Source organism: Pelecanus crispus, chromosome 1 (assembly GCF_030463565.1).
Source record: "Pelecanus crispus isolate bPelCri1 chromosome 1, bPelCri1.pri, whole genome shotgun sequence".
Classification (NCBI taxonomy): Eukaryota; Metazoa; Chordata; class Aves; order Pelecaniformes; family Pelecanidae; genus Pelecanus; species Pelecanus crispus.
Genome location: NC_134643.1, coordinates 128873972 through 129018150, shown reverse-complemented (window position 1 = coordinate 129018150; position 144179 = coordinate 128873972). Strand labels below are relative to the sequence as shown.

Here is a 144179-nt window from a genome sequence, read left to right as displayed (position 1 = left end):
TTGCTCTTTTCTCTTTTTTTTTTCTCCCCTCAGTAATGAATCTCAGCCTTAATGCAAGGATTTCAAAGAAAGCCAAAGTAATTTTTTCATGTTAAGAATTTGCCCAGACACTAAACATGTTTAAATGTCATCTTCCATTTTCTGTTATGTCCTTATAAATTAAGTTATCCAAACACTGTACTGCAAATTTGCTCTCAAGAAAAAAATTCCAAGCTGGTGTATTTCCTTTGCCCCTTGCTTTCTATTAAAGTTTGAAATTTGTTGTTAGAACTTCCTGGAACAGGAACAAAAATGATTCAACTTATTGCTGGGTCAGAGAGTAAAGTGTTTGGTGGGAAAAGGGCAGGGAGATAGTAAGAGCAAACAAGGCAAAAAAGGCTTGCATTTACTGATTCACTAACTTTCAAGTATCCAACCTACAACTGGTAATGCCAGCTGAGCCTGACATTTCTACATTTTCTTTTGACATTTGAAGATTAAGTAAACCATGTTTACGTGCGATAGTACCAGCAGACACTCGACTCCGCTCTCTCCCCACCTCTTCAGGACTTGTCGCCAAAGTGATACCATGGAAACAGCATGAAGGAGATGGCAAGGAATATTCTCCTGTAGAGGAGACCACCACTATTAACTAATCTTCTGATTTATGGGAGCATTGACATAATCTCCTGCCCTGCTTCCCTTCTATACTGAACAGTTGCTTGTAAGTCTGCATGCATGAGCAAACCTACCTGACAGATATGTGATTGTTATCTCCAGATTTGTATTTTATTTGCCCCTTAATATTTTAGTAAGGATACAATTAAGGATACCAGTTAATGGCTGCCGTTTGTTTTATAAAGCAAACATGAAGCAATTGACTGTAAGTATCAAGTCTGTAGTGCTTTATTGAGGTGTGATTAGAAAAAGACTAAAAGTCTGCTTACAGGTACTCCACTTTCTAAAGGTTTCTGAAATGTATCTGAGATTGGCTTGCAAAAGCAGAGTATTGACAATGCCTTTATTTATTATTTACCTTTTGATCCTGCTTCTTGTGGCTACAAGTTCATTTCAGCAACTTTGCTTGATGGTAGGTGAGAACAACCTCAAGGCTTTTTTTTTTTCCTGAGGATTCCCACCCTGGATGGCAAATGAAAACAGATAGATGCCAGACATGGAGGGAGGGAAAAATGGAGGAGGCAGGGATGGAGGGAGGAAGGGAGAGAAGGAAGAAAGAGAGGAAGAAAGAAAGGAAGAAAGAGAGGAAGAAAGAGAGGAAGAAAGAAAGGAAGAAAGGAAGAGAGAAAGAAAGAAAGAAAGAAAGAAGGAAAGAAAGAAAGAAAGAAAGAAAGAAAGAAAGAAAGAAAGAAAGAAAGAAAGAAAGAAAGAAAGAAAGAAAGAAAGAAAGAAAGAAAGAAAGAAAGAAAGAAAGAAAGAAAGAAAGAAAGAAAGAAAGAAAGAAAGAAAGAAAGAAAGAAAGAAAGAAAGAAAGAGAAAGAAGGAAAAGGAAGGAAGGGGAGGAATAGAAGGAAAGAAAATGAAGAAAAGAAAGTGCAAGCTTTTTTATAACCTTGATTTAACATCCAGTCTGAGCCAAACCTGTTTTACAGAATATGTTTCCTTGGGGGCTTCTAATGCAACTACTACAGAGAAACCAGCATGATCTGACACAGCATGAACTATTCAGCAGCCTGCTAAAAATACGAATAGCTCGCAATGACAGGAGAATCAAACAGTAACTGCCTGGAATGTGAGATTATAAAATGTGAGATTATAAAATATCATGATCCAGGTTGAAATTCAATATATTCATTGAAGTTGTCGGTAAAGGCACACAGACTTTTGGAAAATAGTCAGTGCATTCCCGTGCTAACAGCGGCCTTTGGACAAGGCAAGAAGTTGCAAGTTTAAAATAAAAACAAACAAACAAAAAAGGGCCTCTGATATCAGTCCAAAGTATTAAAAAATGGAAAATGTAATGGGAAGCAAGTAGTGAAAAGCCAGCCCTGGAAGGGTGGACAAAAGCATCTGTAGCCTGTAACACTGATGTCTCAAAGGCAAAAGGCCCATAACCCTTACCCAGAGGAGTCTTCAGAAGGTACTTTGCTGTAAGGCAATGCCCTTGCAAAGTCTGTGCTGCCTAGGGATTGCAGTATTTAAAGGGATTTGCTATCAGAAACTTTCGGATTAGGTAATTTTACATGCGCCAAGTTAAATATCAAAGAGAGAGCTAGCCAGCCTGCCAGGCTAGCCACTAGTGTTAGCGAAGGTAAGTAATAGCACTTAAGTATCCCTACTCAGGTAAGCAGTTAAACAAACATTTAGACTGAACACGTGACTTAAGCATTTACTTAAGCGATTTAATACACTGAGGCCAGATTAACGACATTCAACTGCTATTCATCTTGCCACACAAAAGTGTCCTCCATAGCATAGATATGAAAGCAAATAAGATAAAAGGAAAGATGAAATAAGAAAAGAGGTGCTACTTAACCTGTGCTATGCATTTTGTCTTTTTTATAGAGCCATTTGTAACCATTCCTAAGCATGGTTTGTATTAAGGCTGGATCACAAATGACACCTACCATGCAGCTGTTTACATCTGGTTCACAGGTGTTTGGCTGGTGTTTGCCAGGAGCAGATGGATACCTTAGAGGGACCTTCCAGGACTGAGATGCAGAGCCAGAGAGGAGGAAAGGGAGACAGTCTTTGCTGTTTCCTGCCACTGTTACCTTCCTATTAAGCCTCCTTTATGAAATACAAGTCAACTTGAACAGAAATACTGGTTGGAAAACTCTCCCAATTTTCCTCTAAGGTAGTAAACAGTGCAGTAGTGAATACACGCAGGGGTCCAGGGCAAGCTGGCTAGAAAAAAAGAGAGCATTAACAATATTGCGTGGCAATACAGGTACAGCCTCCAGCAGCAGGAACTCAAGGTACAGCCTTCGGCTGCACTGGGATTGTAGTGTCTCCCCTGCCCCGGGGGCCAGAAATGGGTGCATTAGACTAAAAAGCTGTCAAATGTTCCAGGTGCCTGGCAGTGTGATTTTTGTACACACGCCAAGGAGCATGGCAACTCCAGATAACCCCAGTGCTTCCTTCTGTGGGCCTGTAACTGCTCTCCTTTTGCTTCATATCCTGGATGGTCAATTTTTTAAGCGGATGATGCTGTTCTCCGAGTTGCTCCTATGGCTGCAGAGAGGAGGCAGGAGGAGCCTCCCAGTGAATCCAGCACACATTGAAAAACCCTCCTGTATGATGAAGAGCTTAGCGCTTTGATTCCCCACAGGCTGAGCAGCCAGTCCCGTTTTTGAAAGCCTGTTCACCATCACCTGTTCAGAGGCCAGACATCAGGTCTGACACTAGGCAAACCTAGCCAAACCTGTCTGGAGAGCTGGACTTTTGCCCACCCGATAATGCGAAGCCAGCGAAAAACACAGGTTGCCAAGGGTATCCACCACCGTATCTTGCTTTCATTCTCCCACCCATCGTAGGCAGGAGAGAGCAAAGCTGTGGGGCAGGAGGATGCAGGAGGCAGGACAGGAGGAATGAGCAGGAATTTTCCCCCTGTGCTACCAGCCTGGCACTTTCAGAGCCAAGCATGCCGGGGCTTTGGCAGGGGAGTTTCTTTTGAGAGGAACAATGCAACCGACACGGGTGTAACAAAGAGACCTTTGTGAACACGACTGGCCTGTAGCACAGGATAAGGACTTCCTTTCAGGCTGGCTGCCTGGAATACTGAAGGAGGACAAACAGCTTCCCAAGTCAGGGTAATATGAGCGAAAATCCCAGTATATTCCCCTAGCTCCCTGTCTGTGCAACTCCTCAGCAGTGCAGCAACTTCTTCTTCAGCGGGAGGATTTGAGCAAAAAAAGAGGGGGAGATGCAGGAGGTCAGGCAGCAGGCAGAGCAGGCAGCTCTTTGCATGTGTGCACACGTAGCACTGGCAGCCGGAGCCTGGCTGCTGGTGGAGGCCAGTCAGCTGCCTGGCTGCAGAGTTTGGGAAGCCCTGCGGCACACAAAGGTTGCGCGGAGACAACAATTCTGAATTCAGTGCTTTTGCTTTCCTGAGCCAACAACACACAAAACCCACCAACTTTGGCAGATCTTCTGCTTCCAACTTTCCTGAAGAATTATCACAAGGCAGAGAAACAATCCTCAGCCCTTCCTTGCACAGAAAGCTGAGGATTTTTTCCATGGGCTGGGTAACATGAAGCACCCCAAATTAGCACCATTCATGCTACCACAGCCAAACACTGCTTGCACAACAACATCCCCAGTGAGAGCATTGCAGCCTCTCTTAAGAACCTGCAAAAGAAAATGTAGTCACAGATTCCCAACCCAAACACATCAGCAAACTCACCCACTTCATCCTTGACGTCACTAATTTTTTTCAATAAATTCAGGCCATAGGCACCCAGTTTACCCCATAATACACACAATTCTTTATAACCAACTTCACAGAAGATTTTTCTTTGTAAATAACCATGCCACCAAGCCTATGCTTTAACCAACATCAGAAATCACATGTTCACTGTCTGGATTGGAAGCCTGTACTTTGTTTTCAATTCCCACCACTAATTCAGTAATCAGCAATGCCATCAAGCTGTCTTTGAAATATTCTTACACCTCTATCAGCTTCATGTGCGCTATTATTAAAGAAGTGACACACTAAATCTTCCATGCACTAGCACGCCTGCAGATCAACGCATGTATCTCCACCGAGCTTGCAACCATTCATTACATATTGCATTGCTGTGCCTTAGAACAGACTCTCAGGGACCACTAGTCACTTGGAGGAGAGCGATGATGGCACTTACTTCATTGGTGTAAGACTGGGGTTTGCTTATCAAAGAAACTACTCTTTGGTTTACAGTGAATGAGGAACAAGAAGCTTACTTCTATGCAAAAAACCAAACCAACCGACTGACTCTACTGCATGGTTTTCACATACTAAACCCTAATGTGATCCGCATGGAAAATCAGCAAGCAACCACAACCAGCTTTAGCAGACCATATGTTTTGAAAGAAATTTCCCTCAGCATCGAGCTTCCTAACTTTTAAATAACCCACACTTTTAACAAACTCATAATCAGAAGCAAAACAAACTGAACCCACCCTTGACAAATGGAACAGCACCAAGCAGAAAAAAAATTTGTAAGCCCATCTCCGCAGCCACTGCCACAACTGCCCTCTGAGCAGCCCCACTGCAATCCGGAAGCCTTCACATGCTCACCATGAAATGTGACACACACTACACCCATACACTACAGGACTTATGGAAACTCTGCAGTTGGACAACACTTATGTGCTTGAGTGAACTCTGCTGCACAATCAATAAAGGACCACAGCATCCAGTTACCATGTAGAGAATATTTTTGACTAAATGTTCCCTCTGACCTTTCACAGGGTCATCCTGAAGGGTGGCTTCTGGTACAACTCCAAAAGACAACCCTGAAAAGTAAGATGTGTAACTCCACTGCAGTAAAAAAAGTTATGGACTCAACAACGTCCATGTATTTAAGGCATACTTTGATCTTCCTTCTGTCTAGCTGAATGATGCTCGTTCCACATGGGCTGTCTGCCCTGGTTTTTCCCCTGCTTTGCTCTGAAGGAATAAATGTGTTATCACCTTCCTCTTGCTAAATCCTTATCTTGACCCCACAGGCTGTAACTGCCCTTTTTCTCTCAAGTTGACTGGTCAGCTAGCACAAATGAGTTGAACAAAGTTATTGTTTCTAACCTGTGTTTTGTCTGGAAGATGATGATGATGCTTTCTGACTCCTGAGGAAAGAGCTGTGTGCCAACCAACTTGCCTGTTTGGGTTTTTTTTCAAATATCAGCTGGTCTAATGAAAGATATCACGTCTGTCCATAAGCCTGGTGAAACAGATGTTATTGCACTAACCTTGTACGCTCTTGGGTGCAAGGTCACCCCACAACAGGATATCCAGCGCTACTGTGGGAAGAACATGTCACGTGTGTGCCACAGACCTGTTTTGCTGGGGCACGAGAAGCAGAGCTCAGGTGCCTCTCATGACCACAGGCCTGCACTCAGTGAGAAATGGAAGATACGCTCAAATCAGGTAGACGTGGCTAGACAACCTACCAAAAAAAATCTGGAATGGAAAGCAAGCTGTGACTCAGAGAGTTGGGGCAAAGTCCCTGCTCCCACACCTTGGTTCACAGGGAAGATTTGTCCCCCTCCAGGAGCTTGGCTGCACTGGCTGTGCCTCATGGCGCCCACGGTTGTGGTTGCTCTCCCCACCGTGCCTGTCCCAGTGTCGACACTTCCCATGCAACACCTGGCTCTGCCCACTCAATGGGCCAGCCACAGCCCTAAGCCTGTGCCAGGAGCATGGCAACCCTGTGTGGCTGAGGCTGTGTGCCCCTTTGGCACAGTTTCGGCTGCAGACACAGCTTTCCTGAAATGCACATGAGACGGGGTGCTCTAGTTACTTTAAGGAATGTGCCTCTACTAAGGATTAAGTAAAATAAATGTTATCTGGTTTTGTATCTGTTTTCGTGTTTGCATATGCATACCTGTCTCTAGTCCTGTCCGTTGTTTAGACCTGCCAACTGCTCCTAGTCATGAGAGAGTGTCTCAGTTTTACAGGGTCACTCTTCATTTTTCAAGAGCCTTTTCTTTAGAGGATGGCTACATCTGCCCTCCCTAAACTCAAAAATGCCATATATAGAGTTACAGTTCCCTACAGAGGCACTTCAGAGACCATCCTTGCATTGCAAAGAAGTAATGCTAAAAAAAAAAGGTCATATCTGAAGAATAAGTCCTGCAAGACTTCCTTGGGTGTGTTAGTGAGCTAAAGGTGCCCAATAATTTTTCTGTGGGACTTAGGTGAATTGTCCTCTTAGCCATTGCATTCACATTTTCTTTAAGCGTATTTTCTTAATAGCACAGCTTCATCAAACATTGCTTTTCTAAGTAATTTTTGCTTCATTTCCAAGCTACTGCTTCACAAACTGGTCCAAATTTTCCACTAATTCTCACTGATGCTGCCAGTGGCATCTGCGGAAAGGTGCTGCCCCAGAGTTCAGCCTGTGATATTTAGTGAGCCCAACAGTGCTGATTTTTAGTAGACCACATTATTCCTCTTCCCCCACCCAAAACTTGCAGCCATGACATTTCCTGGGCTTCTGCATATGAGAAAACTCCTGCTGGCCCTAAGGGAAGAGACCAGCTCTTGCGCCTAGAGAGATGGGAACCTGCAACATGGCTTCCTTGCCAGCCTGTTTTGGCATGCTGCAAGGGAAGCACAGGTGGCTTGTGGCTCCAAAATGAGGGGTTTCCCTCTTCAGTCTTGTCAGCAGAAAACACTGAGGAGGTGGTGCTACCCCCAGTAGATTTCTCCTTACAGCCAAGAACAAAGACAAGCTTTAAGCTTGAAGGGGATGGCAGCATCCAGTAGAACAAAGTAGAATTAAACTCTGTCCAACCTTTCTGGATGAGAGCAAGCTCATAACTGTCCTCAATGGTGTAAGTCCTTACACTCGCACAACTGGTTTTGGTTAACTGGGTCCTTGACACTCTCTTGGTTTATGCCAACAGAGAGTTTGACCCTGAAAGTGCCGGTTATTGTAACAATCACAGGCAGCTCTTGAAAATAGCTGTGGATAGGTTACTTATCTTGGTCATTTCTGAGAAGGGTTCAGAGGCAGCTCCTCTGCTGCCACTGAAAGCTTCAGGGTGGCTGCATCATGCAGGCAAGTACACATCACAGCGTGTAGCTCGGAGAAAGCTCCCCAGATCCTTTTTGCACAGGAGGTGTTTGACAGTGCTTGGGGCAGGACGTTGCAGGTGATGCTGAATGAAATTGTCTGCCATTGTTTCCCATGGAAAAATGAGGCGAGGAGACACAAACTACCTCAGTTTCCAGGTTGGAGTAGCAGCTACAGTTCACTACTGCCCAGACAACTTACTCATGCAAAAATAACTAGATTGTCACCTTTTGAATATTTATAAACTCTGTGTGTCTGGATCCAGATAAGAACTATGTGGGGAGCCCTGCAAATATGAGACCTAATGAGTGTGCAAAAGCATTTGTTGGCCCCATCACTGAGCTAGCAATTTTGCCAGCAGCCCAAGCAACGGTGCTTCAGGGTAGATTATTAAAAAAAAAAAAAAAGGTCCTGAAACTGTAACCAGTTGCACCTGCAGCGTGGCACTTTCCAAATGAGTTGCAGCTGCAAATAAGACCATCTGAATTTCTCTTTACCTGCTTTACATGAAATTGAGGAATGGGGGCAGCCCTCAGCGGTGTTCATGGCAGTTGCAGAGGGCAAGCAGTCCTCAGGGTGAAAGCACAGTGTTTGCTCCCCTTTCCTTCCACTTCCTCCACCAGTATATCTTCACTTCTGGGTGATGCATGCCAAGATCAGTGCAGAGGGAACAAAACACTTCCTTGTGAAAAAGCTTGCTTAATGAGCCATGAGTAGAAGATTTGTACTTGCCAGGGCTGCAAGGTGGAAAAAAAGAAAAAAAGCTATGTCATACAGTGGATCTTCAGAGCTGTCACCACACCAGCAGCAAGTCATCAGAGCTGCGAGAAACATTTTCAGTTGCAGGACATTGCCAGGCCAGGCCAGGCACACTCGCTGCTCTTCGGCCAAGCACTCAGAAAAGAAAGGAACCCAGTTTCTGACAAACAAGCCGTGGGCAGGGTGCCAGCTGCATGGTTTCTGAGCATTGAGAAGGGTGAAAGGCTTCTCCTCAGAGGAAGGCTGGACCCAACGGTGTGCATCAGTCACTGGCGATGGAAAGATTCAACCCTTCCAGGGTTGCTCTTGCAGAGAGTTGTGGGGACAGTGAGTGTGCCCAGGCAGGTACCAAAACTCACCAGAGTGATAAATCTTGGCTTGTACAAATTAATGAAGCTCACTTTTATACGTCTTCGCCATTAAAGGCCTTTACACAGTAACTTCAGAGTAGACAGCCGTCTATTTAATAATTTACAGCATGGTGCCAAGTCAAAGACATTAACAGCAATTGTACTATCCCCAGACATTTAGACAAAGGCGTTTACCAAATTTCACATGGTGGTGTTGCAGTCTCCATAACTCTTATGCAACAGTGTGGGCAATACTGCCCAACAGTGTTTTTTGACATTCCTTATTCCAAACGCTGTGCATCATCTTGAAAAAAAATTCAAGGGCCAGCTTGTGTAGTGCTGCCAATTTGCTTTTCCTCCGCAGGCAAATGCAATTGATGATAAACTTCAGATGTTAATTTTTTAAGTCTGTTTTACCCCTCTAGTTTGTTTGTTTCTCAGATGTGTATGGGTGTGCTTTGATCTTCTGACTTCTTTTATTCATCCACAAATCACCCATCAGACCAGCACAATGTGTGTACCACAGACAGAAGAACACTTTCCTTTTCCTTCCAGAGTCTTAGTGTTACAAAATGCTATGAGTTAAATTACAGCTTTATATTAAGAAAGAGGAACTGTAAATTACTAAGAAACCACCTAGCAGGACACCTCTAACTGGTTATAAAAGTAACAGTAAAAAACAGAGGAGCAAAAGAATGTTGCCTACTTCAGAGAAAATGTGAAAGAAACTTTTTCTCAAATTATACACCCTTTGTAGCAACTTTGTACATGCAACAGGGGACTGATGCAGTCTCAAAAGATTCCACTGTGGTTTTCTAAGGGTATGGAAGGAAATGCATAAGAAACAAGGAAAAACTGTTGGTCAGTTTGTCAGGTCATGCTAAGGGATACGAGCCTCACACAGTTGAGGCTACATCTATGAAGAAGTAACTTGGATAAGAGTCAATGTGTGATCCTTTGTCACATCCTACAATTAATTTAGTCCCCTCAGGCTTGCCCAGGTTCCTGACCTTTGTCTCTGTTCTTCCCCAATGCACTTGCACCATCTTTTTGCAGTGCAGAAAGTCTGCTCAGGGGTAGTCCATATGTTATGGGTGATACATGCCTTCCTGCACTGTGCTCAAGAGCCTCAGTGTTCACTACTCAGGAAAGCTCCCTACATGACCCCATGCCCTTCTGTGGCTACCCATAAAAACACTTATCCTTCACATGAAATTATAAACTTATGTGGCTCCAAAAATAGGCAGTGTCATCTGGTTTGGAGCTGTGGATCTTAAAGCATCAGCTGAGTGAGCAGTCAAAAGACTGTTCTTCTCCATTAATATGAAAAAGTAATTCCCAGTGTGGAAGCCTAGGCAGAGTATCTTGGCCTAGAGATGCCCATGCTCCACTTTTCTTTTAAAAGCAGATGATTCTGGTTTGAGTGTTGCCAACACAGCAAATTTGGGAAGAATTAAATACCAACGTGTTGTTTCATCCCCTTTTTTAAGTAGTTGATAGAACAAAATTTCAAATTACTATAGCAACAGGCTTAAACAATACTCTGGAATTTGTCGATATTTGTCCCATGATCTAATAGTGGTTTGTTGACTGTGCTTCTCTGCAAGGCTATGACATTAAGTCAGAGCTTTATTCTTTTAACATATGGTCCCCGGGAAAGAAATTTTCTCTTGCGCTTTGTACTCTGCACTACAGTTAAGTGCACCAACAGTAAGATTCATAAAGGCAGGCATTAGTTACCTGTGATTAAATCCCACGGCCTAGGTACGGATTTAAAATTTATGGAAATAAAATTATAGACATAAAAATGAGGTTGCATATATCCAGATGAGTGTTAACAAGTGTGAAGGCCTGCGAGAGCAATGTGTTATTTTACCATTATTATAACATATGTTTATCTTTAAAGAAGGCGTCTGTAAAAGGTATCACATGGGGATTTAAGTCAGGTGGGTAGGTGCAAGTAGCGCAGGATTAGGTGGCTGGGGGACCAGACTAAGATCAAGGAAATTACATCATTCCCAAATTCAGAAAACTCAGCAGTGAATCTCAAGGGAATGGGGGAGAACTCCACCAGAAGATGTTTTAGGAGAGGTGAATGTGAGGATGTTGCACTATATTTTTTTTTATTTTGGAGGAGATAACTCCCTGTGACACTTTCCAAAAATACAGCAAAAGACAGCGGTCCTGTTGGTCAGCTCAGGCATTGCTCCCAGACCTATGTATGGAGACCCACCTCTCGTGGGACAAATTCAGCTCCCAGAATTACACAGCAGTTTTTTACTTGACTTACTTGCAGCAGCCTTTCTTCCTATGACACCATTTTTGCTGTGTGTTGGAAGGCAGCAAACTGCTTTTTGGGAACACATGGCTCATTGAAAGCTGGCCAGTACATGCGTGTAGATCTACCTATGGGACTGGCCATGTACTCATTGTGTACTGCCGGTGGTCCTGGCAATCCCAGGGAGAATGCTTCCCATAAGCCAGGTGCAAATGAATTTTGAGATGCGCAATTCGCTAACTGAGGGCAAAGCATGCTACCTGGCTTTAGAAAGGAAGAGAAAGACCACCTGGGGAATGATAGAGCAGTCAACCAATGTTCGACACCCTGAAAAATACTCAGCCAAACTATTAGACAGTCTGTGACTCACAGAGGATAACAAGGGGAAGGGAAACAACCAACTTCAATTTGTGAAGAGCAAATTATGCCAAACCAACCAAATTTCCTTCTCTGACAGTGTCACAGGGCTGGTGGGTAGGGGTATGCTGTAGGTGTATCTTGGCTTCAATAAGATTTTCAAAAACGTGAGGCTGGAGATGCCTGAGCAGCACTTTCACAGACAAAAACGGAATTCAAAGCAGTCCTGATAAAATAAAATAAAATAAAATAAAAAGGATCTGAAATCAGCAGGGTGAAACTCAATGAGACAGATGTGGAGGACGGCATTCAGGAAGGAAAACTCAGGTGCCCAGCAGAAGGACAAGCTGGAGAGATGGACTGGGCTGCTGCACAAACCAATCCAGGGGCCAGAGCGAAGCAGGGAGTGAGCATGAATCAACAATGTGATACTGTTGGAAAAAAGGCAAATGTCATTCTGGGACATGCCAGCAAGCGCTGTAAACAATTACTCTGCTCTGCTCCACATTGGGGAGCCCTGAGCAGCAGCCCTGCACCCAGACCTTGGCACCAGGCTCTGCAGAGGATGCAGGCAGATAGTAGAACATGGGAAAGATGAGTGACAGGAGCTGCAAGGGGCTGAAAGACATGATTTATGGGGAAAAGATGAAGGAATAATTCATTTAGGCTAGAAAAAGGGTTCTGCCATAAATAATACTCAGAACAATATTAAATGCTGAAATTCACAGACTTGCTGGCATGGGGTGGCTATGCTGGGGATCTCTGAGAGACTTCAGGCACAGAAGTGGGGAGCTGGTCCAAAATGCTTGGGAATGAGCAGGATGCCAGGAGCCATACAGATACACTTGGGCTTGCTTCAGAGCAGGGAAAGGTCCCACTGACCTCTCAGACCACCTGCCTGCCCTCCCTGTCTACAGCTTTGCAGTCCCGCCTGCTTCTTGCCTGAGCTCCAAATCCACCAGAGCTACCAGCTTCTGTGAAACCCCTGCCCTGAGCTGACGTTGCTGACAAAAGGAGCAAAGGGGACCAAGTCCCATGCCCTACATTTCAATGTATGACTTGCTCAAGCAATGCTGAGCCCCCGAAGGTGCTGTGATGGGCATTGGGTGTGCAAGGTGGGAAGGACAGGACCCAGCTGTCAGTCTGTCTGCCACATGGCACCCCAGGGGGGCTGGGCAGGCATGGGCCAAGCAAACTCTACTGCAAAAAAAAAAAGAAGACAATAGAAAATCATTTCTGGCTGTGGAGCAAAGGACATCTGTGGATGGGTTAGCTCTGTAAAAAGAGTGAATCAGTCAGCTGAGAAAGGTTGAGCAGCGGGTTATTGCTGTTGTTCAGGACTCTCTTCCTATGAACAGATGCCAGTCTGGAGGGTGAAGACGGGGTACCTTTCCCCCAGCATCACTGGTTGGGGTTGTCTCTGCCAAGTATTGCTCATTTTGGGGTGGGAGGGTCAGGGGGACATCACGAGTGTCTCTGGCAGTTGCCAAAATCATGCTTGCTTGCCTTTGAAAAACCAAAATCCCACTTACTTTCCCCGTGCTTCACATGACATGCCCCTCTGCCTGGGTCTTTTTTTGAAAAGTTGCAAAATGACCATAAAGTTTGTTTACTTCGTTGCTCGTGATAAAAAGTGCACGGTATCGCAGTTTGGCTGGGTGTTGCACTGTACAGACCGACATGCCCAGTGATTTTCTTACTCACACACTGCACCTTGCCTGCTTTTATACTGTCCTTCAGTCTTCCCTCACCCATACATTTCTTTCTCTTATTATTCTTGTGGAAGAAGGTTTTTGATAAAGGATGCAAGACTCCAGCCACCCTGAGTTCTGAGGGGCCCTAGCCCCCAGAGATCTCCAGCACAGACACTGCAGCACTTTAGGAGGCCCAGCAGAGCTGTGTGGACCATCAAGATCCTGGTGAGAGGCTCAGGTCCTCACTTTGCACAATGGTACCCACAGGAAAAAAAAAAAAATCTTCACACATGACATTGTCAGGCATAATCTTCCCCAGCCAGGGTGAAGACTGGAACATGACATGCCAAAATTGTACCTTGAGCAATTTTATACTGTGAAACAGCAAGAGCTTACCCTAATAGTAACTGCCCCTCTGTCAGTGGTACCTTCTGCATCTATTTTCTGTACTCTCTGCGCAACTGCTGGCCAGAAGGTCACTGCAACTGGTTCTACCGCTAACGTGCCGGCCACATCGGTCTGCTGGCAATTCAGCAGGACCTGCAGGCAGCAACACAATGCAAATAAATAACAGGAACTGAGCTCCCGCAGGAGCTTAGACTTCTCTGGAACTGAAAAAGTTTGTTTTTTTTTTTTAATTGGTTTCTGAGTTTTTCATCAACTTGCTGTTCCCAGACTCATTCTCCGAGTAGCTCTCCTCTGTAGTCCAGAATTTGATCATGTCAGAGAGTTACACTGCCCTCTGACAGTGGTCCAGCCCAAGGCAGGTGTAAACCTTCGCCACCTCCACAGCACAGTTCATACCAGAATACTCAGGGCTTTTCTTGAGCCCCCCACGGCCAAGCAGTAAATCTGCAGAACCAAAGACGTGATCTTACCCAGGATAGAAATGTCTTTCCCATCAATGGACATGATTTAATGCACGTCTGCTACATTTCTTAAGCTGTGCAAAGCGTCATATTTTATCGATAGCACATCCTTCTGGGACTGTGCATCCCTTTGGATTCCCTTGGAGGGTTCCCATTCCTTCGTGCAGAAGGGCAGACAGAAGTTATTTCCTCAGTGAACTGAAAGACACCCCCCTGCCCTCACCCCCATGACTTCTTCCTCATAGAGAACAAGCAGATTATACAACCAGGGTTTCTGAGAATGGAAAAGAAGCATGTGATAGTGCTTTTAATGTCTGCTGCTTTTCCATGCCCTCCTCTGTGTTTGTTTCCTGAGGCTGTACACAATCTCCAGCAAAGAAAAGATTTTGAGTAACCCTCTGAAAATCCTCCTCCGCTGTGTCCAGGGTGGGACAATACCAAAAAACAAAAAGCACTGTGGGCTTCCCAGTCAAAGGAATACTCTCCAGCTTGAGCACACATATCCATGGATGACAGAGATCAAAAGAAAATACAGACAAACATCTCAGTTATTCTAATTAACACAAATGCTGACTCTCACAAAGTCCTTATCTCCATTGATTGAGGCACAACATCGAACTCCCTGGGGGTCGGGAGTCTGAACAGCTGCTTTGGCAGTCCTAGCAACACCACTGTGTTCATGTTCTGCATTATGAAACACTGCAGTTGCTCCAGGATTTGTGGGTTTGCTTTGTTGTTGCATTACAACCATTGGACTTCACAGTACACTATACAGAGGAAATACACAGGGGCCCAATATTTAGCAACTGAGGATCTCCCCCCATGATGTGCATTAATATGCCAGAAAGAAATATGAGGTTGACAGATATATTCATTCCCCATTATATGAGTCTTCTGTTCCCATATTGGCTCTCAAATGCAAGGCTGTCACAGTTAGGAAAGTGCTGGCTCTTCAACAACCATATACATTGCAAGTGAAAAAGAAAAAAAAAAATGTTACTAAGGTCAACATAAGTTTTACCACAGGTCTTTGCAGAGCAAATAACTTAGAATATGTGCTGCACATAAAACATTATTATGTAAAATAACGTGTATTATGCATTTTCAATAGCTTTCTGCGTAACCTCAGGATTGGATGGTAAAAGTCTGTTGTACAACATATTTTAGATAGGAGCCCATTGTGAGATGCAAGATTTCCCACCATTAAAAATGCTAGTTGGTTACAACATTAAAGAACTTGTTCATTTGGGGTCTACAAACTTATTCATGCTGGGCAGCCCTAGCAGATTCCACACTTCACGTAGCTGCCTGGGAGATGGAGTTGGTACTTCAGAGAAAAACCTTCCCCCAATGAGGTAGCAGAGACCAGTGTCTTCTTTCTTTCTTTCAGTACAATATTACCCAAAAGGGATGAAAAACCAGAGGTCTGCTGTAAGACTGAGAGTTTGTGATAATTTCCTAACAGTTGCATGCCATTAGTGAATCACACTTATTATACAAATCAGAAGCAGGTAACACCATGGTTTCTGGCTGGAGAGATGGATGGCATTTATGGCTATGGAATTCTCCCTGGAAAATGCTGACACAGATTGACAAAAATAAGTTCTAATTTATGTCCAACATTGCTTAGTTGGACTGGTCAGAAAAATAAGACCTTAAAAAACCCTGACGAAGTGAAAAAACAATTGAACGTTCATATTTTTAAGATTAAATGCTATGCTTTTGTGACTGAAAACAGGGCTCCAGCTTCACTTAAATACTTGTAATGTTTGATTTCAGGCACAATAAGCTACTTTGTTCAGCCACAGATTATTTTTTTCACTCTTCTGTTCATCCAAAACACTTTGAATATTCTCATTTCGGGGCAACGTGAAACAAACTGTGTTTTATTTCTTTCAGTACTGCCAATGAACTGAAAAAAACCCCTTATTAGCCAAGATCTATTCACAGGTCTCCTGCTCTGTTTTAATCCTTCAAAGCCTCTCTGTGTTTTCTAGAAATTGTGGATGTTTCAGGCAAAGCATATGTGTACATTTATCTGTAAAATAAATTCTGGCACAAAGCTTTAGTATGATGGGAAAAGCTTTTTGATTTATGAGAATGAAAAACTGCTTTGCTTTGTTTTGCTTCTTCGGTACCTGGCTGAAATGTGGGTAAGACTAACTTGAAGAGAACTTAAGAAGGATATTTTATTTTAACCTAGGATTATAGTCGCTTTAGCTAATGATGTATAAGAAGATCAAAGTTTAAAGCCACATTTTCTGTTTCTGTCTGAAATACAAAATCAAATCTCGTCCTTGTTCTAGAAGTTTTACTGATGTTATGGATTTTTTATTTTTCATTTCTTACACCTGCCTGTGAAGTCTCAGATGGTTTGAATCCTTAAAGGTTACTTCTATAAAGAAGTAGTCATTCAGTTATGTGGGTGCTGACAGAAGCCAAAACCAAAACTGTCTGTCACTGTAACAGGAGACACATTGAATTAATACTGGGATACCTTTTCAGCAGGGGAGAAATTCTGGCCCAGAGAAGAGCAAGCCATCTGACTAAGCATCTCTCCCTTTCCAGCCGCCCCGTGGTCACTCTCTGGTTTTTGTAATGTCACTGCTTTCCCAGCTGTCCCATGACTGTAGCATCTTCCAGGAAAGCAAAACGTAGTAATTTTTTAATTCATCAGCCCCAGAAGCTACATGAAAACCAAGGTGGCACCAAGGCTTTGGGCCCCAAGAAGCTATTGAGCACAGGCCAGCGCTTTGCTCACCCAGGGGTTACACACAGATCGGATAAAACTTGTCTTTACATCTACAGCTGAGTGAAACAGCAGCCCAAGTGTGCCCTTGCCCTCCTCCCATGCACTGGCAGTGTCATACCGCAGCTCTGTAACACGGCCCCTCTCAGTCACCCACATGCAAGCTGATGCTCCAGGGAGCAGAGAAGAAACAGACCAACATTGGTGCAGGGTGCTGTAAAACTTGGCCATGCAGAAAAACACCCCTTATACACCAGAGCAAGTCTGATGTTAAAAGAAGAGGCTTGGAGGATGGTTTCTGCAAGAGGGGGAGGGTAAAAGAGAAATTAGGTATGGTTATGTCTCACCTAACACTTGACCCCTTCAGAGCATGTGCTTTTTGAAAGGTATTTTGCAAGCAAAAATGGAAGGTGAAAGATAAGCAGTTTTAAAGTGCTGGTATCTGGCAGCATCTGTGAGGACACTGCCTGTACGGGATGTCCATCCCACCCAGGCAGCTCTGCTGGGAACGTAGATGCATTCACCCATCTCTTTCACTAACAGATAAAAACAAGTGCTGAAAAACATAATGATATCTTCTAAATGGTGAACCTGACATGGAAAATAGCTGATGTGTCTGTCAGGCATTCTCAAACAACTCACATTCCCTGAAATAGCCAACAGAAGTAAAGAAGGAGATTAAAATGTGACGGCGGAACAAAAAACCCACATACACCTTTTTTCCTTATCTTTTTACAAAGCTGCTTTCATAGAAGTTATTTCCTCTAATACCCTGCAAACTCATGTTTGTATGGATACATGTTATGGAAGAGCATTTTCCTTTGTCTGCGTCATGGCTTCAATGACTGTAAGGGAAGCAAGATTGTATTTTCTTTTAATCCAGTTCTTCCTCCAGTTTGACTCCAAGGTTTACAGAGCTAAAATGTCTGCATTTCTCTTCTACATACTTCCACCCTGGCAACATCAGCTGCGATACGAGAGCATAAGCTCCCCAGTGAAATACGGTTGTGGCTCTGAGTTTACTATCTTTCAGACCCGAGATCCTATTTCAGCTACTAGCAAATTCAACAGGAAATGTGTCAGAAACATTGGGTGCAAAATTTGCTTTACTTGTGTTAAAAGTAGGTGAGTTCAATCCTGGTTTTATGAAAGTCTGTAGCAAAGCTCTTGCTGTCTTCTGAAGGGCCAAGCTTTCACTCACTGTGTTTTTTCTAATGAGCAGATGGACAGTGTCACTCAAACAGGAATCTTTTTGTCCTTACTAACTCCCCTCCTAGGAAAAGTTCTACAAGCATCCTCAAAGTGCCACACAGCTGGCCACAGATAGGGAATTTATCTACCATTTCTTTTGATGAGGCACAAAATAAAATATAATTTGGTTTACCGCCTCAGAATTGTGCTGGCTGCTCAGGGGAGGCAGAAGAAAAAGCCGTATTGCCACCCAAACCAGCAAGCCCGGCTTTGAACTGACGCAGCAAGCACATAGTGACTTCTTGGAGCAGAACTGCACATTATCATTTAGCTGGATGAATGCATGAGACAGGAAAGTTGTTCTTGATTAAAAGCAAATATCAAGCATGGCAAGAAAATGAGTAAGGATAAACAGATTAAGTGTGATATGTCTGAAGGCTTCCCACAGTATAAAAGCCATATGTGGGAGGCATGAGCCTAAAATTAAACTCCTAACAGTGTGAGTTGAAGTTTTTGAAAGAGGCACCTGACACAATCAGAGGGGGAAAGTCTGAGTAATTGGCTCATCGAGGGAGGTTCTCACCACTTTCCCATGATCTGCACTTTCTTTCTTCTGCTGTGCTCATCCAAGCAGGAAAACGCCACTCAGGGGTCAAACCAGACAAGCTGACTTACTCGTCCCTCCAGCTCCGCTCTTCCGAGGGAGTCCCTGTGCAGAGCCAAAGCAGGGAAGCGGCTGCGGGCAGCCCCAGCTAAGCCATGGCCCGTTCAGTGTTAACCCAAGCCCACACAGGCTGGAGCTGCTACCAATGCTCAAGTCAACCTACGAGTGGCCTCCCCTTCCTGTGCTCAGCCAGCTAAAGCCCCGCACCACAAGCTCAGGTATGGGAGAGTCTATTTTAAAAACAGGCAACTGTTTTTTTAACAGGCACAGAATAATTGCAACAAGCAATTGCTTGGGACAACAAGCAATTTACACAGGATCTTCCTCACAAACAATGAGCTACTGGTTGCTGTCTCTGTGGTGTCACTGTGGGCTATAACCTCAATGCCCTCACAAGCAGAAAGGCAGAGTGGCATGTTTCTAAGCAAAATAAATGTTTTACCAATTTCATTCAATCCAACAAATTGCTTTCATTTAAGGCTGCCACTTCTTGGTTGCTTGGTGATGCTGCAGCCTTGGCTTCTACAAGGAGCCTGCACTTCTGACAGGAACGCTGGCTGGCTTTCCTGCCACTGGGCAGCTGGTGGGGCAGCCAGCATCCTTGGGGTACGTGTCATATGCCACCCTTTGCCATGCAGCCGTTATTCCCACATGTCCCCCCTGAGGCTCCCCGTTCATCAACAGATGTGAGGGAGCTTATTGTTAGTGGGAACCCAGCGTCTCCCAAGGCTTTGCGACAAACTGTTTGCACTGCCACTCAAACCACTTTTTCCAGTAATTACACAATCAAGCAATCATTCACCCAGACCAGACTCAATAGCTGCGTGTTGCTTTATCTTGCAAGCTGCTCGGCTCTGCTTGTTTCTTCGCAATTAGTCTTCTTTATAGACCCAAACAACAACATCTTTTCTTCACTGAGGAAGAAATAAACCAGATCCAGTCAAGGTAATTCGTTAGTGACTAGGAAATGCTGAAGTTTTGGGCTCTCCCCATAATGCTGAAAGCCCGACCTCTGCTGCCCACCACCTCGTCTCACCACCAAGGCCTTTGCAGAGGGAGCCCTGCACAGCAGCCCAGAGGCTTTTCCACTCCCTTTGGGCACATGGAAGGAGTGAGACTGCAGACACTCCCATGGCCACCCTTGCTCCCGCAAAGGCCTGCTGTGACCACGGAAGAAATTCCTGCTCAAGTGAAGCATACGGGGCCTGCACATAATGTTTTTTTGCAAAACAAAGGTCTACATTAACTCCATTGAGAGAAAAATGGTGGGGAGACCAACCCTGAGGGACCACTATAGCTCCCAGAATATGAGCAAAAGTTGCCAGCCTTCTGTCACCAAACCCTTTACCGGTTATATAGTTTTTCTCTTTTTCTGCGGAGAGGCTCTCTACTTAGGCAGGGTCCAGCGCACTTAGCCCATGCCTGGCTGCTGTTTTGTTAGCCCCAGGGTCCAAGCTGTGGTGCTTGGTAGGATGCTGCATAGCCATGGGGAATGCACGCAGCGCCCTGGTCTTGCAGCACAAGATCAGCTGCTGCAGTCAGCTCCCATAAGCAAATGCAATGAATGGATTTCTTATTTAAGGCTATCAGCCATCCCATGTCAGGCATGAAATTAATAAATCATTGGGAAGGGGAGATTTTCCTCTTCTCCCTCTGCGGAGGACCTGTCTTCATCCAACTCCACACCGCTCCAAGATTAAGTAATTTTGGCTCCCTGCATTTTAGCTATTTGAGATAACAAATTCAGATTCCTTAGTTATCCAAAGGCAAAACTGTCTTTAGCTCTTTGCTGGTGTTATGGCTTCATTTTTGCTGTAACCCGTGCTCTGGGTGCAAGCATGTGGGTCAGCATGACACACAAGCTGCCTCTAGATGAGGCAAATTTCCTAAATGAGATGTTGTGGAAGGGCAAGAGGTGAGATTCAACCATTATCAGTATAATTTCCAGTGGCAATACAATTGTTCACAGGAGAATGGAATTATTGTAAAGTATAACCAAAAAAACCTGACAGAAAAGCGTGCTGGGTTTTGCATAGTTGCTTACAGGCTGTGCTACAAACAGGGCGTGAAACATCATGTGCACCCATGTTTCCTCCCAGGATTTACAAGACAGTCCAACCTGAGGGTGCACCTGAAGGTTAGCAGCACAGCCAGGAGACATTCTTCTCACAAGCGCACCAAGAATGACTCTGCAAGGTACTGTAGATGCAGTTTTAAATACTAAGTGGTGAACCCTTGATGACATTTTGTTCTTTTTTTTTTTTTTTTTTTTAACAAGGCAGGGCAAATCCTGCCTTGAGAAGCACTAGGTAATCATAAGGTAGTCGGTGGGTATTTCTGAGTGGACTAAACATTGGGAAAAAAACACTAGCTGCATGCTACATCTGCATAAAATGGCGGTGCTGAGCACCACCTAGAGCTGGATGCCTGTGGCTCTTTAAAAGGGCATACTTTTAGGTTTTTAATTTGCGAGCAGAATCAAATGTTAAGGATATGAAGACAGGTCATCATGGAGGCAAGAGTTATTTCGCACACCTCTTTTAGTCACATCTGTATATTGAGGCTGACCACAGCAAAGAACTTCCCAAGGTTTAACTGCTACTAGAAACCAGGAGCTCCAACATGCTCCAAAAGCAAAAGGAGGCATGTCTTTTTTACCATCCACATAAAATCTTCTTATACAGGTAAGTACACCATCCTTTACGCTACATGATAGATATAGATGGGTAATAGATATAGTTACTAGAAACCTGATTCTTTAAGCTGCGCTTCCTTAGGCAGATAGCAGAAGCATGCTAAATGGCAAAGCATGCAACCAAAGCATTGTAAATATCCACTACTCACTGTGACCTGCTCTAGGCCAAGAGAGTAAGAAATATTTTTCAAAAGTTATCCAGAAAGTATTGTTGATTAATGAATGCATTCAAAATAATGAGCTCTTTTGGAAACATATTAAATTAATCAGATCGATTTTTGCTGACAAATTATTAGCCCAGCTTTGTCAAGTATCAGTCTGGCCAAAAAAGGACTGTATGATCTGCTTTCCTTTAATTGTCCTATTATTGCCTCTTGGTTTCCCAATTGTACAGAGCACTTTTTCTCTTTTTTCAAGCTTCAAAGAATCCTTCTCCAACAAAAAGATTGGTTTTGATTTGGCTAGTGTGAAGATGACTAATTTCCATCTACTCACTCATCTTAATCACAGTGGTCAGCCAAACTTTGGAATCCAGAAGATTGTGTCAAATTAAGAAGACAATAAAGCCAGTTGATTTACTGATGACATCTGTTTGTTTATTGAATTAGGCAAAAAGAAAATAAAAGACTGCAAAGACCTGTTCTCCTGAAGACAGGGATAATCAACATCAGGAAAGGAGTTCCTTCCTTGCAGGTAGCCCTCACAACCTTTCTGGCAGGCAGCTGTTCTCAAAGCTCTTTGTCAGAGCTGCGCTACCTTCCCATCCTCATCATCTCCTTCTATGGTGGTCTTATGATGGTCTCTCTCATAAATGTCAGTTCTCCCCCAAAATCATAGAATCATAGAATACCAGGTTGGAAGGGACCTCAAGGATCATCTGGTCCAACCTTTCTTGGCAAAAGCACAGTCTAGACAAGACGGTCCATCACCCTGTCCAGCTGAATCTTAAAAGTGTCCAGTGTTGGGGTATCCATCACTTCCCTGGGGACATTATTCCAATGGCTGATTGTTCTCATTGTGAAAAAGTGTCCTCTTGTGTCCAGTCGGAATCTCCCCAGGAGTACCTTGTACCCATTACCCCTCGTCTTTTCCACATGACTCCTCATAAACAGGGAGTCTTCATCTTCTTTGTAGCCACCCTTTAAATAGTGGAACATAGTGACAAGGTCTCCCCTTTGATTTTGAGAAAATCAAAGCTGAACAAACCCAGTTCTCTCAGCCTTTCCTCATACGGCAAGCATTGAGTAGACTGGGATAATGACTTCTTTCTCTCTGCTGGTGCTGCCCTTCTTGATGCAACCCAGCATCCTGTTGGCCGCCTTTGCCGCAGCAGCACGCTGCTCACTCATATTGAGCTTGTTGTCCACCAGGACCCCCAGGGCCCTTTCCACAGAGCTGCTCCCCAGCCAGGAAGATCCCAGCCTGTGCTGCACTCATGGATTACATTTTGCCAGGTGCAAGACCTTACATGTGTCTTTCCTGAACTTCATAAGGTTCTTGTTAGCCCACTCTTCCGGCCTACCCAGGTCTTCCTGCAGGGTGGCTCTCCCTTCTGAAGTGTCCACTTCCCCACTCAGTTTGATATCATCGGCAAACTTCATCAGGGTACACTTGATCCTGTCATCCAGAATCACTTATGAAGATACTAAACAGCATTGCGACCAATATCGATCCCTGGGGCACCCCACTTGTGACAGGTTGCCCATTTGAAAAGGAGCTATTTCCCACCACTCTCTGGGTACAGCTGTCAGCCAGATCCCCACCCACCGCATGGATCACTTGTCTAGACCGTAATGCATCAGTTTCTCTAGGAGGAGGCTCTGGGAAACTGTATCAAAAGCCTTGGAGAAATCCAGGTAGACAATGTCCGTCCACATCTCACCCCACGTGAAACAAGCAGGCTACTTTGTCATAGAAAGCAATCACGTTTGTCAAGAACAATTTGCCCTTGGTGAATCTGTGCTGGCTTTTCCCAGTCACGTGCTTCATTTGACTTGTGATAGCCCCCAGGAGGATTCATTCCATAACTTTCCCAGGGAATGAAGTAAGACTGATGGGCCTGTAATTCCCTGGATCCTCCCTTAAGCACATCTTGTAGATGGGGGTGACATGAGCCTCCTTCTAGTCTTCTGGGATGTCCCCCAATCTCCACAACTTCTCAAAGATTATGGAGAGCAGCCTCGCAACGACATCAGCCAGCTCTCTTAACACCCTCGGGTGGATTTTGTCAGGGCCCATCGATTTGTAGAGGTCAAGCTCCTGTAATAGTTCACACACCAACTCCTCCTTCACGGATGGTGGGTCTGTGTTTGCATCAACCTGGATTTTTGTTCCCAAGGCCTGAGGTCCAGCAGTGCTGGTAAAGACAGAGGTGAAGAAAGTGTTAAGAACTTAAAAAAAAAATCCCATCTATCCATAAAGTTCAAATTCTTGAGCTAGTTTTGGCTCCACTGAGTGTCATAATTGATATATCTGTTGTCTCCTAAAGAAATTATATCACCCAAAATGTGCCTTCTGTTCCACCAAAAAGTTGCCAGGATTAGCTTTATGGAGATCTACAAAGTTATGTGTTTAAGATATCAGCAAAGGCAGTGGTATAGTTAGGTGTCAGCTCAGGAAAATTGAATTTGCTCAGATTTATTTTAGCCATATAAATAAGCACCAAACTGTGCATGTGTGTGTGTATGCTATATGTATACACACATGTGCACACACACACACATGAACACACTGAACAAATATATATGTGTATTTATATGAACACACAGAACATATTTTCCTACAGTTACACCCATATACACCAAACAGTTGATTCCATCACTTTTTTATTTACTATTTTACCACCTGGTAGAAGCTTGTAGATGTTAAAAATCTGCTAAATCCAGAAGAGAAGAAATTGATGGGTGCTGGGCAGATTAAGTTGCCTATAGCTGGTGAGGAAGCTGAAGGTTTGTGGGGTTGCTGCTGCCAGCTCAGTGTGTTTGGTAGGACAGGGAGGAGAGGAGATCATACACAGATGTACCCCATCACAGGAACATTAACAAAAACTAAAAGAGAAAATTCTTCTTCCAACATGACAAGACCACCTCTTACCAATACGCTGTTAAACAAAATGGTCCTCTGGGGAAGGTCCTTCTTCTATTTCGCAGTCTGAGGTCTCCTATTATGAGATAGTTATAAGATTTTATGACCAGATAATGTAGTCCAGGATGGTAAATGCCCATATTCTTCACTTTCCCACCATTTCTTTTCTCTGTCCTAAGGAATCGGAGCATGGACAAATCCCATTGACGTAAATGCTGTGGGGTAGCAAGAATGTTTGCCACCAGGCCATGCTCTGGAATGGCAAGTATGCAAGAATTAGCATCTATAACTCTCCATAAACATTGGGGTTAATCTCCAGGGTTTACAAGACTCTTTAAATGTGTTTTAATAGGACAATATGCTTTACACAGGACCCATCCAACACTTCACAGATCAGCAAAGTTTACAAGAAGGTAAACTGAGCTGGGGTAATAGTTCAGATGTACAGCCAGGGCTCTAATGAGAATGCCAAAGTCAAAGTAATAGATGGATTTGCAAATACAATACCTTCCCAAATGGCTGAAGAGCATTCCAAGTCTTGCAGGACAGTTGGAAGGGAAGAGCTGCAAGAATTGCACTGTTCTCTCTCAAAATCTGAAATCTAAAGAAATGGATCAAATCACCACACATTCAGTGTGAAATGATGGACTGGCTCAGACCTGCATTCTGCCAGCCTCACCCAGCTTGGGCTGGTCTCTGCTCCTTGGGCAGTCCTGCTGAGAGGACCAGCGCTGCCCACAGAATTTGGGGCTGCTGAGAATGAGTAATGGTGGTTAATTAAAAATGAAGACTGTGGACACCTACTATAGGAAAGGAAGACTGAGGTCCCGGACAAACCTGATCTTTTCCACTGATGACAAAAGTTTCCTTCTAGCTTCCTATAGCCAGGTGAGATGAATCCTGCCCTGGGTTTATTTGAGCCTTGGGTGTGTACTTACTTCAGGAAGACTCCACCTTATGGTCAGAGCAAGCCATCAGGCCCAAGTACAACTTAGAGTCATTTTCGAGAATGATTTCTAAGATGACTGGCCACAACCTCATCATTATCATCCAACAAACACATACAAAATGCAGAATAAGCCTTTGCTAATAGACAACCAGTTTGTTTGAGTTAACTTATTCTCTCTGTGCTTTTCACCCCAAACTGAATATCAACAAGAAAATAAAGCTGGGAATTTTAAGAAGTGATGCATTTCTGTTAAACCAATGTGAAAACCAGTCAGACTATCCTAATAAATGTAATGAATAAATTAGGCATTCAATCACCTCATGTTTCACTTTATCCTCATCCTAATTATCACAAAACATTTGCCCAACCTAGACTTTCTTTTCATGCTTCTGTATAAAGCTGAGGGGACTTTTTGGAGGGATCCAGCCAATATCTTAGCTTCATTTGCTGTTGTCTCTGTTTATCACCTGGCACAACCCCATCAGAATAAGGGTGGAATGGCAGTAAAAGGATGATTGCTTCATTATAATAATTCAATCTGCACTGAGACAGGCTGTCTCCTGTGCTATGTGAGAAACAGCTAGAAACTTTATTTCATAAGCAAAATTACTGCTGGCCATTTTAAAATGCCAAGAGTAGCTATCATTAGATTGTGGTTCAGCTGGGTCTGGTCTCCGGTGCAGGGACGGCGGCAGGCTGAGAAGCATCCATCTCAGGAAGGAACCAACCTTCCTGAGAAGGAAGGAAGGTCCCGTGCTGGAGCAAAGGGGTGACAAGCAAGAGAAGATCCAACTGTTCCTTTAGCACAAAATCAGAAAGTTCAGGAAAAGCATATTTCTATACCAGGAGAAGAAATTCTGTAATTGCTTGTATAGCGAATTGGGAACAATTTTTGCTCCTTTAGAAACACAAGCTTGACCTGGTTGCTACCGCTGAAATCTGGTGGGAAGATTCCCATGGCTGGAATGTTTAAATCAATCTTTATTGCGTATTTCAGGAGGATCAGTTGAGCAAAAGCTAAGGAGGACTTGTACTGTTTGTGAGCAGGGTTTTGACCTGCTTCCAAGTTTTTAGCAACTTGGGAACAAATGTTTTCATATCGTTATGGATTAGTGTCCTCAGATGGCTACAACCAGCATCAACTCCAAAGCCAACAGGGAAGAGCGAATTTGGCTCACTGGATTATGATGTATAGGGACAAAAATCTGCATTGTCATGGGTGCTGCACCCCATGTAGTTCAAGTGAGAGACCTCCTGTTCCATCTACCAATACATTTATGGCACATTCAGCCATACAGAAGACACATCATAACTTAAATACTTGCAGTGTATAACATGTAGTGTGTAAAATCTGCTGTGTCACATGCTATGGGCTAGATTTGTTTCTTTACAGGTTACCAGCTGATCAGACAGTGCAAAGTAGTGGTTGCATAGATACAAGCCATCATGGCTGCATCATGTTTGTTGGGATCATCATCATATAGCCCCAGCCAGGATTGGGTATTTTGAAAAGCCTAACTTCAGAAAACTGAAAATATCACAAGGAAGAATTTAAACAGAGAAATATGGATGATTGACAACTGCTTAATGACAGCAGATCAGTGATGACTAAGATTAATGAATCCTGGTTTGTGAGGAATGTCTTTCACCATTAAGTGACTATTGCTGTCTGATAAGTCTTGAGCTTGGTCAAAGCTTTGCTTATTGTTGGCTGTTCATAAGGGCTCTCTCTGGGGTGGGTCCTCTGATGTCTAAGTTGAGAAGCTGTACTAAAGACTTTCATCCAGAGAAGTCACTAATAAAAAAAAAGTACATTGATATTAATTAATATAAATTGTAGGCTGTAAATTACAGCAGTCTGGTAAGTAAAGGACACAAGTACAAATCTATGGTCAGCAGGAGTTTTAAAGGCATGTTAGCTACAAATGGGTTTATCACAAAGGTACCCCATTGCTTCTAAATGGACATGCTAAGACTGCCAGTAATAAACCCAAAGAAGTAAAAATATTGAGTAAATGTTTCCCACTTACACTGGGGAAAAGCCAGATAATTCATTGTGTCTTATGTAAGAAAAACAACCCTTTCTTTTATAACAATAATTTCTAAACTTAGAAATTTTTAATTGGCAGTTCCTGAATAATTTGCATCCAAGAGGCAAAGATGTTCACTGTTGCTGATTTTGAATAAATCTTGGAACACTAGAGAAGTTAGAGATGTGAAGGAAAGATAATGTTGTGCCAGCACTTAAAGAGAGTAACTAGGATGACATGAATAAATATAGGCCTGTCAGCCTGACATCAATCTGAACAAAATAATAGAACAGTTATTTGGGGACTCTATTAAGAATTAAAGGGGAAAAGAATTGAATTAAATTTAAATTATAATGAACTTATTAAAAACAGACGCTACCCAAATAATTTTATAACGTTGGAGCATGTACAAGTTTAATTGGTAAAGGTGATAGTGCTGATGTAAATGATACTGTTGGACTACTTTACCAACTGATAGGTCCTCAAATAAAACTGCCTTTGGGGAATCTGCCAATCTCATGAGCTGGGTTCTTGGCCCTTCACTCTTTAACAATCATTCCCTGCTGATGGAGTTGGCAGATAACACAAAGACTGGGAGGGACTGGTGAGTGGTAAAGATGTAACAGCTAAGCTGGGAGATGAATACTGTTTGCTCCATAACCGTGACACAGCACAAGGAAGAGACAGCAAAGAAAGCCAGACTTATCAAATGAGGAGATTGGTGATTTTGAAGACATTTCCAGATCCTGGTAGAAAGTCAGCCAAACACGAGCTCAGTGTCTAAAAAGACCAGGACAGCCTTTGGCTGTGAAAAGCAGGGTCCATTAAGGAGCAGCAAGGTATCCTCTGTGTTTCACAATGGTGTGATGGCTCCTACAATCATTTTGGTGTTCAGAAAATGGGTCCTGAAAAAAAAAATGGAGAGGATTCAGAAAAAAACACACTAACTTGATGAAAAGATAGGAAAGCATACCTTATTCTGAGAAACTCAAGAGCTCAAAGGAAGGCTTGAGGATGACTTGATACTAATGAGTTACGGCCACACAGAGAGCAGTGCTTTCACAAAGATGGGCTCCTTCACTTATTGGACAAACATTTAACAAATCTCATGGTCTGAAGCTGAAGTTAGATTAATTCTCACAGAAATAAGACACTTATTTTCAGATGGGAGAATAATTAACTGCCAGAATTACTCACCAATAGGGTCACTGTTATTGATCAGTTTTGAATAAAGCTTGGAGGAAATCAGGAAATTTCAAGCACGAAGAAACCCAGGTAGGTCCCATGGGTTGTGTTACAATGAAGATCTGTTTAGAAGACCCTCAGGTCTATTCTAAACTTAAAAAAATCTGAGAAAATACATTGGCAGGGATGACACACACTGTCAGTCAGTCTTTCATCCAGCAGACTGTCTCACCACTGAGACAACTAGGAATACCTTTCTTTATACAATAGAGTGCTCAAAAGTTCCCAAAGTTACTGTTTGCTTGTACCAGCTAGATGCTCTTACAGATAGACCAAAAAAGGTGTCTTGGCTAGTGCAGCCACCATGTTTAGTCACAGTCAAACTTTTCAACAGTTGTTCTTTTAACTATATCTTGAGAGTATGGCAATTTCCCCATGCTAGTAGGACTTACGCATCTTCCAAATTAGTGAACATTTAGTAGCAAGGAAGCTAGACGTTCAAAATCATTTATCCTATTTCTTCATACTCCTCAGCTCCTTTTGTGGCCTCGTAGAACTTCTTGACCGCTGATTTCATGAAGAAGCTGGATACATCTCTTGCTGCTTATCAGCTAAAGAACTGATCTGATGGGAAGCACCCCTGTGAGCAGCTCTGCTGCACTAGGTGGGAAAGTTTCCACTTGCAGGACTTGTTTAGTTCACATGGCCTTGCAGCCCACCAGTTTGACCAACTCTAAAGTCTTAAATCACAACTTAAGCAAAATCACCACGGTTTTCCCCCTTTTCCCATTAAAAATTTGTGAAACTACCAAGTTTCCATGGCCTTTCCTCAAAACCACAACCTGTTGCAAATTCATTGAAAAGTAATTCCAAACTTAACCCAGATTAATAATGCTTCCAATTAGTATGGCCAGGTTTTGCAGTTTAACAGATTAAAATTTGACAGATTTTGTGTCTCTTTGTGAGCATTTTGTTCCACTGAAACCACAATCCCACAACAAATTATTCCCGCCAAAGTAAAGCTAGGAAAAAAGTCCACCTTTGCATTTTGAAAACTCTACACTTTGGTGGAGTTCAGATCTGCAGTTTAATTTTGTCCTGTTGCATAAAGATGGGAGGAACCTGCTTCTAGATCCAGAAGAGTTTCCAAGTCATAGCCCTACCCAGATCGGGATATTTGGACCCATATGCTTTTGTTTGGATCCTTTGCTATTTTTTCCTTAAAATGGAGGGCGTGCTCAGATCATCTGCAAGTGTTTCAAGCTAACATGTTTTCAGCTGTTAACCTCGCTTTAGCTGAAAATCATTGCTCCTTGACTGAAGTGTAATATCTAGCCACAGGTTCCCACCAGTGCAATGTGAAACAGGTTTGCTGGCCCACCCTCATGGAGAGGAAGGAGATGAGAAGGGTGAACACCTGCAAAGATGCTAATTCAATGTTTGTGATCATGCTGGCTACCTCCTACATTTTTCCGAGGTTGGTTTCTTCCCCCGGCTTCTACATTCTTCTCCCTAGGTATGATATTTGGAGACAGAAACATGGGCTGATGATGACTGAAACCACACTCCCCTGTACAGGATGGCCCTTGCACTTTCTAGACCAAAGTACTCTCTGGGACTGTGCTGAAAAAAAGATTTATAGTTTTTAATCTCCTCATAAGGTATGACTGTTAAGTACACTATAATATATAGGACAGGAATTAATCCTGAATTTATTTAGTATTTTTTTCTTATTTCATCTGTCAGAAGGTTGCCATTTCAATTATTTATTAAGGAAATTATGTTTTTCAAGTAAATGCATTACTTTCGTTATCTGCTTTCAATTAGCTGGGAATTCACTATGTTCAGCCAAATGTCCATTCATCAACAAATTCCAGATTCCTGGCAGTCTGAACAAATTCCCAATTTTCTTCTTTTATGGGTAAAATAAGTGAAGATATTCATGCCTCATGCTAAATTATGGCTGGGGTTAGACTAGCCTGAAGAGAGGAGAAAACAACTATGGAAGGTCTTGAAATATATCAATAGAAGTTTTGATAGAGGTAGAGCTAAAATATTTCACAATCTTTCTTCTTCACGTGCTTTGTTATGTTAACTAGATGCCCTCCTGCCCTCCTTCATGGGCAACTTAATGAACTGAGCTGGTGCCCCTCCAAAATGCATGCAACAGGTTGATGAGACTGTCTCTAGCTGCAGGGCTTTGCCTTCCACAGGGACATGCAGGAATAAAAGTGAAGTAAAATACATCTGGCGCCACTGCAAATCTTCATGCCATGTCCAACCCTTCCAATTAGTGAATTCACATTTTCAGTGCAGGGCTGTGCAAAGTAGCTCCAGCAGTGTCACGGGCTGCCCCAGGGCCACTTGTACACCCAGCAGCGTGGGAGCTGGGCTTCTGGCAGAGAGGCTCTTTATCCCCAAAAGGGAGCATAAGCCCTTTTTAAAATGCAAATATGCCTCATGCCCAAAGGCACTTTTGCTACCTGCTTGCAATTGACACTTCACCCTGTGCTGGGCCAAAGCCCTTTATAAAGAATCTCCTGGGCAAAGCTGGGAGAAAGGCTCTGCCCCTGCCAGCCATGGGGATGGAGGGCAACCAGAAATGCTGCCCCAGCCTCTGTGCATGCTCACCACAGCTCTGAGTTCAGTTACTCTCCAGGCACTCCTTGGAGTGGTACTTCTGTGTATGGTGTGACCAGCCCCAAGCCATGGGGAGAGCAGAGGAGCTGGGTGGAGTGATGCCACTGTCCCGAATGGCTATATCAGCCTCCTTCCATCTCTGTGGGGCATCAGGCCACACGCCTGAGGAAGTCCCGGACACACCACAGCTCCCAGTTGGCCCCCATGGCTATGTTGCCTTCCCAGAGGGCAAGGAGACAGGGAAGAGGATAAGCTCCTAACAGGGAGTTAGGATATAGCTGGGATGCTTGCTTGGACTCAGGAGCTTTGGTATGAGATAGCCTTAAAATATAAGCAGCATTTAAAGCTCAACATTTTCCTTCCAAAAAAGGAAGATTTTCAGTCATTTTAGTCATTCATTTCATCTCCTCCTTCTTTTGTTAGTGAAACTGCTGTCTCCTCTGGCTTCCTTAGTTGTTGTCAAAAATCTTCTGTCCTGGTCATCTCTTGTGGGTCATACAAAGTCATCTTGGTTTTGTGCTGCCCTTCTGCTTCCCCGCTTAGCCATCGCTGACTCTGATTATATGTGCTTGGTCATCTATTCTTTCCTCCTTTCCATTCACAGTGGGTATATTCTGCTCCTTTTGTTTTCTCTTTCCAATGATTTGTGGTCAGTAATATTTTCCTTATACCATGGAGCAGGACTCTTCAACCTTTCTCGTCACGTTCAGGTGTTCATAGGTCTCTCCCTCTCCATGTACGCTCTGAGATCGTGTTCTCTTGTGCACTGGTTTTTTCATCATGTGAGTGAAGAAACAGAGTCACCGCTCTGCCTCTCATTCCCCAGGTTATGCAGAATGCTAACCGTCCTTATGCAGGCTGACGCCTTTCCCACCAGAGGTAGGAGAGGCAGGAAGATGAGATTTTTTTTTTTTCCTTATGTGATTTGTGTGCATCTCAGCCAGATAATACTCTCCACATAGATGATTAGGCTGATGTTTTGGGGTAAAAGCTATTTCACTTTCACTTCTTGGTGATGCAGAGCCCTGAGAGCCACCTCGCTGTCCAGCAGCTCTGCCAATGGTGACTGCGCCTGCTGAGGGCTCTCCCAACAGGCGAAACCATCGCCATCTCTTCAACATCTGTCTAATGTCCTATTGCCTAGGCAATCATGAACTCGTGTTTATTTTACTGGTAGAATACACCTGCAACTTAAATATTGTATGATAAGCAGATGTTCACTTCTATAAATTGAACAGTGCACAAAGATTTATAGACCCCAGAGGTTCAGATTTAGGGAGTGGGAGCCAAGGTCACAACTGGACCTTCAGATTCAATAAATCTTGACGTTACTGGAGCATTGGGGGAGGGGAGGAAGGCGTTCTTATAGACATATAACAATTTTAAAAGTATGCCAGTGATGATCTGCAAAGCAGATGTAAGTCAGACTGATTTTGATACGTTAAACTGACCCTTCCAGGCAAGAGATGAAATAACTCAGGATTTGATTTGGAGTCACATATGGAATATAGGAGTGGAAATGGTGATAATAAGCCCCTGTTCATATGAGAAGCAGAGGGAAAAAAGCTCCATTAAAAAGAATAAATGTTTTGTTTTCATGCTATAAGGACACTGTTGATATCATCAGTGGTGGATTTATTCTAATTAAGGTACTTTAAATGACATATCTGTGCTGTATTTTTCTTTCATGCAGTGCACTAATGAAAAACACTGGTTTAGCTACAGCAAAACCAAAGACCTGCATGAGCAGAGTAGGTACCCACTGCACCCCAGTGGTGTCTCCCAGGTCAGGAGGTAGAGCTGGCGCTGCTGGGTGTATTTGGAGACCTGGCAAAGAGAACAGGTTGTCAGAAGTAATTCAGTCTCTAATGTCCCTTCAAACCCTGATCTCTTTGCTGGAGCTTTAAACACAGGCTGACAGCAAGGATGGAGGGGAAGGGAGGCGAGGCAGTATGGACAACCTGTGCCAATGTCACTGCAGAAGAAAGAGAGGCTGGAAATAGAGCTAGGGAGAGTAAGAGGCAAGGAGGAAGGTTTTAAATGGGCACCCACCAAAATATCCTGAAATGGCTATGTTATAAGGGCCTTCATAGGGGCAACTCAGTAGCCATTGCTTTGTGATAGCTGCAGTTAAGATAGTGCCAAGGGTGTAAATAGAAGTGGATGAAGTCTGAAACACCACCTGAACTGACCCTTGCCAGCCTGGGCTGTGAAGCCCTCCAGCAAAGTAGTACAAGTTCATCTACTCCAGACTCCATGCCATACCCAGTGACTTCCAAGTTAGCACAGTCAAAGTTAGCTTTCATCAGCTGACACGCTCTCACAGCCTGGGCTGGGCAGGGAAAGCCAGAGCTGCCGCTGATGTACACGGGGTGTACGTGACTGGCTCCTCCTGCACCCCCTCCGCCCTGCGGGCACCCGTCCTGCTCCACACCTGCAGTTTTGCAATCGCCCGTGACGTTTTAAAACAAACAGCTGAACCAACCCATTGAGCAATTCACAGTTACAACAAAAACCCGCACAGAGGTTTCCAACAAGCAATTATAAATTACACGGGTGTTTTGGTGTTTCTGCCTTTCTGTTTAGAGTAACTTATAGTGGTTTAATGAGAATCATCTAACTAGCAATTTTTAGGGACTTCCAAAACATGTATTTCAGCAAAAAGCAAAGCAGAAAAAACCCTACCAGTAAGGAATTCCCCAGTTACTAAATAATAACTAATAGATTCAAATACCCATTACGGTAAAAGATGGAGGCAGAGAAGAGTACACAAGAGGCAGACAAGAGAAAACAGACGTGAAAATGTTGTACTGACTTTTTTCTCATTTTAGCTCATTTTAGCTCTCACAGCTATGTATGCAAGATATAGGCGTATTTTGCTTCAGAGGAGGTAGTGAAGCTCACAGTCTGCCCAGGCTTGGAAAAGGCCGCTGTAACAACCTGATGTACAACAAATCTTTGCCAACTGGTCTTTCATGACCGATGGTGCATTTTTTGCACGCAGCTCCCAAGTTACGGGAGGGAGGCACAGAGAGTAATTACCTGCCCCAGTGCCACGCAGCAGCCCCAGCCAGCAGCCCCCTGCAGTGATCCCAGTCACCACATCCCCTTGCCTGGACATTTTTTCCCCATGACCACAAGCTCCAGGATCATTAAGGAAGGGTCTTCTCAGTGGTTTCTCCACTGCTCCTTGTGCAAATCCTACACAGCCAGGGCAATCAGGAAGTGTTTACACTATCTGGCCTTTGTTCCGGTATCTTTAAACACTGATTCCAAAATAATTCTGATTTCCATACCAGACAAGAACATTGTGGCTTCTTTACTGGTGAGGCACAGACTGTGAATTTACCTGCCTTGGAAGTTGCAAAAGACAGCTCTGGTATCTGTAACATCTTTTAAGGGAGCCCCTGGTGTCCTTAATGAAAAATTCATTTAGGGTAAATCAATATTCAACTTCATTGTCATCCTATATCAGAAGGGGCTGCAGGTGAAAGTGAGTTTAGCGGTTAGTGTTTATTCCCAGCCGACTACTAATCCCATTTCCCATTGCTGAAATAAGGCGTTAAAAATCAAAGTAATCTCTCATTGAAAGGAAGACATTCCTAACAGCTGTATCCTTCAAAGGGCTCAGCCTTTTCTTTCCCCTTACCGTCTCCCTAGGTAGCCCTCCGGGACACATGGTTATGTGGGATGCCAACTGCTCACTATTCATCATGGCCCTGTTCTCCAAGGGCCCATTGACTTTCAATAATTTATCACTCGATGTTTTGTGTGTTGCTTCAGAAATAAATCAGAACTGGGAGCACCAGATGCTCCCGCATCCCATCGTACTGTGTTAATTTATTAAAAAGGGGTTTTCTCAGTCCAGCCATGGGGTGCAGAAATCTCTTCCACAAGGAGTAGTGAGGATGGGGGTTAAGGTCCACTGAGCCAAGTGCGAAGAGCATTGAGAGAGAGAGTGGGACTTCAACGTGGAAGCACATGAGCTTGGAAACTCTTGCAGGGTGAGCAGGCGGTCGGCTTTCCAAGCAGAGCTAGTGGTGACAGCACTCCAAGAAAAATACATTTAGTCCTTAAGCATGTAGCTTTTGTTCTGGGCTCACAGTCTCTTTTTGTTTCTTGGACTAGGTCTCGCACCCGGATACGGCAAGTAAATATCAAGCCATAAATCACAAATTCGATGTTTGCTTTTCTTTCCTCAAGGTTGTATAATATAATGAAAAAGATCAAGCAAATGCAAAGCTATTTTACGCTGCACATGCAGAGTGCAAAAGGCCCTGGGTCTCTTCCAATGACCCCGCAAGAATGATAGGCCTCCTGCTAACAAGATCTATTTTTCTGAGGCATCACACAAATCCTCTCATGGATTGAAGAGTTTCTCCTGTTCTTGTTTTCTTTAATGCTCTTGTAATACAGTTAATTTAACATATAATGACCCTTCATTCAAACCTTCTGCACATATATATTATGGTAGTTTCATCAAATGTGCCTCTGGCAGAACAGGAAACGCAAATTTCCTACGTTCCTTCCCAGAGTCCTGAATGCACGTCAACAGCTTTTTGGTACTTATCACCCTTGGTCATTTCTCATCTTCCCTTCAGAGGGGGAGAAACATGGCTGCTAATGCACAATGTTGCCTCTGACATTACCACTGGAGCACCAGGTTGACCCTGCCTGGAAGACGGGAGAGTGCTGAGACTTCTCCTTGAAGTGCTGGGACCTTGTCCTTGAAGTCCAGCCTTGCCAAGGTTGCACACTCAGTTCCAGCACTCCCTAATGCAGTGGGGCCTGAAGTCACAGTGCAGGTGCTCTTCTAAAATCAGCTTCTAGTTACGTGCAAGGGGAAGAGCCAAACTGAGAATGCATGATTCTTGGGGATAATCTTTTTAACAAGGCCTGTTGTGACAGGACAAGGAATAACGGATTTAAACTAAAGAAGAATAGATTTAGACTAGACATTAGAAAGAAATTTTTTACAATGAGGGTGGTGAAGCACTGGAACAGGTTGCCCAAAGAGGTGGTAGAGGCCCCATCCCTGGCAACATTCAAGGTCAGGTTGGATGGGGCTCTGAGCAACCTGATCTAGTTCAAGCTGTCCCTGCTCACTGCAGGGGGGTTGGGCTAGATGACCTCTAAAGGCCCCTTCCAACCCAAAGCATTCTATGATTCTATGATTCCATGATTCCCACCACCAAAACATTGTTCAGGGTACTTCCTCTTCTCTAGGATGGTGCCCACAAAACAGGAATTGTGTAACAGGATAGGAACATTCCCAATACTGCTGACATGTTAGCAGCCTCTCTGCTCATCTCTGAACATGTAAAAATGGGACTTTAGGGTGTCACATAACTAACTGACAGTTAGTTTGTGTGGTGACAGCAAGTAAACACACTTTCTTGACACCAGCTCCTTTGCCAGGTTTCAAGTCTTTGCCACACAGAGGGACTTAACAACCTTTACAGAACGAGCTGGCGGGCGGGTTGTGAGCCCCCATTTCTGTCTCCATTCTCGCCTCCTCCTCAGAAGTTTGCATTCACATTGACATTTTCCCAAACTTGTAAGCTAGGGAAGGATACCCGATGTGCATAATTCTAGCCTGAAGAGCTAAAGTTTGCCAATGTTATGAGAAAGCACAAGCAAGAGCTTATAATGGGATGTGTTGGGCAATCCTGTCTTTATTGAAGACAAAATCCCCCACTGTGCCTGCCACCAAGATTAATTCCAGATTTCCTTAGGTTCTGTGACACGCACAGGGCCTGTCCCAGCAGCTGCTAAGCACTATCAGGTCTAATGCTCTCTTTCAAATCTCCCAGCCCTAGTATCAAGAACATTATTCTGAGGAGATTTTTTCCTAAAATCTCCATGAGACAACACTGGGAAATCCTAATTAGTCAGTAAGACCGTTGTTTATCCTCCTGGTAAAACACAGCTTCCGCTAAACCAGAGCCATTCTCTCCCTGAAGATAAGCAAATGTTAGCAAAATTACTGTAAATCATGAGATTACTGGTTAAGGTTGCAGCAAAACTCAATTTGCATCTTAACTCTGTTTTCTCTCATTTACAGCCTTCCTCAAGTGTCTTCCTTGGCACTGAAAACATTTGTCCCAACCTAAAAGTGAACTTTGGAGGGGGGGAGTCTGAATAAACCCCTACAGCTGTTTTTGAATTATCCAGGAAGAAAAAAATGCACATTTCCCAGTATAAACATTATCTCGGTTTTATTTTGGGGTTGTTTTTTTTGTTGTTTTGTTTTGGTTTTTTAGTTCAAGGAGAACATTCAGTTTATTTGGAGTTAGATTATCTTATTTTATTTAGATGTCAGCACGGCACATCTGTATTTCTCAGTGAGACAGAGGAACAGAAGAAGCACTTTGTGAGGTCAGACCAAGGGTCGGTCCAACCCTGTATCCTGCCTCCGATGGAGGCCAGTAGCAGATGCTCAGAGCAAAGCACGGAGGAAACGGGACCAGCGCCCAGGGGCCCTTCCTGGTGTCCCCACTGCGCTCCCAGCGCTCAGTGGTCACAGGGCTTCCTGAGCTGGAGCTGCAGCTGGACCACTGCCTTTGGCAGTCACCAACGGCCCGCTCCTCTCCAAATTTGTCTAATCCCCTCTACCCTCTTGGCCTTTGCAGCTCCCTGTGGCAAAGATGTAGGCACGAGGCAGCTATGCTGCGTGTGAAATTGATACTTCCCTGCCCTCATTTTAAACCTGATAATGTCCTTGGAAGACTCTTAGTTCTTACATTATGAGAAACACTGAATAGGCCCTTTCCCTGAATACGCTTTTTTTCATAAGCTGTTTCATCACTCCTCTCATGCAAGCTTGGTCATAGCCCTCCTCATTCTTGTTTTTCTTCTCTCTGTACCTCTGGCTCTCCCGTATCCGTTTTAGGGGGGCTGAATCATGGCATGGCTTGGACTTACGATTCAAACAACTTCCTTTCCTGGTAGTATCTAGTACTTAATTTTCCTATTTTTTCCCTCCATTGCTGAGTAGCGGACAATGCTATCAGAGAGTTTTCCATCATTACTTCAAACTTCTTTCTAAATGGCAGCAGCTTGCTGAGAGCCAACTGTTGGATAAGCAGTGGTCATTTTGTTGCTTTCCCTCTATTTCATTACTTCGCACTGACTTTCTCCTGACATTTTATCTCCCAGTCACTCAGCAGCATGAGACCCTCCTGCAACTGTTTGCTGTTGGCTCTCCTGAAGACTTCTGCATCATCTGCAAATGCAGTTAATGTGCTATTTATTCCTTCTTCCAGATCTTTGATTAATAAAACATACATCTACACTGTGTCCTAGGCTAGAGCAGCTCCACAAGAGGACTTTGGCCCTTTTCCCTCCGCAGCTTGGCTTTGCCTGGGGCAAAGTACCATTTTTGGAAAGCTGGATATGCTTTATTGGTGATGCCTTGCTTAGCCACATACTTACTGACCTCTGCAGACTGCCAACAGATTTGCGAAGCCTGACTCTCCCCCACAGAAGCAACATTTCTTCCCTTTCACCATCTATCTCACACACATGGGATCCATCCATGTCTACTAATTCTAATCTGTGACATAATTTTCAATACCTTGCCCAGTATAGAAGGCCAGCACATTAGTTTGCAGTTCTTGGGTTCATTCTTGAATTATTTCTAGCTATAGTTAATATATCTGGACTAAAACGTTCAAATGTGAGGTTTTATTAATAATTAGGAGGACAACAAATATTCCCTGTGGACAAGTTCAGTTATCTGTGCTAGTTTCCGTGTTAAAAGCGTAACTTCTTCCACAAACTGGGCCAAAGTATGCCCACAATTAAAACATTTGGAAAGTTGCCCTTGTTCCTTGAGTAAAGTGTTGATTTAGTTTTTGCACCGCAAAATGCACTGGCAATTTCTTCCCCCATAAACTCCATCTTTGTATCCACAATTTTGCTCCTGTAGTCTGTTGTGTGTCAAACATAATATAAGGCATCAACCAAACATCCAGAAATTGTCACATAGTTTGGCATCTGTAATTAATGCTGTGATCTGAGTTCACAGTTAATGAGAGCCCTCCTACATTGGGAAAGGTACTAGCATTATTTCAGCTCTATAATTTCAGTTATATTGGTACAGTGATTGATGCCCCAAGCCTGTCAGTGTTTAAGAGGCCCTTGGACAACACCCTTAACAACATGGGTTGACTTTTGGTCAGCCCTGAAGCGCTCAGGCAGCTGGACTAGGTGACCATTGTAGGCCCCTTCCAACTGAAACAGTCTATTCTACTCTAAATCAGAGCTTTCCCTGTGCACACTCCTTTCCTGGCACAATTGTGCATATTTGTGGACGTTTTAGCATATTTTCCTTCAGCATGATTACCCCCAGCTTTACAAATTAGAAATTTGCATACTTTTAAAATGTAGTCAAATGTATGACATAGGGTAAGAATATGCAAGTCTATATTTGACTTATCTGTTTTATACACCTGAGCGTGCGCACGTGCAAGTGTGTGCATAATACTGCATGAGCACTCATGCAGACATTAGAGAAGATAAATGCGTGAACAAAGGTATGCGTACAGGAATGGTGGTTTATTTCAAAAAATGCTAAATAAAATCCAAAGAGGTAGAAGTTACCTATAGCAGTGAAGGCATCAAGTATTTAATCATGAACATAATTACAAATATGAAAGCACTGTCTGTGAAATTAATGCAACCTATCAGGTGCTTTAAAAATAGGCTCCTGCTTAAGTATTTTGCCTACCCAGGGCTTCAGTGGGTATTGTCACGGTACCACCTAGGCAAACAAAATGCAGATTAATGGAGGGAGTGTGGATGCTTTCACCTCTCTCCCTCAAAATTAGCAGCACCGCCTCACTGTGCCTTCCCACATGATAATACACCAGGGCTGCGCAGCCTTGCCTCCACCCTCGAGTCAGCTCAGGGCTGCGTTTGCCTCTGGGTAATGTCAAATTTAGGGCTTGTGTTTCAGGACTACTCATCTTCAATTCACAGCTCTCTCAGCTGCAGTATATCACTCACAGGCCAATACCCTTAACCCATGGGGGGGTATCCCATGTGGCAAACACTAATTTATAAATGAGAATGATATCTGAATGCGTCACTTTTCAGTGAAGAAAAACAAACCTTATGGACTCTTTTAAGGCTGTGATAAATTAGAATGTGCACAGTACAAATATTTATCTTGCACCCTTATTACAAGTATTTCCTTTTCACTGGTTAATTTAATTAAGAGGTGTCCCTTCGGATTAAAACTTTGTAAGATGGATATATTTTTCTCCAAAACATAATTCATTTTGAATGAAGAGGGGAAAACTCATAGCTCCTGAACTTATTAATAATGATCTGAATTAAAATACATTCCTGGCTTCCTTGAACACTTATGTATATTACGGAATAGCTGGGAGGGGAGACAAGAGGGATTATTTTTGTTTTCATGAGAAGGACCTGATCCCAGAAACACTGTTGAACACATATGATGAGGAGTTAGTCACAATGATTTCTTTGGCAAGAAAGAAAGAAGCAGAAACAAAAACAACACTGACCCAACTTTCTGTCAAAGGGGGGACGGGGATGCAAGAGCTGGTATGGGATCATTCTTCTTCCCTCTCAACGCCCAGGATCCCATCTCACTCCAGAAAAGCCTCCTTGTTCTTGGCAGCCTGTGGCTGTGAAGGTGACCAAGGACAGGAGCAGGAGAAGCAGGTCAAGCCTGCCGGGAGCAGCTCGTGGCCCGGAGGGGGTCGCCCTCCTGCACGGCCCCGGGGGCTGTGGGGGCCTCCCTTGTGTCCCCCTCTCTGCATGATGCAAATCGTCACGCAGCACAGGACACTGAGCCCCCAGGGAAGGCAAAATCCACAGAAGACTTCATCCTGGTTCCGCTGGCAAGTTCTGGGTGAGAGCAGCCATCCTCTGAAGACGTTATCTGAGCTGTAGACCCCCCAAAAAAGAGGGAAAAATGAAGCCTGCTGGGGAGAAGGTGCTATTTAGGGGTCCAGAGGGTCAGGATTTTGCTTTGGGTCTGCCATGCTAATCTTGGATGTGCCACTTCATCTGACTTCTTGGGACCCCTTCCCAACTTTTGTCTGATCTACTTCAAGGGTGATCTGGATCACAAGACTCCTGCTGTGTCTGTGCAACGAGACGAGGCTCCATGCACAACTTTGCTGACATACAGACATTACAGAGAGATGATGACAAAACTGCAGCTGTTTTTCCAAAGTATCTGCTTTGCCGCTGCTTACAGAGCAATTCCTAGAATTGTCCATTAGAAAATTAGTCCCCAGCTCAGTCCCTACAGAGGGGTGAGTGATTTTGTGCCTGATTATCTCTTCAAGGGAGAGTTTAGACATACAAACATTTGGGAGATGCACCTATTTTGAGAGGCCTCTTCCACAAAGGTTGGCGTTTACCACTTCCATCACTGCCTCTGTGGCATGCTGATGAGGGATGATTTTAATGAACTTCAAGGTTGAATAATAGAAAGACGCTTGTCATTTCACTTCCTCTTTAGAGGAGAATTTTCTCATCAGTTTTGAGTATTGTGTCAATAACTCCTGTCATATTTTCTTTCATTACAGAGCCTACCAATACACTGCTAGCAGACTTATTAACAAAACAAGGAGCATCATTGCCAGAAGAAAGGGCTACTCAAACATAAATACAAAGTCTAGCAAAACATCTCAAGCATATAAGCTTGAACTTGAATCATTGCTGCAGGTATAATTGAAGGGGTTTTCTCAACACATTATTCAAATCCACACTGATGCTGGTTTGCTTCCCATCCCCCTCCAGCACCTGCAGAAACCTCTCTGCTGACCCTAAGACCCTTGGTGAGATTCAAGCCAGAGCGTTTGGTCAATGCCAGCTCTTACATCAGTGACTGGCACCCCTTCATGGCTCACACGTCCCACTTTTAAAAGAACAATTACGGCCATGCTGTGAGTTGAATGACAAAACTCAAAGGAAAATTAACTTGAAGATGTTTCCCTAGCAACTGCGTGCAGCAGTGTTCCCATCATTCCAACATTACAGCATCACACTTTGAATTGAAAAAAATACAGATTGAAATCCTTACCACTTAAATGGCAAGTGCAGCCTGGCCGAGACACAGCCTTCCTGGGTCATGCCAGCCAGTACCAAACTCATAATGCTGGCTTTCACTGTATGTGGAAGACCACTCCAGATAAGGAACAGCCACAGCCATGAACAGAGGTTCAGGGAGCATAGCAACCTCAGGAGTTGGCCCTGAAAAAAAAGCTTAATTTCAGTACTGTTAAAGGAAAATAAATGTTGATTATCTCTTTCTCCTTCCATTCCTGATCCTTCTCACTACAACAGTAGTGTAATTTTAGCTTATGCTGTTTAACAAGTCACCTTCAGCCATTTGACACACATTGGCTTTCTTGAAACAAAAGCCGTAAGTTCCCAGTGGGCGAAGCAAGGCTTACTCACCTACCTGTAATCATCTTTGTGCAGCAAGTCTTCCCAGTCCTTCTTGCTCATCCTTCCTAAAATGGCCTGATTCTCGGAAACAACATGCCCTGGTGTGACCCACCCTTTCTTTACTGGCAGACTCCAAGGTCCGTATTTTCTCTCCACTGTATTACCCAGAGCAGATACAGTGAGTGATGCAAATCGGGGAGGAATGCTATTCCAGTTTGAGTATTTAGGCAAACAGATGAAAGGCTGCTATGACACCATACTGCAAAATCTATTTGCACTGGTACATTATCTATTAATTGTACTCCTGAGATAAATGCAACATTACACCATAGCACCCCAAGAACGATTTCGACTCACCTGTGCTGGAAACATCCTGTTCCATAAACTTGGGTTCCACCTTTTGGACCTGAAAACACTCTGAAAATGCTCCCCAGAGATGGCCAATGGATTGCTTTCCTTAGCTGATGCATGCTCAGCATCACTAACAAGGATTAGATTAGCAATATTAAATCCAAAAAATTGCACCTCTCACTATGATGTATGGTTTACCTCGTGCAATACGAGAGGCCTTTGGCACACTGAGGCAGAGGTGCTTCAAATGCCACCAATGGGACATTTTTTATAAAAAGAATGCCAGGGGAGGGAAGCGTTCATCAACATCCATGCATTAGTTGTGCATCTCTTCCTCCTGCTTGTCGGGTGTTAATACTCACACCATTCATTCTTTCTATAGCTCTCCACACGGCATCAGTAGGAAAAGCTCGGCCAGGTGCTTTGCATGGCGGGGCTAAACAGTCTCAGAGTATCTGAAAGCCTCAGCGGATGAAGCAGGAGGAAGGCTATGTAATTGCCCTGACGCACAAGAAAGGGAGCGTTGCTTCTTGCCCAGGGAAAGTGGTAGGTTTTTGCAACTGAGCAGAGCAATCCAGGACGGAAAAGAACGATCAAAAAGCTGAAGCCTCTCCTCAGTGAGGAGGCAACTTTGCAATTGCTGGGCCTGCTTTGGGAAAACAGCCCCCCATTGTCTCCCGAGCTACATGCAGGGACTTGGGCAACCCACAAGACCCGCAGTCACCCACAGACTTCAAATGACAAGTTTCTAACCTGAAAGAAGGGCCTGATCCCACTCCCACTAAATGACCAGGAACCTCTCAGGAGGCTTTGGAGCATTTCATAACTGCATACAATGGAGTCAAAGCCTGAGAAGTCCAGTTTTCTTCTCTATAATCCAAGTAACTGCCACCCACATACCTAGATTAAGGTGTACTTTAGGATAACAAAAAGTCATTAATTCTCTTCTTACGAGAGTTTCTTACGAAAATTTCTCTGTTACTCCATCAATCCCCTCCGTTGACACAGGATGATAGAGGTGTAGTAGATCAGGCAGACAATATTACGGACATTTTTCTGTGATGCAGACTCTCAGATCCCGTCCTGCTCATCAACATACTTACATGGCATCAGGAACGTTATCTCATACCTAGGAATTACTCCTTTTCCCATGCCTGTGCAGCCTTGCTAGCATTACTTGCAAAACCTCCCTACTCACAGGTTGGAGCTGGCACTGGAGTCACCATCTGTCTTTCCTGCCTGCAGGAGGCTTTGATCCAGCCTCTCGTCTTGCTAGGAGATGGAGCACAGCTCCTCCTGGCTCTCTGTCCACCAGGCACTGGGAGCCAGAGCCGCTAATGCTGCGGCCACAGAGGAGGCGGTACGACCCTGTTGTGAATGGGTGATTTAGATTGCTTAAAGAACCACTGTCAAAGGTTGTCAGCAAAAGTGGTTTTATTGAAATATGACGTTGTAGAAGTGCGACTTAACAAAGTTTGACAGCAAGGTTCACTTTATTACTGTACTGCACACTCATTTGAACAGTGATTCAAAACTACCAAGGCAGAGTCAAAGTTACCAAAACAAAATCAAAGTTACCAAGACAAAAATCAAAGTTACCAAGGCACAAATCGAAGTTATCATAGTACACGGTTATGTGCGGTATCGGTCACTTACCAAAGATCTGTCGTTGGTAAAAGGTCTCTCTGCCTTGGGGAGCAACCTTGAGAGGAGTCCAAGCTCAAGGGGAGATGACCGCCACACAGCCAGGCTGCTTAGGAGGGAGAGCTCAAAGAAGGCTCACTTAGGCTGTCATATTTATGGAGTAAAATGGTTGGCTTATAGTCAAATCACATGTGATGGAAAAGGTATGCATGAGACTCCTTGAACCCACAACTTTCTTTGCTCCTTGATAAATGAGTCTTGGAAAAGCTACCCTCTATTCGTGTGTTAATCGCATGACTGGTGTTCCAAGCTCATATGCATCGATGCTCACTGTGTCACTCTGCTCCTTTGTGGGTTTTCAGAGAACAGATTGGAACTAGAGAATTTCTTGGCCTGGTTACAGCTTGGGCCTTTGCCTCCTTTGGAGCCTGTACCAAACTACCGGTAGTTTGGTTAAGGACTTGGGTGCATCCGTCACAGACCCCCATACCTGCATACCTGCAATACTGCATTTTGAGCTGGGATCTGCCAGCATCTGACCCAGTCCTAGGACCTGACTGCTGCAGCTGAAAGCATGTGGACTACCCTGAGACGAGTTGAGGATTTTGAGTGCAAGGGTAGGAAGGCAGCAAAGCAATTGTCCTTCCCCAGAAAGCAAAGCCAAACCCTGTTCCCACAGAAATCAATGGTGAAACTGTTGGGACTGCAGCAGTGATGGTTCAGGTCCTTCATGATTGTTTGCCTCCTAAAAGGAACTTCGCCTCTGTAAGATGCTGAGTCTTTCTAATTTGAATATTTGATTTGCTTCGGGTCTTGGTTTGTCTTATTGTATTATGCGGTTGCCAACAGGGAATCAAAAGGGGCATCTCTGAACCTGCAAGGCTGTGAAACTTTACCGAGTGAGTGTTACATGTGGGGCGAGAGGAGTGGGCAGGCACATTCCCGTGGGAGTGTCTCCCTGTTTGATACCATTGTTATGGAAACTTAAAACTTCAGGATAAACCGGGAAGGCCAGTGAAATGCAAATGGCATGAAGCCCAAGAGAGACCGTGCTTGCTCTCTACTTATGACGCTTCTGCGGAACAAAATGTCTAGTTTCTGCCTTCTGTGAAAATGAGCTTTCCTGGGGTCCTAAAGGCCAAACTCCCTCGTAGGCGTAAGGGTCAGGAATCCAGCAGTGGCGAGGTGACAGACACAAATCCCAACAGCCACTCGAGATGCTTACTCTGGAAACAAACTCTCACACAAAAGTGGCAAAAACAGAAGACATGATGCAACAGCAAAACAAATGACAACCGTGTGTTTCGTCCCAGGATGAGTTACCTACTGAGAGAGGGAGGACATGAGCAGTGGCTCTGTTGTGTACCTCCAGCTTTTCACATCCATTTGAACCCTGCCGGCTAGCGATGGCAAAAACTTCCTGCATTTTGATGAACTCAAACAATAGGATTTTAACACCACAGAAAGAAATGTCCTTCAGCAGCAAAGTAAGTGACCAGATAGAGGTGGTTCATTGTGCAATGATTTGCTAAGCAGAACGCCGCCCTACCACACTGCAAAATACAGCTCTTGTGGACAAAGGAAAGGGTTCATTTTTTGTTCCAAATGGCTTAATTAATCACTTCCCTCAGCTCCAAATGGAAACAGGCTTGAGCTAACAAAAGCTCTGCTTGTATTAACCTCCAGGCAAGCAGATGCTCTTCCCTAAAATTCATTTAGCTGGCAAAATGGGGAAAAAATGCCAGCAGCAGAGAGGTTCAAAAATTGTGAAGTCCAGGCACTTCCATGAAGCTTTTCCTTTAAAAAAAAAACCAAACCAAAACAAAAAAACCCAAAACCCAAACAAAACCCAAAACCAAAAAAAACAATAGAAAAGTACACTGAAACCCAACTGTAGAGATTTTGTTCCCATGTGTTCAAAAGGGAGAGGCAGGGTGAGGATACCACCAGCGCTTTTACATGCAATCCCTTCATGTAAATGATTTCAAATGGGAGCTCTTGCTCTTGCCTGCCGACAAAAGCAGAATGCATCACTGTTGCCAGGCCACCTGGGACATGGGGAGGAGAGGAAACTTCCAGATGGGTTTTAAGACAATTCATTTATATTTATATAGCCAGAATAATTTTTTTTTTTTCTGAGACTGCATTTCGCTTTGCTCTGTCTAGACCACCAAGAAAAGAGGGAGGCACAGAATTGCTATTGCATTAATAGTCCTAGTGTTTATGGTTTTGGCTTTTATGAACTTGTGGGAGCTGTTTATTGAGTCATAAACTCCACTAATGGGGATATTATCTCTAAATTATAGAAGTACTACAGTATTTGGATTAGTTAAAAGAAAGGTTTAAAACAGTTACACGCTTACAGTTTATCTCAATTACCAACATGATCCCATAATGGGAATGTAATTGCTAATTGCTAGCTTATATTGCAGAAGAACTACAATAACAACACACAATATATAGCCTGTATAAACATGTCCAGACGATTCTGTATTGCCTCCTTTCACTGCTACCTTCTCGTATGGTGGGGTTTTTTATTACAATGATTTAATTCCTAAATGCCTCAAATTAGGAATTCCTCTTTGTCAGGAAAGCATTTTTGCCAGTGCTTCTTTTGACCAATTTCAGCAAGCCACCTGCACACACTTGAGTGGCTTTGTGCAAAAGGCACAGCCTTATGCATACGCTTAAATACTTTGCTAAATTAGATTCTCAGAGAGCTCTAACAAGAGAAATCGTACTTCCATTTAAATCAGCCCAGGTTTTCCTGTTTACCTAGCTGGAGTGAAATTCAGACAAGACCCACTGGCCAGAGCCTGAGTCAAGCTCATTGAGGCCACACAGGTCCACCTGCTAAGCATGGCACCGTGTCTCTGCTCAGCCTAAGCTCCAATATACCCCATGAGAGGGATCACATGCACGTTCAGCACGTAGCATGAACTCATGCTTTCCTCTGCCTGGTCTGCCCAGCTCAACCCGGACTGCCCACAGCTGGCTGAAGCTCAGCCCCTTCCTACACATACCACACTCACTGCAGTGTGGCTGCAACTGGCAGCAAGGGTGGGGAGCAGCCAAGTGGTCACCATGCTCGACCTCAGTGCTCCTCTAGAAATGCTGATGGACCCCAAGGGTGGGATTCATCTCACCTGACAGCAGTGCAAACGTCTACATTTAGCTGGTGGTTTTAAATCCCTTCACAGTCAGTGCAGAGGGAGGGGCAGTGTGTGGGTAACAGGCCTCCCGTAGATATTCCTGCAGGCTAGTCGCTCCCTAGAGGTGCCCATCGCCCTTCCATCCGCAAGTAAGGGATCCAGAGAGCTAGTGCAGGTGCAGACATCTGCAGTAGACACCTGAAGGCAAGGGACATAAGTCTCACCCATAAAACCTCATGGTAATTTAGAGGAGGCTGCATCCCACCTGCGCCACAGCAGCTCTGCAAAAGATCTTCCTCTCGTCTTTCAAGACAATGCCATTCTTCTGACAGATTTGCCTTTGAAAGTGGGAGCTCTCTCAAGAACTGTTAGGTGATACAATGAATTTTTGCATTTACAGATCATCCAACCATGCTGCTTGCCAAGGATCTGCATCAGATTTCGGAGAAGTTAGTGAATCAGCTCCTTTACTTCTCTTTGTTCGTAGTTTTTAATATGAAACTAGCCTCACGAAAGAGGAGAGCAAAGAGGACAAATGGCTAGGGTGAAGGGCAGATGAGGATAGCTAGTTTATTTGTGTGTAATACATACCAGAAGAAACTTCCAGATGATTCAGAAATGACCAACTGTGCAGAGAAAGAGTTTATATAATCTATCTATAACCTTAATGTATTGTATCTATATTAACTTCCTTCCTCGCCTGTGTTATGCTCCCTCACTGGTTTTAAACTTTACATTGGAAACTGGTAGGGACATGGACTTCCCGCCACACCCCTACCTGGCTTGTTTGACCATTGCCTAAAACATGAGTGCTGCTTCTAACTGGGTCTGAGTCACCACCCTAACAAACAACAAGAAGAAATTCAGAGCAAACAGTAACTTGAAAAAGTCTTCTTTCAGGATAGTTTTCTCTCAAATGTTATCTATACTGTCTTCTAAAACCTAGAAATAATTTTAAAAATCTGACTGAGCTCAGATTGTGGTATTTTTTCCTCCTCATGTTGTAACTTCTGCACAAACTTTCTGCCGTTTTGTCTTTTTCATTGTACTGGCACTTGCTGGCTAAGCCACCTCAAAGAGGAAGAAATGCTGCAAGTAAATATGCAATGGGTAAGTTACTGAGGGTACAGGACATTATTGCTTAAAGAACTAATGTTTCCTTCCATGTCACTGAATAACTTACGTATGACTACAAGATGTTAAAAACTAGAAAATTCTTGAATGATTAGTTCCATGTCTCAAACCACAGGAACACATAGATGGATCCAGCAAGAAAGTGATCAGTGGATTACTGTTAGTGATATATGGACTGCTGTTCTCTGAATGCTGTCAAATGACTGAAAACATCCAATATTTTGGTTTTTGTGGAATTAGGATCCCTGCAGTTTTCCTTTGAGAGGCAGAATTGTCTCCTGGAATAAAAGGACAAGACAGAGAGAACAGACATAGAAGTCAACTGAGCCCAAACTTTTTCTGTGAAGAGCTTTCCTGCCATGAAGTAGGATCAACTCGCACCAGCACGAGGGACAAATGAAGAAGGAGGACTTCAACATCTTTTCATTTATGTAGACGAACACCTGTCTGATGTTGGTACAAATGGCTCTGCCTAGAAAACTACAGTAGATGCCTGTATGATGGGCAGGACACAGGAAAATATTGCCTGGTGAGGAACTTCATTGTTGTCCACAGGTTGTCTACGGCTGCTTGTGGCTACCACGTCTGAGGGGGCCCATCTGCTGGTGCCCACGGCAGGCACCCCGAACTGCACAGGAGCAGAAGCTGATGCGAGGCCACAAGCTAACCAGTGCACCACATGCACACAAGGACTGCTCCTCTTTGCTGTTTGCAGCCTGCCATTTGCTTGCAGCAGCAGCTATTCCACAGAACTTGAAGCCTCTTATTCTCAAATGCCGAGCTGAGGAAATAAAAATTAACACTGAACACGCAGCAGACCCCAGCAGTGAGATGGGGAGTCGGTACTGTAATGTGAAGCTCTTTGCTCCTGCCATGGACAGCACAGATACTTGTGGAAAGAAGATATCTTTGGCTCCCCTACAGAGATCGAGCTGAGATTAATGGCAACTGCGAGGGCTGCCTTCCCCTTTATGCGATGCATGCTTTAAAGCTGTGGCCTCCTGCCATCTTGAAATATAATCTTGTGGTATTGTCTTCATTCAGGCTCCTCATCAGCAATGTGAAAAGGGAGAAGAAGCCGGTGGCAGGATTAGAGGAGAGGTTGAAATATTCTGGGCAGCATATGCTGTAAGTCACATTACACAAAGAGTATTATTGGACTGCTCATTGGCTAGGGCTTTCCCTTCTGGAAGCACTGCTGCTTGTAAAAAAGAAAACCTGGTGAAATGTTTTATAACACATCAGACCACAGCATATGACACACTGTGAGCACAGTGACAAGCACTGAAAATATTTTTCAGGCCCTGTCTGCTCGGCTCCTCGGAGATGCTTTTGTGCTCATCAGGGTTATGCAAGATTCATGGGAAAAGAGGAGAAAGAGAAGTGAGAATAATAATTCAGAAGGATATTAATAAACGTCCTAAAATTACTATCATCAGGTGACCCATCTCAACCTTAAAACTAACTGAGTACTTCAGTCTTGGAAGGCTGTTTGAGACCCTTGTTGTTTTAGAAATGAGAAACCACCTTTTGTTGTTCAGTTTAAATTTATTTGTGGCAAATTATACCTATTTGTTCTTAGACTACCAACGTTTTTAACTGAAATAGATTATTTTCCTCACCTGGCCATAATGTATTTACAGAGAGCAGTCATATCCTCTCTGAGACTTTATTTTATTTCACTAAATAAGCCAAGCTCCTTTAGGTCTCCTTTCTTACCTCCATTCTCTTGGTCACCTTCCTAGTTCTTCTCTGCACTGGTTCCAGTTTGCAGTCACCTTTCCTGACCATGACCAGAACAGACCATGACTGACCAGACCCATACACAGGGTTCCACAGGAAATTGTAAGAAATTATATTTCTTGTACTAATTTTTTTTTTTCCTGAAAAAAGGCTCCTCTTTGTCCTATACACATAAAGGAAAACAAACTAAAGTGAATTTCCTATCTCTAAAAGCTACTTGGGAAGTTGTAAATGTTCAGAGTCAATCTTTCTTGGAAACCCTTGACTATACCAGATTTCCACAACTGAAACATATCCTTCTGAAGTCTGGGGAGCATTAAAAATTTACAAGAGCAACTGCATTCATTTAAAGTGTCATGGTCAGTCTTGGTGGCATGTTTTAAAAATCTTCAGCTTTCATCAAACTGGCTTCAAACGCAAGTTATTGTTTTGGCTCCTGACACTATCATCGTGGTCAGACATTTTTCTTGTCATGTAAGAAATCATTTTCCTCTTTTGGATCAAAGAGTACGTGGTCTTGTCTACAACTTGGAGCACTTGAACAAGTTTTCACAGTTTTCTTTTTGACCCCTGGACACAGACCATCACTTACCCATTTTATTGCAAACATCTTCCTAAGTAGCAGCAACCCACATCATTATGCCTTGCCTCAAGTCCTTTTTTGCTGACAAAAAAGGTAAAAACCTGCCAAAAGCTTCACAGTTTGCCATATGGAGGGAAAAGAATTTCTTCTCAGGAGCTGGGGGGACTAAAGAGAAGATATACAATTAAAAATTTCATTTGCACTGTCATGCAAAAGTGCAGCAAGGTATTTCTAAATGGAATCATAATTTTAAAAAGGATCTCCAAGTTTCCAAAAAGATACCGATTCACTGAATTAAGTTATTCTTTGAACAATAGTTCTTTCCCTCAGTTTGGGGATTTAGATACGTTGAATTCTCATCCTTCTAAATCAAACACCTCCTTCCCAAATTGTAATTTCAGAAAGAGCAGGATTCTTGGTCTACTGAACATGTGAGTTTCCCAGCCACCAGCAGAAGTGCACTGGCTCACACCTCTTCCCCTTCCCCTGTGGAACTGCCATGGATGAGTCAACTCCCCCCTCCACCTCAGCTCTTCCATTCTTTAAACTGGGTTAATTGCTTCTCTCACAAAAGCATGCAGTAAATTCAAATCTAATCATGGCTTTGAGCTGGCATAAGCTTAAAAAGATACAAAAACACTAGCAGGAACTCCATTTAGTCATCACAATTTTGAGCAAAGAGAAAGACATAAATTAATTTTTAAAGAGCAAGTACAGTGCTACTGCAAGAAAGCTGCACACTAGAACTGTACCGAAACACCTTCTCTTCATACATGTCTCACTCAAGTAAACTTGGGTGGCTACTAATCTGAGTCACATTTAAAACAAAAAGCAAGAACTGATAGCTTCTGTGCCATGCCTGCAAAATATTTAGTTCTGTATTGGAAGGTTATAATTATCTCTCATACCAGAGCAACTTTATACTGTGCTTAAAACATTGCTAGTGTTTCCTCCATAAAATAAACCTTGACACAAACAGTACTTAAGCATCACCACAGGGATATAGCAAAAACACAGATATAAGCTAAAGAGCAAGAGAGATTTGAATGGAATAACCTTTTTGTGCTAATATAGTCTGACCTAGTATTTTAAGAGGTCATCCAACAACCTCTTGTGTTGGCAGAACAAACCAGGGTCAGTCAGATTTTGCTCTGTTTAACTCAAAGATTTCTCAATACTTGTAAATTCTCCATATAACCAGACACAAAGATTAGAGGATACAGTTTTAATTATGCTTGCATAAGTATGAAAGAGCACAGTTGATTTAGAAGGAGTTACAAAAATACACAAAATATGCATCTATGTTGGAATAAGAAATTAAATGCAATAAAACCCATATCTGATTTTTTTTTTTTTACAAGGAATGTTTTCAGTATCTGTCTAAGTAAGCTTTGGAGCTGAAACACTAATCCAAAAGCAGTGCCTTGCACAGATCACTTTATTCTTCCTTGCCAAACAGATCATCCAGCAGAGGTAAGTATCTGATCCCTTTCACAGGAAGGGATGGTGGACGTCTGCTCCAGTCATCTTCATTCTGAAATTGGTAACCCAGAGAATATCTTAGAATATAATATTGAAAACAAGAATAATTAAAAGCTGGTCAACATAAGATTAAATGAGCTGCTTCATTTCCACAAGCAAATCTGTGAAAAAGTGTATCTTTATACAGCACATCCTCTTAAAATATTACTACATGAGTATTTTTATCAAACTTGCAGAATATTTTATTAAACATATTTTCTATCATTAGCCCTTTTTCAGATATTTTCAAATTAAATAATGCTATATTTTCTTCGTTAAGATGCTTATGCTTGGAAGTCTTGCAAGTCATCTATGTCTCAACACCGAAAGTCATACAAAATAATGAGACAGAAAGAAGAAAAAAAGTCAGCTGAACAAGCACAGCTGTTGCTGAAATCTATCTGTCAAATACAGGTACTGTAGCCCCAAAATATTGCTGTTAATTCACAGTAAGTCATGAACAGAATGACAACGGGATTCCAAAGTTCAACAAGATTTAAATCCCTTCTTTTCTCTGATTTTTTTCCATTTCATATTGATGTCTTCATTAAAATATTCTTGTACTGTACCAAAGACAGCCTAGGTATTGTAACTAACTAACAAAATAATAAAGTCAATAAAACTCAGTTAACTATACTGGCACCAGTTTGGGCGCAGTTCATTAAAACAGTGCTATATGTCAGTGTGACAGCTACAGCAAGGCTTTGGAGCTGATGAGGAACTGATTATTGCAGCATGATGATGACTGATCATAATTTCTATTGATGCTCTTTCTTCCTTTTTGATTTCAGCTGTAACCTTCCTCCCGTAACTCCATGTACCATTCTCAACTGAGGTTCTTGGGCATCAGCCACTCCCAGAAAGCCCATCCACTGGCTGTCCTTCCTCCAAGCAAAGATAACGTCTTCTTCATACCCAAACGAAACGTCATCTTTTATGCTGATCAGAACATACGTTTCAACACAAATGTCCACTTCAACCTCCCGCTTGTTTCACAAGCATCTTTTCCTCCACACCTTCAACTTGTGAAGTCTGCCTCTTGGTTCCACTGCCACTTGCACCCCACCTTCACCCCACAGGAGCTATCTCCTTCCCTCACCTGCCAGCAATCAGTTCATGCTCAATGGCTACCTAAGCCATCCTGTAAGGGGAAAAAATGGTCAAACACATTCAACACCAAGTGTATCTGTGCCCCTGATTCTCTCACCCTTGTTTTTTGGCACAGAGCTTAGCACCATCTTCAAGGCAAAAATCCTCCAGGCAAAGGCTCTGACCTTTTTGTTTCTGCGGTACTGAGGCTCACAAGGCCCCTTCCCTTACCCTGACACAATCTCCTGAGAGCAGTCACTGTTTAAATATTGAGTTATAACTTAAGCACAGAATTCTTCTGTACAAACAAAGAATATCCACTGAACAAAACCTCATGCACACTTTGAACCACAGGACTGCTGTATAAAACACGTGGAAGGGCTTTCATTTGATCTGTACAAGACAGAAAACTTCTCAATGACAAAACGAAAAATAAACCACAGTGGAAAGCAGAGCAAACCAGCAGCATTGGGCCCTCGTTAGACATCACCGACAGTTTGAGATGCTACAGAAGAAAGAGCTGGTAAGCCAAGTAAGAGAGAAGAGTCAGGTTAATAGCACAGTACTTGAGGAATATTGGTTTAAACTATGTCACCATCAAACTTGAATTTAAACGAATGCTACATTTCTGAACAGCCTGAATACAATCAAATACATTCTGTACAAGCATAGCAACACATTGGCTAGGCCAGAACGGCAAAACTACGTGTTGGCAGAAAGGCTTCAGTTTTATCTGTTACAAAGTTTATAAAAATCAGCATAATTGCATTATGCACCATCTATTTTAAAATGTTCCATTCAGCACAAGGTGGCAAGATCAGATTAATCTCTGTAGTTTGTTGATACCACATTTTTATTTACCCTAAGTAGCAGGCTGGTGGAGATATACAAAGTTTATCCATCAATACTGCTCTTGCTGTACGCCTACCAGTAATGTGGTGTATTATGTACACGTTTCTATGGAGTTATAAAAAATAAATAGCTATTTTCTGCAGTGTCAGTGGAGTTTAAAGTATTTCCTGGCTACCTCAGCAAGTGAACAGATTGTTTGGCATGTGACAACAATATTTGTGGGTGAAGTGGTATTCACACCCATTGTTCATGGACAAATACACCTATTTCCCCTTCTCTTCTTTTTTCTTCTAGAAAAACGTCACAGAAATGTGACGCCTATTAGGTACAGGGGTGCTGTGAGGCTCCTCATCCCTGTTTGACTTCTCTGCTTCATTCTAAACCTCCCAGAAAAAAATAGTTACTTGAGGAAAACAGACACAAATATGCAAATATGAAAGCTGTTGTGGTCTGCATTGGATAAAGCATTCATGTTAAAAGCTAGACAAATTATATCAATGTACTGTACTGTTCCTTTGCTCAGATACACTGGTTTTACCTTGAGAGGAACCTTTATCATCTGGAAAGCAGGGATCTGATTCTTTCTCCAGTTCAGCCCATCCACAAACTTTTTATATTCAACTTGCTTACGGTCATCTTCAAACCTAAGCAGAATATCCATAAGATGACTCAAGGTTAAAGGAAATTTTTAACAAAGTAGTATCATGTTATCTACAGCATACTAATACATTACCCTTTGGATAACAATTTTCTACTCCTTTATTACCAAACGCTGGCAGAAGTAAAGAAAAACACTACCAAACTGTCAGGACTTCTATATCATACATTCTATTCCATATTCTTACACCTTATTATTGTCTCTCATAGTAGAATTAAACTTCTTTAAGGTTTATTACATTTCAATTAATTTCATTTTACTTTTGAAGCATTGGCCAACCTTTTCCAACACTGGGATCTCACAATTGGTGACAAATATTGAGTTGGGATGATCGGTGTATGATTCCTTTGTGTAGAAGAGAAACAGGTAGAATGATACAAGAGAACTGTGCTATAACACAACTAACCTGCTTTATATGGCTTCTACAATCATTTCCTGAAAATAAGCAATCCTTCAGAAATGCTGCTTGCACACACCTTGGGATCAATTTACAATCGACAAACATACAGCTCTCTAACCTATCAAATAATAGCCAGAGTCAAAAATCACAAGCCTTGTCATTTGGCAGTTGTTTTATGGCATTGTTCTTTATTTCTATGGAATAAATATATATTTGTGTCAGTTAGGAGGGTCCCCTAAATACATGAAGATATATATGCTGCCAGCTAATGTCTACAGGTACATGTGGATCACGCTATCTCCCTCCCTCAGATTTCTCAAATAATTACCTTGCACTAATAAACCCCATAGGAGCAGATTTGTAAGCCATGCCATCCTTTTGCCACTGACTTGGATAAAGCAGCTTCAGAAAAAAAGTCCTCAATTCAGCAAAACACTTCAGTGATTAAGGCACTTGGGAAGCACTGTTATTTCAGTGGGACTAGTCAAATGCTTGAAAGATATCCGCAAGCTGAAGCTACTACGCAAATGATTCTTGAAATGAACAGCTTAACTGCTTTGCTACAAATACTGTACTAGCAGCTTCTGTGAATGACATTTGTCTCACCTTACACTACCTACATATAAAAGAGACCTGGTTTAGGTCCCTGGAAGTGTTTGTGCTTCTCTGGGGTCCATGGAGAGACATACACAACTAGCAAGATTCAATACCTATTCTTTGGTGGGAAACATCAGGTTAAACAATTCTGCCCCTTAATCTCATGAGACAAATACTACTGCACAGGAGCAGGATCATGTCCGGGAAACAAGTCTTTTAGAAAACCATTTTATCTTGTTCTTAAAGAAATAGCACTGCACAAAACATGGGCCTCAAAACCCTTCAACCACTGCAGAGGGTTCTGGTAAAAATTAAGCATGAAGGTACTTCAAGGGACAATTTACAGCACAAACTTGGAAAACAATACCAGAGAAGAGGAGAAATAAATCTAGTGACAAAAATAAACTACAATAAACTGCAACTCATCCTCTCCTTCTCCTCCCCCCAAACCTTTCATTTAATAGTCAGCAGGAGAGATAATAGTAAAATATACTGAGAGCCATAAACAGAGATGCTAGTGATAAACTGGAATGTTAAGTACAGTGAGTTATGCTGAAGATGAAAGCAAAGTCAGAAAAGAATGCTACTGTTACTAGTACTAAAGAGGAGCCTGAAACATTGCCATGAGAAACCCTCCTATGATAGCTTGCTTCTTTATAATAGCTCACATGCAAGTTAACATTTTCATAAAGCCTTACTTTTGGGGAATATATCCAATACACAAGAAAATTACCATTCCCACTTCTAGCAGGTTCTTGATTGTTTCAGGTTTTTTGCAAGTGGCAGTTGGGAAAAGAAAGGAGTTTTGCATTAGATGTAACAAGACAATAAAAAAGTTTATACCTCTTGGAAAAAAGCTATGGCACACAGATTTTGAATTGCAGAACCATCATGACAATTATTTTTTTTCTTTTACTATATATGTACTTACCTTTTGCTTATTGTGAAAAGTCCAAAGATTAAGTCTACTGCCAAGATGCAGAGCTCTATAAGCAGGATTTTTAAATAAAGAACAAGTGAAGCCGTGTAACTACGTAAACTTTATGTTGAGGCAACGAAGTCAAGGAAAGCATTGCTTCTGCTTTCGACAAACATTAACAAGGAGAAAAGTCCTTTGATGTGACAACACGAGCAAACTGAGATGACAACATGGGCATGAAGTTAATTGTAACCAAAGACTTTAACATGGGCAGAGGAAATGGGATTCCTAAACCCCATATTTAAATAGCAACAGAAAGCAACTTAAAATATTACTCTAGAATAATCTAGAAAGAAAAAAAAAAATCTACTCTTTAGATCTCTTTCCTGCTGCGACTTACAGTATCAATCTACTAAAAGCACACACTTGCAATTTGGCACAGAGTATCCAGATGGACTGAGGAGATGTTATCAATTTGTGCATTATTTGGACAGAGATGTCATACATTTCAGTGGCTGGAGTTATTATGACTGAAACTGACAGTGCTCCTCAGGAAAGGAAATTAGATTTGTCTTATCAAGAAGATGCAACAAAGGTCTCTTGAAACCATGCTTCTCTTCAGTTTTGCCCTATGGCTTCACCAATACATGTGATTTTAGACTACAAAAGTCACTCCTCCATCCCTATCATAGTTTGCAGAGATTTTTTTTTCTTTGACATTACAGAAATAATCGCACATTTCTGCTGCTAAAAATATATTTGTAATGAAATACTCCAGATATGTGAAAAATCTGGTTAAATCACATTATGACCATTCCTGAGGATGCTTTGGTGAGTAAAGGCTACTTACAAATATTTTTCCTTTCCCATCATGAGATCTGTAACCCAAACATTTATATGAAAAGTTAATGCACAGGCAGAATTTTTTTAATTCCTTAGTTTTGAATAACATTTATTAAGAAGTTAATCTGATAATAATAGAGGAGAAGCATCATGCTCTTTAATCTTAGAGAAAATGTTGGGATTCTTCAGCCTGTTTGATAGTGTCTGTGTAACACATGTATACATCTACATTGTTACAAACTGCACATATGAAAAGATTTAAAACAGCAAACATGGACAAGTCTATGCAGCTGATCAGGATGAATTAAGTAATGGCTACCATCTTGTGTATACATTTGTCCACATCTTGAACAACTATAAATTGAACCATCAGTTCCTCAGCATACTGAATAACAGAAATAATTTCTTTGAAGAGATCCAGATATTAATGCTAGAGAGTCTTTTCATCACAAATGGCATAAGGAGTCTCAGGCATCAAAGGTAACGAGCAGAAGACAGAGTGCAGGAGAAAGATCTTGTGACCACTTCCAATCTTGTTCCTGCTACCAGGACACTGCTGTAGCCAGAAAAGGGGGTTTCCTTCCTGAAAGAAATAGGTCAGCCCTAAAAAAAAAATTACAGGTAGGCAACTAGGTAAAAAATTATTACTCAGCCACAAACCAGGGAAAAGCTGAGCAGGCAAGAGTGGCCTGGCCTGTTAGTGACTTGAGAACTGGAATGACCATGTAGGAGGCCCATTGTTATCAGGCACTCCTACCTGTGACACTAGGGATTAACTTTTTCAGAACAAGCCCCCCTCCACAGTCCAACAGTCTCATCTTGGTACTGCAGAGAGGTGAAGAACTACAAAGCCACTTTTAAGGGAAATTAAAAGACATAGTTTAAAAAATAGGGACATATGCTTAACAACTAAACTAATGCAGAACAATCAACGTGTAATACATGTAAACTTGTCATCCATTCTTTCTTCCCTCCATTTTTTCTTTGCTTAACTGCCAGCTGTTTATATACCCTCTGGGGAAGGACTGCATCTTTCTAAGTCCTTGTTAGCATACATTTAGCATTGCAGTAAATAAAAAATAACGGAAAAAAAAAAACCCCTAAATTCATTACTTAAGCACTTTAGCAACATTTATTTATGAAGCAAACTGTAATTGTTCATTATGCCTGCATAAATTTAAAGAAATGCTTATAATGACTACTGCAGTTTTCTGGCAGAAACAATTGTGCACCATCTGCATTGCTTAATACATTGTGATTAAAAGTCTGTATTGCCCTGTGATTAAAAAACTAAGTGAGAAAATGCTGGTGGAGAAAGGAAATGCTTTTTAATAGGCCAGCTCAGGTAAACTGGAAAAATGGACACATTGTTGGGTACTTAAATCCCACTATTCCACCATCCCACAATTAAAAATACAAATTTACTCTTAGGCAGACAATTTGAAAGGGTATTATGAAACCTCACAGTCTTTGTGCTAATTCTCCCTGCACTCTGTGGAAACTGAATGGTCTTTGGGTACAGTAAACAAAGTCTTGGGTCATCTGAAGGTGACCACAAAACTTGACAGTAACTTCTAGTCCCATCTCATGCTTTTAATAAGTGACAGATCATTGCAGTACAATTTACAAGTGTAAATAATAAATACTTTAAGAGTATTGCCTTTCAAAATGGAAAAATAGAATCATTAAGTCCTACAGAAAGTCTTTGCCACCTAATCTCAGATAGCAAAGCTGAATAAACATATAGCTTTAGTCTTCAACTATTATCTGATCACATTGTCTAGCATCATTTTATAGCTGAACAGGGTCCAGCTAGTGCATTAGCTATATATATACTGAGCTTGTGGGAAGCAGTCCAACAACTTTTACTGTACCACTTTCTTCTTTCATAAATACAGATACACACAGTAGGAACACCACCGCCGCTTGCTTCAGAAACATCAATGGACACAAAATTACATACTTCCTCATCCAAAAAAACCCAAGGAAAGAATATTGTTGACAAACTTTGCCCACACTGAATTGCATACTCCCCAGGAGTGAGACTGTTCTTCATTAATAATAAACCTGCCTGTTTCATGATTCTTCAGTCTCAAAGAAAACTACAGAAAGCAGGAGGAAAGGAAAAGTCTAAACCTCATTCAGCCAACTCTACTCTTCGATTTCCAGATTACTGGAAATTAACTCCTATTAAATAGACTTAAAAAAAAAAATCTTTCCCTGACTTCGCACCCTCATGAAACAATAAATTTACCACAGAGTGCCAACTGCACACATTATTAAGAATGTGACAATCTTCCTTCTTATCTGCAATGCAGTGACTCACCACATAAACTGCCATTTTTCAAAGCAGCTGATACTGTAACTTAGAACTGGCATTGCACATAGCATTCTATCATATGAAGTACTTCTCACACTGATTTCTGAGGCCCAGCTTCACACCATTTACCTTTCTCATATAGAAATTTGCAATACAGGCTGGCCACAGCCCCTTCAGAAACAAAGGAAAACGGATGGTAATTTAGAAATCCAGCTCTTATACAGGCTGAGGAGATAACGCTCTCATTCTCCATCGCCTACAGAAGAACCTACAGCGGCTGAATCCTAATTCAGTTGTCATGGGTACCTGCCTAAAGCTGGGTAAAATCCAACCCTTAGTCTCCTCGTCTTGTAAGCTTATCTCTAATTTTTATTATAGTGTACTGGGCTTTTTCTTTTTAACTGCCTACACTGCGACTCTTCAGGAGAGAAGAGTTTCATCTCTCAAAAGCTCTCCCTGGTATAAATTCACAAACAATAAACACATCTCTGGAGCCTATGATGTGTCAGGCTTGTCTGTTTTTCATCAGCATAGAGTCAGTACATAAAGGAAAACCTCCAGTCCCTTGTCTGTGCATCTATTCAATTTCAGCCTTTACGAAATGGAAACTATGAGAACCCCTCGTCTAGTACAGGATGTCAATTGTCCTCCAACATGTTTTGTGTTGGGCAGCTTAGTAGGAGTCCTAAAAAATGAGTTTAGATTAATGCTAAAACTCAGACGTGCTTCTGATGACTAATGCTTGTAACCTAACTGTCAAAAGTGATGAACTGCAAACAAATTGCCAAAGTCATCTATCTGGCTACTGCAGGGAACTGTTTTGAAAGTTTTTGGTCTGGAAATGGGGGCTTTGTGAAAAACAGTCCCTTAGGCTTCTTAAAGCAGTCTTGTTGATACTGATTTAAGTAGGAAGCCTTGCTTGCAGTATGAAGACGCTTTATTAAAATGGATTCCACTTTTCTGCCTGACAAGAGTCTCTTCATTATTTGATAAATCCAGATGCTTAGTTTGCAATTCCTCCTGAAATCAAGAAGTATATCTACCTGAAATCATCTAAATATGACAGAAGACAAGACCTGGTTCTGCTTTTAACACAGTCTGAAGCCACAGACAAAACATTTAAGGATTTCCCACAAGGGAAAGAAGAGACCAATGAGCATGCATTTAAACCTATTACCAGAAAATCTGGCCATGAAAACCAAACTTAACATGACCACAAGTTACTCTGAACTCTAGCTTTTAATACAAGTGCACTGAATACTAGGTCGTTTCACTTCTATCCCCATTAATACAGCTAGCCAAGCAATTTGTCTTGAAACAATTAAATGTGCTATGGAAAAATACCAAAACCATGCCAACGCTCCTTTTCCTTTTTAAAAATTACAATAAAATATGTTTCAGGTGAGATTAATAGGAGTAACATCACTTTTATTTACTACTGATACTGTCTACTGCATTCAAGGACATTTCATTGTATTCATTTTGGTATGTTTCTTCAAACTCACATAATGTGCTTTCATAAGATTATTGGGTTTTACCGTACATATACACAGGAACAACTAATGCAAAAAAAGTGAATCTCACTGATAGTGATAAGTATCAGTAGCTGAATCCCGTAAGACTAATTCCATAGAATTCTGGCAAAACCCGGATGATCTACCATGCCAGACAAAATGAAGAAAAGTTGCTAAGATGGATGCACCTTAGTTGATTATAAATATTCTATAAATGGGAAAGTCCACATGTGTAAAAGGACAAAATCAGCATCGTGAAATTATTAATATTATATAAATGAGAAATTCTTAAGAACTGTGTCTGCAATAGACATTTAGCACTGATTTGCACCCATGCATGCAGGTCATACTATCTGCCCTTAACTTACATGGTCAGTAAAGCTTGCAGATCATCATCAGCCACTGGCAACTTAAAAGACTTGCAAATAGTCCTGCACATCTCATGGGGCAGCACTCCACATCTACGCAAACAGAAAGAGAGGGGGAGAAGCGTACATTAGGTATTTTCCAGATTTACTTCAAGTGAATGTTGCTGAGAATAGGAAAACACGTGAGGAATGCTGGGGTAGAGGTAAAGAAAACAAGGTTTTATGAAATTTTGCTATTACAAAGCCGAGAAACTTGAAGTGCACGTGGTGGCTTGTCTCCCACACAGTGAAGTCCTTAGTGATTCTGTGATTCTTTATCTGTGACATCAGAGAACAAAAAGGGCAAATGAGTCATATACAGAATCAGCTACAAATCCTTTCTTTTTTCCCTTAAATCACTATTTTTCCTCTTTGCTTTAAAATACTGTGTTTTGCCTGTGAACAGGCATCTGATTATGTCACAGAACATTCAGTACAGCAGCTATAGTAAAAAGTCCACAAACAAAATGAAAAAGAGACAAAAAGGCTATCCTTTTCTTGTCTACTGTCAAGTGCTGAGAGAGGCTTAACATTACAAATACTATCCTTTGGTGGCAATCTATCATTTGGTCAGCAACAAACAGAAAGTAGGTAGCTTTGCAAGCAGAGCTTCCCAAATAACAGCTTAGGAGAAATAGAGGAAACTTACTTTTCACGGTCATTGTATATAAGCACTGCAGACAGTTGTTCAAAATTCTCAAAGCCATTTTTCTTTAGTTGTTCTTGAGCCACTGCAAGAAGTAAGTGGAGGTCCATTTCATATTCATCTCTCACACTGTAACAGCGCCCAAGAGTCACAATTTCATGCTCTGAAAATGCTCCATCAGTGATATTGAATATCAAATTTCTGTTCACAAAAACAACAGCCTACATTAGTTTTAAGTAAAGGAGTTAAAAACAGTTAATAATCACTAGATTTGGGGGGGAAGAAAGGATTAAAGTGCACTCATTATAAAATGCTGTATTTACACTTTTAAAGAATGTATCTACTTAAATTTGAAATCTAGATCTGTTCAAGGAGGTATAATGGAAATTACCTGAACTCTTAAACTTTTGCAGGATGTCCACATTTGCTCCGTAGTTGGCTACACATACAAAAAAAACATAATAATAATGACTGAAGCCTTTTACCGGAGATGCCATACTGACATGGAATATTAGCAGCATTGTGAAAGCTGGCCCTGTGGGGTAGCTTTCAGGGGAAAGCTGGGGGAAGGGAAACAGAAGTTGGTCACAGAGGGCAGAAATTACATCCAACTTGTAATCACAAGCCCTCCTGGCAAGAATGGAAGACAGGAGGCAGTGGCAAGACCAGTTTATGCTTGGACACTGTCAGGGGAGAGTCAGATGCTGTGCAGGGAAGAGCCTGAGATGTGCTCTCCCAAGATTGCTTGTGCTGTTTAAACAAATCAGCCCAACCCAAGGAAGAAGAAATGTCCCTGAGATCCATCCAATGGGCCAGTGCTGGCACTGAATGACTAGCCATTCCTGTTAATGTCAAGAATTTGTTCCTGGTAATAGAGCTGAAGTGATTTCTGGGTAAGGTCCTGAAGGCACTTGTAGTATATCAGCAAATGGACACAAGCTTTGGAGCTTAAGAACCAGGACTAGCAATTACAGTTCAGAACAATCTCCCTCTGCTTAATATAGTTGGTGGAGGGGAGGAGAAGGACTAATTTTAAACAGTACATTGTCTTTGTAGTAGGAGTTTTATTGCCTTCAATGGTTACAGAGTTCTTCATTTCTTCATATGTCCTGGATGGTGACACAACATAAGGGAAGAAAAACACCAGTAGTGAGGTATGCAAGGAAACCTAGGAGGCTTCCTGATCTCCTGGAAAAAAATGGCCTGAATTGTAGGTTACTTCAGCTGTTGCAAGGCCTCTTGTCAAACCTGGCTTAGTGTAACTATACGTTGGTGTTATGAACCCAAATGTCTGCCTCTGGTGAGCTCATGTTCAACAGGATTTTATTTAACAGCAAGCATCAACATAGGCCTATGTGCCTCAACCAAAATTAGATTAATTATATATAATACTTCTGGATAAACTGCACTAAGAATAAACTTCATCGTAATTGCTTGTGCAATTAGAGCCATACCTCGTGGTACCCTTGAGGGTACTGCATCACTGTGATTATATATCAATCTTTGAAAACAAATGGAAGAAATTATTAGTGATGCACAAAGTTCTGACTCAAGACTCAAACTTCTGGCTGGAGAACAGTTAAATTCTTGAATGAATCTGATAATGACTCTCTTAACATCCACATGTGAACTGAAAGCACAGAAACTTTGTACCCTTCCAAATTGCAAAATTTTATCAACAAAACATAATTTTTCACTTGTTTCCTCTCAGAGGCTTGTGCAGTCCTGTTCAAAGGAAGATATCTCTTCATAGAATATGATTGCACTTACACAGCTATTCAAAAAAGGATGTTAAACACTGTATAGTGTCTACTTTGACTCAACTGCTGCTTTTTTCATACTAAATAAATCAGAAAGAACCTTTATTTGCAGTGGCAGGAGATAAATATAAGAAGATGACAAGTTGCTGACAGTAGCAAACCTTATTTGAGATTATGCAAACTCAATGACCAAAACTTGGTCCAACTATTAATATTATCATTATTTTGACAGTATTATTATTCCACTTACTGAATATTATTATTTATATTGTAGCAGCATTCAGAGATCCAGTCAAAACTGGAGCCTCTTTCCTGGAGCCTGCAGTAATACCACTGCAAACACAAAGAGGACAATACTGCCCGATAAGCCTGGTGCTCTAAATGCTTGGGCTGGCAAAGCTGAAAGCATGTAGATAACATCACCCATCTGAATATTTCCACAGACTGGATTTCCACACACGGCACAGATTTTTCCAGTGTCAGGATTTTAAAGGTCTCTTATTTTCTCAAGCCAGTCAGTGACAATCAAGTCACCAAAACCCCCAGATAAAATTATTGTCTCATTTGGGAATTAAGGAATGTTCTAGTGATTGCTAGGGACTAATGAGTGATACCCAAGATTCACACGCAATATTATATCTAAACTCTTGCTGACAAAAAGAAACAAGCTGCAACAATTGTTCCCACAGCTTTTTGTTTTACTTTTTTTTTTCTTCTAGAAGAATAAGACAGATTGAAATCTGAATTTGGTAGAGAAAGAAATAATAATTAACTGCTTAAGAGAGCTGTTTCTCAAGCTGAATTGAAGATAGGCATCTTTGTTAAACCCACATGGTTCTTTGTCTCTAACAGCAAACAGTCTTGCCAGTAGCTTATGAGAAAAAGCAGTCTGGATAGGACCACGTGATGCACAGGCATCTAAGTTTTAGGGGTTTTTTTCTTCTCTTTTTAACAAAGCTTTTGATAGTTTTAACGATAGCTTAGGGGATAGTTTCAATGTACGCCATGTATTTACTTCTTGAATGATGTGCTGTAGATTTGGGTTCTGAAAGTAGTTAAAATAAATTGTATAATTACAATTCTGTTTCACTAAATCATGCTTATAGGTGTATTTTTAAATGCAGCTGATATCAAATTACATAGGTAGAAAGGAAGAAATCTGAACATCCAGATTCAGAGCACAGTAATGCCTTAGCTGTATTTAAGATAAGAAAAGAGGATTATCATGCTGGCTGAAGCTGTCACACAGATAATTGCCTGTACTAAAAATATCATTTGTAGTTAGTTATAATCATGAAATGCCACAACATATTAAAAATAAACAGTGATGTACACAAGAAAATACAACACTGAAAGAAAAATACATATTCTATTCACAGTAAAATATCTTTGACTTTTAATAGATGCAAAGAAGTGCTCTCATCTTCGTCATTAAAAATGGTTCTTTCATTCTAAAATAAGATACATGGATAGTAAAAAGAAGAGATCCTTCAGATTACAGGATATAATATGAATGAACAGAAACAAAATCTACTATCACTATAAAGCACAAAAGTTAAATGTTCCTTAGAGGCAAATTCTTCCTCTGGCGGTGTGAATGCTTCCTGTTAGACCCCCTGTGGTCCCACCAAAGGAGAGATGTAGACCATTAGTAGGTGCTCAGACAGGCCCAGTTGAGCACTGAGGCCAAAGAAACAGTATTACACAGATTCCACTGCTTTCTCTCTTACTCATGGAGAGGGCTACTGCATTTTTGTTGCTGAAACCGAGTGCCTCAATACCATATAACTAGACATACTTTACTCCATGCCACAGAACAGCACTAGCCTAAATTAAACAGCTGGGCAGTTCACAGCTGCACAGAGTATGACTGTGATTAAATTTACACTCAACTGAGCCGTCTCTTGATAAAATAACAATCCTTCCCTGCTGTTTAAAAGCACAATCATCCCTTCTAAAAGTGTGCTCCACCAATTTTGTCATGCAAATGTTCCGAAACATTGACCTACTCTTAGTGCATGTAAGAAGACAAAGTTTTGCATATGATTATTTCATAATTTGAACCAAAACCATAATTATTTGATCTTAAAAAGTTATTGTGCATATAAGTTCGAAACCTCTTCCAAGTGCAATAAAGTTTCTCCAGATATACACGAACTTTCCATTTTCTCCACTTCTTACTCTAGTAATAACATTGTCCTTCTTAATGCAGTTAACAACTCAGAATCTTGCTTCCGTTGAGTAAAACATCCAAGTCTAGAAATATTTTTGCCAAAAACTGCCAATAACTGTGGCCTCTCTTAGTTTGAATCCTACCTTTTAATAATTTATTTTTCATTTCTGAGTACCAGTTTGTTTTCATTTCTCACTGTTTTCACTTTGAATTGCTGGAAGAACCTTCTGCTGATCTATAGATCTTCTAAGATATTTCAGAAGCAATTTCTGCCTTGCTTAACATTCCTATAGGGTTGACATTCCACACAATATACATCTACATATATGCCTCTGTTATTACGACAGTTCCTAAACACATAGTATATTACCACTGTGAAAACCAAAATGCTTCTAGGCAAAATCTCCTCCTCTGTTCCACTTCATTAACTTCACCAGTACCCAACACAGTTCATATGCTCAAGTGTTCTGGCTGTGGGACAAACTGAAATCAGCTTGCCTTTGAACATGACTTCCTCTTTCAAGTATCTATACATTTGCCCATTGCCACACCTGGATCATTGCCAGAATCCAGGTATGGATACTCACCCTACCTCTGCTGAAATTATTATCCAAGCATTAATCATTGCTCTCACTACTGCTTTCCAGTCTTTTTTAAAGATGTTTATCACTGCATCCTATAATTTCAATACATCGTGGTTCTGCAAAGATTCTCTTCTTTATCAATAATTCAAAACCCAAATAACATAATTTTCAGGAGGCAAGCTCAAACATTCTTTCTTGAATTCCAAAACTACCAATTAATTTGTTTGACTCTCTCAGAATAGGCTTTTCTTTATCCTTCAGTGTATATATTACTGCTGACTTGCCCCTCTTCACAACACCCTGTGCCAGCTCCATAAAAAGTAGACAGATTTTAGTTGTGCTTTTCAGCTTACTTAAAACTACTGCATTTCTCTTTTTTTCTGTGGCATGGATTCACTTTCCTTTTCACATACAGTCTCCAAGTAAATGTAAAACAAATGTATCCCATTTGTCAGCTAACACATGCAGAAAGCATCAAGGAACAGTCATGCTCTACACATTTTTGGGGAGCGTGCCTTCATTAACTATTAAAAACCAAAAATCCACTGTCTTACCTGAAAGGGTCATACTCAATCACCTTGGTATGCTCAGGGTCAGCAGCTGCAAACACCTGTCTGATTTCTCGGGAACGAGGTTCCGCTATGTCTTTCAGTTTCTTGAGGATGACACCAATATCAGCCACAGAGAACTTAACAAAGGAAAGCAAGACACAGATTAGAGAGAAAGGCACTATGCAACCAACTATGTATGTACCAGCAAGAGCTGTCAAGATGCAGGGCAATGTTGAAGTGCTTCAATGTCTCACTTCAAATGCACAACTCAGCACTGTGTTAAGTTTGGAGGGTAGCTTGCTACTGAAAAAAGTTGCCTCCTAATGAGAATATAAAAAATTAAACAAAACTCATCAGATCATGCACTCTCAGAAAGCTTATTCCAGCCACATAAAAGGACATGCACTTTTGCTTCAAACATTGAATTGTTAAAGCAGAAGCAGAAACATTTAAAGTACAGTTCTAATAACCTGGTCCTCATTTTATGTTGGTGCATCTCACTTAATTCTCAATTAATAAAATTCACCACATTAAAATGAATCTTTTCACTGTTGGCTCCGATGAGCTGTTGAACATATGTTCTTACTCATATTAGACTGAGTATGCTGGTTTACATACTCAGAATTAGCAGATTGGAAATTTGTTAGGAACCAGTTTTTCCTGTCATGTAAGAAGAATGCTTATTTCTTCTCAATATAGTCATTAAAATAAAATTAAATTTAGATAAACAGAACTGGAGCACTTAAGCTTCCACCCTACATTCAGATTCCTGTGTTAGAGCTCTACCAAAGATGTATTTGCTATACTCATTTTTAACATAAAACATGTATTTAGTCATTAAATAGGGGTTGAGTCCAACCATGAATATCTGATATGCTCTTATATCTGCCATGCTCTACCTAACTTACAAAGCACAATGAACTGTCCGAAAATAGTTTTCTCCCATTTCTTCCAGTAAGCAATGTTGTTTTAACTAGTAATTATTTGAAATTTGGTATGACTGGTATTAAGGACCTAATCACAATAGAGATTGGGCCTCGCTCTCAATTATGCTAAGTCCATCTACAGCATTGTATCAGTTCAAAGGGATCTAGAAAAGGGTATTTAAAGTCCCTATGACACTGCCAGAGCAGTATGAAGTGATCCAAGTTTAATAAATACATCAGTGGTTGCAGGTAACATGCTGAGATTTAGAGAAAGCAGTTGCTGCATATGCCAAAAGTGCTCCAGGTCCAACCCTGGCATGCAATGCCACGCAAGGCAGTGGTGTGGAGCAGCTGGATCAGCAATCAAAAAGTTTTAGAGACAGCAACTTTTCAATCCCCTCCCCAAGCTGTTATTGTTTGGGCTGTAAACACACAGCTTTTTGCTGAAAAAGCAAGGAACAGACAATGAGAAAGGACTGGGCAGAAGGAATCAATCAGCAGGATATTTAAAGATGGACAAAGTGTTCTGTCTATTTAAAAACCTGCCTTCTCTACATTATCAAACCAGTTATTTTTATGTCTTTTTTTATAAGCTACATATTCCAAACACCTACGTAGACATTGAGTAGCTGAGCAGGATGGCAATAACTCTTGACCCACTTTCCCCCCTTCTCATGTAATTGCTGACATGCTAGTAGTCTCAATCTAGTTTTGTTTGATTGCCTTACTTAAGTCAGAGGTTATTATGTTTAATTCAATGGAAGTAAAATCAACTTCCATGTTTGTGCTGCAGAAGACTACTGAGTTTGAACAATTGAGACTGTTTCAGAGATGATGAATTAATTTCCAAGGAGGCACAGTGATGCCTTGTTTGAAAGAGTCCTTCTCGAACCTGGATAATACTGGTAGGACTGTGCACAACATACATGTTCTGCTTTGCAAGCGAATCTACGCTTTCTAAATGCATCTTTTTTCCTCAAATTGGAAAAGAAACTGAAAGTGATGAAAAGTTCTCAGAATTAGATCCTTAAAGTTACTTTCAGTACAGGTGGCAATCAAAATGACAAGACTCCATGATTTTTCTTTCCCCATAACTTAAAAGCAACACAATTGTCGTGGTTTAGCCCCAGCCAGCAACCAAGCACCACGCAGCCGCTCGCTCACTCCCCCTACCCCGATGGGATGGGGGAGAGAATCGGAGGAGTAAGAGTGAGAAACACTCCTGGGTTGAGATAAGAACAGTTTAATAATTGAAATAAAGTAAAATAGTAATGCTAATAGTAACAGTATAATAATGATAATAATAATAATGATACACGAAGCAAGTGATGCACAATGCAATTGCTCACCACCCGCCGACCGATACCCAGACAGTTCCCGAGCAGCGATTGCTGCTCCCTGGCCACCCCCCCCCCCCAGTTTCTATACTGAGCATGACGTCATATGGTATGGAATAGCCCTTTGGCCAGTTTGGATCAACTATTCTGGCTGTGCCCCCTCCCAGTTTCTTGTGCGCCTGGCAGAGCATGGGAAGCTGAAAAAGTCCTTGACTAGCATAAGCAGTACTCAGCAACAACTAAAAACATCAGCATGTTATCAACATTCTTCTCCTACTAAATCCAAAACACAGCACTATGCCTGCTGCTAGGAAGAAAATTAACTCTATCCCAGCCGAAACCAGGACAATTTTGAAACAGAAGATTAGAACTTTCCAAATATCTCATATGGTGTCAAACAAATATTTTGATGATAGCAAAATCAATTCCCTCCTGCACTATGATTACCAATCAAAATTTCATCTAAACCAGCATATGCCTATAGAAAAGTGGTCAAAATGGCATTTTCCAGAAGAAAAATATTCCATCTGGATTTCTTTCACCAGTTTTCATAAAACGTACTGATGTGTTCTGCTGAAAGGAAACCTCTGTCTATTCAGAAGGAAAATTATTTATTTTCTAATTTTAGAAATAACTGACAAATATTCATCTTAAAATTGTTCCCCCCCTTCAAACCATCTTCTACCTCTACTCCTCTCTAATAATTGCTGAAGTTCTTGTGATTTGAGTATGCAATCCCCTGATGATCAGAGGCAAACAAGGTGTGTCCTTACTTCTGGAGCTCTATTCAAAGGATGTGAATAAAGCATCTATCACTGGGAGTATAAACCTTTTTTTCTACCAGCCGTTTTAAAATCTTAACTGTGCAAAGAACATTTCAAAATTCACTTTAAAGAAGTATTTTTAGTGTTGCTTCTTCCCATTTTGCAGATTTTATTTTGATAACATACAATCATTCATTCTGGAAAACCAAGATCTCATCTGTTTGATCCAAGATAATCAATGCAAACAGCATCTCCAAAGAACATTTACAATCTAATGATGCACTCTGCATTTTGGAGAACAGCTTTGGTTTTGATTCTACTAGGAGGAGAAACAGTCCAGCAGTAAGAAAACATAATGTATATAGCTTTGTATTTTACTGCTTAAAGCATTTAGCAGTTGTAGCATTTCACATTAACAAGCATTTTGCAGACCTTCCTCATTATTCCAGGGAAGGCAGGTGGTGCTGGCTCCACGTTAATTTACAAAGAAATCACACCATTCTGCTGTTTTCATTTGAGTGAGAACAGCACATGTGGCCCAAAGGCAGCACAGGGTCAGGCTGCATCTACCTCTGCCTCAGCAGCACAACGGCATCAAGACTCACAGTCCCCAAGACTGCGCTAGGCCTGCTGGTGTCTTGGGAGTCCTGCGGGTTCACTCACTTTGGTGAGCCAGCAGACAGGGAACAATTAAAACTTGCACTAAGAACCTTGCCCCTTCTCCCTCCACAAAAGGTCTGGACAAATGGGCAGAGAACCATAGCTTGATAAACCCTCCTGGATATTTTCCCTAGGGGTACTTGCAACAAGCCTATGCAAAAGGGCAGCTCTGGAGAAGGTCTGCTGAAGGCACAATTCATGCTGCCGCCCCACCATGAGCTATGAAGCATACACACTACCCCAAAGTGCTCACAGCACAGTCTAGACCAAAGGCTGATGTTCAAGATCACACTGTGATGAACCAACAATCCGGAAGAGGGATGGCGATGCAGAAATGCCTTGGCTCCTGAGCTGATGCATTCTTATGTCTCAGAGTGACTGGGTCAGAGCTACGCAAAACAGGAATTTCCAAGTACCAGGGTACATTTATTCAAATACTGCAGCACAAACTTCACCATGAAAAAAAAAAAAAAAACCAAACCAAACACACACTTCTTGCCAAACCAACATAAAATCCCACAAAACGCTCTGTGACTCTTCTGTGCTTCTCCATGCCTGTATCCTTTCTTTTTTGACCTCTGTGACAATTGTTATAGGACAATCAATTTCCTCCTATCGGATACATTTCTGGCTTTGGTGAATGAGGGCTTCTTTACCAGCCATTTGTGTAATGACTGGTAGCATAAAATATACATCAGTTAAGGCACCCCAGCTCTCTATTTATTGTTGCTCTCCCCTCTGAAGGAAACACCAGAAGACAGTGAAACTCAGTACAAACTGTAAGCTTGAATTCCTGACTGTAATATGAATTTCTAATATTACAAGGGAAACGCTTTGGCAGATAAATATGTATGAATGCAAAAAATCAAATCAGGGAATAAAGTAGCCTCATCAGTAAGACTCTAAATTGGGTGTGCCTGCATCTTGAGTCCTGTGCACTGTTCCAGCCTCCACACCTCATAGTCGACTTGCAAGGACAGATTAAAAAGGGTAAGATTCTTAACTGGAGGATAGGATTAGGCTGAAGGGGAAGAATGTCTGAGATTTACAAAATTATGAGGGTGGTGCATAACGTGAATGGGGATCTTCACCAAACCCCAGAATATTAGAACTGGCATTGAAACTAGTGGGAGGTTGGTTTAAAACAGATAAAAGATACTTACTTCTTTTATCATATATTTTTTTACACAGTAGGCAGTGAACTTCTCGACTTGCTGCCACAGAAAGCTGTGGAAGCAGACAGTATCTGTAGGTTCAACAAGGGTTAGATCAATTCAGGGACAGAGGTCCATAAACAGTCTCAAGAAGGAATAGGCAGGGATATACCTTCTAACAACCCCTAATACAGTAAGAGTGGATGCTGAGAAGGTAGAAGGGGAATCAATAGTAAAGAGTGGCCAGACTTGCATGCAATCCTTAGCTAACATCTCCTAAATCCATTGCTAGACAGAGAGCACTGGGCTGTAAACTTTGGGTGAAGAAACTAGCTATAAATAATTCTGAAAAATATATAGATAAGGTACAGTCCTTAAAGACAGCATAAAATAACAAGAGCCTGCTTCACCTCATTTGCATGCTTCTCCATGTAGTTGAACGTGTACTCATCAGCATCCACCAAAAGAAAGTTGTGACCATGGAAACAAACTCTGGCTCCAACAAACAGATTCTGAGCCTTGAAATATTCAGATGGCTCACTCTTAAAGAGCTCCTGCCCAGGCTTCTTAATGCGACCTCTTTCCAAGCACTTCCCACCAAGTATCCCTATGGGAGTAGAATTGTAAATAATTAATTGAGTCTTTACTTGGGAAAAAAACCACAGAAGAAAACCCAAAAGACACCCAAACCCAGCTGGTTTGTATTTAAATACTAGTTTCCGTCCTTGAGTTTCTTGTCTCATAATATACTCTCCCGCTCCCTCTCATTGCTAAAAGAACTGCCTGTGCCAGTGTCCACAGGAACAGTTACATTGTGCATATTCTGTGACACGTCTCATTTGAATGCCTGCCAAACACCTTCCTTTTTTTCCTTTTCTTTAAAATGGGACAGAAATGTGCCTCTTCAAATCGTTCCCATAACCCTGTCGCCAGCCTTGGGACTGACCCTTGAGAACCGTAAGATGCAAAATGTAAGATGCAGGCAATTATCCTTGAACTGTTAAAGCAAAAAAGAAAAAAAACAATTCACAACTTAGCACAGCACGGTTTTATGAAGATCATGAATTCTGGTGCACTGTAATTCTAACTTGTTTTTTAGGGCTTTTGAATGTAAAAAAAAAAAGTAGGAGTGACATGACACTATCTTCCACATACCGTTCTGCCAATGCAATTTAATTGCAATCTGTTATTTCCTTTGAGAGCTTGGTATGTCATATTATTTCTTTTCACATTATAATGATTTTATTTGTGCCACTGGAATCTGCATGCAGTGCTCAAGGGCATCTAAGATACTAAAAGGAACATTTCGCTTTCCAGTACTATCTTCTGGTGCACCACAAGATTGCATCGCATGTACCCAGCTTTCTAGAAAACATTGTCACATGTTTAGTTTAATCAGGATATGTGCCCTACACCAACTCTGGAGTGCCTGGGGTTCGTTTCCTGTTTATATTTGAGCTTCCAAGCCAAAAGCCAAAAAGCACACTTTAGTAACGTTTAATGATATCTTACATATTAGGTAGTGATGCAAGTCCAATAAAAGGCTGATGAACACTGTAATAAAGTGCCATTTATAGTCAAAATTATATATGAATGTGAAACCCAAACTAGTTATGAAATCAGAGTTTGGATCAGATATCTGTCTTAATTGCTTTGCTAGCACCACAAAAGCAAAAGACAAAAAATACACTATGGTAATGGTCAGATCTAGCGTAATCAAAAAACAATTCAAATCATTAATGTAACTCTAATCTTAACACATTCTTTTTCACCTAGCTATTAAAACAAATATGAAATTTTAGGTTATATAATCCTGGCAACTGTTTCTAATATTTAAACAGAACTGGTCTCTGTAAGATTGGAACTTCACTCTTGTCTCTCTATTTCCCTGTAATTGTTCACTTAGATTGGAAACTTACCTTACTACCTCTGTCCCATAACTGTTTTTTAAACATTACGGCTTAGTACATTTCAAGAGGTATAAAGGGAAACAACCGAAAATATCTCATTAGGTTAGAGATTTTACACTGAAACCTGATGAGAAATTTTGATGGAAATCTGCAAGAGCCAGGCTCAAAGCACAAAATAAATACCACATTCAAAGACCCTCTTCCATTAAGATCAGATCAGACTTTGCAGGTGTTTGTACAGCTGTTGGCTTGGTCTTACACTGAGTAAAAAAGGGGTTGTGATCTTCTACATGGGGAACCAAAGTTGTCATGCTCTGACCCCCATCTCAACAAGTGCTTCAAGATGTCCAGCCCTGTGCATTTCAAATACAGTTTCACAGTGTTACCAATAGCGTGAAGTACTTCTCTGCAACCTTCAGGTTGCTGGACTGAGAAAAGTAAGAGCAACTTATTACTTCCATCTTAGGGCTGGGATTTGAAACGTTTTTACCTGCCAATTTGTATCAATTCATGCAAATAAAAAGGCAAACATAGCCCTTTGAACCTGTGCACAAAAGGGATAGTCAAGATGTTATTTTGGGAGTAATTTACTATTTTAACTCATTCCCTCTTTAAGATGTGCCCAAAATTACTCTTCTCCCATCCCATCCACTCAACTCTTTTCCTTCTCACACACAAATGTTCTTGCTCCTGTTTCACATGCCTTACTCCTTTTTCCTAGACGCTCTTATCTGACCTCTGCAAAGCCTTCTCATTCTTAACCTCGAAGGAACCTGTTCACTTTTCCTTCGGACATGACTACAATGAGGGAGAGGGGGAGAGAGAGAAGAGAAAGGAAGAAGAAAGAAAAGAAGGAAGGTGGGAACAAAGAAATTTCTGCAGTCCCAGGCCTCTTTCCAACTGCTGCTCTACCTCCTCCCCATCCCTACTTCTTATCCTGCCTCTTCAAGGCTGCTCTCACTAAACTCTCCAATGGCCAGTTCTTAGCCCCATCCTTCCACTCCACCTTTCTACCACCTCTGAAAGTCAGCTACTCCATCCACTTTAACATCCCAGTGAAGTTAAAAACCCATTTACAGATACTTGCCCTTCATATGTGTCTTAAAGCATTTGTTATTGTTGGTATGCAAACTTGCCCATTTATTGTTTCACTTTTTGTTCAACAAGCAATGTTCAATGGGCTCCCAGCTCCAATCCCAGCATATATCCTCATTCCAAAATAAAAGGCAGCCCGGAAGGAACCTCTGGCCTGGCATCCATGCTGTTGAGAGACTGACCAACTGACCACATCTGCACAGCATGGTGTGTGGCTCTGGCTCTGCTCTGGGTGCTATGTGATAAATCTGGGGTCTTAAGACACAACTATTATTTTTGTGCACTCAAACTGTTTGAAGGTATGTGAGTGCTGTGCTGCAGTCCAACAGAGTGGTGTTTCACAGCATAAAACTGAGGGTATGCATTGCAGCCCCTGGGTGTGGCAGAAGAACCTGAATTTTTGAGTGTGCAAAACCTCCTGGGATAGTGTAAGATGACTGATAAGGGTGGAGCAAGCCCAACCTGGTGCAGCCTTGTCCTTACTGCCTTGCAGGAGAGTTTTCTGGAGTTAAGCATCCTCCAGGAGGGGCCGCAGACTCTCTGGGACCTTGTCTAGTTGGAAGGGTGCAAAGGAAAACCAGGGCTGACCGAATAGGCAATACATATGATTGGGGTCCAAGATTCGAGCTGTTCTCCAGACTTCTTTAATTTAAGTGCAGCTGCACCCTTAGCACCCCTCCTGTCTCCAGACATAAAGAATGCAAATCAAACATGTCATTCACTAGCGGAGAACTGAGCTGCTCTTGAGCCTCACAGCAGCATTACATAATAAATATATACATGCAATAAAAGAAGTTGCATAAATTACAGGCCACCGGATGGCAGGAAACTAGTAAAATAATGATGACGGGACACTGCTGCCGTAAGCAGTGCAAAATGTTGATGCTGCAGTGGAGCAGGGCTACCTGGGAATGCTCATTGAAGCCTAGGCAGGTACTCTACACATTTTCAAAACATTTCTCAGAGAATTGCTTGTATTTTAGTTGGGGGTGAGGTCCCTATTTATGCATTCATAATATAGTTGGATACCAGCAGAGATGCTATTAGAAGTTCTTTGCATTGAAAATGCTCAGGCCTTCCCAAAAACCTACTCATGTGCAAGGTACTCAAAATGACTTAGTAGCACCACTGGCACAGAAAGAGTTCTCTAGGAATATAGAAGGGTCTAGATATTCACCACACCTTCATTTTTTATAGATGTGCTGTTCAGCATAGGTCTGAAAAGGATTAACATCAGAAATTATTTTCAGTAAAGGCTTAAGCATAGGGTCACAAGAATACTTAGTCCTTAACTGTAAGCTGAATCACTGGACCTCAGCAAGTCAACTGCTGGCACCAGATCCTGAAGCAAAGGGGAGTGAACAATCCTCCCTAGGACACTCTTTGCTCTAGACAGTGAGCTCAGAGTACCAGATAGGTCAGCACTGAGCACAGTGAGCTGGTCACCATTGCAGAGTGTACCTGAAATACCATGCTAAGGTGCTCTGTGCCAAGAGGCTGATATAGGGCAATTCAAGCAGTATCAAACGAGCTACTCACAAGATTCCACAAGAGCCTAACATGGTAACTAAGGAAACCTTCTATTACTCTTTTTCCCTTGTCTTTGAGAGAATGTGATTTCCTGATTTTTTTTCTCTCCATAGTTTTATCAGAAGCTGACAGCGGCTTTTAAGAGTCAGTCCTTCAACTGCATCTGTTGAGAGGTGCCAGAGCACTTCTGGATGTTAACTGCTTTTAAACTGTTGCTGCAGATGTTTTGTGGGCTTCACAGAAATACGCTAATCTCTCCAACAGGGTCATGCTTAGCCAAGGCTTCCCCATCTCTCTGAGTTACAGACGGCTTCCTGACATCTTCCCCAATGCTGTGTCCTTCCATGTGTGCACAAGACACTCCAAGGAAATAAAAAGATGCTTGAAAATCACAAAACCTTTCATATCCTCAGTTGGAGGCAGCCTACAACAGACAACAGTGGTCACAAGAATTTAACCATGACAACATTGAGTGACCATGCTCCAGCAATAGGATAAATGTGATCAAGCAACTGAGAAGTAAGAAAGCATTTGTCACTTCAACACTGGTAGTCCGGCTCTTGCAATTCAGTTCAGTATTACACACACACACACAGAGACACTAGAACAGGGCAATCTTCACTCTTTATATGCTCAACACTACATGATTAACTATAAAGTATGTTAAAAAATATCACAGCTGTTTTGCTTTCATGAGCTGCTTCTATACAATGGATGCTACATAGGTTTCATAACACCATAACACAATCTTGCAAAACAAAGGATTTACTCTTTCATTCCTAATGTACCTATTCATCACCAGTTACAACAGAATTCTTTTATGTTATCCACAACAAAAGCAAATGTTTAAAGGCCAAATTTGCAAATGAAAATGTAATAAAAGTTCTAATGCATTAAACTTCCAGTTCCCAAAGGATATTGTGAAGTACTGTCATACAATGAACAGCATTATCCCGAGTGATGAAAATTATAAATTACTATGACATACAGCTATGCAAGATAATGCAGTAGACCTGCTGATGTAATTCCCATTGCCATTAAAAATCCACATCCCTGCTTCTGCTACTGCTGACTCTGGCCACAATGTTTACTGTAAACTCTAATCAAATGAGCAGGGCAACTGGGACGGATTGCAAGACATTACTACGTCTTACCTGTGTTTTGCTGTATATGTTCAAAAACTGAAATAGTGTCATCACTCAGGAAGTAGGAAATAATGAATTTCCGATCTTTGTCAACAGGACTATCTGTGACGAGTTTTGCAAGAAAGCGCAGTATGTTACTTTCCATGCCACTTCTAAAAAGCAAAAGGAGAGGTAAGAAATCAAAAACAGAGTATGAGAAAAGTTTTTATCACTAGAAGATGCATTCTCCTGAGTTTTACAACATACATTAATTGTGTTATTCCTGGACCAAGAAGGGAAATAGGATAAGATTCCCTACTTTGTCAAAAACCATTTTCAGCTTAAATTAACAGAACCAGCTAGAGTTAGCCAGATAGAAAGGAATAATTTTCAGGGGAAAATTACTTCTCTGCTACCGGTCTGGAATGAATTTGTATTCAAATTCAGTTGCAAATCAAGCTCCAAGTTTCCTTCCAGAAAATTTACAAAGGAAGAACACATTTAGGTATGTATATTTTCAAATCAAATTCTGAATAGCAATACATGCTAGGATTATCTCCACAAAACCAGGACCACCAGATGATCTTACTAGTTGGATATTTGTTAAGTGATTGTGTTTTAAATGATTTACAGTACCACTATATGCACTATCAATATGTTCCCAAGCCTTTTTCTAATAGCTTTCTTCTTTTACAGAGGTTCTGCAAGTGAATCTCTACCGTGTGTCTTTGCTTTCTGTTTAGGCTTCAACAACCACTGCCTGACAAACCATTTCATAATGGTAAGTAAAGGGTTAATGCTTTAATATTGCTACAGTAAACTGCATGAAATTCAGTGGACAATAAAAGTAAATGCCAGAAAGTAAAAAAAAAAAAAAAAAAAATCAGTGTTGGACTGCTGAAGCCTACAAAATTCCTGACTAAGTCCTGGACTAAGACTTCCATCAAACTCTCACTGAAGACAGGAGAAGGGAAGGAGGTAGGGGATAGGAGGGTCACAATATTTGCATTCTTAAAAGAGAGATTTTGCTGAGTTCAGAGAAAATTGGAGTACCATGTCAGTAAACCAGTGCTCATGCACCTGTCCCTTAGAAGTCTGATGAGCTGCATATTTTGCTGAAAAAAATGACATCTCTACTTCACATATCTCCTTCACAAAAAGACATAATGAAAAAGGTTGGAATTATTTTTCACTGAAATACCTGTCTTTCTCCATGAATTTCTTGAAATCTTTTTGGGGAGGCTTGAGAAGCAGACCCATACAGGAGCATAGAGAATCCTCTTCGGAACCAAATCCAGTATAAGGAGGAAACGTTTTTTCTGCTTTTGGAGGTGGTAAAGCCTTATATGGAACTGGGGTGAAATCCTCTACAACAAAGACAGCAAGACTTACTTATTACTGTTCTGATGAAGCCATTCCACTAAGAATTTAGACTTCCAATACTTATTAGTCTATTTCTGTAACACAGCACTGATCAAAGTCAAACCAGGATCCCTCCTACTGTTACAGAGTAGAAAAAGACTCCAGAGAAGCCAACATCAAAATTATCATTTCTTCAAGGTTTCAGGATTTCATCTATAAGCTTAAAATGTTTGCCGAATATCATTAAGATACACAGGCAAAAGGAAAGACAAATATAGTTTCAAAATGGGATAAAATAATAAATTAACAACTCTAAATTAATTTTTCAGTTTATCCGTCGAGACAACATGATTAAGTAAATACTTGGCTTATGAGTTTCCTGCCCTCTGCTTTTTGCCAGAGGAAAATAAATACATAAATAAATAAAATTTTATTCATTATTTAAATCATACATATATGAGAAGAATTTGGTACTTTGAAGCCAATAGCTTCAGTTCACATCTCACTTTATTCAGAGTTTCGGAAGCTTTGTTTTTCCTCATGTTCCCCAGTCTCCAGTCTTTCCTTGCAGTGATCAATGGTCCTGACTATCCCAGATACACAGCAGGAGCTCTCCTGACTCAGCTGAGATATGTCTGGGGAGGGACCTACACTCACTTCCCATCGGGATTGCTCCCAAAATCCCTGCTGCCCTATAGGTCCCTCCTTACTCCTCTCTTGGTGAAAACCTTGCTGTACCATTTGGCCCCTTGTTGCTTCCCTGCACTGCTCTTTTGCTGCAACACAGCTTCCAGCTGCCAGTGGGTTTCACATAAAACTTCAACAGAGTAATACATTAGTCTGCTGATTAAATAAGGCTAATGGGAAATGGAAAAGGTGAGAGGAAAAAAGTAACTTGTATATGGGAGAAAGTAAATGGGCAGACCTGAGGCAAATGAAGACATAAATCATAGGAACACAGGATAATTCAGGTTGGATGGGACCTCGCGAGGTCTCTAGCATGGTCTCCTGCTCAGGACAGGGTCAGCCCCAGGCCAGACCAGGCTGCTCAGGGCTGTGTCCAGTTGGGGCTTGACACCTCCCAGGATGGAGCCTGCACAGCCTGCCCTGGCAGCCTGCCCCAGGGAGGAAAGTTTTTCCTGATGTCCAACTCTGAGGCTCTTGTTTCCACTTATGCATGTTGTCTCGTGCCCCCCCGACGTGTAACCCTGTGAAGAGCCAGGCTGCCTGGTCTCAGTCACCTCCCCATGAGTGGGTGCAAGCGGCCAGCGGTGCAAGCCCTGCTCCCCAGGGTGTTCCTCAGCCCTGACCATCCTGGGGCCTCCCCTGAACTTGCCCTGGCTGATCCATGTCCTTCTTGTCCTGGCAGACCCAAAAGGGAACGCAGTACCTTGATGAGGTCTAACGAGCACTGAGCAGAGGGGGACAATCACTTTCCTTGATTTTTGGGCAGCCCAGGCTGCGGCTGACCCTCTTTGCTGTGGCCCCAAGCCCAGCTTGCTGGCCCCCACAACCCGCAGAGACCTTCCCGTGCCAACACGAGTGCAATAAGAAGGTCAGAGCCAACCAGCAGAGCACTGCCTGCGTGGAGCGGCATCATCTCCACACCTGGGTGGGCTGGAGACGCTGCCCTGAAGAAGGGAGAGCTGGCTGGGCTAGCAAGTGCAAGACAAACACATGAAGCAAACTGGACAAGATGGATCACAAACCGCAGCCCAGGAGGAAAAGAGTGATATAAGTGACCAGCATATGAAAGTTGATCCCATGAAATAAAGGGGTTTTCTTTAAAACTTAACTTTTCTACCCAGAACTGAAGAGAGATGAATAACCTAAATGTGCAGCATGGGTTTCAGTGCAAATAGAGAAGAATGACAAAACTGCTGTCACTTGGAACATTTTCTTAATTCGTTTGTGATTAAAATGTTTTAAAGACAGCTACATCAGAAGATCAAAGCAACATACCCTCTTAAAGTCTGGCTGGCTTAACAGCAGTATGAAATTGAAAAATACAGAAAGCATCCAGATGTCAGAGCTTTTCTTTAACTTGCAAACACAACAAGATCTCCTTTGGCCTTTACCTCTTGGAAGAACATGGTCTGACTCAAAAAGCTAACACCTTCACCCGCATCAGTCAAAAAGGGGTTTTGCAAAACCACGCCAACATTCTTCTCCATAAAAATTACACATGCCCTTTCTGTGGTTCAGAAGTACAAAGGCCAAGCTCATATGCAAAAGAGAGCCCATTCAGAAAGTTTCAAAGCAATCTTTGCCATAAAAGAATATGTGTGTACGTAAACATGCACCAAAATACTACTTCCTAAACACCGTTTGTCTCTCGGGACATTTGCAGTGTGCCATGTTACGTAACTTACACGTGCAATCCCTACTGGGATTCCCTATGGGAATTGACATATATGGAGACAGACAGAAGACCCCAATACGCACAGGTACCGAGTTGCTGTGCACTCCGGCACTACATGACTGCTGCTGTGCTTGCCAGAAGGGAAAGACCCATGGCTTCATCAGATGGGTGTCCCGCTGCTGCAGGGGGAAAGAAGGGAAGGGAGAAGGGAGAAGGGAGAAGGGAGAAGGGAGAAGGGAGAAGGGAGAAGGGAGAAGGGAGAAGGGAGAAGGGAGAAGGGAGAAGGGAGAAGGGAGAAGGGGAAGGGGAAGGGGAAGGGGAAGGGGAAGGGGAGGGGGAGGGGGAGGGGGAGGGGGAGGGGGAGGGGGAGGGGGAGGGGAAGGGGAAGGGGAAGGGGGAAGGGGGAAGGGGAAGGGGAAGGGGAAGGGGAAGGGGAAGGGGAAGGGGAAGGGGAAGGGGAAGGGGGAAGGGAGGGGAAGGGGGAAGGGGGAAGGGGGAAGGGGGAAGGGGGAAGGGGGAAGGGGGAAGGGGGAAGGGGGAAGGGAAGGGAAGGGAAGGGAAGGGAAGGGAAGGGAAGGGAAGGGAAGGGAAGGGAAGGGAAGGGGGAAGGGGGAAGGGGGAAGGGGGAAGGGGGAAGGGGGAAGGGGGAAGGGGGAAGGGGGAAGGGGGAAGGGGGAAGGGGGAAGGGGGAAGGGGGAAGGGGGAAGGGGGAAGGGGGAAGGGGGAAGGGGGAAGGGGGAAGGGGGAAGGGGGAAGGGGGAAGGGGGAAGGGGGAAGGGGGAAGGGGGAAGGGGGAAGGGAAGGGAAGGGAAGGGAAGGGAAGGGAAGGGAAGGGAAGGGAAGGGAAGGGAAGGGAAGGGAAGGGAAGGGAAGGGAAGGGAAGGGAAGGGAAGGGAAGGGAAGGGAAGGGAAGGGGGGGAAGGGGGGGAAGGGAAGGGGGGGAAGGGGGGGAAGGGGGGAAGGGGGGAAGGGGGGGGAAGGGGGGAAGGGGGGGGAAGGGAAGGGGGGGAAGGGAAGGGGGGGAAGGGAAGGGAAGGGGGGGGAAGGGAAGGGGGGGGAAGGAGAAGGAGAAGGAGAAGGAGAAGGAGAAGGAGAAGGAGAAGGAGAAGGAGAAGGAGAAGGAGAAGGAGAAGGAGAAGGAGAAGGAGAAGGAGAAGGAGAAGGAGAAGGAGAAGGAGAAGGAGAAGGAGAAGGAGAAGGAGAAGGAGAAGGAGAAGGAGAAGGAGGAGAGCCCCGCGCGCGAGGCTCCCGCGCTCCCACAGCGCCACCTAGCGCCCGCGCGGCAGCGCAGGCTGCCGCCGCCGCCCCGCTCCCCTCCCCGCCTGGCGCTGAGGTCTGGACTCGGTTTCTTCCAATTAGGGTCTTGATGCCGTTTATAAACCTCAACGTTATTTTTTTAATTATCCACTAAGTTGGCCTGCACGAATAATTTCTCCCTCAAGGTCCGGAGGTTTGTAACAGTGTATTTTAGCAGAAACAAACGCCTTCTCAGTGCACGGTTGCAAATAATACCCTTCCTGCCAAAAGAGTTTGGGAAGCCAGGACGTGCAGTTGAACCGATAAACTTAAAAGACAAGCTAATGTATTTACATGCAGGTCACAGCGTATGCACATTAATACTCGCACATAAGGCGTTCATTCAGAAATGCTAAAACATTTCCCTTTGTATCTACTTTAGCACATGTGGATGAAAATCAGATTTATAAACTGAAACTACAAACTAAGAGGAATATTGCGTTAGCCCCAGAGAGTATATTAAATCCGTCACAACCCACACATGGGGTAAACAAAGACCAAAGAGAAGTTCAGTGCCTTGGTTCCCATCCTTTCCCTGATGTAAAATGACCTTGCTTCATTCAGATTCACTGAACATAAACATCCAGCCTTGTGCCGCTGACAGTTTCCAGGATTTTAAAGGATTATGCATTCAGATTCTCCCCTGCAAAGGAGAAAATTCAGAAAGAAATGGAGAAATGGAGGAATACAGTTTACAAAATGAGTTAAAAACTCATTTCTGCAACTTTTGAATGGCCAGCTAGGTGCAGTAGACTAATAGCCACAGCCGAGCTCAAAACTCATTTCATCTTTGCTCTGCCACACATCGTTAGGGTAGAATCAGACACACAACTTGCACTTTACAGGTAAAATGCACTCCTCTCAAGGTTATCACTGTTTCTTAAGAAAACTAGAATCATAGAATCATTTAGGTTGGAAAAGACCTTTAAGATCATCCAGTCCAACCATTAACCTAAGACTACCAAGTCCACCACTAAACTACCTCTGTCCAGTCTGGAAAAGGAACCAATGCTCTCTTCCAGGCTGTAACATTTTCTATGTGAATTTACAGTGGGTAGAGGGTAAATGGAAAGTCCACGATTACAAATTGCTACTTCCAGAAAGAACAGCACAGAAATTTTCCCCATGGACAGTTTCACCCGTTGTTACTGCGTCAGCTGCTGCCCAGCAGGAGATGGGCTGGCACTGGGGGGTCTATTTCATCTAGTATATCAAACATGCAACACATACTAGTAACTTCTTCTCACGACATCAAAACCTGAGTGAGATTTGAACAAGCACTGGGAACAGCAACAAACAAAGCAGCTCCAGCCACATTGTTAGCATACAAACAATTTGAAGATAGCATAGCTGCCTTAGTAAGAAAAACTAAATTCCTCAAGAAGAATTTGTTGCCACAGAGGCAGCATTAAACCAGCTTGAATGAGCTTGTCTGCTTTCAGTTTCAATATACGCTGTAAGATTTTGGTATACATTGTAAGATTACCTTCTGCCCTCGGTCGAAGAACTGTAGGAAAACCCTCATGCATTAGATAAAACCAGATTTCAAGGAAGAGTCAAGTGCTACATATTTTGGATTAGAGTGATAACCATACTGAATATCAGTATATAGCAGGCAGGCAAGAAATTCTACCCTCGGAGGAAGAGGACGAACACTGAGCATTACAGCCAAGAACAGGAGAGAAATCCCACTAGCCTTGGACAACAGAAGAGTGGTGATAAGCTGGAGGGGTGACATTGTTAAGTCTATACATAAGAGGAAATGTACAACAAACAGCTGAGACCTGTTTTTTGTGAGACTTTGTTTCAGAGTTTGGGTAAGAAGTAAAATAAGAAGGCAATACCACCATCTTCACAACTTTTCCATGCAGGATTAGAGAAAATCTAGTGCTCACAGAACCATACGTGCAGCTAAAGCATGACAGTGTTTATTCTGATTCAAAGAAAATCTCCTTTTACAGAGTCTTACTTCATGATTATTCCAGTTACCTGAGGAAAAAAGGCATCTGTAAATGCACAAGTATATTTAGAAGCTGTTGCTCAGTCTCCACCACATGTAGTGGAGAGGTTAGACGCCAGAGAGACTCTGATCTCTGACGAGTCTAGTGAAAATTGGCAGCAGGCTTTAATGCCCCCGCTGAGGGAAAAGCAAGAAGTCAGCTGTTATCCAGCAGCAGCTGCCTGGCCAAAAGCACACGTGTACTGGCCAGCCGATCACCCCGCACGCTGCTCTGCCCAGGCAGCAGGTCAGAGAGGGAGCCTGAGAAATGAGGGGGTGGGAGGGCGAGGAGAGCTGGGACAGGAGAGGGAGCAGGGTACTGCAAAAAGGCGTAACAGACAGGCTTGGGAGGTGCTGGGACATTGAATAAAAGTCAGTAGGAAACCAGATTTTACTGGTTTTGTTCCTTCAGGAACAATCTGTTATTTAAGAAAGAACACTTCATACTCAACTCTGTGCTGAGATACTGTATTTAGTGAAGAGAAGGAGTACCAGCTTCCCCCCACTGCACATCAGTATATTTCACGTTTTAGCTGGGTGACCGCAACACCTACATGGCTATAAAATATTTTTCTCCATCTCTGAGGCTGCACTAGCAAGTCTGGACAGATAATACCACACATTAAGGCATTTTCTCTTGCATTCATAGCACTGCTAGATAACAGTGTCATTAGCTTCCTATTGAAGGGCATTAGCTATTGCTTACCAATGGAAAAGCTCTCCTTTGCCTTTCACAAAAAGTATAAAGACCAAAACAGGCAAAACCAACATTGGAAATATATCAGGTATCATAATCATGCACTTCAAGGGAAATTTAAACTGCCCTTAATTCTCCTAAAGGGCAAATTCCATGGGCAAGCAACTTATGCTGAAGCTACAGAGTCAAAAATAAATGTCGGCCTCTTTAATGGTTTTGGCAGAAGAGTATAAATTGAAGGGGAACAATGTGAAAACACAATAACAAACAGCTGGATTGGTGCCGTGAGGTGCTGAGCACTGTGGCTTGATGTAAGAACTCATTTATCCACTTGCTCACTCAAGTAAATGGTCTCCCTGGACTCAAACTGCAATTAAGCATGTTTCAGTGTTTAATTAGATGGGAGCAGAATGCTAGGCAAGATGGTGTATTGGAATAGTGTTCAAATACGTACAAGGTTGTTATGAAAAGAGGATACTGAGAAGTTGTTCTCCACGTCCAACAAAGGTAAGACAAAAAAGTTACTCTCAGTTTACACAAACCGACTTCAGAGTAGCTATTAAGCAGCATTTCTAACTATGAGGTTAGGACAAAATACCTCAGGAGGCAAAGAAATCTCCTCTACTGGAGGATGCTGATAAAAGGCCATACAAACATCAGTTAGTGACAGTCTGTGCATATAGAGTATCCTGCCTCAGAACAATGGCAATGGACTAGATCATCTATGGTCCCAGTCTTCTAAAACTCTACACACCAGCAACTTCTGACTTCTCCTAACTTGCAAAGCACCTAACTTTAACATCCAGAGACATAACCAGTAATTACTGAGCCAGCATTATAGGGAGGGCAACACCATTTGTGTAACACTTGGTTGCATTGCTTGGTTGATACACAATGGTCAGCTGCATTTCATTTATTGCCTGCTGTGAGTAAGAAATCCCTATTCACTGCTCCAGGATATTTTGCTCAAACAGAGGACACTGCTGCCAAACAGCAGCAGCGGTCTTGGCTGAAAAAATTCTCAGGGAAGAACCCCCTGTTTCACATTTCTGGAGTTAGACTCACTATTATTATAGATAATACTATGGTTATTGAACATGGCTTCCTCACACAGTGGCTACTATAAGAAAAGATTTATTTTGGTACAGACATGCCAAGCTATTATTAAAAAAATCCTAATGAGACATGTTTTCCCAACTAAGAAATTCAGTGTTGTAATGGCAGCACTACATCATTTAATTCCCCAAATGTGGCAGACAAGCTTTGATCTAAACACTACACTCCATCTGATCACAAGTCAAGCTGAAAGAAATAGTCTACCCAGGTATTTTGTTTCACAATGTCAGAGAAAGGCCACAGTAGGATTCTTACAACCATCTCTGAACAGTCAGACACTTAGCTATATTTATTGAATGAATAAACTGCCCGAAATTAACTAAGTTGTTTTTGCAGGAAGATGTCCATAATAGAACCATTAGGAAATTTGACTGAGGGAATTCAGAGACAAACGAAAGCTCCTATTGTTATATATTTCCAAACTGCTTTTCCATTATGGACAGTTGCTAAATGTTTCCAGAATTCAGTGCTGAAACTTCACAGGATACATACTCTAATGGTCCAGAATACACAAGACTGAATTGTAAAAACCAATAATGTTTAGTAATCTAAACCAATAGATTACTACCATTGCGTCAGAAAATCTTATTATGTGAGGATTCTGACATCCATATAAAATGAAACACAGTATAATGGGGAATAATTGGGCTCATTCTACTTACCCACTCACTACATGCTCTTTATTATTTTCTGACTGCAAACACAGCTATTGGAATGGGAGGGGCAAGGAGAGAAGAACTGGCAGTCTATCCATGTGACTATTTTGTCATTCTAGTTTTAAAATAGAGGCAGTTAGGAACAGAACATGCACATTATGTGTTAGTTTTCAATGGAGTAACATATAAGAAAGCCCTTCTGGATCACCTGCAAAATTACTGCTTTGCTGTTTAACAGCCTACAACAGATTGTTATTGCTAAAGGTTTTAATGAACATGTTTTGTCAGTAATAAAATTCTAAGACAGCTCTGTCAAATCCAGAAGTATGAAAATGCTCATAAGGAAAGGATAATTACCACTACTTACCGATTCCGTACTTTGTCCTGTAATATTCTTTAGTGAATTCATCACAATCACATAGTATCACCTTCCTTCCCCAAACATTAATTACTGCCCCTATTTTCAGGTCACTGTCTCTGTAAAATTCCTGATGCACTGCTCCTGTCTAATAGAAGAGGCAACAGCAGCTCTATAAATCTCAGAATCCCACAACCTTTCTTAAAATCTAGGTCATTTAGTGTGTGTAATTTAAAATATAACCTTCAATAGTCCATTTGCAAGTATTTTTCACCCCATGCTAAGCTACCTCACTTTCACAAACGTGGAATTTACATACAATAAATCTCAGTAGTTTTCATTTGAGCTATTCTCCAGTGGCAACACAATTTTATAAATAACTCTCTTTGTTGTAGAGGATAACAACCAGAGAAATTACAAACACTACTATAAAGACATTCAACAGCTGGAGGCATTCAATAGTATCTGACCTTACGATTGTCCAGAATGTAACGGCCTCTGTCTCCTACTGACTTTCCAAAGACATTGAGAACAGTGCGACTGGTGATTGTGCCTGGCTGATACAGCCCGGTGGGAGCGTACTGCAAGAAAAGAGACCAACTGTTAAGAAATACAGTTAACAGTGAAGAAAGAGAACTCAGCTACTTTAGAACTAGCAGGTTTTTTACAGACTGACTGTTACCGTAGTATCTTCTTGGGAGAATTTTTAGTAAATTCTAAAGGTAAGATTACATCACTGAACCTAAAAGCCAGTCAATATGTCAAAAGCCACTACGTATGCCAGAAGCAGCATTGAGAATCTTACTGTGTATCCAAGAGTAAAGTCTCCTTTTTCTTGGAAGCAAACAGAAAGCAAAGGTTAGCGCACCCAAAGCAGCACATTCTTGTCAACATCTGCTCTAAAGGCTATTACTTTGATTGGTAATAATTATAAAAACATGCAAAAGAACCACTCATGGTTGGTCCTACTGAGCTAATCACTGCACAAATACAGGGGATTCAAGTCAGCATGATTCTATTGGCAAAAATGTTAGTATTTTTGTTTCTATTGTAAGTTTCAAAATTACAATAGTAATTTATCGCCACAGTATCAAACTCAATATGCCAACACATTTCATTTTTTTAAATCATGAACAAACTGCTGATGCAGGGTAACCAAAGTGGGTTACCTTGTCATACCACCTCCCCTGACACCCCAACTTTTGACTGATCTCCTCTGCTGTCCCTCTCAACATTTCCACTGAATTCAAAGGAAGAAGCCAGCCCTTAAAATTGCAACATGCACTTCAATGGTAGAAGGTGTCTGTCAGCACAGAGCCACTGCTAAATCAGCATCTCAGAACATAGGATGCACAAGCTGAGAAAAGTACAATATTTTGCTCTTAGGTTTTTCATATAAAATCTCATGTGCATGTATGACACCACAAATAGAGCACCAGTATTAGAAGGAAAGGAGGGAAAAGATTCCCCAGTGGTTTGCTCCATCTGTGGGTTGATGTTATTCTATCATCAGGATTTGTCTGGAGCTATACAGAAGTGTATCCAGCTCGTTAATTCTATAATAGGTTACAGAGGACTCAAACCCCTTGAAGATTTCTCTGAGAGAAGCCTTCTCAAATAAGCACCTGATTAATGCCTGACAAAGCTTACTCATGGATTCCTATTGATTTTAACTAGCTTTGCGTAAGGTCCCAAATCTAGGAACTCAATTTTAAGAAATCACTCTAGATTTGCTACAAAGAAGGTAATGTTACGGAATACGAAAACTGGACTTTTCCAAAGGTTCCAAATATAAATCATATGGATCAAGTCTGAATTCACCTCAGTTTTACATTAGTTTATCTATCTATATTAATTAGTTTTCTGGACTTCCATTACTGCACAGCTTTATTAATACATTTACCTTAATACACTAATATGGAAGAAAGGAAATCACAGGATATCTTTCTGCCTAAATTCTCTCTCCTTTTAATTTAAGCATGACAAGCCTAAACTTACCTTTTTCCATCACTTATTAAGTTATTATATGAAGATGCATGCAAAACCTAAATCATGCAATTATGATTAATACTCTGATAACACTTTCTAAATATCATTACAATCTTAACACAGGGTTTTCAAAACAAGGCATTTAATATTTCTTAATTAGCAGAAGAAATCGAAATAAGCTGAAATTTTCATTCCTCACCTTTGGAAGCTTATCTCTTCTGAGGAAAAGTGGAACTGCATCCCGGCCTGAGTTTACTGGTACGATTTCTTTTATATCAATAGTATCATCAGACAAATAATAGTGCAGAACAAGTTCCCGTGGGTCATGAAACATGGATTCTGGGTCATCCCACACACAGAAAAAACGTAAAACATGTCCATTATGCTCCAGAAATTGTTTCAAAGTGTCAATGCGCTCATAAGGGCGCAATGGCTTCATACTATCCAGAACCTGCAGATAAAGGAGAAATTAAGAGAAACACCTTTTAAATTATTTTCTCTTAAAAACAGGATACCAAACTGCAGGGTACCATCTAATCTTAGAACATGCTTTTAGGATTTTCAAATAACACCACACAATTATAATACATGAAACGATATTTATGCCGTTACCAAAGAACTATTTACAGGGTTGCTGTGCCCTCAGAAAATATATGAAAACAATTTTGGATTAGTTTTGATCCTTGTTTTTCTTGCAATAAGGTCCTTCAGATCAGAAAATTGTTAAATTATTTATAGTACAGCTCACATTTTCAACAAATTGCCCATGGTAATCAGATGACTACAACTCCAAATAGCATCACCCTTCCTGATCTACTTCCCTGAAAATTATTTTTATAGATGATGTGGTATAAATAATTAATTCTTTCTTTTCCCTTTGGCTTTTCTTTCTTTCAGGTTTAAAACACAGTTAATTAACTTTTGATTCATGTCATATAGTTGGCAGGTACTGGGTATGTATGTTCTCCTCTCAATATACACCCATAGGTCTGAAAAGGAATAGCAAATTTCCAACTAAAAATATATTCCAGCTGATGTGATCTATGACATTATGTTATCTACAGTCATGGTTGTTGCAAAACCAGTAGCACTGCATTAAATAGGATCCCATGATGATAATCTGAGGACTGCATTACATACTGTTAGATACAGTCACATATACAAACATTGTTCTGAACAAGGTGTTTTTCCTAAGTCAAAACCCATCATGCCCAAAGGGACAAGACAGTCCTTCTAACCTACAAAATTATACACATTTGCTTCCAAAGAAGAATGGTAGTAGACATCAATGACACAATGTAAGCTGAGCTGTCTGAACAGAAAGAGCTGTTCACTATGGATAAATTTCTATTTATCCAATGATACATCTTCTGGCCTTAAAAATCTGAGAGGGAAAAAGCCCATTCTTTCAGAGCATCAAACGTTAAAATAAGGAGAGCAGAACCAAGTTTTGCCTGCCAATGTCCTTGCTGATCTGCAGCACTCTTTCCATTTCAGGCATCATCATGCTTATATGCATGGTATTTACCATCCCAGTACTATCTTTCCTCCTTCCTGACCCTTGAAGATACAGTGAGCAACCAAATACAGCCACAGAGCCAGATAATATCACATCCATGGGATATCATCTCCAACAATACAGAAATATGAATCTAAGGGTCTTGCTACATTTTTCATTGGACTCATTTTCTACATCATTATATTCCTTCCTTTCCTTCGTACCTTCATTTTCTGACCATCTGCACTATTTAGGAGCCTGGTGCAAACCAATTTAGTTTTGATCAAAGTAGTCCAGAGCAATCCACCCTTAATAAATAAAAAAAATTACCTTCCACAAATTAGTCACAGGAAAGTGAAAGCATAAAGCAGCCAGATTTTGCTACATCACTTTTCCATAATTTCTGAACAACTGAGAATACTAAGACATAGATTTCAGTAATTTTTGGCCCACTGATACTCTTCTCAAACCTCTCTTTCCCCTTTCTGTTCTCTTTAGGCACACATACACATAATACTTGAATGTTTTGCTTGTTGTTTTTACAAAAAAAACCCCAAACAAACAACAGAAAACTAAGCAGGTTATGCAGCGCCATATATAATGTCCACAGAGTCTGCCAATATCAAGCCAACTCAGCGTGTGTTAATACACATTTGTTACCTACAAGGCCTGAGTAAGGGAAAAGCAACCAATGGCCAGCCTGAGTCACCACTTCACAGAACGAGGAGGTGTATTACAAATACCACTTTTCACTGGGGGACTGCAAAAAGCCTGAAAGCATGAATGAAGTGAAACCAACATGTTGGCTTGAGTGCTTCAAAGACATGCAAATGGTCCTACACATCTCAGTCATAATTACCTTCCATTTTTGCTGCTGAGAGCTGCAGCAGTTTTCTCAATGGGAGGATTAAGTTGAATGCAAGAGACACGTGTAGTATTTGTTGCTTTCAGAGTACTAGGCTGGATCTATCACAACAGGCTGTATATCGTGGGCCAACAGTCCTAACAGAGTCAGGTCAAGAGAAAAAATGCAGTGCCATCTGCACTCATATTAATCAAGAAAAACACGAGTGAAAGAAACTGTCATTATCCCCTACAGAAAACATTACTCCCACTACTATTCCCAGAGGAAAGATCCCAAATCCTGCAGAGAGGAATCCATGTAGCATCTAGGAGCTGCGAGTGAGGTTTTTGTAGGAGGTGTGTATATGTTACCGTATATTCAGAAAAGAGGGAACTGCGTTCAAATAAAATCTCAAAAGCTTTAAAACTGCAGAGTGGTGGGTTCTTTGTGGCAGCAGAATCTGCTTTACACATGCAAAGAGCTGTTAATAACATGTGGGGTAGATATGAATGATGACATATGAATAGACCAAGTAAGTGAGTCTGCAGGAAGCCATGGATGTGCTTGAACCACAATTCCAATTAGATCTTCCTTTAAACACTTTAAAAGTGTTTATTATCATTAAATTAGCTCAAGCATAATCATAAGTAGGACATATAATAGGTCTATTTTTTTTCCTTTCAGTTTAATACATAAAGGTTTATCTTATTTTTACCAATTAATTTTGTTCTGTTTCAAAAATTCTGTGAACATGTCAGGAGAAAATCAGTTATATTTGGGATCTCGCTGTGTAAGAACAATGAGCCATACAACAAAATTTAAAAAGCAAGTTTTCTCTTGTGATTCATTATGTTGAAATAGCTACCTCTACATACTTTTATTTGCTATTAGAGAAGTATTTTATATAATGCATATTACTAACAGCAATGGCACTTTTATTAAAATCAAGTTTTCACTATTACTGCCTCATCTGACCTTTTGCCGCTCTTTGGTGTACGGGTCATCTGGACGACTTGTGGGAGGATTTAATCTAACTCCCATCTTCCTCAGGAAATTTTTTGTAAATTGGTCACAATCTATAATCTTGTATCTTCGAGCATAAAGGATTACTTCTATGCTGATATTGAAATGATCTATAGTATAGAACTGATCTTCATGAGGAGGTGGAAGTGGAATCCGATGCCGTCGAACAATAGTTCCTATAAAGGAATTAGAATAAATTCATAGAGTGAATATCTTTTGCTCTAAGGATCATTTCACAGACTTCCTAATTTTCTATGCTGATATGACCAAAACAGATGAAGCCATATAGGACAAACAAAATCATCCTTCATTCAGCAAAAGAACTATTAGGTAAGAGGATGCTTTTTATTAACAACAATACTTTGTGCTGATCATCTTCTAGAACCTCAAGTTCTAGTATTTGACTTAAGTTAATACAGAAATTATCACCTTCTGGAGCAAACAGGAAAACACTGGAATAAATCCCCATGTGTTGCTGCAAACATAACAGGTAAGTATTTTTTCAACAAGAATAGCAAAGAGACTGCTCTCATTAAGAAAAAAAATGTCTTTCACTTCTGAGAAGCAAAGCAGTCTCCAGTACTCATTAGTAACATTAATTTTTATTTAAAATAAACACACAAGAAGTTGTGCAAAAAAACATGTGGTGGGGGCATATAGGAGGGACTAGATTTGTCTATGCTGTGCAGGGTGAGGAGAGCCATACATAGCTAAGGTTAGAGGAAAAAACTGCCCTAGCAAGGAAAAAAGTGTGATCTATCAAGTAGGCGCATTCAACTGTGCTTCCTAAAGCAGCAAACTGAAAGTAGAGACAACTGAGATGCATTGGGCTGATTGCTAGGCTGCAGCAGAGAAATATAAATATTGATCCATCTCAGAAATACAGAGCCAGGAACTCTGGCTAACATAGTCTAACAGGAACACTATCAGAAAAAAAAAAAAAAAAATAGAAAGGGAAAATAAAAAGAACAAAGAAAAAACAGAGGCATTTTAACTTTAATAAAGTAAGTACACACTTAAGTTTTCTTCTTGATAGTCTTTAAATGAAAGAACTGTTACTCTGGGAGCATTGTATTTGTTTACATTCACCACATTAAAAGAGAAGGAATCTGCTGTTGATCTATCAGCTGAAAACTCACAAATACATTGATGAATTGCATAATGCTTCAAAAGTCCTCACAAAGAACAGCAGATTGGCAAAGCTGGGGCTAAACTCTTTTTTTCAACATTATGAGAGAACAAAAAGGATAACAGTGAAAGTTTTGCCACATCAATACCTCAGTATAGTTGTGCGAAAATATTCTGCAGAGAATAAAAAGATAGTCCAGTCTTCAACCTCAGGCCCTTTGCTGTGCTTACCAACCCAGACACCTCTGTAACACCAGCTTTATAATGCAGATACCCACTGGCTAAGACCAGACAGGAACCACCAACCCATACTACTATAACAATTCCTTGCCACCATAGGTTCCCAACAGCTTTAAAATTACAGTAATTATAGAAGGTGCAACTTTAAGATGACTACAGTAAACACACAAAAATTCCAAAACTAAAAATAGTTCCAGTACTAACCTACTACTACAATAATAGTTTACTAGACATAATTATCTGAAAGGTCTGTCTCATTATCTTTCACTACAGAACTGGATCTCTTTCCGGTGCCCTTCAGCTGTGCATCTGGTGGTGTTTCCCACTGAGTCCCGTTTGATAATCTTCCAGCACTGCTATTTTCTTTTGGGGGTAGGCGGGGGTGGAGGAGGGCCTGGAGAGAGGGGATGAAGAGATGCAGAGGAAGAGGAAGGAGAAAGATATCGTTGTGTGGCTTTGTTTGGTGTTTGAAGGGCCTTATTTCTGTTAGTCCATGGAAATTCTTTAGTGTTTGCTTTATTTCCCTAAGGACTAATCTGTATGAAATACCTTCCACTACTACATTATCGGAGTTGTTTGTTAAATTCTAATTCCTAAAATGAAAACACACCCTTAATTTTTCAGGGCAATAAAGCAGCAAAGCAGATTTACTTTACATCCCCATTAAAATAATTATTTAAGACCCATTCAGCATCCTGGTGTTTCACATGTACCAAATCTGACATTCTGGTTACTGACCTTTGACTGTAAAATAAATTTGAAACTCTATGGGCTTAAACATACTTATGCATGTATTTAAGATGCATCCTCATGGAAATGTTAGTTAGAAAACATGGTAAGCACATTTTGACACGATGCAAAACTGCATCATGTTACCATTAAGAAAACCACATACTTTAAAATACGTTACCTGATTTTGGCTAATCCTTGGGTCACTCCTACAAAAATCGACAGATAATGTGCTAATTCAGAACAGTCCTTTGCATAAAAGCAAATCCTGTTGAATCATCATTTTAGTGAAAATATAATACTTGACAATTTTCTAATATGAGGTGTTTTCTGAGGGTATATTCACCTCAGAACTGGTGAATAAGCCTTCAGCTACTTTTTCATATCACTTTTCAAAGTATAATACACGTGCCCATTTTGTTCTTAGGGGTAAGAATTTCCTTCCTTATGGAAAATGTCTTGTAAAGATAATATCTGTAGCAATCCTTTGCTTTTATTAGGTATCACTGTGCCTGATCTACACATGTAGAGGATCCATTTTATATTGTTGAATTTGAATTTCAATAAAAACTGATCAGCTGAGATTAGGTCTCAGCATTTTTTAAACTGTCCTTCCTTCTGGAAAATAATTACATTTCTACTTCTAGAAATTTGCTACAAGTTGTTAAAGGAGGATCTGGGCATGTGCAACACTCAGGTTGCTCAGGATGGATGGCTATTCTTGATGTTTCTTTTGTCTTTTGTCAGTTTATTGAGCTGGCTATCCTACTGCACCACCAAGCATTACTTTAAATATTTGCATCTGGTCAGGCTAAAGCTCTCCTCTACCATGCTCTCGTAAAGGGAGTTGGAGTACTGCTTTTCTGTGACAGTGGTGATGGCATTGAGTTCCCATACCATAATTTGCAGCATACCTTCTTTTCTCTTGGGGCTTCTGATCATTTGGCAACTACAGCAGCAGCTTAAGGAGACCTTAATAGTAGTGAGGGCCTTTTGACTATGGGGCAGCTCATGAAGCTGGGCAGCAAATGATTTGGTCTCTGCTGCTACACTGCTCTGCAGAAGAAATAAAGCGGTATCAAGAATTTCCTCAGCACAGCTTTCCGACTCCCTCTGCACTACTCAAGAGTGCAGTAGAGAGAGGAGAGGAATGGGGAACACCTGCAGTTTGTACACTTTACACAGAAAGGAGGAGAAGCAACCACTACTATTCCTGCAACACGAAGAGTTCACCCCAATAAACAAGGAGGCTTCTTACATTCACTTATTCACCCGCCTCGGAACATCACAAGGTCATGATTTGGCCACCATTAAATATGGCAAAATCACAATTATTTCAAGGCCTCAGGGGAGGTCTTAAACTCTTAGATAATCGGTTATATTGGAGGAGCTGACTGCAACTTCGCTTTCCCGCTTGTACTTTCCTCTTCAGCCAGCCGGCCTTGGAAACCCAGCCAGCAGGCAGCTCCACTCTCTTTTTCAGCTGGCTGACCTTGGGGAAACCAGCCAGCTGCTCCACTCTGCTCTGGCTTGCAGGGCCTGGATTGCACTGGAAGCTACAGTCAACCCCATGGGACATAAATGACCTTTTGATAAGGCAGTATCAGCCAGCCACTGTCCTGTTAACTGGGAATTAGATCTACAAAACACTTGCACTGCCATATCTAGCCTGGCTCTCTACGGGAGAATTTCTTTTTATATGGGAAGAATAATTAGCAGTCTGGCTCTGGAAGAACACAGTGGAGTTTGTTATGCGGTTGAGTTTACTGTCCTCCTCACTACGTGCTCCCTTATCTTTAGTGAGTTTTTGTGGACTGTGATTGTCCTGGTATTTTTTGCTTTGATTCTGCTTTCTCAAGTTCAGGTTGGCCTCTGCATTCCTTTGTGTTTTGAACTGAATTTCTCTGTCTGTATAGATTTCTTCTAATATTTTCCAAAGTTCAAACTAAGGCAAGGATGTTTCCAAATTAAATGAAGTTTAAATTTCAGTTATTTGGTAGCAACCTTATCTGTCCAAATTCATGTCCAAGTACAGCAGCCAATAATGCACTTTTTTAAAGTCACTGAAACACACTTCCCACAGATCATTTACTGCGTCATTCTGAGATTTTGATCAATGGTAAATGGTGAAAGCGCATTTTCTGGCTTGCTTTTTTTCCCCAAAGCCAATTTTAGTTTTGTAAAATCATAAAGTTAAAAATTCTTCTAACTTCTTTGACAGCTGTTCCTTCAGCAAATCTTCCTGCAGTCCATAAGCTTCTCCAAGTTTTTCTTCTGCAAAGCCACAGGTGCTACCCACAGTAGAGAGTACAGTGGGAAACTACTACATTTCTCTGATCCCACCATGCCCAGGGACACCCATTCACACCATCAAGCTCTCATTTGTGGGTTACAGCACAAGCACTGGTAATCCCGTGGCCTCAAGGCATTAACCAGCCAAGCTAAGAAGATCTACCTTTGATCTACCCTACCACCTGCCTTTGATCTACCCTACCTCTGCTATATCTACTCTGCAAGAAGACTCCTGAGAACAGCCATTTGAGCTGTCTATTTTTCATCTTTTCTGTCAGGGTAAACATCCAAGTTAAGGTCACCACCACCTTCTGCCTCCAACAGTTCAATTCCACTTTTTCCATCACTGTTTTTTGCTGTTCTTCCTTCACACAACCCCTTTCCTGCCACTGCAGCTCTCCAACTGTCCACACAGACTGAGCCTATCCTGCTCCTGATGTTCCCACACTTCTTTCTTCACCCACATCCCCACACCTGTGGTCTTTTGTTCAGTGCAGTTTACCTTCCAACAACCCAAGCTCTCCTACAGTTGAGCTCTCCTCTACAAACCCCTTTTATAATTAACTGAAACATTGTATTTCAGCAGACGTGCAGGGGACGGCATTATGGTTAAGATCCTTAACTGAACTTCAGTTCAGTTCAGTTCAGTTCCTCATCCTGTTAACGACCTTTTCTGCACGATCATGGGCAAGATTTTCATTCCTTTCTGCTTCAGTTTACCAGCTTCACAATGCAGACAGTTACGCTTCTGTTGTTCTCAGCCTTAAAAATTCCCAATCAGGACAAGGAATTTGAATAATATAAGAGACATATATAATTATATTAAAAGAGGCAACAGGCCGACTTTTTATTGAAAATGGAATAAGACTAGCAGCTAATGGTTTGGGATTTCTTTTTAAGAAATACTGCTTTTGCATATATTCAACAACAAATATTTAGTGCCATTAACATAACAACTTTGTGGTTGTTCTTCAGTTACGGAGCATGAAGTCACTGCCTAAGTGCATGTAGGTAAAGAATCCTCCGATAGGCATCTCCACCACCTTTTTCCATCTACATCATATTAACCTCTAGGATAAGAAGAATATTTTTGCAGATGTTTATGACAAAGTATAGGCCCCAGATCTTCTCATCAACTGTAAAGCCTGAACACATCCCAAATAGTCCTTAGGCCTTTCATTCTATAGTATGTCTTCCTTCCTAAACACAATCAATATACAGAGCTTCCTTACCAGCCCAGGTACCATCAACAAATAAATTAGGTGCACTTTTGAGATCCTGGAACATTTATTTTTAATCCATCAGTTTAATATGTTGTGTATACTCATTTATCCCACATCAAGTACTAATACAAAGCTGTACAGGCCTTCAAAACATTCTTGCACAGAAGACTGAAAGAATTCTTGTTTCTCTCTAACACTGTTCAGACAATTTTAGATCCAGTACCAAAGGTGACTCCAAAACCATTAACGTAGGATACAAGCAAGGAAACGGGGAAGTTTTAGCCTTCCTGTCACCACAGGATCATGACTAGACTGCCAGGAACATCAGGCCTGAAGGGGCAGTCTGCACAACCCATACTACAAAGACAATGAAAATGACTCATGACTATAGCTAGATTCAAAGGAATCAGTTTGAATTTGCTTTATCCTGCTCTAATGAACCTGGCTTCCACCTTCCCCTTCAAAGACATCGCCTCTGCCTCTCAGGTTAACTGTACTTTCTTTGTCGATGGTCATTTGTTCTAAGCTACAAAATCCAGAAACAGCTGCTTCCACTCCTGTGACACCCAAGTCAAGGAAAACCTAAACCCAATGATGTCTCTGGCCTCACACATGAGTGCAGGGAGGGGGTGACTTGTAAGTTCCCAGGAGAAGAGATCCAATATGCCTTTCTTCAGGTCTTGAAAAAGCACGTGCCCAGGTAGGAGTAGAACGAGGTTCCTCCGAATTCAAAATCAGTTCCTGCTGAAGAGTCAGTAAGATTTCCAGCAAGAAGAACCACTCAACACAGGAAGATCAGGGCCTGGTACTGGTTTAAGAAAAGATTCCCAGGTAATTTTAACCCAGGTCTAACAGTAATGATGCACATAACACCTTGAAACACTATCCTACTCTGTAGACAGAGAAATTGATAACATCTGCTCATCTTGGAAAAGAATACAGTAGTTACATGGTTAACGTATTTTTGAAAATTGCTGTGCTAAGATCCACCAGAACATACAAAATATCTTTGGGGACTGGGAGGCGCAGTCATCCCAAGATACTCATCCCAAGACATCCTGCTTATCTGGACTATATCCCTTGAAAACTTTTTTAATTCTGGCAGTGACCTATAAACACCAAGCAGCAGCAGCTGTGCTCCCCTTCTGCAACAGGATGTTGACTGCTAGATCACATTTTCTTAATGTAAACCAAGTCCATTAATACTCCAGTAAATCAGCCCAGTAAACCCTCCTCCAAACGTCCCCAGGCTGGCCCAAGTGCAGTGATGTGACCCTGAGGCAAAGCAGCTTCTTAACTTAGAGGCGTTAAGGAAAAATTACTGTGCCAAGGGCCCCTTAATCATAAAAGAAACGACAGTCAGTGGCACAAACGGTGCTCTCCTTCAACAATGGCAGAGATACTGCAGCAGCTAATGAACAATTATAGAGCTGCCACTAGAGAACTTACTGTCAGTGCCAAGATGGGATGAACCACGCTCAGGAATGGAGATCTAGAACACAAATTGGTTTTGCAGAAGTGACACGACACTGACAACAGACCCACTATCATATGATTTTAAACAGCTATATTAGAGAAAAAATTGTACTTGTGAGTGCAGGTGGGGATTCAGCCTTACAAAACCTACATCTTCAGAAACTAAGACAATAAAAAAAGTTCACATCATGATCTGTAACAAGAAAAGACAATTATAGCTGTTCACTTACAGCCCATTTTAACTGTAAGAAGTCATGTTACGTATCCATTAGAATGGACCAACACTGTATTGAAGAAAGATATAAAGGGCAAAAAAAAGAGTGTTATTAAAAATAGATACCTTGAGTTATGCCACTGTTTTTCACTTGGGGCTCAATCACTTGAATTGTATCATCTTCAAGGTAGAAGTATATTTTACAATGTCTGATTCTATATAGCTCTTGACTTTTGTCAGGCACTTCCTCCTCAAAATAGGCATCAAAAGACAATACCTATTAAAAACAATAAATAAATATAAAGCAGCAAAATCTTCAATGTTTTTGCAAAATATGTCAAAATAAACTTGTATAAATTAAAAGCAACTAAATGTACAGATTTCAGGAGGTGGATTTATTTGTCAGAAATGTAAGAATAGAAATCCACATTAAATCACATAAATTTAAAATTCTTTGCTTGGCATTTTTATTATCACAACATCTAAGCAGAGATGGAACTCTAAAGTAAAGAAATAAATCAAATATAAAACTATCAGCAGGCTGCTTGGAAATTCTTCTGAACAAAGCACTTTTGATAGCACAATGAGCTACCTAGGTCCTGAAGCAAATTTTAGACTTCTATTCAATGAATTGCTGGAAAATAAAGTGCATTATGACAGTAATGTCTTTACCGTTGAGCTAAGTGGAAAGGAGAGTTCTTTTTAAGCAGGTCCTACAAACTGTCTAATGAATGGTACTGAAGACTATCAGAGAGAAGTGACATTTTTCAGGAGTCATTTAGACCTGTGCAGTATTGGCATTTCAAAACTGACCTAGTTCTGCAATTCAGTGAGTGGGCAAATCTCAGAGAGTATACCAACTGGTGTTCATGGTCTCTTGCAATAGCAATAATGCAAGGAAAAAGCCTTCACAGGTGAGGTGCTCAGTGGTTTAGTACAGTGGCCTTTATGCCTGAAGATCCCAACTCAAACTCAGCAAACCACTACCGAATTTTGCACTTCTTGGTATCATTTATGGTGTTTGACCACCAAGACCAATTTTAAGGGAATGTGCAAGAAGTACCTACTTAGTAGTCCATTATCTACTAGGATGCTTGCTGTGGTATACGTGCAAGGAGGCAATAATTAAAACAAGGTCTCCATCCTGACCCCCCCAACACATTTGGGTCAAATCAGTGCTAATCCATACTACATTTTTTCTATGGTTCTATTTAATATATTCAATTACCTTCATTCTTGGTTCATTAGACAAACTAAAGCACTGGAAAAAAGACAACTTAGCTGTTCCCTATGTTTCAATGAGCATCTGGCAGACAGACTGGCTTGGAAATGCTTGAAATTTAGTGAGCTAGCCAAGATCCCTATACGACACAGAACAGACCAGTTAATAGTCTGTATTCCTTTAGCACGTGTCTTTGAGAACCTCAAAGTACCTCCATGAATACTAATGACAGAAAATTAAAACACCCTAATAGACAAACACAACCTCATTTTCTGCATCTGGGGAGAGAGAGCTAGCGGCTTGCTCAGGAGCACACAAACCCAGCTGCCCTGTGTCCCACTCAGACTTCTCAATAGGCCACTCTCCCTTCTCTCAGGCAGGGTAACTGCAAGATGAGAAAAACTCTGTTTCCACAAACTATTTCAAAGGCTGAGATCCCACTGATTTTCAGAATGCATCAAACAATATGACAGATATATTTTTGGCATCAACTCTCCTGCACCGTGACCTGCCACCATCAGAGAAATAAAATTTAAACTATAATCAAATGACGTAACTGTCACCTGTTAAACCTGATGGCATAAAATCTTCACACAAAAGAATCTAGACACCATCAGTTATGGTTTGTTTAAGTAGTACAACATGCATTTTTCTGAACAACCTACAGACGAACTAGTAGAAAATAAATAAAAATTCATTCTGGCCACATGTAATTTTTAACTGTGGATTTCACTGTTTCATGTATCAAATAAAAAAACACTGGGTAAAACATCTGACATACAACAGAGCCAACACAAACACTCTAGCGTCCTTTAACACCTCTTCTTCCTTCCATCTGTCTAAATATTGCTGTACAGTGTCATTCTTGGTGACCAAGGCATCCTTATTGGCCTCCAGCTACTATTCTGGAGGGACCAGGAGTCCTGCATACATCTTTTGAATACTCCAGGGTTCTTAAAAGGTACTGTGGTGGAACCACTATATCCCAGTCTGAACATCCTGGGTTCAGCTGACAAGAAGCTGAATTTCATTCCTTGTCCAGCTGCTGATAAGCCATGCAACCACTGGAAACGTCCTTAGATGCTGTACCCTATTCTCCCTATTCTGCTAGTCCCACTAGAGTATAGTTGTTTGACAAACATATTATTCAAGTGCCCTATTTGATTACTAATTGTTCTTAATTTTGTCAACGATCCTCTCTGAGAATGGTTGTCTTGTGAGACACCAGTCAGGAGAAATGGTCTGTTTGCATAGATCTCCAAGCACAATCAGGTCCTAAATACTGTGTATTTCACTGAGCATACACCTGGTTTACTCCATTCGAAGAGTTTGTGCAAGTTCTTTTGCACTTAAATTTTATTCTCTTTATACCCTTATCAACATGTTAGCGTATGAAATATATGCAGCAGCCAACTGCAATTTTGCAGATCAAAACAGATGATTCAGGAAAGGTGAGGACAGGAAGGAACAGAAAAGAAGATGACTTACTTTTAATTTTAAAGCAACATTAATTTTAAAAATATTTGAAATGTAACTCTTCCTAACTCATGTCTCATCTGTAGTACATTGCTGTGTGCAAAGTTCCCATCCCACTCTTTAAAAAATTAAATGTTACATATAAAAACCAAAAGTAACAAATATTGAATAAACTCTGTTGCATTTTGTAAAGTTGGCACAAGGCTTTCCTAGCACCTGTGGTAGTCAAATTATAAACATCATTTCAAGCCCAGGAGGCCTTGTGTGTATACTTAATCATAGAAGAAATTAAATTTACACCTGCTTCCTATTAGGCATATGAAATCGCAAAAGCTATTTCTTAACCTACTTAATAATGAAGTTTTATGCCTGTCCTTCCTTCAACTACTATGGTACTGCTGAAAGTTAGAAACCAAAGAAAAATGGTAAGAAAGCGGACTATATTTAAAAAGATAAACACCTACTCAAACCATTTTTCATGTAGTCCATTTTGCTGAGCCACAAACTGCAGCACTGGAGGATATAGCTGCATTCTAGGGTCTTAACTGGGGAAGCTGAATTAGTTGGGTAGTACCCTTTGACTGTCTGCAATTAATACAAACACGTGAGCCCTCCAGAGGCCAACTCCAAACCTGCAGACTCTGGCCCTGTATCGCCCTGTGGAGGAATACTCTGATTAGAGATGGAACATAGAAAGGCTAGCTACTTCATCTCACCCGCCATGTTCAGTGGCAGGTCCCCACTGCGTCCGACCTAACCCCTTTGTCTCATAAACTTGGGTCCAACTCCTGCTAACTTATGTATGACCCTGAGAAGCCAATGCACACCTCCTCGTTGAAAGAAGGCTGCAGATAAAGCAACTGCAGGACTGGCTGAAGCCTTAACACTTTGGCACATTAGACCAATTCATACTTGAGCACATCGCTGAAAACTATGTGAGCAGTATTAAGGACTTCTGAGCTAATGCTAATCAAAGTCATGTGTATCTGTTCAAGTCTTACATTTTCTTGTAGTAGTTCTGGTCTGCCAAAGAGACAAATGCTTAATTGGATTGTAATTACCTCCATGGCTTTTCTTTTAAAGCAAAAATTATGAGATTAGCCATTCTTCCCAATATTTAAATACCATAATCGTGTAGTCATGCAACATTTCTGCGATCTGCTGAATGATTTCTTTTTCTGGATCATTTTTCTTCTCTGATTGTAGGCTTTTTGCTTTAGAAATAAAACCGCTAAGTAGAACTTAATGTAAATTTAAACATGGAAAGTAATGACAGTGTGCTACAAAATTCATATCATCACACATTACAGTTAATTGATGACTCTCTAACTTTAAAGATATCACTACATTCTTACAAAACAAAAAAATAATAATTTTAAATTCCTATGTCTGTAAGAGACACAACCTACCCATACTACACATGAACAGATCACACAAAAGTCAACAAGAATTTGAGCAAGCAAACATGACAGCATAAGTGAATTCTGAGCCTACAGCACTCCACTGTGGTTAATGGTTCCCGAGTACCCATACACATTTTCTCCTGGACTGAGGCCTACCTTACATTCATTCTTACCAGGTTGCCAAATAATTCCTTTATTGTCACCATTTTCACTAAAAAGAAATATATCCACTACTCCCTTATTTTTATTATATCCTGTAGATGTACCCCAATACAGAAATATTTTTATATGTTGCTGTATGGCATGATACATGTTTATATTAATTATCCAGTATACCAATATGATGGAAAAACAGATGTTACCACTCTTTTTGTCTATCTGGGAGCTTTTTTTGCACGCACAAAATGATCTTCTGAAGTATTTGACTAACTGAATTTCACCTTTATACCATCTTTGTCATATTGTAGCTATTCATAAAAAACATACAGATACAGATTTCTACATACCTGTTTGTCAAATGCTACCCAAGCAGGAGCATCACTTCCCATCCCTTCAGGAAACACACTGTATTTAGGTTTCAGCTTCTGACCAGGTAACAGTTCACCTCCTATTCCAGGTTTATCTTCTCCAACCAGCATAGCAACATCATTGCAGTAACCCCAGTGCTGTGACTTGTGGAACTTTTCTTTCCCTATCTGTCAAAAGTTTGGAAGAAAAGAGAGAAAAAACATCTGCATGTGTGTTTTTAAATCCGTAAGAGCTAACTATCTAGGCAAGGGGGATTAATCATGTAAAAGTTTCTCTATAATGACTTTAAATACAGAGTCTAAAAACCTGTAACAACCAGAATGCTGCAAGTGAAGTGACATATTTCAGTGGTCAATTTGCCAGCCTTGTAGGTGAAAATGGAAAAATATTCCAGTAATTTACCCAGGCTGAGAGACAGGATGATACCGGCTGTTTTCCCCCCGTCCTTCCCTGCAACAAGGATTGAGGTGTGTGGTAGAAAGAAGCAAGTCACGCTTGAGAGCTGTTGCAAAAGGTAGAGGGGAAAAGCCTTTTCTATAGATCTCCAGAGGACAAATGGAAACAGTTCAGGAGTACCCAGAGAACAGCCTGCTCTCATTACATATGTCAAAGATCTTATTTACACTTGCATCCCTGAGTGCAAAATAAATGGCTCTGTACTAGTAAACACACTTGAATTTTGGGAGGTTGGATCTGAATCAAAAGAGAGAATATTCATTCCATCTGGGCTTATTCCAAATGAAGGTCTCTGCAGTGATTTCTTTATAGTATTACTGTTTTTTCAGGCAATTGAGGATGGAGTGCTTAAAAAAATATGCACAACCAACTGCACTTCCCATCTTGCCTACTTCCACTTCTTGTCTGGGGCTGGAGCCAGTCTTGAAGTGATGCAGAAAAGCCTCTGGCCTCACATGAATATCAGTCCTGCCTGTGGGAACATCCCTCCTAATGAGCTGAATTCTCTGCTGGCCCATTCCCTCGAACAGAGGCAGCCGGTGTGAGCTGCGCACGGGCAGCAATCCCCTAACGACCCCACACATCAGTCTCACACGAGAGGACAGGGAAATAGGAGAGTCCAACAGAAAGCTCCACTAACTCTTCCTCCCATGAGCAGCAGTTCTGACCCGTTAGCTCCTCTTGCTCTGCTATTTCCCCCTTCCTCGCCCTCTCAAATCCTCAAAACACTTTTGTCTGGGAAGGCAGAGAAGGGCCACTGGATAATTGCACCCCAGCACACCTAGTAAGGGGAGACAGAGACTACCGCAGCTGTGCCCTCCCTCGGCCTGGGTCTGGGTGAACATGAGGGAAGATGAGGCTGAAGGAGGAGGAACTGATGTTATGGGTGAGCACAGAGAAGACTTTGGGTAGAGGAAAAGGCTAGACAGCAAAATTCTCATAGTAGCACCAGAATAGGTACACCAGCAAACTAGCAGAGGGCCAAAATTGCCTCTCGTTTGGAAGACTGAGCAATACTAATTATCACACGCATATATATTTAAACCAGTACCCCCCAAAAAAGGTGTAGACAGCTCTAAGTTACTGTGAGGAAGCAAAAAATGGCCAAGAAAAACAACAAAGAAAAGGAACAGATAATTGTTTTTCATCATGGCAACATTCAAGTGCTCCAAGATAACGCAATACACTCAGCACAGCGGTTCTGGTAACAAGCACAAGCAGTGAAGCAGCAAAACCTGAAAGTAACCAAGTAGTTATTTCATTCTGCCAATATGAAAGAGAGCGAAGAATCTGAAAGGCAGCTAACCAACCTCATAGCTTATAACATTCAACGCTCATATATACAAACTACTGCACACTGGAAGTTACAATCTGAACTGTTCACCTGCCTTGCGGTGCTCTAAATCCAATGACACAGGATGGAGAGCTGCCCTTGACACAAACAGCTCAGTCACTACCTTAGCTTAACCTGTGCTTAAAATCCTTTTGCATACTACTTGTGTCCTTTTGCAAGGACAGTGGTATGGAAAATAATAAATTACCATTTTTACAAATCATTATTCTTAATACTATAATAATCAATGGCCATACCTTGATTAGGTTAGCAAAACAAGGGCTAGCCAGCACCCTTTGAACCAATCATTGTAAAAGGTTCAAAGACAAGGTTCATCTACTGGGGACAGTAATGACTGGGAGTATGCAAGCACTTCCCCAGAGAAGATATTTAAAAGGTAAGCAATGTTTTGAAAAGAGGTGACTAAAAGGGAACATGGCAAGTATCATAGTTTCAAGAATAATACAAAGGAAAATAAGAATTACTCCTGAACCATATGGTTATAACTCAAGAACAAGGGTCACTAAATAAAAGAGAAAATCAATAAAAGGAAATACTTGTTTGTGTAACTACTAGTTAGCCCATGGCCCCCCTGCCACACAGCATTGCTCAAGCCAGGAATTTAACAAGATGAAAAGAAGAGATGCATATTTGCAGGAATAATGCCCAAAATCAAATATTTCATATCAGCACATTTTTGTGATCTATGATACAAAATTTCGTGCTCCGGTGTCCAGTGCAAGCACTGACATTTAGGCATTAGGAGCAGATCTTCATGTGGTCATCCCACCCCTCCCTGAAGACAGGCGCTCTCTTGGTACAGGACTCTGGAACAGACAGGCACTGACGGGGTCTGGCACCCGCTTTGTAACACATCTGCACTTGGGATGGTTTTCTCCCTCTCCTTTGGGTGCTACTGAGCTGCCCTTTCTTCTTCTCTTTCTTGTTTTCATAATTTTGTTTCTCGGTAAGCTGATAAAGAGTTGGAGAGAAGTCAGAAAGGGAGGGAGCTTTCTACATTTATCAGTTCACATGTAGAGTAACTATAGTCAAGCTGAGTTTTAAAAGGGAAATTGTAGGCAGAAACATCTGATTTATACTGAACGTGCTATAGAACAGATCCACTTTTTGGCACAGCACGTATTTAATTATTTTCCCCCATTACCAAAGCATAGTTAGGGAGAAAGGCATAGTTATCAAAGCATGGTGAAGGTGGCAGTTTTCCTGAGCAAAGGAAAGCCTTTCATGTCCTCAAAGCTTCTTCTAGAAGCATTTGCTGTTCATCTATTTCTGGGTTTTGGCGAGCTACAGTGTGGTAAAGTGTTTATCAAAGTAATCCAGGTGTGCTCCTGATGGAAATTTTCCAGAATTTAGGGACAAAATCACAACTTCTTCACAATTTGATATGAAAAATACATGGCCCAACAGCTGCAATTCTGTTAAGAAACTTTTTGTCATTCTTGTAACTTTTTAGGGTTCAACAGAAAGACTAGTTTAGATTCCTAATCATAGAATCACTTATAAGCCCCTTCTCCATGAAAAGCACCTAAATCCATATACAAAATAATCTCTTCTAAAAGTCTGTACAGTTATTTCTTTTAAAAAAAGCAAAACAAAACACCAACCAAAACAAACCCAAAAGAAAGCTTAAGAAAAAGAGTAATTATAATTGACAATCACAAAAGAGAAAAATGAGAACTTCAGCTAATGAACTAAGACCACATCCAGCCTAAAATAGTGACAGAACATCATGTTACCTCCACAGTAATATTAAATGACTTCTAAAAGAAATCTGTGAGAGTGCAGGGAATGAGCTTTACTGTGTCTGCTGTGCTAATGCAGCTAAACTGAGCAGGCTGTAGATCTGCTGAACAAAGCTGGCCATTTTCTGTGCGGTGAGCCTGAAATAAATATTGAGGATACATTCGATAGTGACTAATGCAAAGGTCAGGATTCTCTGACTGCAGCTATTGGCTTTGCAAACTCAGCCACTGCAGTCCTTGGGGAACACTGCCTCATGCTCCCTCCATCTTGTTTTTCAATACTCTGGTAGAGAGTCACAGCAAACTCATCAGGGAGCTGCACGTTTCAGCTGAACCAAACACAACTGGAAACCTCTCACCACAGCAGCTGGAGTAATGAAGGAGCCCTGTGACACATGCTGTCTCAGGAGCTACATGTTTTTAACCAAGTCCCACAGGGAGTTATGGCAGAAGCCGCTGGTAGCAGTCCAGTTCTCTTCCCCGTATCCAATTTTAATTCCCACCTTGAGAACGGCAGCAGCTCAAATCCTGTATCAGGATGAACTGTGGCGTTTCTGAACTACTCTAGGCTGCTGATATAGTCTGCTGGTTGCTTTGGCTAAGCAATGGAAATAAAAGCAAATTCTGCACACTGTGCCAGTCAAATTCATGTGACCTCCTGCCCTGTGGACAGCGCAGTTCACCACCAGAGATGAGACAAACAGCAGAAGTTCCTGCAATACTTATAAGTAGCATCTCTCACAAAGTTAGCACTCACTGCTTAGTGAAAAGCTGTATTTCAGCTACCGATTTTCAAATCTTTTATCATCCCCGGCTTGCTGCAGAGGTTTCAGTATGTTCAGAGGTTAAGTGGTACTGTAAAAGGAGGATTACCTCAAGACATTGTTCCCAGCGACTGTGGTGCCTCCTTAACACGTCCCAGAACAAGGTGCATCAACACTAACAGCCTGGATCAGTACAGGAAAGACATGGACCTGTTGGAGCGGGTCCAGAGGAGGGCCACAAAAATGATCAGAGGGCTGGAACACCTCTCCTCTGAGGAAAGACTGAGAGAGTTGGGGTTGTTCAGTCTGGAGAAGAGAAGGCTGTGGGGAGACTTTATTGTGGCCTTTTAATACTCAAAGAGGGCTTATAAGAAAGATGGGGACACACTTTTTAGCAGGGCCTGCAGCAACAGGACAAGGGGTAATGATTTTAAACTGAAGGAGGGTAGATTCAGACTAGACATATGCAAGAAATTTTTTACGATGAGGGTGGTGAAGCACTGGAACAGATTGCCCAGAGAGGTGGTAGAGGCCCCATCCCTGGAAACATTCAAGGTCAGGTTGGACGGGGCTCTGAGCAACCTGATCTGGTTGAAGATGTCCCTGCTCACTGCAGGGGGGTTGGGCTAGGGGAGCTTTAAAGGTTCCTCCAACCCAAACCATTCTATGATTCTGTGATTATTAGTTTGCTTTTACTGCCTTAGATGGTACAGCCTGAGAGAAGACAACAGATGGATATAAAGTAAAGGGTCCAAAACGCAACCCTGATTGGCAGCTATAGGAAGATTTGGGTTTGGGGCTTGTGAACAGAGAGAGATTTGGGGGAATGGGGCTGAGGGTAGTGGACAGGGTTCAGGAAAGAAGGACGGGGAAAGAAGGGAAGGCACAGCAGGCAGGCTTACTTATAAAGAAGCTGGCAAGCACTCCGTCAAGAAAAACTAATGTCCTGTTTTTGCACCAATGATTACAGAGCAGCAGAAAATACTCAAGCCAGGAAACACAGAGACAGCAACAGTAGCACAGCTGAGGGCAATTGCAATAAACAAGGAAGATGTGGAATTTCTGCTGCGCCACTAAAGTTTGCAACAGAAACTGATATTCTCAAGGACATATTTTCCCCTTGAGATCTATAAACACATTGTCTGATTCTCTGAGAAATGCCATGCAGAACTGTTGCACAGAACTCTCTCTCTGAGAAGGATTTCAAACCTCAGGCAAGAAAATACACTGGTCGGCTAGCACCTGGTATATCTGACCCATACGAATATACGGTCCTCTCCATTACCTGCTGATATAAGGCAAGAACATCAATCTGGCATCAAAAGGCACAGCTGCCTTGGACAACGGGAGGTGGACCAGTAACACTAACAAAGGAAGTAACAATGCTGTTGAACTGCAACCAGTGTCATCCCTAACAGAGTCCAGACTCTGAATGCACAAACTTTTTCCCACAGTAACAGAGTAAACGTATGATATGCTACATTTCCACCACTTGCAGGATTAAATATGATTATCAAGATCCATGATGTTCTGTCTTGAAAAACAGGCAGCGCACATATAACTTGTATAGACGAAGCTGAAAATCTCACTGTTGCACAATTTCAGTATCAGTTGGGCTCTGCAGACAGAAGCTGCAGCAGCCTCGGCTCTTAAACATTGGCGTCAGTGGCAGGAACAAAAGAAAAGAAAAGAGGAATTCACCTTTTCAAGGGTAAACAACAAGTAGCAAAATTTTCACACAGGTAACCCATGAGTTACTATTTGTGAAAATAAAGAAATGAAGAAACTCTTTAACACAACAGGATGGTAACTGATGTGCGAGTGCCACATCGTGCCACTGCCAGGCAGACCAGGGCACTTCTCTAAGGCTGTCAGGAGAGAGGAGCACCAGCCTTGCCAAGGGGCCGCAGCACTCCCAGCACAGACTCTGGCCTCCCCAACTTTGCTAAAGGGCAAAAGTCTGACTTCTGCCCATTAGCCAGCCCCCTGAAGGGAGGGCCCTTGCAAGTGGGCAGGAGACAGGCTAATCTGTGCTTCAAACACCAGCCTGTTCTATCATTAGATCTCCTGATCACCCACACGTGAACATGACAGGCACTGCTGATGAGCAGCTTATCTTTGGAATTCTGTTCAAGGAATAGGAGTTTTAAGGAGGTCAAGGGGGTTTATTTGATGGGTGGACTTGTGTGTACACAAACTACTGTAATTCTGATTTTGAAGAGATTTGAAAAAATAGGGGCGGTTCCTTTTACTCTCTTTGTAGACAGTAAATATTTTATGCCTCTGACGCCTTCTGCTAGCTGTCATTCTTCTTCACCCCATCAAACCAAACATCAAACATGGCACTGCTTGTGCTACGCCTGTCCCTTTCATCCCTCATCTCCATTTAGCACAAAGGAAACATTACCTTATGTTACCGTAGGAACCGCTCTGGCTGTTCTGGAAGTGCCTATCACCTCCCTATGTTTCCCTCCAGCCTCATTAGCTGTGACACCCAAGCAGCAAGATTTTGTCCCAGCTCTGCAGGACCGCAGCGGCAGCATCACTCTCAGGGAAGCTGCTAAATCGGGCACCGGTCGGTTACAGTTGAGGGAGGGAAAATTAGTAAAAACCAGCCAGCGGCTGCTGCCTTTCACGGTGCCGGCACCAGGTCTTACTGCCCTTGCTCCTGGCCAGAGATGAAGCGCTTCTGCTCCTGGCTGGAGAGGAAGTAAGTGTTCCCGGTAGAGCTAGCTAGAATTAATCATAACAGAGGAGTAATACAAAGGCTAGTGGCTCTTATATCCAGAGACCTAAGCGCTGTGAAAGGACTTCTTCCTTCCTATTTGCCAGTGCAGTCGCTGCTGCCCTGAAGTTAGACTCTGTGTCCCTAACTACCTTAAAGCTCTGATTTTCTGGAGACAGCCCATCTGCCTTATTAAACACATCCAAGGTAGACAAAACACATGTCCTCCTCTTCCACTGCCTTTCGTGGGCCTATATATGCAGCAGATGGAAGCGTTAGGAGCAGAGAAAAGAGGATTGCAATTGCAGCAGTAGCTTGAGCAGTGATAAGAGCGGAATTAATACCCATAATTATAAACCAAGGGCTGACAGGAACAGCGATCCCCTGTCCCCTGCTCATCCTTCTTCAGGGCATGCTTTGCTACTGTTGTTTCTGTGCGGTAAGAAGCGTTGATGGCAATGCTCTGAGTACTGACAACTGAAAATACTTTTTTCCTTTTCAATTTATCTATAGCAGTGACACTTTTTTTCGCTTTAAATATGCTCTTCTTGGCCTCTCATTTGTGGAGCTACATGAAAATAAAATTAAATCTAATAGCCAACAACTAAGCAGAGATCAGAAATGCATTGCAAGAAAGGTGAGTTATCAGTACTAACTCCACTATCTCAAGGACCGTCAAAAAGAGCAATTTGGAGCACTGACAATGGTGTAACCAGGGTTTTACAATGCTGTCTTGTGGCATTTATGACTTGGTCTTCACACCTTTAGTTCTCATAACATGTATACGGGCTATATGTATTTCAGCATGTGGTGTTCCGGAGACAACTCACTCCATCATAGTCCAAAAACTATAATCCCTATCAATTAAGTCAAATTGGAATTTGGAGAACAATAAAGTCTGGGATAACACTGAGCTGAGCTATTCTGCTTCCCCCCAGCAGATACCAATGGTACACACCTCTTTCAGTGTTGCTGATATGCCCACTCTGCAGCTACCTGAAGCATTATATACATAACCAACTCTTTACAATACAAATTTGAATTCAGCAAGAGAGAGAGAGTATTCACCACCAGGCCCTTTTTTTGTTGTTGTTTTTCCTTCTAAAGCAATGGCACCCAGCCTACTGTCTGTGGGGAAGGTGCCTGAAACATCCTCACTGCTTGTAAGCTGGGCTCTTGCTGCAAGAGGTCCTGTGTGTGCACACACCTGTGCAATGCTGACACACCAAGAGAGGCTGCAGAGTCCACATATTTCTACACAATTTCATGTTCCCTGTACAAGCACCTAGGCAGCTACAATTGCCTCTACTTGTCTTGTTTTTTCAGAGAGCTGCCAGAGGTCTTACACTGGACCACACTTAATGCAAGCTGATTCATAGCTCATAAAGTGGGCTCCCAGATATGCTACCAGCGTGGACAAGTCTCACATCAAAGGGGTACTGATGCTCATGGTATCACTGGCATTAATACATATGTCTTGACAAATCATTTGCAAATTGTCCCTAAAATACATTATCACCTTCTACACTCTCCCTCATAAGGTGCACCAGATTCAGGAGCTAGCAAAGCACCCCAGCAGACAGGCTGCAGAACAGAGGGCTCTAACGGCCATGACACGTCCATAGTGTGAAAACGACAGATTCCCTTCCAGATATTTTAACATTATTAAGAAAGCCTACATTGTTTCATCTGCCTCCTGAAGGCATCAGCTACTGCGCCATGCCCGAATCCTTGCTTACCTCCTGCACCATTTCACAGATTGTATTCCGCAAACTTCTAGCTATCCTTGATGAACAAGTTGGAAGTAGTGATGGCAGCCTTCTCTTTTGTTTGCTGTGGTAGCTCATGATAGAAACACCATCTTATATATTCAGACTGCTATTGGTATTTAATAGTACTGGCAACTCTGAAAAACCACATTAGCATCCCCAGCATTTCCCGCCCCCTCTGCAAAGCCTTTTTTGTTTGTTTATTTAGAGTGTATCTGCCTCTCCCCGTTTGTCTTTGTTAAGAGATGCAAAAGAACTCAAGCTGCCCCACAGCAGCTGCCAGATCCCTCAGTCCCGGCCTAGCTGCAAAGTATTCTCACTCCCAAGGGAAAACCGGAGGAGGTTTGTACTCCTAACAGCATCTCGCTCTCCACCTGCCAGGTAAGGCGAGGGGGGAAAGGCCTCGCCCCGGCACCGGCGCTCGCTCGCCACCCCGGGGGCCGACGCGGCAGGGAGCACCTGCGCCTCACCCGCTCCTGCCGGCCCCACCGACAGCCAAAGCGCATCTTGTGCCGCCCCCGTCCCCCCCTCAGGCCGGCGGAGCGTGGCCGGTGCCCGCCGTGTGGCGGCCGCCTGGCTCCCCGGCCTGGCCTGGCCTGGCCTGGCCTGGCCTGAGGAGGGGCGGCCGGCCCAACCGACGCCGGCGTCGGCACCGCCCCCACGGCAGCCCCGGCACCGGGGCACGGGCAGGGGCAGGGGCAGGGGCAGGGAGGGATAGGGGCGTCCCCTCCGCTGTCACTCACGTTCCGGTCGCGGGAGGCCCCGGGCAGGAGCGGCAGCGCCATGGCCGCCCCGCCGGGACCCCGCTCCGCTCCCCTCCCGGCCCGCGCCGCTGGGGGCGCCGTCGCCAGGCGACCGGCCGGTGACGTCACGGGGGCGGGGCGAAGGGCGGTGGAGCCCAGCGGAGCCGGCGGGGGGCGCTCCCGGCCGCGGCCCCGCCCCGCGGCGGCCGGTGGGGGCGGTGGGGCCGCGCCGCCGCTGGGCCCCGGGGCCCCGGGCAGCAAGGGCTCGGCCCGGCCCCGCTCCCTGCCGCCGGTTCCCCCGGTGTTACAGCCCGCCCGGGCCGTACCGGAGGGAGGCAGGCCCTGGCCTTTGTCCTCAGGAGCCCCGACCCCCGGGGTGCGGGAGGTGCGGCGGGGCGGGCCCAGAAGCGGGGCGAGGCAGGGTTTGCGGCCTTTGGGACCGAAGTAGAACTAAATGCGAATCCATTTATTTAATTTGTCAGAATTCGTTGCCGTCTTCTTCACAGATCTCTCAAAATTTACCTCTGGCCCAAAGCTTTGTGTAGCCCGCATAGGTACCGCTCCCCTCCCACCTGCTGGGGTGCAGGAACCCCTGTCTGAACGTGGTTTCCCCCCAAAATAACCCCGGAACTGGGGTCATGGATGGGGGCAAATCCTACCGCCTTTGCCATTTTCTGCACGAATTAATTTTTAATGTTTTTGGTTGTGACTTTCACACAGCACATTTTACTTCGGGGCCTTGGCAGGCTTGGGGAGTCAGGAGTGGGATGCTTTTAAATCTTTTTGTTTGGGGTTTTTGGTTTTTTTTTTTTTTGCATTTTAGTCCACTGGGGTGGTGAATGAGGTCAGTGGGTTTCCACTTTCTGTTTTCCCAGTGCTGTATTACGCACCGGCATTTGCATTTAGTGCGGAAAGGTAAACATTTAAAATGTATTTTAATTGAAAATAAAAGGAACCATCATTTTAATCACATTCATTTCATACAGTGGGTGGTATTACGCTCAAATTTAAATTTCAAACAGAAAGTACACTGAGAGTTTCTCACGGATGGCTTGGGGGGGAAGGGTTGTTTCTTTCTTTAATGGAAGTAACATTTTCCGTGTTAATAAGGGAGGATGCATTCCAGATCGCCTACAAAGCCTCTTCCAGAGAACAGCAACCATGCTATGTTATGTTCTTCCATTTTATATAAAGCTGTTCATGATTATATTTTTTTAATTAGAACTGCTTTTTACAGAAAAATGAGTTTATGGATAAAATAGCTAGCTGAAACCCAAATATTTCAATTCTGATATGCCATCACGCTGTCTCAGAGGAGCTGTACTTCAGTTGCTTAATGTCCTTATTCTCATAGATGGAATGGATCTCCCCTGCCATATTTCATACTCTATGATGCATCAGACCGTGAAATTCCCATAACATATCATCTCTCCTCCCTGAAACAGAGGCTCGTGGAACAGCATGGGCGATGTGTTCAGCCTGAATGAGTCTAGGAGGTGCTCCCCGAACAGCTCCCATGCAGTGCTTGTGCAGCATTCGCTATCCAAATGGGTATTTGGCCAAAATCTTCTGATTTCAAAAACTGTAATTTCAGGGAAAATTATTTCATTTTTTATTTTTTGTCAAAAGTTTGACGAAGGGAAGGGAAGGGAAGGGAAGGGAAGGGAAGGGAAGGGAAGGGAAAGGGAAAGGGAAAGGGAAAGGGAAAGGGAAAGGGAAAGGGAAAGGGAAAGGGAAAGGGAAAGGGAAAGGGAAAGGGAAAGGGAAAGGGAAAGGGAAAGGGAAAGGGAAAGGGAAAGGGAAAGGGAAAGGGAAGGGAAGCTGTGCAAATTCTGAAAGGGTTGTTGCAGGGCATGCAACACTGCCGTACTTCAGTAGTGAAGCTCTTCAGCATTGCCCGTCGTTCTTTCCACGCTCATGTGATCCCCCAATATCCTTTCAATATGGCTTTATGTACCTGACAAACATTGGCCAGGAGACAGCTGGCATACTCATACCTTTCAGTTTTGGCAGCTGTCATTAGAGAGCAAAGAACTTCAGAAAGTGGATCCAATAACGTGTATGTGCCAATGTGTCTCTCTGAGATTAGTGAACCAGCCTAGCTGCGGCTTTGTGCAGAATTCCCGCAGGGCCCCTGCAACTAATGGCACAACTTCTCATTTGGGGTAGTAACCATTGTCAAAATACAATAGTGAAGAACTAGTGTCTCTTTTCACTTCATTTATCTTCCAGAATTGGTATCTCCTGTTTAGTTTTTGTGGCTCATTACACAGCGGGGCAGCTGAAATGTCTTAATACTCTTCTGATACCGATAATAAACTGTTGCTCCAAGGTTTCAGGCAGAACGGGCAGAGGCTGTATGTGAAAAACATGCAAGGGAAACAACAGCACTTCTTTAGGAAGGTTAGTGAAGTGCACGGCATCAGTAGAGGGTCCAATGCATTTCCAGCAGAAAATCCCGTGAATCGTCCCTAACCTTCAGGTCAAATCTTTCTGCATAGGATTATCTTCTGCCTAACCCAGGAAAGAAGCCGCAGGGAGCTGTGGAGAAAGGGAGCGTCTTCCTCGTAGACCAAAAGCACAGCTGCAATGTGATGTTTTCTACCAGTCTTCAAGCACTTTTTTTCTTTCAAAAGTGGGGAAAAAAAAAAAAAAAGAGAATATATTCTACTTCAGAACAGAACTGTTTCTTTCTACATTACCTTCTCTTTGGGGTTTCTCTCACGTGTTTATCTTTTTTGTTCCTTGCTATATTCACTCAAGAATACAGACCAAGTGAAAACAAATTAATTTTAATGCCTTTTCTGGGAAAAATAAAAGTACTACAGGAAAACCATTTTTGGTAAAAGCTTTTTATTAAATGAAGATTGCTAATGACAACAAAGGCAAGCAGTTTGCAGTACTAAATTAACTGTATATTCTGACAGTACAGATAATGGTGAATGTACGTAAGACTGCATTAGTTGTACAGTTCAAAGGAGGTAGAAAGCAGGAAGGAGGCTAAAGCTGGGGAAAACATGGAAAATACTGGTTTTGTGATAAAAAGACAGAGATTCTAGCCTCTTTGTATTGGGATTGAGTTTTACTAGCAAACTTGAAATCAGTAAGGGTATTCAAATTGTAAACTTCTGAGCAACGCAAACTTTCCAGAAAAGGCTTCATTTTAAAAAAAATACTGGTTTTTATTCTGACCAAATGCCATTGGCTCCAGGCTCTTGTTAGTCCATTTGTCTGAGTGGAAGACCAGGTCTTCCACTTCCAAGTTGTGTCAGTTTAGAATAGGGAAGTTTGGAAAGAAGAGGAGACAGGAAAATTTTACTAAAATCAGCATAATTTAGTGTCACTTCACTGTAAAGAGTTGTCTCTGCTTCCGTCACACGTGTTACTTCATCCTCTTTCTGAGACTGGTTTTACAGGCCACTTTAAGGCTGGGCTGTCCAAAATTAGGTTGTTCCCAGGCTGCCTAGTTTAAAGTGAATTGTGGCCCTATGTGGATCATCATGCAAGTACACTAAAACTTGAACGTAAGTTGAATTCTGACATACACTTAATTAGGTACCAGAAATTAAGAGTGGAAAATTATTACCTATTAACACCTTCTTCCTTAGGCCAGTCTTAGAAAAATACCAAATGCAATGTATCGATATCAAATATCAAAAAACAGTCATCGCAGAAGTCACATAGGGGATAGGATTAGAGGAATCAAACACAGATACACACACGGAGAGAGCTACAGCCCTACCTGTAGCTAGCTAGTGTAGGGGGAAAAAGGGCAAATCCTGGCGTGGCTGTTCATCGTGGTGCAGTGTGGATCAACTGATAACCATCAATGAGTGATCCTTAGAAGTATCGATTCCTTATGTTTTCCCATGTCTTTTATTACCTCGTTCATTTTGTTTTCACTGGTCATACGAAGATAGATACTTCTTCAGTGGCCAGAAAACAACGCTCAGACCACCATTTTTGGCTGCAGCCGTGGAGTGCTCCAGGCAACACACGCAGGGAGAATTGGGCATTTTTGTGGCCGCGGGTCTGCGCTGGCCACGTACCACATGGGCGCTTGGGGCATTGTTGCTGCAGCTGCCCGCTGCCCCAAGAAGGCAAGGTATGAAGCATGAATTTCCACAGCTCATGGCCCGTAACTTTTTTCACCTGGCGATGCTACAGGGGATAGGAGAACAGGAAAGCAGTTACATCCCGCCTGGTCTCACTGGAAGGTTTCCTTAGCCAGAATGACCTTTCCACAGCTAATTGCTCCAATTCAGCATGTCCTAATAAGGCACATTTGCACATGAGTCACCTCGCCTAGCTCTGCCATGCCCTTTGGGGAAGCGAGGCGTTGGGCAGGGAGAAGGGTGGGAGCTGTTGTAGCCCTGTTCAACCTCCCTGGTGCAGCCTGTGTGCTAGAGGCTGCACAGTGGGCTGGTTTCCCTCCCTGTCTGTCCCCACCCCATCACACCAGCTCACAAATTCGTCAGCCTCTGGAAACTTGATGGAAGAAGTTTGCTGTCTCACAGAACAAGCTCGGTGGGCGTGTTTCGCTTTGCCATGCCTGTTTAAAGCATTTTGAAGTTCCTACTCATCTGATACCCAGCTCTTTTACATAAGGTGTGAGCTTTTCAGGGATGTTTGCAATCAGCCTGACTTCCCTGTCATTGAAGTTGGGGAGAATAGGAGGGGCTGCTTTACTAAGTCCCCCACACTTCTGAAAGTACACGAAAAAGAAATATTCTGGGCCTGGTAGATACCTCTGAGTTGTCCCCGCTGTATATATTCAGTGAGATCTGCAGTATGGAGTAGCTGTTCCGTTCCTCTTCACCCTCCTTACGTGGGCTGATTTGAGATGCAGCCATGCTAGTAAAATGAACCTGACAGAAAAGCCTGTAATTTAATTCAGAAGCGGAATGCAGATTTTTTGCAATTAAACCATAGACACACGTTTAATGCCGCGCGCAGTAGTTGCTGGGAAGAGTAGGAAAAACCCACGATAAGTAGCGCACCTAACAAACCAACGGGAGGAAAGCACGAATACAGCACTCGGCAGCAGCGTAACCATTCGTCAGAATGCAGTCGAGGCCTCCAAGTTACGTCGTCACCTGCGCAAAGAGCGAAGCACGCGTTCCTCCCTCCAGATAACATCTATTTCAGAGTGAAGACAAATCACCTGGGAACGCGAAGCCCCTGTGGCAGGGGGGCGCGGTGGCTCCCTAATGCGAGCAGCCTAAAAGGGCAGCCGCCCCCCCCCAGACAGCCCCATAAAAGTCAGGGAAACGCCGCTATCGCCTCAACCGCAGCAGCCAGGCACCTGAGGACAGTGTCAGACGCTGCAGAACGGTGGGGCGCGCTCATGGCCGCAATAAAGAAGGGAGGCAGCTAGTGCCCTCCTGACTGTATTTGGTTTTCCTTCCTTTCCTCCTGACCTGTTTGGGACGTCAATGGGACTGAACCCATCCACGTCGCGAACATTTCCTGACTTTCCTCCTTTTGCTTTCATACTGCCTTGCTGAGAAAAACAAGGGCTTTGGCTCAGAAGAAGCGTCGACATACATCTATCCTCCTTTCCACCAGTGGTGTAACTCGCCTGTAGCCTGAATCTCCGTGCCCATTGTCAAAGCTCTCCCATCCAGCCAACGAGGCAGCGGAAGACACTCACAACCCCCAGCCCTGGCTCTGTTCAGCCAGACTTACCAGTCTGCTTCCTTCTGCCTAGGAAAATTCTGGCGGCATTTCTCCAAGTCTTGCAAGTTGCCTTGAGGATACGCCATCGGTTGAGGCTGTCTGACTGATCAATTCCTCCCTCTCCTCCCATCCTCCATTTTCCAGCTTAATCTTTTCAGCTGCTGGATAAAACAACAAAAAACCCCCAACAATTTTTAAAATTCCATGGCAATAAATAGATAGATAGATTACAGTCAATTACCAGAAACTGCTATTGATCAAGGCAGGTTTAGAAGTATACTTGCTTTTTGCAATCAAGCTTACAATACAATTTGCCCTGCATTCAGCATCTATTTCAATTAAAATGAGAGGGGAGGAAATGCCACTTCTTTTAAATAAAAAGCTTTCAAGCTATCCTTGCAGGCTGCTTTGAGGATCTAGGACAGATCAAAGCTGCTTTGAGAACTCATCCATTCTGCTTCAAACATGATAGCACATTGTCCATAGAAAAAATTAAGGCAGTGTAAGATATCAAAGCAGCAAGTACACTTTGGGTTTCCAAGCACTGGTCTCAAAACTGGTGAAGTCTGCCAGAATAATAACAGAACAGGAGTGACAGTAATCCCCTCCGCCAGAGAGACCTGCACGTTGGCAATTGCAGGCACCGCAACAGAAATTGCTTCTTAAATTAATCAAGCTCTGTCTTAATGATAGTGAGGACAGCTGTATGGATCAAAAGTCTTGGTCAATACCAGCTTCTCAAAACTGACTGAAATCAGACAATTATCAATCAGTTAGGAACTGAGGTTTACCCCAAACCTAATCCCTCTGCTGATTAAGACTTTATTCTAACTTCCAGCCTAAAGGCATTCATGGGAAACATATCCTTTTCATCCTTGTTTTGGCATTGTCCTTTGAATACTGGGACTCTTCTTTGCCGTTTGATGCCTGCTGCTTACATAGTGGCAGATAGCAATCATATCTCCTTTCAGCTTTTTGCCAAGTTTAGAAAACCAGACTTTTTGGCACTCCGCTTGTGTGATAGCTCATCTTTCTTCTGAACACCCAGGTCTGCTTTTCTCTCCGCCTGTTCCAGTGTGAGTGTGTCTTCCTTGAATAAAGGTAGCTATTCACAACAATCTCAAAGAAGTCTCACCAAGGTGCTGCACTGTTCCAGTCACTCTCATCTCTGCTGTTGCTCTGCTGTGTCTTCTCAATATTTCTTTCTCCTGTCTTTCTGCTTTCTTGGGTTTGCGCTTCCTCCTACCCCTTCTCATTCCCACTTGTACCGCTTTTGGTTCTGCTTCTTTTCTTCACTGCTGCTTTTCTCATCAAAGACCAAAATAAGTGAGAAAAGTGTCGGGTCCCCCTTTCCAAACCTGTTGATTGAACATGTTGAAGAGTAAGTGGTCTGCGGGGAATGGGATTTATTGGGCTGTTAGCTTGAATGGAGCCACCTGGTCCAGCCTGTCGAGTCTCTGAGCACAATTTCTTACTGCACAGCTCCAGTGCTGCTCTTCCTCTCTCTAAATGTACTTTGGAGGGCTTTTGTGTTAGTGTGTGAGGAGTATGGGTAAGACCTAATTTAGGGGATGGGAGAAGCAGACTTTGCTATCTATTAGAGGTGGTTTCATGCCCTTAAAATGTATTTTTCAAGGCAACTGGTCCTGATGCTGCATGGCTAACTTGTCTTTCATCTGTTGAAATTAGAGCCGCCGTCCTGATGGGATTTTGTCTGTTCGTTTGGAGGTAACCTGTGTTAGCACAGAAAGAAATGTCTTAACTTGAAGTTCAGTTTGAACTTGTGATTAAACTCAGTTCTTTTTATGAAGGAGGTACCTGTTCTTATTTGCTATGGTTCTACCTTACAGATGGGGCAAACTCCAGATCTTGTCAATGAAAAGGATAAGGAAGGTTTAAATGAGAGGTTAAACCCTTCTGTCATGCTAGGGTATGACATTAGCTGGTCGCTAGCACGTTCCACACCACAGTGAGACCATACTTATTTTTGTGTGCTAAATGCTGTAGCAAGGATAGTTAACAAATAAATAACTGAGTTGAGGTTGAATCCTTAAGGGAATTTCAAGTGGAACAAAAACTAATGTGAAAGCTGAGACTCTAACAACCTCGACAGTGTCCCTTTAAATTACACTTAATAAATACCACAGAGCTGAAGTGTTCTGTGGTTATGCATATATTTGTAACAAATGGTTGCACAAATATTTGGCTCCTAACGATGAACTAAATGGTATGACATTTGCCTGGGAAAATTAATTACTTTAACATGTGTTGTATAAAATATGAGATAATCATGTAATGTATGTGTATACTGTAGAATGCTGCTGAGTGACTAAGTTATTACCAAAGGAAATTTATGAGAAATAAACAAGAAATGCTCAGAGATGCTGTAAATGTCACGTTATGCTCAAGGGCCTTTTGCGGCTGAATAATTTTTATGTGGTTGAGGAGGACAGGATCGTGCAGTGAAAAGTCAAGTTAGAATGAGTTAATCTTTGTATTTGCACATAATTTTATTGGTATTTAATGTAGCTATGATGTTTCTGTTTCAGATTGTAGGGTCAATTCATAATGAAGATGACAAGATCAAATCAGACTAAACTGAGTAATCCAGCGTGGTCTCAGCACCAGATTTTAAACTGTCTAGGTTCAAGAAGAAAAGCTGCCTATTAAAGAAATGGGGAATAAAATGGTCCTTGTAGTCAAATCATGGGCAACATCTTACTGCCTAATTTATGTGACTTTCTGGAAGGGTGAAGTAATCTCCCTTAGAGGCCTCGCCTGTGTGGAGGAGCTTCTCTGTGCAACTCTCACGTCTCACAAGCAGGGAAGGTTCAGCGACTGCTAGAGCTCTGCCCTCCCCTCCCAGTAGGATGCTCTGCAGAGTCTACATGAGACTGCGTACATGAGGAGGAAATGGAAAGCAGTGAACTGGAGAAATATGAACTGGTGAGGGAAAAGCAGATACATACATTTCTTCTCAGACAAAGTGTAGAGTGCGATAGACCTGATCTCTAAACAGCAGCAGAAATAATACGGTAAAAAATCACATCCATTACACTCGTCTTCTTTCCCCTAACTAAGAAACTCAGATAGATGAGGCTCTTTCTTGAGCAGCTAGCAGAATCATTTGAAAAAAATCAGGGCTGATTGTTTTGCGGGGCTCTTTAACTCCTCCGATAGTTACAAAGAACATGATAAACTAGGGCACAGCCTGCTCGGCGAGTGTGTCACCGGCATTTTGTCATGCAGCCGTACAGAAGGCAGCTTCCCAGGTGGCGATCCTGGAGTCAGTTCCTGCCGTGTGAGAGGAACAGCTGGGGAGTGTGAAGGTGGAGGACAACGTCTGTGAGAGAGTTATGGGATTTGTAAGCCTCATGGAATGAAGGAAGGATAGCAGAAACCTGAAGGCAAAGAACTTGAAGGCAGCAGACTTTAATGAACACAGAGGATATTAGCAGGCAAATTCCTCTGGGAATCAATTCTATGGAAGAAAAGAGCTCCAGAAAGAGCTGATGGGTCATTAAATAAAAAATATAAATAAACGAAAGACACTAGGAGCAGAATCACAAAATATCCCGGTGTGTAGAAAGGATAGAAAATGCAGTAAGAGATATCTGTGAAATCACAAGCTCTTCAATGATCTCAAGTGCAAGGAGGAAGTGTACAGAACATAGAAACTAGGTCAAATATCTAAAAATGAGTGTTAAAAAAACCCTCAGCATGAGCATACAGAGACAAAATCAGAAAGTCTAAAGCACAAAATAAAATATTTCTCCTATTCTTTGCTTATACTAATAAGGCATTTTAAGGGCATTTTTGATAGTAACAAAAAGGGAAACCAAGGGAAGAATTACTCCATGGGTAGGAACATTGGCAGATGATGCTGAGAAGCCTAGAAAGCTTAGTGCCTTTTTTAAAGAAGACTAGAAGAGGACAAACATAGTGCTTCTGTTAAATGTAGGGGCAGGGAATTGTGGAGCCGGGGAATTAGAAATAATCACCATCCCTGTAATTCCTGAGAAAAGACTAAAACAACCAATCAAGGGATTTATAATTGCATGAAATTTAAAAATGAGATGCAGCTTGATACGATTTGCCTATTTCCAAATCCACCAAGTTTCCTTTTATGACAAGGAAACAGGCGTAGGTACAAGAGAACCAATATGGGCTGCACACATGGTGTTGTGTGAGTGCACATGTGTGCTGGGGGCCAAAAGGGGACTGGACAGGCCTACCACAATACGCTTGGAGGGGGCTTTGAAACAGAGGCAAAATGTGAGATCCCCTCTGTTTCCCGCTACCCGTGCTTATGCAGCTGCCTACGCTGAAGGCTGTGCGGTCTGTAATAGCTGTAAAATGCAGGGAGCACAGGGCTGAAGGGAGCTGGGAGAGAGGGGCGGGAGTGGTGGGTGTGCTCTCGCAGGGCTCTCGCAGCCGAGAGCAGCTGAGGCCGCACCTGGAATACTGTGTCCAGTTTTGGGCCCCTCACTACAAGAAAGACATTGAGGTGCTGGAGCGTGTTCAGAGAAGGGCAACGAAGCTGGTGAAGGGTCTGGAGCACAGGCCTTATGAGGAGCGGCTGAGGGAACTGGGGTTGTTTAGCCTGGAGAAGAGGAGGCTGAGGGGAGACCTTATCGCTCTCTACAACTACCTGAAAGGAGGTTGTAGTGAGGTGGGTGTTGGGCTCTTCTCCCAAGTAGTTAGCGATAGGATGAGAGGAAATGGGCTTAAGCTGTGCCAGGGGAGGTTTAGGTTGGAAATTAGGAAAAATTTCTTTACGGAAAGGGTGGTCAAGCATTGGAACAGGCTGCCCAGAGAGGTGGTGGAGTCACCGTCCCTGGAAGTGTTCAAAAAATGGGTAGACGTGGCACTTCAGGACATGGTTTAGTCTAGTCTACCCTTGATTGGCTTAGAGTAGACTTGGTAGTGTAGGTTAATGGTTGGACTGGATGATCTTAAAGGTCTTTTCCAACCTAAACGATTCTATGATTCTATGATTTTAGAAAAGAGGATGCACAGCAAGGAGGGGAGGACGCAGGGAGCGCTTGGGGGCTGGTGGGGCCGTTTGCTGCCTAGCTTTGAGCATCCTGTGCTTCTGAGCTGAACGTCAAGAAAAGGTGTGGCCAAGGAGAAGACCCCAAAAGCCTTGCAGATAAGAGGGAGCCAACCTTCCCAGTGCTGACAGCATCTCACTGTGCTTCTGCATCTGGGATGCTTGGGCCAATGCCTTAAGGAGAGCACCAAATGTGGGGAAAGATGCTGCATGTAAGAAAGCCCAAGGTTCAAAATATCTCTCTGAAGCTGTGATTCTTTATCTATGTCTAATGGCCATAGTGGATAAAACATGACAAAAAGTAATCCAGTTACACCAGAAAAATGTTCTAGTGCTGAGGATGGCGAAGAAGAGTGTCACACCCCTGCTGAGGAGAGCATCCTCATCTTCCAGTGCTTGGAACAACAGGTTGGACAGATTTCTGCTAGGTATGGCTTAGGTACAGCTGATCCACTCCAGGGTCAGTGGGATGTTGTAAATGAGTGTGTGCAGTCCCTTTCAGCACTGTTTTTCACCCAGGATATGATGATGTCTGTCTGCAGTAAAGGTCTGGCAGGAACTCCACTGGAAAGGTGAGGGAATGGGTGGCCTTTCACTCACGGCAATCTGGCTCATCATTTGCTCTGAGGTGCACGTTCAGGGTTGTCCCTGTGGTCTCTTTTCCTTCTGCGCAGCTAGTAACTGTATACTTGCTGGGAAATGGCTGAGGAGCTCACAAGGACCGATCCAGCGGGTGGGATATTTTGTCTCTGGGGGCAGCTGTGCCAGATGCCTCAGGGAGAAGTGCAGAAGCTGCATGAGTGGGTAACCAGTGAATAAACTGCTTGTTGGTGGAAGAAGGACAAATACAAGAAACCATCTTCTATCTTAAGAAGTTAAGTCGTAATCTGAAGCACAGCTACCCAAGCCCTGAGACTGCTCACATTTTAACCCCTGCTGGCATAACTGTTGGTAGTCTCGTCAGCTGTGGAGCGGATTACGGTTTTTTAATCCTGCAAGGCTGTCGAGGCAATGAAGCTTCATCTCCTCATTGACTGGAACAGCCTTCCTCTCTCGCCCACTGCCTCTCAATGTCACTGATGGGTTTTGCTGTCTTATTATGAAAAAGTCGGGAGAAGTGCCAGCTCTACCTGCTCTTGACTTCCTTAGCTTGAGTGCTTCTGATTGCTTCCTATGTAAATCAAACAGCTTCCTCAGTCTTAATTTGGTTTTTCCCAATTTCGCTGACAATTTTCATTAACTGTGCCTTACATTTGTGTGTGTCTGGGTAGAGAAAGGGCTAACATTACCCTCTGTTTTAATGGAGAAAACCAGGTTATTCTGAAGGATGGTGGAGAACAGTGACCTACTGCAAATGCTTGAAACACCTCCTAGGAGAGAGCCCAAATCTTGCTCTTGTCTGCAGAGGGATCTCAGGGAGAGTAAGCTCCTTAAGCTAAATTCACTTGTCTGAGTAGGTCTCTGTAGAGCATTAGGCTGACCAGAACCAAATGCAATATTCCAGATGAATTAATAAACCTTAATGGCACTGTAATGACATAATATTGAGTATTTTTTCCATTCCATTCCTTATGTACCCCAACATCTTGTTTGTGATTTGATGGCTGGTTTCCACTGAGCTTCCAGGTGAATGTCCCAGTGTTTCCCTGACTTTGTTGTCAGTAATTTAGGACCAAGCACTGTGCAGAGTGCTTCAGGTTAGTCCATCTGCTGGACATGATTTTGCACTAACAAGCACCAACATAGCTTTATCATCCCACTGCCCACGTGCTCAGGCTGGACAAAACTTTTGGGAATTCGTTTCTCTCCATTGGCTCAGCCTAACCTAAATAACTTTGTGTCACCCTCAAATGTTGCTCCCCCACCTCTTTTCTAGATCACAAAGAGATACTGCAAATACCAGTCACCATGTTATAAAATTCATTGTTGTATTAATATTAACACAGGATCTAAAAAAAAAGACTGAAAAATATGCCAGTTACAAAGATAGGAGATGCCAGGCTTCTTACATAGGTGTGATCTAAATCACTCTGTACAGCAATATATATTTTAGTCATGGGTATACAGATGATTATTTAGAGGACCCCTTCTCATTTAGGAGGAAGTATAGATTCTGGACTAAATGGACTATTTTTCTGAACAAGGATGCAGTCTCTGCGTAAATGTACTATCACTATGTGGGCACAGAAGAAAATGCAGCGCCATTTCTGATCCATGCTGGCTGGACAGACAACATAAAAGGGACTTTGAGATGCAGTAGAAGATTCTCTCCTGAACTTTATTTTTTATGAAAAAGTGGGGAGAGACGCCATCTTTCTAAGACCTATGCATTTAGGATATGTTTAGATGAGTGAAACTGCCGCCTTCTTTAATAAATTAGGAACACGTTAATTGTGTTCTGTGCCTGCTTCATCATAGTCATAGATTTGGAAATGTAAAAATTTTTGGTGCTTGGTAGTCATCACAGCTAAGCTACGATGATCAGCGCAGATACTGGACAGTTTTGAGTAATTTACAAGAACACAATTCATACAGATCAGTAAATTGTGTTCTGTGTGAAGCAAAATACTTTATAAATGTACAGTTTCTTAGGAATGGATTCTTATTTTTTGATTGTCTGCTGATCAAGGAAAACAAGATATGAAAGCATAGTCAATTTGAGATGAATGTTATGTATTCCTAAATGGCATCAAGACTCTGTCATTGCTACTGTGAAGTGAATGAGTAATATCCCTAATCAACGGCATTTTTGCCAATAATCAATTCTGTTATTTTTGCAAAAGCAGTTCCACTATATACTGAGTAGTGCAACTGCACTGACATGAGGGAATTATCCACAGATGACCTGCAAATTGTGCCCCACAATGTGGCACGTAACACAGAAGAAGCACGTTTGTGTGTTTTCCCAAAGGGGGATATTACAGTGCTGAAGTTACAAGGCTCAAATTTAGCCTGCCATATGTTTTCCCCCTTTCACATCTTGTCCCATATCTTGTTCTAGGTGAGTTAATGCTCACCTAGAACCTCCAAGCAGCCTTGCAACAGGTGACACAACACTGAGTACCCTTGGCCAGAGGGTAACTTGTTTTCTTGGGACGGGGAGATGGCAGCAGAGAGGAGGGTTGCGGGGCAGAGCTCCAGTCAGGCTGATCCCGCCTGTGGGAGATGCATTGCCAGCAGTGAGTGTTAAAGTAATCATAGGATCACAGGATAACTCAGGTTGGAAGGGACCTTGAGGGCCTCAGAGAAGGACCAGTTCTGAGATTAAGCCATCTTGCTCATGGCTTCAGAAAGACAGGACTTGGAAACCTCCGCTGATGGAGCTTGCACAACCTCTCTGGGCAACCTGCTCCGCTTCGGGCTTGTCCTCATGGGGAACAAGTTCTTTCTTATGTCTGGTCTGAACCGCTCTTGTTTCAGTGTATGCCCATTGTCTCTCTCCATCCTGCCATGCACCCCTGTGAAGGTCCTGTCTCCCTCATCTCAGTGACCTCCCTGTAGGTGTGGGAAGGCGAGTGCTAGACCCCTCCAAACCCTTCTCTCTTCATCAGCTGTCTCAAGTGGGACAGGCAAATGTCAAGCAGCAGCGATCTGTATACTGTGGTCATTCCCACTTTCCGTTTTGTTCAAATAGTTGGACTCTATTGATAGGAGTCAGTGAGATTCCTATCCCAGGGATATAAATAAATTCACGATTAACTAAGCAGTCATTTTCCTAGGTGCAATGTCATATTGAAATAACGTAACAGCCAGTTGGGTGCATGCACAGATGGGACCTCATGCTTTCTAGCAAGGGGTTTATGTGCGCAGAGCCCCAGGTATTCCGGGTGCGGATATGTCCACCACCACCCTGGGTCTTCTCCCAGCTGTGGTGGGCAGAGGATGCGGGGGGGTGCAGGTAGCAGGAGACTTTCTCTCTCAGCCCACAGACCTCCAGAGCTGAACACCCCAGCGGAGAGGCCCATTCCTCTGCACATACCTTTGTTCCTGAAGTACCTACCAGGCTTCTGACAGAATTCTGTGTTCAGGTGATTGCCATCTCACGCATTTCCCCTGTGCTGTGAGTGTCCTAACAAGAAGCAAGTGTGCAACTGAGGCAAAAGTGGTCTGGGCTGGTTTGTGCTACCCAGCTAGGGTGATGGTTTGACATCTACACATAGAAGATTACAGCCACAATCCACTTTTACCTCCTGTCTTCCCCCACCAGGACTCTTTCACCCTAGCACAATCTCAGAACTGGCAAAAGGAGAGGTTGATTTCTCTGTAATTTCTATAATCAGGAAAGTAAGCACTCCAACTTTCTTGTTCCCTGTGGAGAGATCAACAGGCCTAAATTCTCTTCTGCATCTGTAAACAGCTGGGAAAGGCTGACCCTTAACCGGTGTCCATACCGCTTTTCTTCTGGATTCCTCACCCAGCAGCTCAGCAGATTTAATGAATTTTGCTTTGGGACAAAATCAGATTCACTGAAATGGTTAGCAACTTTATTAAGTGTTAAACATGCAGCTGTATTAAATAAGTAAATTGAATTTAACTGTAAACAAGAGCCAAAATTCAGTGTAATCAGATTAATACAATGAACTATAATAACATCCATTGAAACAGAATGATGCAATATCAACTGCATTTGCAGTTTGTGCTGATCTGGAAAGAAGAAAAATATGTACCTGGGAAGACTGTCACCTGAATATTACTGACAGTTTTTTCTGTTGTGTTATTTTTTAAGAACCAGAACTATTTACTTGTCAATCGGAAATTAAACCAGTGAGACTCAATTAATGCATGACACTGTTCCCTTTGAGTACAAACATGACTCAGAAGCAGTTCATAAAGAAGACAAGCTCTTGCTTAGTTTAGCCACATGACCTGCTTAGTTCTCAAAGGGACCCATCAAACTGAAATTAGGCAGTTAAAAAAAAAATCTTTCTAAATAAGTTCAGGAACTAACAGATCCTGGGATCCCTCTGCTAATTTCTATACATTTGCAATCACATTTTCCATTTTTTTGTAATCACATTTTCCATTTTTTTGTCAAGTTTCTCTCTTAGGTGAGAACATGAAGGTGAGGGGAGGTTCCCTAATCACACCTTTAAAGTCTGCACATCCAGTGACAAGTCACGCATAGCATGATGTCAGCCCAAGAAAACCAAGAAAAATGGGTCATGTTCTGTCCTGTGCTATGGCTGGCCACAGTTTTGTATGTTTTCAGTGCTTGGTCAGCCATGGTGAAGATGGTTAAGGTGGCACTGGTAATTTAAAGCATGAAGTTTTTTGCATGGCCAAGCTGCCAGCAAGACCTGAGCACAGAAAGTATCTGCCTTTCAGATTCATACCATATCAACTCCAGGTCCTGGGAAAGGGAAGGGACGTCATTCCATGTGGAGTGTGGTCGTTCTGGCTGTGACTCCTCTCTCTGCTGAGAGACTCCTCGGGGTGCAACGTTTGCTCTATTTTGCTGCAGATAATTTACAGGAGGTTTGAGAAACTATGATGGTATTTGGAAAAATAACCCAGCCCCCTTTTTAAAAAGCATTTCAGGCTCAGCCATTTTGCATTTGGGAAGAAGACAAGATGGAAGTTGGTTGTATGTTTTCAAACAGGAACTGTATAGAGGCGAGGGTGAGACCCCCAGCTGTAGAGACAAGCTGGATCTCTTGGGGCCAAGATTTGGTTGTCTAAACAGAGGGACCCTGCCCCATGTGAAGCACCCTACAGTATCCAGGTCATCCATATATAGCTGGTAGAGGTGACACAAAACCCCATATGGATGGCTGGGATACCTTGAGGTGTCCCAAGGGCGCTGGACCCCCTGTTCAGTCACCTGAGTCCTGCCCCCTCTGTTTCTCCACCAGAGATGAGGTGGCATCCAGATCTACATCATCCTGAACAAACAGTATGCATGCAGGGATGGCACTTTTTACTAACGAGGTCCATCAGGTGAAATTTTGGATGCTTAAGAGGGCAAAATGCCTCATTATGCCTCTATGAATCCCTCAGAAACACTAGGCTACCTGAAAAGCCTCTCACTGCATTAGATTAGCGCATCCCAAAGTCACAGGAATTCACAGCTGGAAGGGACACCCTCCCAACCCTTACTGCCTCATGCACTGAGACAGGGCTGAGCATTTCTGAACCATCAGTGCTGGATGTTTCCTTAATCTTCTCTTTGAAAAGTTGAACAAAACATCCCTGGGTTATGTCTTCCAGTGCTGCGTGATTCCTGTCATTAGGAAGTTTTCTCTATTGCCTAGCCTGAATCTTCTTTACTTCAGTTTAAGCTGATTTCTTCTTGTTCTTCTTTTGATGGACGTGATGAGCAGTTGATCATAATCCTCTTTATAACAACCTTGTACGTACTGGAAGACTGGGAGGCAGATTTTCTGACAACTTGGTTTTGGCCTTAAAATAAGTCTTCCAAATTATTTTGCTTTTGTACCACTTGGCCACAAAATAGGCAGTTTTCATAAAAGAGAGAGACAGGAATGATCATTTGATAACCATCTCTATCCCTCTGCAAACACAGGTTTTAGTCCTCTGAGAGGCGACCTGTCAGACATTAAACTGATACTGTTATTTAGCAGTGTCACGTGTAATCTGTAAATCCTTCTAGTGAGATAAAGGTCTGCAATTTTGTTCCAACAAAAATGTTTGGAGACCTTAACTGACTGGTGCCTCTGATCGCTTATTGAACTTGCAGTGTCCTAAGTGACTAGTTGCTGAGCCAAGGAAAGCTATATTAGGTAATCTGGATAGTAACACAATAGACTTCCCACTTCTTACAAAGCTGGAGATTAAGAAGAGCAGTGCAGATAATCAACAAAACCAAAATACACTGATTTTAGAAATCACTCAGGAGCATTTTCTCAGCTGTATAGGACCGATGCTGCCACTTCAGCTGTGCACATTTGGCTCCTGGTGCGAACCTCGGGCTGACCGTGTCCACGTCTTGTCCTCTCTTCAGAAAGAAACATCTGGCATAAAGCTTGATTTGCCTTTTCTGAAAAAATGAAATGTGTTTGTCAAGCAATAGGATCCCTGTCTGAAATGCAGAATCAGTTGGCACTGCTGCCGTTCATCCATAAGAAGCGCTGACAGCTTTTGGAAAGTAATGCAAAACCTGTGGGTGCCTCACACTACCGTTCCAGTTTAGATTATGGAGCTGGGGAGACCAAGTCCATCACTGCTCATTATCTTGAAGGGGATCAGTCTGAGGAAGAAGCAAGGAACAAACAACACTGCATGTCTCCTGACGCTGAGCAGGCTGGAAGAAACTCAACCCCAAAGCTGAGAATAATACATATTGCATAGGAACAGTATCACTTTTAGCCATTTGTAGAAATGCTTGTGTTCAGGTTTCACTCAGAAAACACCAGTTTTGCATGTTATGTAGCTCCTCAGCGGTGGGACATGATAGCAAAGAGGAGCAAAAGTGGGCACTGCCTTGTCACCCCCAAGTCAATAGGAATTGAAGCAATGCCTACCCATTATGTGACCTGAGGAGTATAGCATGGTGTTGAAGGCTTGGTCATATATACCCATACTGAACTGAAATACCCATACTGTAACACGGGCAGTGCAGTGCTGTACCCCCCTATCTCTGTAACCTCCCCCCAGGGAGCTCGGCTGCCTGTGTATCGAGAACCCAAGGTCCAGCTCTGATATGGCACATCTGCGTAACCTTGAGTCAGGCTGCTGAGAAAGAGCCATGAGAAAGTCAGCACGCAGATAAGAGAGGTAAAATTACAGTCAGAGGTAGGGATGCTGAGACGGGCTTTTTGCAGAGCTCAAGAATTCAAGAGGGAAAACACCTGCAGGGAAAGATAGTGAATCCTTTAAAAAAGAAAAAAAAGAGAGAGGCTCTTTCGGGGCTGGTCAGAAATTAGGGGATGGTTGGATCGTGTCATTATCCCCAGTGCACGGGGATAACCGGCTTTTTGAAATACCCATCGACCCTTGTAGTAAAGGTGTGTGAGCCCGCTTTGAGCCCCAGATGTTCCTCCCAGCCTCAGGGGTTCTGTTCCACGCATGGAGAGATGCTGCTGCAGCAGCACCAGGGGTACTGCCATGTCCTGTCTGAGCAGCATGGCGTGGAAAAGCAGGTGTTCATTGTGACACCTCGAGGTGAAGCAAGGATGCGGGTGGGTCATGCTTGCTGCACCAGTGCACAAACCCCAGGAACGTGGTGCCTGCCTAGACGCACACACACGCGCACACACAGAGCCACTCACTGGGTCACTACCAGATTTTCTGGCCCTCAGCAGGCTAATTCCAGCTGGACTCCGTTGTGCCTTTATTCTTCCCCGAGTCCTAAAATTCAGCCAAAGATGAGTTTGGACACCCAAACCCACACAGCATCTGCCAAGCAGAGCAGAGGCGTTGTTGGAGGATGAACTGGTGTCCATGGGGAGCTGAGGAGGAGGGGAGCTCCTCCTCAGATGGGAGCTGCCCAAGGTCCCAGCCCCGGGCGGCCACACCTCCAGGCATCCTGGCAAGGTTGGCCTTGGCAGCTCTTTTGCCTCTGCAGTGCAGCTGCACACTGCTCCCATGAGGTCTCCTGGCCTTGGGCACGTGCCTGAACCACATAACAACTGCAGGTATCTAATGAGGGTCTGTCGGCCACCCTGCGGTGGTGACCATGTCCCATTGACAACCATTTAGTATTTGGGCCTGCACAAGTGCTGGAGAAGAAACCCCTCGTGGCAGGTGCTACATAAGCATGCTGGGCAGGGTGGTCGCTGTAGATGGGGAGGACCTGAAGGATGCCTTTGTGTCCCTGAATGCTCCTCTCACTTTCCCAGTGGTGGTTATTCTAACACAGTCTGTTGCTCCCACAGCTCTTGCCTCACTGGTTTTCTTAAGCCAGCCCAGTCAGAGCAGTGCTGCTGGTGCTGGGCACCGTGGAAACACTCCGCAAAGCATCTTTGCCACCCTTCGGCTGACAGCTTCTGGCAGACGATTCCTCCTGCCAGCTGGAGATGGACTGGTTTATTCAACTGCTCTCTGCAGAGGCTGCTCCCGAGAGCTTCAGATTTTTCCAGCCCATTTCCTTATCTCCTTTTCTTCCCCTTCAGCAGAGATCCAGCTGGTGCTTCCTGAAGAAGGTACTACATGCAGCTCTAGAAGGTAAATGAAACTCTCTCCAGAGCTTGTGACCTTCTTCCTACCTGGTCTCACTCCTTCAGCCCCTCTTCATCTCTGGAGATGCAGGCTGATGGTCGGGGCCCGAGGGCAGCCCTGACCTGACCCTGGAGCCGGCGCTGGGAAGGGGGCTGTGGGAGAAGGAGCTGTGGGCAGCCTCTTTGGGGAGCTGCTGCCCGCTGCAGACCCTCGTCCCCGTCCCCACCCAAGCTGTGGTGCAGCCCTGCCCGGCCACGGGCCCTGCTCATCCTGGCCCCCACCCATGGGCCCACGTCCCCAACCCAGGGATATGCTGGATGCCCGGGGCTGGGGCTGCCCCGGTGCCCCCGGCTGCTCCGGGCTGGGGCGGTGGGATGGGACGGGGCTGCCAGGGCCTGCCCTGCCGCCCTCCCATGGGGAGCCCCCAACGCTCCCAGCCCCTGGGGATAAATGCGGGTAACAGGGTCTTGCTCCCCTGGGCAACACAGGATTTAACCAGCCTGTAATACCAAGTGGACAAGTTTGCCCATTATTTTTTATTTTATTTTTATTGACAGCAGTTAAACTATTTCATGAAGGAATCACATTCCTATCTAAAATAGATCCAGCAATAAAAAGGTGTAGAGACTGGACAAAGGAAGGTGTGTGGAGGTATAGCATATGGAGAATTTGTATCCCTCTTCCTTCTTATTCAACCTGCAGATGATAAACTGCATAGTTCACATATTTACAGAGCTTTGTGAAAAGTTAGCAGTTACCTCCTCTATAATGTATATTAATGTAGGGAAAAACAACATTCGAAACTGTAAGAACATCAGAAACCCTTTGGAAAGGTAAATCATGAGCATAACATTGCCAAGACCTCTTCTCGTATTGACAAGAAAGGATTTGCACTAAGAAATCCTGTTAATGGAGATTATTTGCATCAATCTTTTGTGCAACAGACTCCAAATCATTTGCATTATGTGTACTTCTCCCATGGCACGTATGTTACAACAATATATTAATATTGCCACTTACAAACGTACACAGTCATGACTCACCGGTATCTAGTTTCTCCTGCAGAAGTGAAGTCAAGCTTACAGATCTGTAAATGCCAGGGCTGCAGTGCTCCCTCTCATTTTTCGGTGTAAACTTCTCAATAATTCCCTTTCCAGTAAGTTATTGCAACTGCTCCACAAAAGCTTTCCAGCACCTCCCTCTCCCTTTACGATCTTAGGATGTGATTTATCACTCCAGTCTGGGTGCGCTGACAACTTTTAATGGTACTAATTGCCTTATTATCCACTCCAGTGCAAGAGTAAAACCTTTTGACATTTCCTTCCTTCCCTGAGGAAGTTCCTGGGATGTTGCCTTCTGCTGCCTCTGATTACTGGGGCGAGGAATTCCTTTAGGCCCTTTGCCTTATCAACCTCATCTGTCACCAACTTTCCATTCCAGTCTCTCTCTCAGTGCTCCCTAATCGCTTTGCATCTTCTGTTATTTTGTGTTATTTTTTTCCTCTTCCTTTTTCATTTGTAATGTCAATCTTCATCACATATTCTATTCCTTATTTTCTATCAATGTACTTTTTCACATCAGGTTCTGTGATACTTACCTTGCTCCAGTTTACTATTTTTAAATTAGTGTAGGAGTGCCTATTTAAAAAAGAAAAAAAAAAAAAAGAAATGCATTTTTCTGGCTGTTCCATATTTGAGAATTTGCTGCAACAGCTCCAAGCAGATGACACACGTACACAAATTCCTGTATGTCAACTACCAAAGGATCTTAATTTTCTAAAAGCACATCTAATATCACAAAAACATTTGGCAAGTCTCTAGTCTTTCCAGTGCTGATGTAATAAATAAATTTGCTTTCTTTTTTTTAAAGTGAAAAACTGGAATTGATTGCAGTACCACATACCCTCAGCATCTATTTTTCCTGCTCAGCGTGAATAGTAAGAAGAGACCAGCCATAGAAGAGCATTTATGATGTATGTTGAGATGTGCAGGAACACAAGACTAAACCCAGGAGAAAGACTGAGGGGCTGAGTGGGATAACACCCACTTTCACAGTCCCACAGGTGTGCTGCTTGGATGGGACCACTGGAGCCTTCTGCTCACAGCAGGATGGTTGGTCACCGACGCTGGATCAGGTCAGCTGTGGCTGTGTTCAGCCAAATCTTGTAACCCCTGAGGAAGGAGAACCCACACCCGCTCCAGGTGACTTGTCCCAGTGCTGCAACACCCTCCTGGGGGAAGAGCTTCTCCTAGCGTCCAGCATGACCCTCCCAAGCCACAACTTGTGGCTGCTGCCTCTTGTTGAGGAGGCTTTGGCTCCATCATCTCTGTAACTCCCCTTCAAGTAGTTGCAGGCTGCCTTAGATCGCCCCTCAGCCTCCTCTTCCCCAGGCTGAACAACCTCAGGTCCCATTGTAGGTCCTATGCTTTCGGCCTCGAATCAGCTTAGGTGTTTTTCTCTGGACCCTTTCCTATTTCTCCACCTCCCTCTTGAACCGGAGGGCCCAAAAGTGGTCACAGTATTCCGGGTGTGGCCTCACCAGCTCTATGACCAGGCGGGTTAGCTCAGTTGGTTAGAGCATGGTGCTAATAACGCCAAGTTCACAGGTTCAATCCCTGCTCACTGCAGGGGGGTTGGGCTCCATGATCTCTCAAGGTCCCTTCCAACCCAAAGCATTCTATGATTCTATGATTCTAAGTACAGACAGGTGGGTCACAAATTTCCATAACTGCTGACCGTGCTCCTCCTAAGAAACCTCAGTATGTGATTGCCTTCATCTGCAGTGAAATTGCAGTTGAGAGTTCATTCCAATTCAATTTGAGGTCCACCGTAGCCTCCATGCCCTTTCCAGCATAGCTGCTACTCAGCCAGTGCCTGCCTGCGGGGTTAACCTGCCCCAGGCACCGGACTTTCTGCTCCTCCTGGATGAACTCTGCGAGATTGCTCTTCGTGCAACGCTTGACTTCCCCAGCTTTGCCTTTGAATCAAAGCTCTGCACTTTAGTGTGCCAAATGTCTCTCCTGATGTGGTGTCACCCACAGATTTGTTAATGGGCTGCGTTCTGGCCCATCACACAGGTCTTTGATGAAGATACTGAGCAATATTCATGCAGCAGCAGTCCCTGAGGTACTCGGCTTGTTACCACTGCCAGCTGGACAACAAGACATCGATCGCTGCCCTTGGGGCCCGCCAGTGCAGGCAGCTTTCAGCCCACGTAAGAGCCCACTCCGCCAGCCTCCTCTTCTCTGTATAGCCAGTCATTTCATCAGATGATGGAGAACAGGCCAGGCAAGCATGATTTGCCCTTGATAAATCACTTTCTTGTCCTTCATGCCCTTGGCAGTTCAAACACGCTTCACGGAATTAATCTCACCCAACCCTCAGTACCTACAGGTGAGCAAGTCATGGCCTGGGCTGCCTTTAAAAACAGTGAGGAAAAGTGTCCTTCTAGGTCAGATTCATCTGAGCCACTGAAAATGTCAATTTTAGAATAAGGTAAATTTGCCACAGAAATGCCCGTTTCCTTTCATTTATATAAGCTGGCCATAGGGTACCTAGCTCAACATCCGTATTCAGACAAAGTTCCACTTCCTGTGTTCTCCCTCCAACTCCTATACGTTGTGCAGCCCATGGTTTTCTGATTGTCTGCAGGCTACCTGAGGGTCTCAAAGCCTAACTAGAAATTCCTGTAACAACATGAAAAGAGAAAAAGATGTGTATATCACTTCCAATGTTTGTTCTACCTTCAGTTTCATATACAAACCAGTTAGTCATTGAAGCATATGCTTCACAATGCTTTACTTGCACAAGCAGCTTCAAAACAAAGCTCCTACAGGAGCCAGAATGCAATTTAGCTGGCACAAGAAGCTTTTAAGTTTGGAAATTAAGTATTGTATTTGATGCCATAGAAATAGAAAAAAAAATATTATCAATGTTTCAAAAGGCAATTCCTCAATATTTTTTAACTTTAACAACCATACACTGTTATACGACATTAAAGTACAGACTCCCTTATTGCTGTTAATTTTCATTCCTCCTCTTTATTGTCCCAAGTGGATTCTGAAACAATATTTGGCAACGCCTGATTTTCATACATTCCTTTCAAACATCTGCAGGTTTTTCTTATGTTTACAGATTTGTTCAGATGTATTTTGGCTTAGATTTCTGTCTGAGCAACATCAACTATCAAAGCATTTTGATTGTCTCACTGGAGAGGATTTGAAATCTGAAAATAAAAATCTGTATATTTGGCTGCAGTATGAGTTTGTTGTCTGTTAAACACATGAGAAAACAGCATAACCTTTACTTCACAATTAATACTTCAAGAAAGTAAGATGTTTAATTAAAAATCATACTAGATACGTTGGCTCTTAATTCTCTAGGTCCCACGAGTGCATATTGGCAAGTGTATGTAGATAGCCTTTTGCTGCAATGAAAGTTCAAAGCATCTATGTTAAATGGGAATTGTATGGTTCAATACTCAATTTCCTTCATGGATGTTAACATCTTCTATTAAGTATTTTTAGAATATACAGTGCACATATGCAGATTTTTTTTTATTATTTTACAGCTTAAGGCTGTGAGCAGTTGATTTTGGGGGGGTTTGACAGTGAAGCCAAAACCTCTTGTATCAAGGATGAGATGCGTAACAATATAGTCAGGTAAGCATTCTAGCAAACAGGCAGCAAAATATCCTGGCTGTAACCAACCTCCTTCCCTTCTTTCCTTCCTCCCTCCCTTCTGCATTTCCACTTCAAGCAGCATATATAATTATTTAGCAATGATTTAAGGCAAACTTTGAGGAGACAAGACCCAAGTTTCTGTCCTCACTCCCATGACTGCTGAGACACATCCACACAACGGAATGCATCAGCAGGAGAGACCAGAGATACCTCATGCCAAAATATCTAATGGTTTGGTAGGTAGGGTACTGGTCTAGGAAGCAGGAGAGGTTTCCCAGGAAGAGGCAGCTGATGGTGGTCTCGAGCTTCCTTGGGCTCTCTCACCCAGAGGCATTAGCTGGCAGATAGTCCAACAGCTGAACTGGCTTGCAGGATTCATTCCCCAACTTCACCCTCTTTTCAAGCACTGCATTTCCTCTTTTTCACAGATCAGCAGTAGTGTGTGCTGTGGTGCTCTATTCTAGGTAGCATATATTCTAGCGCACTCAGAAACTGGGGGCACAGAGGTCAGGGGACAAGAGAAGACGGTGAGTGAGGCAGAGGACCTCTGGGTGCTGACCCTGTGAACTAGTCAAATCTGTTAACGCTTGTATTGGTTTACCCAGGCTATAAACGAGAGCCAGCTTCGGTCCAGCAAGATTTTTGTTACAGCATAGCACCACTTGTGCTAGGGTTAGCCATGCTGTTTCCGGTCCAGCGTGCGAGCACAAAAGCCCACGTAAGTCTCTGCACCAGGTTCCTCAGCGCTCCAAGGTTCAGGTGGCCTCTTAGCTTGAATGTGGGGCCAAACCCGATCGAGGTTTCAGGCTGTGCTGGATCAGCACTGGGTGCTTTGTGCCAACCCACCCCACAATTATCTGAATTAAAATTGGCTTCTGGTCTTACAGGGCCTGATGAATGTCAGCTGCCTCAGTAGCTAAGAGCCCACCACCTGCTTCCCAGATTGCCCTGAAATAGTGAATGTCAACTTCTCCATTTGTCCCAGTACTGGGACATCACCACATTGCATCAGACCTGCTTCCCAATCAGACAGGGAAAACCAGCTCTGAGTTGATCATTCCTGTCTAATTTTTGAACTATAATACAAAAGACAAGGCAGGATGAAACCTCCTACTCTTGGCAGATTTGACTCCAGTCCTTCACCCCCACCACCCACAGTCCTAGGGTGACCAAAACCCACATTTTTTTTTATGATCAATCTCCCTTCCAAAATGTCACCTAGTTCTAGTTGTGTTGAATTTGGGGGAACGTTATCTTTTTCCACTGTCACCTACAGACCGCACACAGGCAGCTGCGTGATACAAAAGTTTGATTTTAAAGTAATTCTTTGAGATTTCCAACAGTTTTCAAAAGGTTAGGAGGAGGTATTCCTGCTGCTCTTGACATTACCGTATGTTACGTATGCTATGAAATGTGCACAGGCACCAATTTTGAATTACAGTATTGACTTCTGCATTTTCCTCTGTATGCATCCCCCCTTTTTAAGACCTCATGACAAATGCACTTGAATCTAGGAGGCAGGTGCATCTTTAGCTACAATATTTTAATTTTCAGTCTGGCTGCTATAACAGAAACGGCCTTCAAAGATTTAGCCAGATTCTGCCCTCTTAAAATTCTGTAATAAGATCACACTGGTTTTGACGAACCAGTCATTGCACTTTAAATTAAAACTTACTGCCCAATGCGGCTTTAACTAAAAAGAAATAATTTCAGAAAATGGATTATCCCATTAAGATAATACAAAACAAATAGATGATTTATTAGCACTCTCTCCCAAAACTCATTATTTAGTAACCTTTCAACAGCTGTTCACTACAGAGGGATATATGGTATTCCTTAGTCAATCATTTAGCTTAGTATTCAATTTTGAAAAGCGATGATAACAATTGTTTGAGGGGGAAAAAAAAATACAAGCCTGTAGAAGGCAAAGGTAGGATAATCTGATCACTAGAATTATTTTATCAAGAACGTCACCAAGCAATATTAGCTATGGCCAGAGAAACATAAAGTTGCTTTTCTTGCATCTTTAGATATAACTGAGCACTCCTGCAATTTACCTAAACATTGCTCTGTCTTTCCTGGAATGGAGCCTGTTCCCTGGTTTCATTAGCACGCAGTGCAAATGAGTTCCACGGACCAATTACGCCTCATGTGAAAAGGTGTTTCCCTGTGCTACGCTCATGTTTTCCACCTTCCAGTTAAGTTCTTCAGCTATACAATAAAAAGCACAGAAACGCTGGCTCAGCCTTTTATTAATTTACATATTTCTAACACTTTCCTTCTTAATCATCTGCTTTCTAAAATGGATGTTCTAATTTTTTTCCAAAAAGAAATGCTCCTCGGAAAAAATTTTCTTCAATCTTTATTTCACCCTTCTCTGATTCTACTTAGCCAGCATTAGTTTTTCTCAGAGGTTAACAGTAACTTTGAAATCATTACAGAGAAGAACTTACCATGTTCTCGATAATCCCATCAACATTCATTTTTCTGGCCGTAACTTTATAGAGTGTTCCCTTATGTACAGCAATACACAAGACTCTGTTCCGAGCTGACACATAAAATTTCAGGTATTTGCAAGAAAAGCGGCATTTATTTGTCTCAGTACTTGATGTTTATCAAAGTCTGCCACTCCATTATCTCCTCACCCTGTCAGTTCCAGCTGTAGTTCCTGGTAGCACCCCCTTTAACTCATCAACCTACGGAACTGTATCAGAAAATTTAGGAAATATTGCTGTGCCAGCAGTCCTTCTTCTTCTCAAGTCACAAATGCATTACGAAAGGCCAATCCTAGTACAAGCCACCGGTGTTCACCTTTTCAATTATACCATTTCTCCTTATTTTTTGGTCCCTCAGACACTTTTACATCTACCACAACACTATGCTTCTTATTCTAAAGGTTTCAAAAAACAAAAAAATAATAAAAAACCAGAATATATTTAACTCAATCAGTTCTTTATTCATTGCCTTACTGAGAATCTCAGATAACGGTAACAGAATAGAACACGGTTCACCTGCAGAAATCGGTCTTGCATGCTACTATGTAAGTTTTTCGCTGTTTTTTTTTAATGCTACTTGTAACTATGAAGCAGATTCCTTGGTCACATGAGCAGCATTTTTAGCAACCACACTAAAAGATGCTCCCTTGAAATCCTTTCACAGAGTAGACCCTTTTTAAAAATGCAAGTTTACGGGTTCTTGTTACTGAGGTGGTCACTTCATCCCTGAAGCCCTGGAATTCCTCCCAGTCAGGGTGGGTGACCCACCTCAGTTGGCTTCAGCAACTCTTTTGACATGCCAGAAATCCATTAGCTTCACCGGCAGCAAAGAGCTGACTGGTCACCCTCCCGTTATCCTTTGGACTGAACACTAAGGCAAAGAAACTTTCTCGTTTTAACGTTCTCATCTTTCTTAATTTTTCTTTAAATCCCAGAAATCCCACATTCCTCCTTGGGCTTCCCATTTCCAATAAACTGCAACAATTGCGTTTACATAGCCTTAGATATTCACCTTAAACCAAAATATTTAGGACGCTAACGTTATTTGTGGCCATTTCTGTTCCTTGGTTTTGGGGGTTTGGTTGGGGCAGGGGGGTGTTTTATTTTCAAAACCCTTAAAGAGGCTTTAGCTTAACTAAACCTTTAAACCTCACAGATATGCATGACATGTTTCATAACTTACTCGCCTGGGCCACAAGCAGGCATCTACGAAGTCAAGATGTAATACAGACCTCTGAAGTCCACAGATGCACTAATGTGAGTATATACTAGATTACTCTGTCAAACGCCTTTCGCGTACAGCCCAGCTGACGGACGTCCATCCCACGTCCTGCGCATCTGAAGTTCACATCCATCCATCCGATGCTAACGAATCACTACTGGTGTTCAGACATGTGAACAAGAACCCAACAGAACTTGCGTGAGAGAGACTCCGTTTCACAATAACTTGCTGGTAGAATGAAAAACAGAGAAATCAGGGCAGAGCAAACAGTTCTTCTTGGGTAGAAATTTCTAAACGGTTCACAAGTTTGAAATGCAGAAAAATGCATTAAGCAATTTGTTTGGATTCTCGACTTCTTTAGAATAACCTAGTAACAAATTACCAAAACCACCTTAAAAACCTACTCGAGAATAAATTTTCCAGCCCATCCACAGTTATGCCTCCAATCTCCTTTAGCATCCGCTTCCTGCTTTGATCTGTCAAAGGCGGAGGCAGCAAGCACATCGAGCAGATTAAGTCCCATTTGCTTTCCCAGACTTCAGAAGAAACAGGCACTCGTCCAATAAACTAACTGAAGCCAATCTGTACCCTCGTTTTTCCGTAGCTGACACCCTAGACAGTGAAAGTCAAATTAAGTGGCAACTGTAGAAAAGAAAAATTATGT

General features: G+C 42.5%; 1 protein-coding gene across 1 annotated transcript; it reads right to left on the bottom strand.

The window, feature by feature from the left end:
* Window positions 1–52687: 52687 nt before the first annotated feature.
* Window positions 52688–115309, bottom strand: EFHC2 (EF-hand domain containing 2). The gene is made up of 15 exons (XM_075727042.1): window positions 115268–115309; window positions 105693–105881; window positions 101212–101362; window positions 93736–93959; window positions 90618–90869; window positions 88900–89010; window positions 88439–88577; window positions 79785–79950; window positions 78614–78756; window positions 73335–73531; window positions 68087–68220; window positions 63019–63216; window positions 62331–62423; window positions 55250–55355; window positions 52688–52783 (listed from the first exon to the last, which is right to left on the bottom strand). The coding sequence occupies exons 1-15, from the start codon at window positions 115307–115309 to the stop codon at window positions 52688–52690; spliced, it is 2241 nt and encodes a 746-aa protein (XP_075583157.1).
* Between the last annotated feature and the right edge of the window lie 28870 nt (window positions 115310–144179).

Coding starts and splice junctions, on each gene's coding strand:
- EFHC2 (XM_075727042.1), bottom strand. CDS start 115,309: ATGGCGCTGCCGCTCCTGCCCGGGGCCTCCCGCGACCGGAAC. Junction 93,960..101,211: donor AAACAGTGGCATAACTCAAG/GTATCTATTTTT, acceptor ATTCCTTTATAG/GAACTATTGTTCGACGGCAT. Junction 90,870..93,735: donor ACACCAAAGAGCGGCAAAAG/GTCAGATGAGGC, acceptor CTTTATCTGCAG/GTTCTGGATAGTATGAAGCC.